General features: G+C 42.3%; 3 protein-coding genes and 1 long non-coding RNA gene across 9 annotated transcripts in view; 3 read left to right on the forward strand and 1 right to left on the reverse strand.

The window, feature by feature from the left end:
• Positions 1-16,813, forward strand: part of SDAD1 (SDA1 domain containing 1) — a 26,942-nt gene extending 10,129 nt beyond the window's left edge. The window contains exons 9-22 of one of the 2 annotated variants that reach the window (XM_035004775.1): positions 890-991; positions 1,542-1,611; positions 2,383-2,486; positions 4,440-4,497; positions 5,594-5,652; positions 6,627-6,703; positions 6,869-6,966; positions 7,069-7,145; positions 8,135-8,255; positions 9,910-10,004; positions 10,152-10,342; positions 10,452-10,536; positions 11,392-11,553; positions 15,967-16,813. In XM_035004775.1, the coding sequence (XP_034860666.1) occupies positions 890-991; positions 1,542-1,611; positions 2,383-2,486; positions 4,440-4,497; positions 5,594-5,652; positions 6,627-6,703; positions 6,869-6,966; positions 7,069-7,145; positions 8,135-8,255; positions 9,910-10,004; positions 10,152-10,342; positions 10,452-10,536; positions 11,392-11,553; positions 15,967-16,014 (1,347 nt within the window). In that variant the 3' untranslated portion in view covers positions 16,015-16,813. Of the gene's footprint in view, positions 1-889; positions 992-1,541; positions 1,612-2,382; positions 2,487-4,439; positions 4,498-5,593; positions 5,653-6,626; positions 6,704-6,868; positions 6,967-7,068; positions 7,146-8,134; positions 8,262-9,909; positions 10,005-10,151; positions 10,343-10,451; positions 10,537-11,391; positions 11,554-15,966 lie in introns of both variants that reach the window. The other variant, XM_035004774.1, reaches the window with a different exon arrangement.
• A 13,983-nt stretch (positions 16,814-30,796) lies between these two features.
• Positions 30,797-68,121, forward strand: NAAA (N-acylethanolamine acid amidase). Of its 4 annotated transcripts, none has more exons than XM_035004782.1 (11): positions 30,797-31,042; positions 31,614-31,778; positions 35,258-35,384; positions 40,235-40,325; positions 44,223-44,299; positions 48,272-48,444; positions 48,584-48,646; positions 49,614-49,680; positions 50,051-50,079; positions 53,732-53,809; positions 68,049-68,121. In XM_035004782.1, the coding sequence occupies exons 1-10, from the start codon at positions 30,840-30,842 to the stop codon at positions 53,805-53,807; spliced, it is 1,071 nt and encodes a 356-aa protein (XP_034860673.1). In that variant the 5' UTR covers positions 30,797-30,839; the 3' UTR covers positions 53,808-53,809; positions 68,049-68,121. The 4 variants fall into 4 exon arrangements, with proteins under 4 accessions (XP_034860673.1, XP_034860670.1, XP_034860672.1 ...); XM_035004779.1 differs by having other exon boundaries at positions 67,984-68,071; XM_035004781.1 differs by lacking the exon at positions 68,049-68,121 and adding an exon at positions 63,178-63,260.
• On the forward strand, positions 63,212-96,025 carry PPEF2 (protein phosphatase with EF-hand domain 2). 2 transcript variants are annotated; one of them, XM_035004776.1, is made up of 17 exons: positions 63,212-63,291; positions 68,049-68,121; positions 72,805-72,932; positions 73,086-73,143; positions 74,000-74,175; positions 75,009-75,123; positions 76,080-76,126; positions 77,136-77,302; positions 77,955-77,991; positions 78,448-78,597; positions 82,907-83,293; positions 85,219-85,404; positions 87,209-87,351; positions 90,494-90,600; positions 92,233-92,396; positions 93,118-93,205; positions 95,466-96,025. In XM_035004776.1, exons 1-17 carry the CDS (start codon positions 63,265-63,267, stop codon positions 95,717-95,719), a joined length of 2,307 nt encoding a protein of 768 aa, XP_034860667.1. In that variant the 5' UTR covers positions 63,212-63,264; the 3' UTR covers positions 95,720-96,025. The 2 variants fall into 2 exon arrangements, with proteins under 2 accessions (XP_034860667.1, XP_034860668.1); XM_035004777.1 differs by lacking the exons at positions 63,212-63,291; positions 68,049-68,121 and having other exon boundaries at positions 70,740-72,932; positions 92,143-92,396.
• Positions 96,026-114,745: 18,720 nt separating this feature from the next.
• LOC118010203 lies at positions 114,746-125,344 on the reverse strand. Its single transcript, XR_004679151.1, has 3 exons — positions 124,847-125,344; positions 117,697-117,872; positions 114,746-115,029 (listed from the first exon to the last, which is right to left on the reverse strand). It is a non-coding gene; the product is annotated as an uncharacterized LOC118010203 (long non-coding RNA).
• Between the last annotated feature and the right edge of the window lie 18,835 nt (positions 125,345-144,179).

A 144,179-nucleotide genomic window follows, 5' to 3' on the forward strand; every position in this document is an offset into this window, starting at 1 on the left:
TAGTTCTAAAGCTATGCCTTGAACTCATTATATAAACTTAGAGTGAAAATTGCCTCCAGTATATTTTTTGAGATGATGTCAATATCATAGAGTGTTTAGGGAAGGAGAGGAATAATATTGTGACCTCTTTTAAAAAGGCTAAATGAAGATTTATGATGTCATGAAATTTTCTTTATTAAAAAATACTTTTTAGTAAAATCAAAAAGAAATTCTAAGAAAAAATACCTTTCTCATATTAGCATTGTGGTAACAAGAATATGAGAATATGTAATAAGATCTTTTAATTCATTTGTTATTAAATAATGTGTGAATAATATATTCTTATAAAAAATTACAGGTACTATAGATAAAAGTTCTTGATCCTGTCTTATTTCTACTTCCCTGTTCCATCTTCACAGATAACCATTTGCTTTCCCATGTGTTTATGTGTGGATGTGTATATGTTATGCGTATATTAGATCTTTGAAATGTATATAAATGATATGTATATTATTTTGCAACCTGCTTTCTTTGTGTTGTATATATGGATATACCAATGCATTTAGTACATACAGATCTACCTCATTCTTTTAACCTCCACATATTTCAGAATGTGAATGTATTATGGCTTAAGCATTTTCCTAGTGATAGTGTTTCCAGTTTCTTTTTTCAAATAAAAACAACGTTGTATTTTATATTTTGATAAAAATTAAAAGCAAAATATAAAAACAAAAATCAGTGCTCCAGGTATGTACCTGTTTGTACACATAGGCAAATATTTTTTATTGAATTTTAAGTCATGCTCCTTTTTGATAGCAGTTGCAGAGTACAAATGCAAAGAAGACTTTGAAAGCCTTACTATTTGCTTCTATGCAGATTTTCCTTGTTTACAAAGTAGTTTCTTCTTCAGGATGAAGGACCAACAGCAAGAGACCTTCTAGTGCAATATGCCACAGGGAAGAAAAGCTCCAAACACAAGAAAAGGTTGGAAAAGGCTATGAAAGTGCTCAAGGTGAGACTTGTACCTGGCAAATGAGGTAGAAATCATTAGACTATAGAATATGGGGTTTTTAGGAAACGCATTTAAGTATTTGAAATAAAGAATTGGCATTTTTTGGGAAACTTAGAAATGTGTGATGAATTTTTAAGTACTGGTTTTTTAGATGACAAAATGTTTTCAGCTCTAGCAAAATCTGTGACTTGATTAAATTTGATTAAACTCACTTTTCACTTGTTCTGATCAAGATGGCTCGTACTAGGGTATTTTTGCTAGATTTATCTTCTCAGAAGAGTGTACCAGTGAAATACATTTTATATTTTGTAATGGTTAGTCTGAAAACTCATTAATTTGGCCCTTCTGTGTCTTTTAATGTTTATATTTCTAAATTCTTTGAAGTCTCACAGGTGCTATTTGCTGGAACATTCCCGAGGTTTAATGTAAAAAGACAAAAACCATCTTTAGTTCTAGTTGAAAGAAAGGCTTTTGAAACAAATTTGTTGTAGGTTTCTCTCCCACAATAGTGTGGTGTAATGTAAATGATTTTCCTCTCGTTTTATTTCAGAAACAAAAAAAGAAGAAAAAACCAGAGGTCTTTAACTTTTCAGCTATTCATTTGATTCATGATCCCCAAGGTATTATAATTATAACTTCCCAGGTTCCTTTTTGGCCTTACCTCTGCCTGTTACCAGGGAATGTAAGATCCCTGGCACTTAATAGACAATCAGTAATTGTTGTTACTAGTTGGTTGTAGCCTGGGGAATTATGTTCTAAAGTTGTAATTCCCAGTCCACAGCAAAATAAGAAAAATGTGGAAGAGTTCTTTACTTTATGTCATTAACAAACAGTAGTGGTAGGACATTGTGCTTGACTAAATGAAAAATTGATAATCTTTTGTCGGTGCAGATTCTGATTTAGTAGGTGTAGGGTGGGGCCCGAGATTCTGTATTTCTAACAAGCTACCAGGTGGACCAGCTGCTGGTGGTCTGTGGACCATACTTTGGAAAGCAAGGTTCCAAGAACTGTTAAGTGGAGCTTCTATCAAACAGTCAGTCATAAAAATATTGGGGATCCGGGGTGCCTGGGTGGCTCAGTTGGTTAAGCGTCTGCCTTCGGCTCAGGTCATGATCCCAGGGTCCTGGAATCGAGTCCCACTTTGGGCTCTCTGCTCAGCTTCTCCATCTCTCCCCCCCCCCCCCCCCACACCATTCTCCCTCTCTCTCATAAATAAATAAATAAAATCTTTAAAAAAATAAATAAAAATCTTGGGGATCCTTAACCAGCAGAGATTTCAGGTACAGCTCTACCACAGTCACTGATCTAACAACTGCCTTTCTCTACACCTGTTAGATAGTGGTGTACAGACCATGGACTCACAGTGTACTTCTCTGATCTTCTCTTTTCAGATTTTGCAGAAAAACTACTAAAGCAGCTAGAGAGCTCTACAGAGAGGTTTGAGGTGAAAATGATGCTCATGAACCTCATCTCCAGATTGGTGGGAATTCACGAGGTTTGAATTACATTATGTTTCTCATTTCGGTGAATATTAGAAATAGAATTATTCTTGGTAAAAGGAAAGCCACTAAGGTAGAACAGTGGCTTAATTTTATCCCTCAAAACCCATTTAAACCCATACAATTTATAGAAGAATAAAATCTTTCACTCCCAAAACAGCAATTTTTATCACTTTGTTTTCTTATCAGTAAGTATGGATGTTAAATTATACATATATTGAGTTTGTGGACAGACTATTTTGTGTTCTGTTTTTCTACTTTGTTTTACATATACGTTTTTCTGAGTCAACATAACCTGTGTATTTTTATTGACTGTAACTACATTTTGCAGTTTGTTTATCCCTTTATAGCTTTCCTGGCTTCCAGACCACCCTGGTAGGAGATTGTCAATGTTTGCAAACCTGAATTCTCTGGTCATTTATTTCATATTGAATTAAATTGTAGGAGCTCCTTGGTGGTATTTTATATACATGTATATCTGTAAAGTGCGTACATATGGAAACTTAACACATACTAAATAGACTAACTGCCGTTGTAGAAAATGAGATTTCCAAAAAGTTAGGCCATGAAGCAATGGCGTTGAGGTTGTTCCCTATCATTTCGCTCTTGAGACTTGCTGTTCTGTACATCATTGAATGTGTTGCTTTCTTCAAAAAGTTTATTTTTTAAAGTTTTATTTATTTACTTATTTTTATGTAATCACACCCAGCACGGGGCTTGAACTCGTGACCCTGAGATCAAGGGTTCCACACTTTTCCAACTGAGCCAGCCAGGTGCCCCCTTCAAAAAGTTTATTTAAAGAAAAAAGTAAAATAGTCTTGTTTACTGATAATCTAGCAGTGTCAACAAATATTCTGTTAAAAATGAAAGTACATGTGAATAATGAAAGCACTTGTTCCCTTTTTCTAAGAAAAACTTAACATCTTAATGAATAAAATGCCTTTTCTCCACGGGCTGTAGTCCTACAGCAGGATTACCAGATGAATTTATGTTACATTTGCACAGAAATTTCATGTCAGGCCCAAATTTGAGCTTGATAGGAAAGCAGAAGTGATGTGTAATTTAAGCATGGTTTGATAGAAATGATACTAGAGTTTCACAACTGACTACAGTTGAGCATCCATCTTTGTACTGAACCTAAATCTTCCGTATTACTTGTCTGGTCCTGGTCCTGGTTTTGCTTTGTGGCTAAATAGAAAAAATTAATTTATTCTGACACGGTGAACTTTGAGAAAGACCAATCCATTTCCAAAGCTTCTCTCCTTGTGTAGTTAAAGATTACAGCTGCTTTGGTGAACATTTTGTAATGTATAGTAATGTCAAGTCACTATGCTGGACACCTGAAACTAATATAATACTGTATGTCAACTACAATTAAAAAAAAAATACAGTTGCTTTAATAACTAGACCCTGTCACTTTTATTTAGGTAGACTCTAGAGTGCTCAGAGTAATATCGAACTAATACAGAGCTTCCTCCAGTGTGATTGGACTGGTATCCAGTAATAAAATGAGAACTGTGGGGGTTTTGGTGATTAAATTATACCAGATGTTATTCAGGTTTGAGTTACTATTTTATCCCTTGCTTTGGAGCCTTAATATCATTGCTATTCCTTCCTATAATCCTGTTTATCTTTGAAGACTTAAAAAAGTTTTGCAGCCACACCGATTTTAAAAGTAGAAGAATGTTACATTTTGGTTGCCTCTTTTTCCCCCTGGTTTATTCTGCATGTACATTCTTCTTCCTTGACATAATGAGGATGGCAGCAGTATAGCCTCCCTTTCCTTGGGTAATATAGCACACTGAATCATGAATGCTTGTTGAGAAAAAACAAAAGTAAAAGATGATCCCTAGTTAGGTGAGCTTGTGATAAAATTGTGTTAGGGAGAAATAAAACTCTATAGCTTCAGTTACATAAATATTAAAGTCTCTGCATTCTTCTTTCCACAGCTTTTTCTCTTTAACTTCTATCCATTTGTGCAAAGGTTTCTGCAGCCCCACCAAAGAGGTAAGCTTCCGACTTGCCATGTTCCTTCGGTGACTTTGGGTTAGAATAACCACCCATGCCTTTTGTTCTGGAATTATTAAAGGCAAGTGTTAGGAGTAAAGTGTGTTCTGTTTCAGAAAAGGGGAGAGAAACCCTTATGTTTTCTTTCCCCCAGTCTGCCATGGGTTAAATGTTCTGCTTATCAACTTTAAGAAATAGTTATTTTTGGAAGAAAAAAGACTGGATTCTCAAAGCAAGTCTTTTTGTAATACTGTAAACAGGTAGAAAGTTCTAAAAATGAAGTCTGACCTACTGTAACTGTAATAGATATCAGAATTTTATCTTACTGTTATCATTGTCTTCGTGTGTATTCTTAGTTAAAAACAACATAAGAGCAGGAAAGAAGAGATTGTTGCTTTTGCCTTTGAACTTGAACCAAGATAGGAAGGAAGCCAGCATTTGTTGAACATCTAACATGAGCCAAGCGCTGTGCTGCTAAATGCTTTACTACATCATCTCATCAGATCTTCACTTCAGTCCTGGGAGGTGTAGAAATAAAAAGACCACTCGGTCACTCGGCAAATAAATGGCAAATTAGGATTCACCTCACTTCTTTCTTCTGCCAGAGGTCTTGTTCCTAATATACACTGCCCCTTTGAAGGGAGAGCATGTGTATATGTTTGTTTGTAGTTACTCACTTACTTAGTGATTTCTGGGCTGGACACTGAGTTAGTCGCTAAGAATTCCACAGAGAACATAAAGAATGTCCTCACCTTCATAGAGCTTACATTCTGGAGGGAGATCCAGAGAGTGCTGTGTATACAGTGTCCAGGTGAAGATAAGTATTTTGAGGAAAAAGGAAGAATAAAGAACAAAGAGGGCTGGGGCAGGTTCCAGTTTAGGTTATATCAGGAAAGACATTTGGAAAAGGCGTCAGCTGAGCAGGGACCTGAGGGAAGTGAGGGAGTGAGCCAGGCAGGGATCTGGGGGTTGGGTGTTCCAGCTGGAATAAGCAGCGGTAGCATGTAAGGTGAGAACGTGCTTGCCATGTTTGCTATAGTCCTAAGAGACAGAACAGTAAGCTGACTATGATCTTTCTGATCTCTTACATTTTTAGAAGTAACAAAGATCCTTCTGTTTGCTGCCCAAGCATCTCATCACTTAGTACCCCCAGAGGTGAGAACTCTTAAACCTTACCTCTGTCTGCATAGCAGTGCCACTATTAAATATATCATGGTAGCTTTCCCCACAGGGATGACTGCCCTCTTCCCCCCTTTTCTTCAAAATGAGAAGAAGAGACACTAACTCTTTTTTTTTAATTTTTATTTTTTTAAAGATTTTATTTATTTGACAGAGAGCACAAGTAGGCAGAGTGGTAGACAGAGGGAGAAGGAGAAGCAGGCTCCCTGCTGAGCAGGGAGCCCGATGTGGGGCTTGATCCCAGGACCCTGAGCCGAAGGCAGACGCTTAACGACTGAGCCACCCAGGCGCCCCGAGACACTAACTCTTAAGGAGAAAGACACACACGTTTATAGAAACTGGAGGAAAAAAAAAAAAAATTTACCGTAGAAAAGTAAAGTTTGTTTTAGATAAGTTGTTGAGAATTCTGACTTTAATTGCTAAATCTTTTGTCAGAGAAGACAAGAATATCAGTAAATTAAAAAAATAATCAGTAAATTTTTATAGTGATTATTTTTCAACGCTAATTCCTTTATTTGATTAAAATAGCATTGGAGGGGCACCTGGATGGCTCAGTTGATTAAACGTCCAACTCTTGATCTCAGCTCAGGTCTTGATCTCAGGGTCGTGAGTTCAAGCCCTGTGTTGGGCTCCATGCTGGGTGTAGAGCCTATTTAAAAATAAATAAAATAGAATAAAATCATTGGATGGTCCTGAGTCAAAGCAATTTTTTAAATCCATATTGAAAAATAATACTAAAAGAGAGCAAAATTTAATCTAAGGATAGCCAGGAAGACTGAAACCCAAAGTATTTTTATCTGTCTTGCTCAGTCTTGATTCCTTCCAACTCCCATGTTGAAGATGCAAGGCTGTTTTACTGTGAATAGTCTATTGTCCCTTCATCCTCGCATGTTCGAGTAGGTAGAGGCATTTTATCGGCACTCATCTCTTTTCTTTTATTCCCAATTCAGATCATTCAATCAGTGCTCATGACTGTGGCCAACAATTTTGTCACCGACAAGAACTCTGGGGAGGTCATGACAGTAGGGTATGTAGAACATACCTGGAGGCAGTGGATATGTTTTTAAAGGACTATTGACCCTGGAAGTCCCCAATTTATATACCTTTTTATTTAGTCTTTTTAGGAAACCTCCCTGGATTGAACCATCTGAGATTGCTGTTTGGGCTTTTTAAATTCATTTTCCTTTTCTAGAATCAATGCTATAAAAGAGATAACAGCTCGATGTCCTCTAGCCATGACTGAAGAACTTCTCCAAGACCTGGCTCAGTATAAAACACACAGAGATAAGAGTAAGATGCATGTTATTCTCTGTAGATCAAAGAATATCAAGTGACTCTTTTCTCAATAGACTCTTTGCTCTGGAGTTCCTAATTAAAGATATTATTTTACAGATGTGATGATGTCTGCTAGAACTTTGATTCAGCTCTTCCGAACACTGAATCCTAAGATGTTGCAGAAGAAATTCCGGGTAGGTGAAACATGCATATGTTGATCCAAAGGTTACAGTCTCAGAAGGTGAGAATAACTTCCTACAGTATGAGTTTTGGTGTTTATGAAGCTTCCACTATGAGTATTGGCAATTTTATTCTCAGAATACAGTTGAATTGAATACCATTGCCTTAACTATTTTGTAGTTGGCACATGCTCTTTGATGCTGACTGAGTCTTACAGACCTGTCAGGCTGTTTTATCCTGAAAACTTTTGACATCGTTAACAGATTGGAATTCCAGAGATCAGTCAGTAACTGATGCCAGTATCGAACGGGCTGTTCCCCAGCCAGATAGCACCTCTTTGGAATTGGGAAGGAAGAGAAATGTTGTGTATGTAACAGAAAGAGGTGATGATCGCAAGACTTGAGAATTGGAACAGTTCTCTATTAACTACCAGTTTCCTGATCCAGATCAGAGGAGAGCAAAAAAATAGGCAGAATTCTGGCTGAGGGATTTACTTTGACCCAAGGCATAAGTGGATTGTTTTTGTCCTTTGATTACTTCTATTGTTCATGATTCTCTCTTCTACATTCATACTCTTAGAGAATCCTTTTTTTTTTGAGGCTTAAACTCACATATGAGGCTTGAACTCACAACCCTAAGATCAATACTGAGCTGAGATCAAGAGTGGGATGCTTAACTGACTGAGCTACCCAGGTGCCTCAAGACCTCCTCCTTTTCATGAATAATGCAGTCTAAGAACCTTACTAAAAACAGTGTTGGGGGTTGGGGGAGGCGCCTGGGTGGCTCAGTTGGTTAAGCGTCCAACTCTTTATTTTGGCTCAGGTCGTGATCTCAGGGTCATGAGCTCGAGCCCTGTGTGGGGCTCCATGCTCAGCAGGGAGTCTGTTTGAGATTCTCTCCCTCTGCCTCTCCCCCCCACTTGCACGAGCGCACACGCGCTCTCACTCTCCCTCTCAAATAAGTAAATCTTTAAAACAAAACGAAACAGTGTTCTTTCCTTTAGGGTAAGCCTACAGAGGCCTCCATAGAAGCAAGAGTGCAAGAATATGGAGAATTAGATGCTAAAGATTACATTCCAGGAGCAGAAGTTCTAGAAGTTGAAAAAGAAGAGGATGCTGAAAACGGTGAAGGTTCATTTTCATTTCACCATTTTTCAAGATAAAATCACTCCTATACTGTATTGACCTTGAAATCTTTATGCTGATTGAACATTCATTGGACAGGTATTTATTGAGCAAGGACTATGTGCCAAGCATTGTTACAGACATTGAGGATCAAAATGGGCATGGTTCCTGCTCTTAGGGAACTTGCAGTGTAGTGTAGATGTCATGTCCTCAGGACAGCTGCCCCTTATCAAGAGCATGCTGGCCACTTGGGAAAAAATAATAGTTTTTTGTTCATTGTCGAGAAAAAATGATGAAGATTAGTCCTGAGCAATCTTCCAGGATACTCCTTGTTGAAGGAGAACACTTGTTGAACATTATTGAAGAATGCTTGAGAAAACTCCATTCTGATTTCCATGGTTAGCCTTTATTACCTTGATTGCTAGAGTCCTATCTCTTCATATTAATTAATTCATCATATCAGCAAAACTTTTTAAAGCATTACCTGTGAGCTAGCCACTGTCAATGTAAAGATGAATGGTATGGTGCCTGTCCTTGAAGATCTTTTATAAATAGCTCAGCAATAAAGTGTTACCAAGATCTATGATTGGAATGGGGCCTAAGGGCAGGAGAGAAGTCAGGTCTACCTCAGAGGTTCAAAAAAGGCCTCAAAGGGAGGCACCTGGGTGTCTTAATGAGTTAAGCATCTGACTCTTGGTTTTAGCTCAGGTCATGATCTCAGGCTCCCCAATCAGTGGGGAGTCTCCTTGTTTCCCTCTCTGTCCCTCCACCTGCTCGAGTGCTCGCACTCTCTCTCTCAAATAAATAAATCAATCTTTAAAAAAAAAAAAAAAAAAGACCTCAGAGAGATGTTGACCCATGAGCTGTATCTTGAATAATAAGTGAGGAATGATAGAAGTGGAGATTTTCCAGGCAAACTATGAGCAAAGCCCTGAAGGATTTAAGAAACTATTACAATGTAGGATACAGGGTGGAACATAGCAAGATACCAGACTAGAGATAGAGTTGAGGCCTCGGTAAGAGTGGTTGTGTTTATGCCATACCAAAAAGCTGAAACACATTCTTATGGGGAACTGAAAAATTGCAAGTATGTCTGATTTTGAAAGCTTATTGTGGTGACTCCGTTAAGAGCTAATGCCTCTTCATTAAGGTATCTGCAAGGTTCTTTCACATCCAGAATCTTCGACTTCAGTTCTCTGAATGACTGTTTCTAACTAGTTTCTAAAAACATGTATAAATATGCTTACACAAGTTGTCAGACCCTCGCTGTGTGGCCAAGATAATGTCCAGGTGCTGTTTTGATGGACATGGTTTGGTGGAAAGAACATGGGCTCTAGAATCAGACATGATTTTTATGATTTCACCGTAGGCCACATTTTCTAGCAATGTGGCTTGGGATAGGTATCTTAACTTACAGGGTCTCTTCCTCTTCTGTTGAGTCGTGAGAGTTAAAGAAAGTGATTATAAGGTTTAGCTCATGGTAGATACATGGTCGTGTGTATTTCCCATTGATGTGGTTTATTTAACAATAAATATTGCTCAAGTATTAGTCCGTAGAGCTCTGTTCACTTTTACCTTACTTTTGCTTGATTTATTTCAACTTAACATGAGTACACAAAGTGACAGCACTAACAGTGTCTTGTTTTTCACACAGATGGGTGGGAAAGTACCAGTCTCAGTGAGGAGGCAGATGCCGATGGTGAGTGGGTTGATGTGCACCACTCTTCTGATGAAGAACAGCAAGAAATAGTAAGTCCTGAAATTTCCTTGTATAGGTGCATCACTCTGATGTTTATTAAGACCTAATTCATGCTGGGCCTTGTGGGGGGGGGGACTAATAGTGTTAACTTTCACTTGAGCTAGTAGCTCTTCAAACCTCTGTTGTGTACTTCCAAGTCCAAGAAGCTCAACAGCATGCCCATGGAGGAGCGGAAAGCCAAAGCTGCAGCCATTAGCACGAGCCGAGTTTTAACTCAGGAAGACTTCCAGAAAATCCGCATGGCCCAAATGAGGAAAGAACTCGACGCTGCCCCAGGGAAAGCCCAAAAGAGGAAATATATTGAAATCGATAGTGATGAGGAGCCCAGGTAAAACAACACACATACCGGAGCTTCTTCAGTCAGCTCACGTGGTGATGAAAGTATTAGGGAAAGGACCTCCACCCTGGTTTCATATTATATTTGTTCTTTACCCCAGGGGTGAGTTACTTTCTCTTCGGGACATTGAACGCCTTCATAAGAAGCCAAAGTCTGACAAGGAGACAAGACTAGCAACAGCAATGGTAAGTGAAGCATATCATTCCCTGGTTCTTCAAACAGAAAGCAAATAAGATGAAAAATGAAATAAAATGAATAGCCATAGAATGGCAGTCTTTTATTTTGATGTTTTAAATAAAGGTATAATTACCATAGAATAAAATGCACAGATATTAGGTGTTCTGTTAGATGAGTTTTAACAACTAGATAGCCATGTAACCAACATCCAAAACAAGATGGGGAACACACAAAGGCACTAGCACCTGTTCTCGTATCTGGGAGGCTCAGTGCATTTATCCGAGCTCTTAGGAAAGCAGGGAAATGTTTACACTCATTAAAGAATAGCCTCTGGCAGGTGCTGTGGGCTGCATGTGATTGCACATTTCCAGCATTCCCAACTGCCTACCTTTCAGCTTTATTTTCTACACCTTTATTTGTTTTAGGCATCATCCCATACTGGTTCCACAATACCCTGTGCATTCCATTTGTACTGAAACCTGTTTAGATAAGTTTAAAAATCCATGTTCTTTCTTCTCTACCTTCTCATATTCTATCTGTACTTCCTGAAATGCTCTACCCTTCCCCTCCTTTCTCCCACCATGAGTGCCTTCATCCTGCAAAAACAGCTCATCCATCTCCCTTTCTAGGAAGCTCCTCTGATCTGACTGGCTGAATTACACTCTTCCTCCACTGAGCTTCCCTTGCTCCATTACAATATATCATGGTCATTTCTCCCCTGGAGTGAGTTCCTGGGGAGCAAGGACTGAGTTCCATCCATCTTTTTGTCCTTGACATCCAGTAGAGGATGGAATAGAGCCTGGCATAGAGGAGACACGTATGTGGATTAGATAACTCTTGAAGTGTTTTTGTGTGTGTGCTAGGCTGGAAAGACAGACCGAAAAGAATTTGTGAGGAAGAAAACCAAAATGAACCCATTTTCCAGTTCCACAAATAAAGAGAAGAAAAAACAGAAGAACTTTATGATGATGCGATATAGCCATAATGTCCGGGCAAAAAACAAGCGTTCCTTCCGAGAAAAGCAGGTGAGTTCAATGAAACTTGATTGGTTCGAATACTGTTGTCATTTTAAGACTTCTTTACTCTTGAGACAGTTGTGCCTTTAGGACCTTGTGTTATGAGTGTCTTAGGATTAATGGGGAGTATTGGAGAGCATGGAGAGGTAGAAAGTGGTCAGGACATGTAAATCCTACACCTGACTTGGTTGAGATTCACCTGTGTGACCAAAGGGGAGTCCATTTTCTTCCTCTATAACGAAAGGAGTGTAAGCTAGATGGTCTGTAAGGTCATCCCTATACGAACATTGCTCGACATTGCCATCTGTGAAAGACAATATTTTGATCCTTCCTTATGTGCCCTTTTGCAAAGCTTTTATGTTTACAGGTTTTGAGGATTTCATTTTATCTGTTTATAGCCTTTGCTGTGTAGTCTGGTGCTGCTCAGTAGGCTTGCTTATTTTAGTAATTTATTATAATAAAACAAATTCATGTTTTCATATCTTTCTCTACGGGGAATGTACCAGAGTATTTCTAAATGTATTCTGAAGGATCACCAGGAAATCAAGTCAAGAGTAAACCAGTGTTCCTAAATTGCTAGCCAAGATAAATCTGCCAGGCCGGAATGTTAATGGCCAGATTTCTAGGGCAGTGTTCCATCTATGGGGGCACCAAGGCAGCATTAACTGAATTAAGTGCCATTTAAAACCTACCTGGGGCGCCTTGGTGGCTCAGTCGGATAAGTATCTGCCTTTGGCCCAGGTCATGATCCTGGGGTCCTAGTATCGAGCCCCGTTTCGGGCTCCCTGCTCAGTAGAGTCTGCTTGTCCCTCTCCCTCTGCTGCTCCCCCTGCTTGTGCTCGCTCGCTTGCTCTCTCTCTCTCAAATACATAAATATTTAAAAAATAAAAAAATAAAACCTACCTATCTGCTTATTTCATTTTTCTGGTTCTAAGCTATGTCCAACAACATTATATAAATAATAAAGTGACAGCATTTTGAATAGAGGTTGTTAAAATTGAGGTGAAAAGAAAGGTGCCATTTCGGATTTTAAATATCTGAATTTTGGGATGCCAGATGGCTTTCAGTTAGGCATCTGACTCTGGATCTCAGGGTCGTGAGATCAAGCTCCATGCGCTCAGCAGGGAGTCTACTTGGGATTCTCTCTCTTCCCTCTGCCCCTTCCTCCTGCTCTCACTCTCCCTAAGTAAATAAATGTTAATAAATAAATATCTGAATTTTGCCAATTCAACTTAAATTCACAGTTGAATTGATTCATCTATTAGCTTATCCTTCAGCAGAGCTTTATAAGATTGTACGGTTAAAGAATAGTAACCACTGAGTTGCACCATGGTTTGTTCCTTCCTTCATTATGAAGTTTTTGTGACGTTGCTACATTTTGTGACCTTGGATGTTCCCCCACTCCCTACTTCCTCTGTTGTTTTAGCGAGATTTTTTTGGCGTGATTTGGAAGCCTTGCTTTGTTCCTGGCCAGCACCTCTTGAGTCATGAGATGAAAGAATTTTTTATTTAAAAGTAAGAGTTGAGTTCATTGGACATTGGACCTGTTGGTTCAAGAATGTCTTTTCCTTGTTTTCCAGTTTCCTTGCCATTTGGAACCTGAAATTAATCAGAATTTCTAGTTATGTGTCCTTGCCTTATATTTTCTTCAAGATCTCTCCATTATAAAACTTGACTCTAGATTCCTAATTTTCTCTTAATTCTCTTCTTCACCCTAGACCAGCACTCCCCAATAGAAATTCAATACAAACCACATAAATAATTTTAAAATAAAAAAGTAAAAGAAAGAGGTGAAATTCATTTTAGTAATATATCTTATTTAACCTAATATATCCAAAATAGTATCATTTCAATATGTAATCAATATAAAAGTTATTAGAGATACCATACCTTCTTTTTTTTTTTTTTTTTTTTTTTTAAGATTTTACTTATTTATTTGACAGAGAGAGCGCAAGTAGGCAGAGTGGCAGGCAGAGGGAGAGGGGGAAGCAGGCTCTCCGCTGAGCAGGGAGCCGGACGTGGGGCTCGATCCCAGGACCCTAGGATCATGACCTGAGCCGAAGGCAGCCGCTTAACCGACTGAGCCACCCAGGCGCCCCGATACCGTACCTTCTTGTTTTAGAACTAACTGAGATCCAGTGTGTGTTTTACACTTGTGGCACATCTCAGTTTGGACTAGCCATTTTTCAAACATCCAAAAGCCACATGTAACTAGTAGCTACTGGATTGGGCAGTGCAACTTCAGAGCATCCCTCAAACTGACCTGTGACCCTAAAATAGAAAAACCCATTTCAGTCTACCTTTTGTGTGTTTCTTTTGCTACTCACACATTATACTTCACTTCTGACATTTACGGTCACCCAGTGTGTGGAGGTTTTGTCCCTACACAAGCAATTTTCTGTAATACTGGCTGGGTGTCTACAATTCAATTCTGACATTGTTTTCTTGGAGATAGTGTCAGATCTCACAGGTTAAGGGCTCAGTCCCATGAGACTGCATCTGCCACCTTCCGCAGCCCTCCTCCCCCAAAACACACACACACTTCAGAAACCAGTCACAAGCCCAGGTGATAACCTATGTTTCTGACCAGTGACCCTCTCCCTGGGTTTGATTAATTCGTTACAGCTGCTTATGGGACTCAGCGCAATGGTTACTTAAGGTTACCTGTTTATTAAAGGATGTAATAAAGGATATAGATGAACAGCCAGATGAAAAGATACATAGGGCAAGGTCTGGGAGGGTCCTGAATGCAGAAGCTTCTGTCCCTGTGGACAGAAGTGGGATTCATCACCCTCCTGGTGCAGATGTGTTTGCTAACCTGCAAGCTCTCAGAACCTCACACTAAGGAGGTTTTTTGAAGGCTTCATCACATAGGCATGATCAATTATTAATTCCATTTCCAGCCTCTTTCCCCTCTCTGGAAAAGTGTGTGGGTTGGGGGTGAGGGCTGCCAAAAATTCCAAGGTCTTTCTTGGATCAGCCCCTCTCCAGGAGCCCACTTACTTGCCTCATTAGTACAAAAGATGCTCCTAGTGCTCTTATCACTTAGGAATTTACAAGGGTTTTGGGACCCCTGTGTCAGGGACCGGGTCAAAGACAAATATTAAAAGGAGATGCCCTTATCACTTAGGAAATTACCAGTTTTAGGAGCTCTGTGCCAGGAACCAGGGCTAGAGACCAGTATATATTTTCTATTATCTCACACACCCGAAGCACCCTCTGGAAAAGGAGCATCACATTTTATACCCCTTCTACCTCTCAGTGGTATTTTATTGTCCTGAATAAAAGGGTCTTACATGGCTTAAAAGTATACATGAGGTCTTACTGTACATTTTTAGAGTATACTCATAGGATATATAAGAAGGTGGGGCACCTGGGTGGCTCAGTCGGTTAAGCATCTGCCTTCGGCTCAGGTCATGATCCCAGGGCCCTGGGATAGAGCCCAGCATTGGGCTCCCTGCTCCTCGGGGAGCCTGCTTCTCCCTCTGCTTCTGCCTGCCATTCCCCCTGCTTGTGCACTCTCTCTCTCTGTTAAATAAACAAGTAAATCTTAACTTTTAAAAAAAGAATATGTAAAAAGGTGAGACTAGAAAAGGAAGGTGAAGCTTATGGCAGAGAGAGGAGGATCTTGAAGTCAGGCCTTTAGAAAGGTATAAAGGAAGAGGAAGGAGAATATACAGGTTCCTTATGTTCAAACGGTAGCAGTTGAAGGGAGAAGGGAACTGAGATATGTGTGAGACTAGTGAGTAGTCTGTGCTTTATTACAAAGTTTAATGAGCAGAATGAAACTTATGTAACCTTGGGTTATAACATCATTATCTAACATACAGTTCTTACCCTGTCCCTTGATTATTCTAGAGCTTTCCGTTTTATTTTAACTAAATCAGTATACAACAATACGAGCAGTACTGTGATTTTATATTTTACAGATGAGAAAATAAGGCACAGATGAGTCTGAGAAATACATCCTCAGCCATACAAATTAGGTTAAAATGAACTTGTTAATTTTTCTACCTTAAGTGTCTATCCTTAGCTATTCTGCCCATCTACAAAGACATACCAAGACCCAGATATGAATAAAGGCAAGGAGTCAATAATTTAAAAATCATAAAATCCAAGAAATTTGAACATTTAGAGTCAGGCAATCCCACCCCCAAAAATTCTTTAACAAAGCAAACAAATAAAAACACATATCTATATTGTTAAAATTCAAAAGCTAGGGCTCTTAAAAAATTACTAGGAATCAAAGAATGGTGCTTGGGAATTCATAGAATAGTATCCATCACACACCGAAGACACACAATTATCTCAGGATGATTTGTTGATTTAGTGATTCCAGTCTGGTACACTGCCATATAACCAAATTAGTATAACGGGGTACCCAAGAGTTGCCATGTTTAAATATTTTTTCTTATGTTCCAGCTAGCACTACGAGATGCACTTTTGAAAAAGAGAAAAAGAATGAAGTAATCTCCAAGCAAATTTTCCATTCCAAGAAGAATGCTAAATTTGTATCATTATTTTGAAAATTAGTTAATCAAAAATGTTTATTTACATTAAAAAGTCCTGAAGCGCTATATTGTGAAAAACATAGTAAACTTGGTAGCAATTTAGTGTTTTTGTTTTGGAGATGGGTAATGGTGGGAATGTTTGAAATGTAACCAGTAGTGGTGTTGTAAAATCATTTTCATTTAGCATTCATGCAAAAAAAAAAAAATGTTGGGTGCCTGCTAATTGTCACTGTAGATAATAAAAATGAATGAGCCATAACCCCTCACAGAAGGCATTCACAGCCTATTTGGGAAATAGGAGGGGGCAGATGTGTGTTGTATGTGTATTTATAGTGCAGTGTAAATAGTTCTCTAATAGAGATAGGTCTGTGCTTCTCTGGGGTCATAGAAACCTCTGCAGGGCATGGGAGTTAAACATTTTCTCTTAAAACAGGACAATGTTACAAGAGTAAGAGATTCTTACTTGTATATAGGCTTACCTGCTGAAAACAGGTCCCTGCTGTACAGATTTTCCGTAGCCAAATACAAAAAAATGTATTTTTTTGAATGCCAGGTACAGGCTTTTTGGTTAAGACCTCGCTTTTTAAATTGCCTTAAGTATAAATAGTAATCTTGGAGTGTCTTTATTAGTTCGTCGTTTGGGCCGCCATAGAGGAAAAAGAAATCAGATTGGTTTCCTCAGCCTGCCTTCATGCTGTGGTATTTTCAGGCCACTGTTTGCTTTGTCTCAATAAAAGGTTCCTAATGTCACATAGGTACTGTTGTGTGTGTTGAGTGCTGTGTTGGTCTCCCTTCCCTAGGCACGTTTGAGTAGATTTCAGGGGACACAGAGCCATGGTCATCCTCTGTTTGCAAGTCATTGCATTTGGAAATAGTTTGGTGCCTTTGCCTCAGATTTCCTAGATCATACTGTGATAGATAAGAAAAGTGTTCTATGTTACTTTAGAGTAAAAGGCAATTTTCTGCCCACCCAGAATTAGGAAGTAGCTTCTAAAACTTCTCTTGTTCACTTTCTGTGTTCACTTTTGGTTTTATTTGAAACTTTGGGGCCTTGGAGATTAGTTGTGAAGATCTTGAAGTTTACTGATTAGGTTGCACTGGCCTGGTGAGAGGAGCTCTGAGTCAACTTCAGCAACTTCAGTGTTTAACAGGAAGAGTGTCTGATGCAAATTTGATATTTCAGACCTGAAACTTCTCTCTTTCTCTCTCTCTTTGGGGGGAGGGGTTTGTATTTTTGAACTGGGTGTCTCGAGAGATCGAGAGAGGTAAATAAAATTCAAAATGGCATAGCAGCTAGGGTTCACAGCTTTGCTGCATGACTTGTGATGGTACCTGGAAGTCTTATCCTTCCTTCCCCTGGACCTTCGTACCCCACTTAGAGGCCAGGAGGCCAAAGTCCATTCTGTGTTCAGACTTCTACTGTGGCTTCACCCTGTTCTTATCTGAGGTTTATATGCAAGATAGAAAAATATCTAGTTTAAAAAGGTGAAAGTCTTAACTCTTATTTCTTTAATTGCATAGTATCTTAATTCTACCCAATTCCTTTTATTACTTTATAAATCTCTTGAGAATATATTCTGTAAACCCGAAGATCAGATTCTCACAAGGTTGGATGCTGTCAGCAAAGGCAGAGTGATCTTTCAGGGTCCCTCTTACCTTGAAGAGGTCATCAGAGTCTGAGCTTCAACTTTTCAGTCTCTGTTTTTTGTCAGTCCTAAGTATGGATCCATTTCAGGGATGAACTCCCATTTCCAAGCTCATAATATATATAAAGTTATATATAAATCTAGAATGCTGATACATTTTGTATGCGATTTCAGCAAGTTCCACAAAAGGCAGAGTCTGTTCTCTACTATATCACTAGTGCTAGTTCAGTGCATTTATTCCCTCAGTTCTCTCTGTGTAAATATAATACCACCTACCTCCTTGATTGTTTTGAAAATTTTGAGAATGTTATAAGCACTTAGTATTTGCCACAAAGTAAGCATTCAGTAAATTTCTCATCAAAGATTAGATATCTGTTTTTATTTTATTTTTTGTTTTGTGAAATGAAACAACAAGAGTTGCTACAAATATTTGTTTTATCCCTCCTCCATTTTGGGGGGAATTAATTTGAAATATAAAAATGTATATTGAATGCTCAGTATGTGGGTTGCAAACACCGTGTTTGTGCCATATGGAAACCTTCAATCCAATGAAAGAAATAGGCTTACAAAATGACTATATAATAGAAGGCTGCTTATGGAGCTATCAGAAAAGGCACAGCATAGGGCTGAGAGCATCCTAAAAAGGGGGAAGTTCAGCTGTCAAGAGGGTGAAATGGCTGTTTGCTAACAAACTAATGCTTATGATGAACAGGAAAGCAGTAGGAAATATTCCTGAATCAAAAAAGTTATGGTTTAAAAGGTAGTATAATTTCATAAAAGTTATTTTGTTTTCATTACCTCATATTCTAATTCTTTGGAAATTTATAATCTAAAGTGTCACATGGCAACTCAGAATTAATCAGAATATTTAATTAGAATATTCTGTTCTTCAAACAATTTTAGATAAACACATTTTAAACTGTGTTACCAAGAATAATACAGTTCTACCAAGTCACATCCTTTCATTGTATAAAAATTAAAATTAAAAATTAACTATTGTTTTTTAAACATATTTTATGAGATTTTAAAAAGATCTTGAAAATGAATAGAAAAGTAAGGCACTGACATGGAGCTTTTTCTCTTTTATAAGGAAGTAAACTTTTCTAGTACAGTCTGGTCAGTACTTATTTAAAAATGCAGATGAGAACAGAGCACAGCTAATTCTGTACTATTTAAACACCATGTTTGTATAGGGCACTTCTTAAATGGTAACTATATCCTTAAAATTCTGCTTTTATTGTTTTGTCAATCCAATCTCAGTGTGGAAATGGTTAAGTTGCAGTTTGTCCACATGATAGAATATTTTGAAGCCATAAAAATGTTTACAATAGGAAATGCTTGTTGTAAGTGAAAAGAACAAAATGCAAAAATATTTATAGCATAAGCAAACTACATGTGTAAGAAAATGAATAATAAAGGCCCAAGAGGAAATACTCTTGTTTATAAAATGATATTGTTTTAACTTGGATTTCAGTGATTGCTAGAGAGATTGAGGTTGTTTCACATAGATTTTTGCCATTTGGTTCTTTTTTTATAGCTTTTTTTAATTATTGATTTAATTATTGATTTTTTAATTATAGTTTTGTTTATATATTCTGGATACTAATTCTTTGTCAGTTACTATGTTACATATATCTCTGCAGATAGGCAGTGCCATCTTTGTGACAAACTAAGTTCCCATATATACCTTAGGTCTGGGAATTTTCAAAACCAGTCCTTGATCCTTTTTTTTAAATAGACTTTTTATTTTTAAGATGTATGTATTTATTTTAGAGAGAAAGTGGGGGTGGGGGTGGGCAGAGGGAGAGAGAATCCTGAAGCAGACTCCCTGCTGACTGCAGTGCCTGACACACGGTTCTATCCCAGGACCCTGAGATCATGACCTAAGCCGGAACAAAGAGTTGACTGCTCAACCAACTGAGCCACCCAGGTGCCCCTAAATAGACTTACTTTTTTTAGAGTAGTTTTAGGTTCACAGCAAAACTGAGTGCACCAGAGGGACATGTTTGTTACAGTTAATGAACCTACATCATTATCACCACAAGTCATAGTTTACATTAGGGTTCACTCTTAGTTTTGTTTTGTTTTTGTAAAGATTTTATTTATTTATTTGACAGAGACACAGTGAGAGAGGGAACACAAGCAAGGGGGAGTGGGAGAGGGAGAAGCAGGCTTCCCGCGTAGCAGAGAGCCCGATGTGGGACTCGATCCCAGGACCCCAGGACCATGACCCAAGCCGAAGGCAGTTGCCTAATGACGGAGCCATCCAGGCGCCCTCACTCTTAGTTTTATATATACTGTGGGTTGAGACAAATATATAATGATATTTATTCACCATTATAGTATCATACAAGATAGTTTCACTGTCCCCTAAAATCTTCTTTGCTCTGCCATTCACCCCCATTTTCCCCCTAACCCCTGGCAACTACTAATCTTTTTACTCAAGTTTTGCCTTTTGCAGAATGTCATAGAGTTGGGAGTCAAGACACTATATACCATTCTCATAGTGGTTTCTTTCACTTAGTAGTATGTATTTATGTTTCCTCCATGTTTTTTCATGGTTTGGATAGTTCATTTCTTTTTAGTGCTAAATAACATTCCATTCTCTGGATATACCACGGTTTGTTTATCCATTCACCTACTGAAGGACATCTTGGTTGCTTCTAGGTTTTGGCAATTATGAATAAAGCTGTTACAAGCATCTATGTGCAGGTATGGACATAAGTTTTCACCCCTTTGGCTTAATGCCAAGGAGAGCAGTTGCATCATAGAAAAGAGTATGTTTAGTTTTGTAAGGAACTGCCAAACTGTGTTCCAAAGTGGCTGCACCATTTTGCTGGATCCTTTGTAGCAGTCCTTCCAAGCTTCTCTCCTCTCACGTTTTACTATAAGCAGCAAGAAGAAGGTAGGTGGCAACTTCAACATTTTGACTGGAATTCTAGCTAGGTTATTCGGTTCTCTTGTTAAATTTTCTACCTTCCACATTACTGTAGGTGGCAGTGTTGTTAAATGTCCTGCCACTGAGTAATAACCCCCTTTCTCCAGTTGCCAATAACATGTTCCTCACTTCCCCTGAAGCTACTACTGGCAGCCTACTTAATGGCTGTCAGATTTCTAATAATCTATTCAAGGAACCTTAGGCTTTCACTAATATTGCTCAAAGTCCTTCCAGCTGGGCACCTGGGTGGCTCAGTCAGTTAAGCGTCCACCTTCAGCTCAGGTCATGATCCCAGGGTCCTGAGATCGAGTCCTGCATCTGGCTCCCTGCTTTTCAGGGAGCCTGCTTCTCCCTCTGCCTCTCTCTTAAATAAAATCTTAAAAAAAAAAAAAAAAAAAAAAAAAAGTCCTTCCGGCTTCCACCTACTGCTCAGTTCTAAAGCCATGCCTACAATTTGAGGTGCTAGGGTGGTAACACTCATGTTACCCAAGTCTTTATTAGTTATCTCTTGCTGCATAACAATTTATCAAAATTTAGTGGCTAAAGCAGTGAACGTTATTCCGTAGTTTCTGAGGATCAGGAATTTGGGGGTGGCTTTGCTGGGGGTAGAGGATCCACTTCCAAGATAGCTCATTCATATGGCTATTAGCAAGAAGACTCCGTTGTTCTCTGGTTCTTGGTAAAAGGTCTCAGTTCCTCAAAACAGGAACCTTTTCACAGGGCTTTTTTAGTGTCCTTAGGGGCTGGCAGCTGGCTACCTGCAAAGCGAGCAATCCTAGAGCACACGAAGGAGGCTGCAACGTGTTTTGTGATCTTGTCTTGCAAGTCAGACACCATCACTAAAGTGGTATTCTATTCACTAGAAGCAAGTCATTAAGTATAGCTCACAGTCTTGGAGGGGAAATAAGCTCCACCATTGCATGGGAGGAGTGTTGAAGGATATGTGGCAATTTGTTGAAACTACCACGCTGCTTTTCTATTTTTTTTAAAGATTTTTTATTTTTTATTTTTTTATTAGAGAGTACAAGCAGGGGAAGCGGCAGGGAGAGGGAGAGGGAGAAGCAGGCTCCCTGCTCAGCAGGGAGCCCGATGTGGGGCTCGATTTCAGGACCCTCAGATCATGACCTGGGCCAAAGGCAGCCACTTAACCGACTGAGCCACCCAGGCGCCCCAGAAACTATCACACTGCTTTTTAAATGGAACAAAATGAGAGAAGAGAGTCCAAGATGGCGGAGGAGTAGGAGGCCTTCGTTTCGTCTGGACCCAGAAATTCAGCTAGACAGCTAGCTAGCAAATCATTCTGAACACCTGCTAACTCAACCAGAGATGGAAGAAAAGAAGAGCAACAACTCTCTGAACAGAAAAGCGACCACTTTCTGGAAGGTAGGACGTGCGGAGAAGTGAATCCGAGGCGATATTCGGGAGGATAGACTGCCGGGGAGGAGGCCTCCGTTGGCCGCTTCTGGCAAGTGATAGAGCCGCGGAGCACAAAATCAGAACTTTTAGAAGTCAGTTCTGCTGAGGGATGTCACTCCAGTGGCTAAGCCGGGGGGTGGAACCCTCATTGGGACAGTGTGGTCTCAGGACCCTCGGGGTCACAGGAAGACCAGGGGTGCCGGAGTGTGGCAGAGCTCCCAGGTATCAGAGCAGGGAAGCCAGCTGCAGAGATGGAGCCGTGGAGCAGGCTCTCAGCTCGGGGTTGCCATAAACTGAGATCCACGGCACAGTCGGGCCACTGCTCCTCCAGCAGGGACCCAACAAGCGGCAGATCCAGGGATACTCACCTCCCTCGCCCCCCCCCCCGCCCCAGGAGGAGTGGCCCGGGAGCGCACTGCAGGGATCTGCTGGGTTTGGAGACTCCACACGGGGTTGGGTGCCAGAGATAGAAATGCTTGGTCACAGGCCGGGTGAGCACCGAGTGCAGCGGGAGATGGGGGAGACAGGAGTGATTGATTGCTTTTCTCTGAGGGGTCACTGAGGAGTGGAGCCCTGAGTTCTCGGCTCCTCCGGGGCAGATATTGGGAGGCCGCCATTTTCACTCTCGTCCTCCAAAGCTGTTCGGAAATCTTGCAGGGAACAAAAGCTCCCAAGAGCAAACCCGAGCAGATTACTTAGCCCAGACCGGGCAAGGGCGGGTCAATTCTGCCTCCGGCAAAGACATTTGGGAACTACGGCAACAGGCCCCTCCCCAGAAGATCAGCAAGAACAGCCAGCCAAGACCAAGTTTACCGATCAATGACAACGGAAGAACTCCAGCGCTAGGGGAATACAGCACATAGAATTCATGGCTTTCTTCCCCATGATTCTTTAGTCTTTCAACTTTAATTTTTTTTAATTTTCTTTTTTTAAAATTTTTTTTCTTTCCTTTTTCAACCAATTTCTTATTTTATCAGCTCCTTTTTAAATTCTTTTTTAATTTTCATTTTTAGTTATACTCTATCCTTTCGTTGTAATCTTATATTTGTGTGTGTATATATATATATACACTTTACATATATATACACTATATATATACTTATATAAGTATATATACTTATATACATATATACTTAAATATATATATATACTTTTTCTTTCTTTAAAATTTTGGGATGGAGTTTCTTCTAACAGACCAAAGTGCACCCAAAATCTAGTAAATGGCTATGTTCTATTTACCTGTCTGATCATATTCTCTTTCTTTTTTTTTCTTCTTTTTTGTTTTGTTTTGTTTTGTTAAAGTCTTTTTTTATTTTCGTCTTTACAGTTACATTCTATCCTTTCAGTGTATTTAATTTTATTTTTGTATATGTAACTTTTTCTTTGTTTACAATTTTGAGATGTAGTTTCCTCTAACAAACTGACCAAAATACACTCAGGAGGTAGTGTATTGCTCTGTTCTGCTCACCTGTCTGTTTATATCCCTTCCTTTGTTGTAGTTGTTGTTTTCTTTCCTTTTGTTTTTTCTTGTCTTTTAATTTCCATTTTTACAGATACATTCTACCCTTTAATTGTGTTTAATTTTATTTTTATACATATGTAAGTTTTTCTTTCTTAACAATTTTGGGTTATAGTTTTCTAAAAAACAGACCAAAATACACACAGATTCCACGGTATTGCTTTACTCTGCTCACCTGTCTGATTATATTCTCTCTTCCCTCATCCCTGCCCCCTCCCCCCCTCCAGTTTCAGGTCTCTTCTGATTTGTTTAGTGTATATATCTCTGGGGTTGTTGTTGCCATTTTAATATTTTGTTCTCTCATTTATTTATTCTTCTCTGGACAAAATGGAAAAACTCACCTCATAAAAAGAGAACAAGAGGCAGTACCGACTGCCAGGGACCTAATCAATATGGACATAAGTAAGATGTCAGAACTAGAGTTCAGAATAATGATTATAAAGATACCAGCTAGGATTGAAAAAAGCATAGAAGACACTAGAGAATCCCTTTCTGGAGAAATAAAAGAACTAAAATCTAACCAAGTCAAAATCGAAAAGGCTGTTAATGAGATGCAATAAAAAATGGAGGCTCTAACTGCTAGGATAAATGAGGCAGAAGAGAGAATTAGTGCTAGAGAGAGAATTAGTGCTAGAGAAGACCAAACGATGGAGACTAAAAAAGCTGAGAAAAAGAGAGATAAACAACTACTGGATAACGAGGGGGGAATTCGAGAGATAAGTGATACCATAAAGCAGAACAATGTTAGAATAATTGGGATCCCAGAAGAAGAGGAAAGAGAGAGAGGGAAGAAGGTACATTGGAGCAAATTATAACAGAGAACTTCCCTAATCTGGGGAAGGAAACAGGCATCAAAATCCAGGAGGCACAGAGAACCCCTCTCAAAATCAATAAAAGTAGGTCAACACCCTGACATATAAAGTGAAACTTACAAATCTCACAGACAAAAAGAAAATCCTGAAAGTACTTGGGACAAGAGGTCTGTAACCTAGAAGGGTAGAAACATTAGATTGGCAGCAGACATAGCCATGGAGATCTGGCAGGCCAGAAAGGACTGGCATGATATATTTAGGGTGCTAAATGAGAAAAATATGCAGCCAAGAATACTTTATCCAGCTAGGATGTCACTCAAAATAGAAGGAGTGATAAAAATCTTCCACGACAAACAGAAAATAAAAGAATTTGTGATCACCAAACCAGCCCTATAAGAAATATTAAAAGGGGTCCTCTAAGCAAAGAAAGAGACCAAAGGTAACATAGATCAGAAAGGAACAGAGACAATATACAGTAACAGTCACTTCACAGGCAATACAATGGCACTAAATTCATATCTCTCAATAGTTACTCTGAATGTAAATAGCTAAATACCCAATCAAAAGACACAGGGTATCAGATTGAACAAAAAAGCAAGATCATCAATATGCTGTCTGCAAGAGACTCATTTTAGACCCAAAGACACCTCCAGGTTGAAAGTGAGGGGGTGGAAAACCATTTATCATGTTAATGGATATCAAAAGAAAGCTGGGGTGGCAAATGTTATATCAGACAAGTTAGATTTTAAACCAAAGACTATAATAAGGGATGAGGAAGGATGCTATATCAATAATTAAAGGGTCTATCCAAAAAGAAGACCTAACAATTGTAAATATTTATGCCCCTAACATGGGAGCAGCCAATTACATAAGCCAATAAATACAAATTCAAAGAAGCACATTATAATAATACAATAATAGAAGGGAACTTTAACACCCTCCCCCCTCACTGCAATGGACAGATCATCTAAGCAGAAGATCAACAAGGAAATAAGGGCATTGAATGACACAGTGGACCAGATGGACTTCACAGATACATTCAGAACATTCCATTCCAAAACAACAGAATACACATTCTTCTCAAGTGCACATGGAACATTCTTCAGAATAGATCACATCCTGGGTCACAAATCAGGTCTCAACTGGTACCAAAAGACTGGGATCATTCCCTGCATACTTTTGGACCACAATGCTTTGAAACTGGAACTCAATCACAAGAGGAAACTTGCAAAGAACTCAAGTACACGGAGGCTAAAGAGCATCGTACTAAAGAATGAATAGGTCAACCAGAAAATTAAAGAAGAATTTAAAAAATTCATGGAAACAAATGAAAATGAAAACACAACTATTCAAAACCTTTGGGATGCAGCAAAGGCGGTCCTAAGAGAGAAGTATATAGCAATACAAGCCTTTCTCAAGAAACAAGAAAGGTCTCAAATAGACAACCTAACCCTACACCTAAGGGAGCTGGAGAAAGAACAACAAATAAAGCCTACACCCAGTGGGAGAATCAAAATAATAACGATTAGAGCAGAAATCAATGAAATAAAAACCAAAAGAACAGTAGAACAGATCAACGAAACTAGGAGCTGGTTCATTGAAAGAATTAATAAGATTGATAAACCCCTGGCCAGACTTACCAAAAAGAAAGGAGAAAGGACCCAAATAAATAAAATCATGAATGAAAGAGGAGAGATCACAACCAACACCAAAGAAATACAAACAATTATAAGAACATATTATGAGGAACTATATATATGCCGACAAATTAGATAATCTGGAAGATATGGATGCATTCCTAAAGATGTATAAACTACCAAAACTGAACCAGGAAGAAATAGAAAACCTGAACAGATCCATAACCAGCAAGGAAATTGAAGTAGTAATAAAAAAAAAAATCTCCCAACAAACAAGACCCAGGGCCAGATGGCTTCCCAGGGGAATTCTACCAAACATTTAAAGAAAAATTAATACCTATTCTTCTTCTTATGTTTTTTTAATTTTTAAAAGATTTTATTTATTTATTTTTGTGTGAGAGAGAGAAAGAGAGAATGAGCATGAGTGCGAGGGAGGGGGCAGAGGGAGAAGCAGACTCCCCACCGAGCAGGGAGCCTGATGCGGGACTCAATCCCAGGGCCCTGGGATCATGACCTGAGCCAAAGGCAGATGCTTAACTGACTGAGCCTCCCAGGTGCCCAGTACCTATTCTTCTGAAGCTGTTTCAAAAAATAGAAATGGAAGGAAAACTTCCAAACTCTTTCTATGAGGCCAGCATTACCTTGTTCCCAAAACCAGACAAAGACCCCACCAAAAAGGAGAATTATAGACCAATATCCCTGATGAACGTGGATGCAAAAATTCTCACCAAAATACTAGCCAATAGGATCCAACAGTAATAAAAAGGATTATCACCATGACCAAATGGGATTTATTCCTGGGCTGCAAGGTTGGTTCAACATCTGCAAATCCATCAATGTGATATACTACATTAATAAAAGAAAGGACAACCACCATATGATCCTCTCAATAGATGCAGAAAAAGCATTTGACAAAGTACAGCATCCTTTCTTGATTAAAACTCTTCACAGTGTAAGGATATATCATAAAAGCCATCTATGAAAAACCCACAGCAAATATCATTCTCAATGGAGAAAAACTGAGAGCTTTCCCCCTAAGGTCAGGAACACGGCAGGGATGTCCACTATCACCACTGCTGTTCAACATAGTACTAGAAGTCCTAGCCACAGCAATCAGACAACAAAAAGAAATAAAAGGCATCTGAATCAGCAAAGAAGAAGTCAAACTCTCACTCTTTGCAGATGATATGATACTTTATGTGGAAAACCCAAAAGACTCCACCCCAAAACTGCTAGAACTCATACATGAATTCAGTAAAGTGGCAGGATATAAAATCAATGCACAGAAATCAGTGGCATTTCTATACACTAACAAGACAGAAGAAAGAGAAATTAAGGAGTTGATCCCATTTACAATTGCAGCCAAAACCATAAGATACCTAGGAATAAACCTAACCAAAGAGACAAAGGATCTGTACTCAGAAAACTACAGAATACTCACGAAAGAAATTGAGGAAGACACAAAGAAATGGAAAAACGTTCCATGCTCATGGATGAAATAACAAATATTGTTGAAATGTCTATGCTACCTAGAGTAATCTACACATTCAATGCAATCCCTATCAAAATACCATCAACTTCTTTCACAGACCTGGAATAAATAATCCTAAAATTTGTATGGAACCAGAAAAGACCCCAAATAGCCAGGAATGTTGAAAAAGAAAACTAAAACTGGTGGCATCATAATTCCAGACTTAAAGCTCTATTACAAAGGTGTAATCATCAAGACAGTATGGTACTGGCATAAAAACAGACACATAGTTCAATGTAACAGAATAGAGAACCTAGAAATGGACACTCAACTCTATGGCCAACTAATCTTCAACAAAGCAGGGAAGAATATCCAATGGAAAAAAGGCAGTCTCTTCAACAAATGATGTTGGGAAAATTGGACAGCCACATGCAGAAGAATGAAAATGGACCATTTCCTTACACCTTACACAAAAATAGACTCAAAATGGATGAAAGACCTAAATGTGAGACAGGAATCCACCAAAATCCTAGAGGGGAACATAGCAACCTCTCTGACCTCGGCTGCAACAACTTCTTGCTAGACACATCACCAAAGGCAAGGGAAACAAAGGCAAAAATGAACCATTGGGACTTTATCAAGATAAAAAACTTTTGCACAGCAAAGGAAACAGTCGACAAAACCAAAAGACAACTGGCAGAATGGGAGAAAATATTTGCAAATGACATATCAGATAAAGGGCTAGTATCCAAAATCTATAAAGAACTTATCAAATGCAACACCCAAAGAACAAAGAATCCAATCAAGAAATGGGCAGAAGACATAAACAGACATTTCTCCAAAGAAGACATCCAAATGGTCAACAGACACATGAAAAAGTGCTCAACATCACTTGGCATCAGGGAAATCCAGATCAAAAGCACAATGAGATACCACCTCACACCAGTCAGAATGGCTAAAATTAACAAGTCAGGAAATGACAGATGTTGGCAAAGATGTGGAGAAGGGGGAACCCTCCTACACTGTTGGTGGGAATGCAAGATGGTGCAGCCACTCTGGGAAACAGTATGGAGGTTCCTCAAACAAATTGAAAATAGAGCTACCCTATGACCCAGCAATTGCACTACTGGGTATTTACCCCAAAGATAGTGTAGTGATCCCAAGGGGCACCTGTACCCCAAAGTTTATAGCAGCAATGTCCACAATAGCCAAACTATGGAAAGAGCCCAGATGTACATCAACATATGAATGGATAAAGAAGATATGATAGATATATACAATGGAATATTATGCAGCCATCAAAAAAATGAAATCTTGCCATTTGCAATGACCTGGATGGAACTAGAGGATATTATGTTAAGTGAAATAAGTCAATCAGAGGAAGACAATTATCATATGATCTCACTGGTATGTGGAATTTAGGAAACAAGGCAGAAGATCCTAGGGGAAGAGAGGAAAAATGAAACAAGATGAAACCTGAGAGGGAGACAAATCATAAGAGACTCTTAATCATAGGAAAAAAACATGGTTGCTGGAGGAGCTGGGGGTGGAGGGATGGGGTAACTGGGTGATGGACTTTGGGGAGGGTATGTGTTGTAATGAGTACTGGGTATATAAGACTGATGAATCACAGACCTGTACCCCTGAGACAAGTAACACATTATATGTTAATTAATTGAATTTAACTTAAAAAAAATAAAGTGTTATCAGAACAGGAAAAAAAATGAAAAAATAAACTGAACAAAATGAGATACAAGCTATAAAACATTATATCACATGTTTCTCACACGGTTATTTACCTTCATGCATTCTCCACAGAAGTATTTTTTAAATTCTAGGTTCTGATCCATAGATGAACCATGAAATCAATGTACACCATCTCTGGAATCTGCACAGCATAGAAGCAGCAGAAAGGAAAGGGTTAAAAGTTTTTGTAATTTCAAATCTCCTTTTTAACGTTTGTTTTAAACTGTCCTATAACATGTGTAACCTCTTAATACTAGAAGAATGTAATATAGAAAATTATATGAAGCTCAGCTTAATTGTGAATAATGCCTGTTTAACCGCAATGTAGATTTGTTCATTCAATACATTTTATCATGGTTGTCTTACAGATCTTTTATTTTTAACTTTTTAATATCAACCTTAAGTGACAGAAAGTCGCGCTTTTTTTTTTTTTTTTTTTTTTAAATGCAAGTGCACCTCTTTAAACTCAACTAATCTGTTTACTCTTTTGGTGATTCTCAGGATGCGCCTGTGGCTTAAGCACACAACTGCTGTTGCAAATGAGCAAATTAAGACCAGGGTCTTTGTTTAGATTTTACACCAAGTCCAGTTAAAAGTGGAAGCAGAGGCTTGAAACTGTTAACCCAGTGACATACAGGCCATAAAAAATGGGGGGAGGGGGGAAATCAGAGGTACCAGTGGTGTGTTCTATTTGATGGGGGGTAGGGGGGAGTTAAAAACAAACCTGGGATAAATGAACTTTCTAAATTTCCTCTACACATTTAGCCCCCGCTAACCATTAAGAACGTCCCAGCCTCGCTGAGTCCGGTGATTTTCCTAAGACAAGTTTTCTGTCTCCCAGATAATGGGAACGGAGAGGTGCAGTTAAAGATTTTGAAGGTGGAGTTTGGATTCTGACAGCCTGGCTTGGAGGCTAGCACGCAGGCCCACCAGTGGGGTGTCATCCTGCAAATTATTTAACCTCTCCAAGCCTCACATTGCTCATCAGGAAAACGGGGATGAGTTAGTAGAACCTATCTTTGGCCTCTTTTGATGGTTAAACGAGAGTCAGCAAAAACGTTTGGCACATAAGTATTAACTGACTCAAGCTTTTTTTTTTTTTTTAACTGAAAAGACGTGGGAGTGTTGAACAGAAAATAATTCTCCTTGTAAAACCCAGATAAACGTTTGAAGAATTTAAATATAAGCAAATGAGGCGGAGAGGAAGGGACAGATTCCTTCCTACAATAGGATTTCCTGCTACCTCTTCGCTACTGAAAATCATGTTTTCATGTTTTCAAACCTGCAGGCCCCAGTTTACACTCTCTGGACCCCATGGGGAGGAATGGGGCGGGGAGTAGTGTGAGAGGTCCGCAGCATTTAGCGCTCTCCGGAGTCGGGGCTGCGGCCCCCGCGGGAGGGATGGGGGCCGGAAGCGCGGAGGCGAGCCGGCGCCCGCTGCTCTCCCGCGGTTTGCAGCCGCGAGAGACCCGGCGGGCCCAGCCGCGCCGCGGGCTCCGCCTCCAGAGCTCTGGGCACCGCCCCGACTCCTCCTCCGCCAGCCCTTACCCGGGCCCGCTGGCCGCCGCGGTCCCAGTTGCGGCCTCCGGAGCCCGAGCCATGCGAGCTGCGGGGCTGGGGGCGCGCCCGGGGCTGGCGCTGCTGCTACTTTTGGCCGGGGCCGGGGTGTTGGCCGCCGCCTCGCCCCCAGCCCTGCCGCTCTTCAACGTGAGCCTGGACGCGGCGCCCGAGCTGCGCTGGTTGCCCGTGCTGCGGCACTTCGACCTGGACTTCTTGCGCACCACGATGGCGCACATCCTCGGGTGAGCGCGGGCGCGCGGGCGCGGGGCCCGAGCCCCGGGGCACCGCCTGCGGCCTGAGTCCGCGTGCCGGAAGCCCAGATGCGTGCTGCCCGCTGGGCCGTAAACCGAGCCGCTTTACCCCTCCTCGCCCTCGGGGACCGTCTTGCCCTCGACCTCAGCCTCCTCACCCGCGGCCTCAGGAGCGTGCGGGCTCGGCGGAGACCAGAGCTGGCATTTGTTGCTGCTCTGGGAAGCGTCGGGCTTGAGGAGGATCGGAGCGGCTGCTTTGACTTTCAAGTTCGGTGTCACCAGAGGCACGCCCTTCCCCCAGACATTCTGGGTCAGGGTGGCGTGCAGGTTGTCACCTGCCTGCTCAACGCAGAGTAGGGAACGCAGCCGACGCCCCTGTTGCAGGTCTGGCGAGTCTCCCCAAGTCCGCCCCTTTGGGGACCACACTCGCTCGCCCTACCTCCCTTTCCGAGTTTTCTTTTTTCCCTTCGGAATGCTGCGGGTTGGGTGATGCCGGGCGTGGGCTGTCGCACCCCTTCGACCCCTGAGCAGATCAAACACCCTCGTGGTTCTTCGTTTTTAGGAATAAGGTCCCCAAGTGGGTCCACGCGTTGATTGGAAAGGTGGTCGAGGAGCTGGCGCGCTTCCTGCCCCAGCCCTTCACCGACGAGATCCGTGGCATGTGCGAAGTCCTGAACTACAGCCTGGCCGACTGCCTGCTACTCAACCTGGTTTATGAGTCCACCGCGTGAGTGTCCCACGCTAGCGTGGATTACCTGGGATTTACCAGGGACTCCTGCCACATCTGGCTGGGAGGAGACTTATTTCCACTGTGATAAAAATAGGGTGGTGCCGGGGCTGCCCTGAAACTTCCAGTGCTTCCTCTTTGCCTCTCTGAGTAAATCTGAGCAGCACATCATGAGCTTCGAGAAGGAAAGCAGCTTCTCTGACCTCAACATTGACCTTTTCCTCTCCCCAAGCCCCTCTTTATCCCTCTACCAATTCAGGTAGTATCCCACTTTCCAAACTCAACATGTTCGTTAACAGGAAGTTTTTAGAACTAACCCCAATCTCATATGGACCCTCTAGGTAGCCCAGTGACCCTGCACCCTTATAATGCAGGGGGTCATCCCAACACTCATTTGTGCCCCTGCATTTATCCCTCCATGTTTGTCATGGCTGGAGATCCTGGCTTCTCTTTCAGAGTCTGTACCCTCCAGGGCTGGGGTCACAGGGAACATTGTTCTGGCTAATAGGGAGAGCCAGTATTTGGTAGGCAGTGTGGGCAGGATAAAATGGCACACAGAAGTGAAAGCACTTAAGAGTGTGTAGCTGATCCCATGCAAAGTGCAGGGAGAGCCTAAGTCTTATTGGCTCAGTAGTAGGTCCTGGAAGTAAGAGAGGTTTGACCTGGTTTCTGCCTTCGGGACTTACTGTTTTGCCACCAGACCAGCCTTATCTAATGACATGTTTAATAGCTTTTGGCTGCCAAAAGATATGGGGGGAAAAAGGGTTCTTGGGATAAGGCAGCTTTACTGTCCCCTGGTATCTTCCCTGAACCCCTAGGCAGGATAGGTTAAGAAGCATGGAGTGCCTTCCTCTTTAGGGAAGTGTTTAAAGACACAGATAAGACAAACTTGTTAAATGAACATGCTTTTCAATTGAACCAAGTTAATTTTACCATTCCTCATCTCCTACCCCCATCTTTTTCCTATTCTGACATGTGACTTTCTCAGTTACAAAAAAGAAAAATTTTACTTCCACTTTTTTTTGTTGTTGTTGTTGTTGGAGTCTATGTATGCAAGCAGATTTAAGCAAAAGTTCTAATAAAAACAGTCTAACTTTTGGATTTGATTTAAGGTATGTATTGAATTGCCTGACAACAAAAAGCACCATCAGATGCCATTAGAATTAACAAAGGAGGGGGGGGTGCCTGGGTGGCTCAGTTAGTTAAGCAGAGAAGCTTCTTCCTTCAGCTCAGGTCATGATTCTGGGGTCCTGGGATCAATCCCTGCATGGGCAGGCTCCCTGCTCAATGGGAGCCTGCTTGTCCCTCCTACCCGGCTTGTGCTCTCTCTCGCTATCTCTGTCGCTATCTCTGCCTGTCTCTCTCTCTCAAATAAATAAATAAAATCTTCAAAAAAAAAAAAGGGGGGGCAGCTGGGTGGCTCAGTTGTTGGGCATCTGCCTTCGGCTCAGGTCATGATCCCAGGGTCCTGGGATCGAGCCCCACGTTGGGCTCCCTGCTCCACGGGAAATCTGCTTCTCCCTCTCCCACTCCCCCTGCTTGTGTTCCTTTTCTCGCTGTGTCTCTCTCTGGTCAGATAAAAAAAAAAAAAAAAGAACAAAGGAAATGTTCTGTTCACATTTCTGATGTAGGGCTTTTTGAATCAGAATAATACTAGCTACCCTTTACTGAGCCTCCTGAGTGCCAGGCACTGGGAATGGTTATTACCCGTTGTGTAGAAACCAAGCTTCAGAAGGGAAAACTTGCTGAAAGTCAGGTGCCTGGTGAATGGTCAGAGCTGCTGCTAAAAGCTCCTGTGTCCCCAGCACACTGCAGTACTTCCCCTGAAGCCCACAGCTCCCCTCTTGTTCCCTGAGCTTGTGGGTTACCTCACGCTAAAATATTTGGCTTACGGGGTGCCTGAGTGGCTCAGTCGGTTGGGTGTCTGACTCTTGATCACAGCTCGGGGCTTAATCTCAGGGTCGTGAGTTCAGGCCCCACGTTGGGCTCCATTCTGGGTGTGCAGCCTACTTAAAAAAAAGTACTCAGCTTGACATAGAAATATTGTTGTCTTGCCAGTTTTGAAAAATTCTCTGGGAGAGATTCCACAAACTTTGCTTTAGCCACTTCCAGTGTTTTATCAGCCCCCTCTTTGACATCAACTCTTTGAGGACCAGAAATCCTGGGAAAAATTTAGAACTAACCAAACTTCCTTTTTTAAACAAACAAAAAAATTAAGTAACATTTATTTTCTCCTATTATAAAAGTAATATGTAGTCCCTATAGAAAATTAGCAAATACAGAAAAGAAGAAAAAAAATTAACCACAATTCTGCTACTCAGAAATGACCAACCATCTTTCAGGATACTTCTCCGTTTTGTTTGTATGGATGTATATCTCTTTCCCCAGAATTGGGTATGCTGTCTTTAAGTATTTTTCTATAGAACATTACATATTCTCAGAAGAAACAGACACTTAGATATCTTAACAAACCTCTTCCTCCTTCCCACAAAATACTTCTTTCCAGCTGGGAGTTCTTTTTTTTTTTCTATTTATTTGAGAGAGAGAGAGCATGAGCAGGGCGGAGGAGCAGAAGGAGAGGGAGACACAGACTCCCCGCTGAGCGGGGAGCCCGATGGACCCGGATGAACCCGGACAGACCTGGGTCTCGATCCCAGGACCCTGAGATCATGACCTGAGCTGAAGGCACACACTTAACCGACTGAGCCACCCAGGTGCCCCAGCTGGGAGTTCTTTTAAAAGTTCCTTTTCTCTTACTAGCTCTGTGCAGGGAGCCCTGATGGGGACAGGAAAGTGCCAAGCCCCTAAAGAGTTGACTGTTTTCCCTCAGAGGACAAACTGAAACATTTTGTGGAACAAAATGATTTAGTGCCCTTGTACATGCTCTGAGAAATTCATAAAAGAGAAGTGAGTTTGAACTAACTTTGAATGGTATGTTAAATAGACTACATACTGCCAAGCAGAGGAATAAGCAAAGTTCTGAGGTCTAGCTAAGCCCAGAATGGGTCAGTTTCAGATTTATTTATTTAAAGATTTTATTTGTTTATTTGAGAGAGAGAGCATGAGTGGGGGCAGAATGAGAGGGAGAAGCAGACTCCCCCCTGATCAGGGAGCCTGACGTGGGTTTTGATCCCAGGACCCTGGGACTATGACCTGAGCCAAAGGCAGATGTTTAATGGACTAAGCCACCCAGGAGCCCCTCAGATTTAGATTTAGGATGAAATTCTCTTTCCGTATCTTTTCACTGCCATGTGTGCTAAGGGCAACGGTCTAATAACACCAAATGAACACTGATGAGGTGTGTCTAGCTGTGCTTTTCATCTTGAATTGTGAATCCATATGCTTGTACAAGGATCACCTATCATATGTATCCATTATAAGAATTGTTTTACTTTAAGGATTTGTTTTTTAAATGAAACCTCATTTTCCTTTTTCTTATTTTTCTCATTCATTCATATTGTACTTTTCTATTTTCTCAGATTCTGCACCAGTATTGTGGCTCAAGACTCCAGAGGCCATATTTACCATGGCCGGAATCTGGATTATCCTTTTGGAAATTTCTTACGCAAGTTGACCGTGAATGTGCAGTTCTTAAAGAATGGGCAGGTATAGTTTGTACACTGTAATATTCAGAAATCAGAGAGACTTGCTAACCAAAGTTTGCAATCACTAGGATGGCCTGCTGCTTAAGTGTGTTATCAGTTTAAGGTATAGAAAACATCAAACTCCTAGAAAAACAAAACCACAGAGAGGTTTACGTCCATTAGGCTCGTGGAAAGAAGGGTCATTTATTATTATTGAGCATCTATTTAAAGATGTCAGCCAGTTTTCCTTAGGGAAATAACTATCAATATGATCAGTCGTCCATATCAGCTCTTTCTCAGCTTTCCCGTGTTGAGGCTGCTCCTGGAATAGGGAGGGGTTGCGTGGTGTCATGGCTAGAAACAGCCAACTTTGAGGTCCGACAGTCCTGGGTTTGAATTCTGTTTCTGTCACTTACTTCCTTTGAGAACATGGGAAATTATTTAGACACATTTTGCAGACTACAGCTCAGAGAGGTTAATAATTACTTTATGGAGGTAGTTATAAAGGTTACATGAAGTGATCTCTGCAAAGCATGTAATAAATGCTTGATAAATGGTGGCCAAGTAATAAATGGTCCTTCATTCTATAAGTATGATTGACCCACAGCACTCTCCTAAGTATGATCTTTAAGAAATTATACTTAGGGCGCCTGGGTGGTTCAGTTGGTTAAGCGACTGCCGTCGGCTCAGGTCATGATCCTGGAGTCCCAGGATCGAGTCCCGCATCAGGCTCCCTGCTCGGCAGGGAGTCTACTTCTCCCTCTGACCCTCCCCCTCTCGTGCTCTCTCTCTCTCTCAAATAAATAAATAAAAAATCTTTAAAAAAAGAAATTATACTTAGATCACTTTATTTTCATCATAAAAATACAACCTAATATGTACTGTTTTCACATTTCTGTGTAAACATCTGGAGAGACAGCTTTAATCAATGTTCATTGAGTACACAAAGCATGTTATTGCCATGAAACAACCTGCTAAAGCCAGATTTTGGCTTTGGGGGACACTGTTTAAGGACAAGGACTATATTTCGTATGTTGTTTGCATTTAGGGGTTGAGTCACAAATACTACAAACTCATTTATTAAATACTTGGTCATCTGCTTTTACAAACAAAAACTTTTTCTCATAAAAATGAAAACAATACAGAAATACATAAAGTGAAAGTTTCTCATTTTTCCATTTCATTCCTTTACTTCGCCACTGTTAACAATTTGGTTTATAGCTGAAGAACTACTTCAAAAATGGTTTTAAGTGGTAACAATGACAGAATATACATGCATACTAAATTCCTAAAGGAAATCTGCTAAAATGTTAGCAGTTATTACTGGATGATGGGACAATAATTACTTTAATTGACTACTTTATGCTTTTCTCCATTACCTACAATAAGCAGAAATTCTTCTAAGTAGACAAAGGAATAAATGCGGTAAAAATAAATTATTTCAACGGTTCTCTCTAGAACTCATCCTTTAAAAAAAAAAAAAAGATTGTATTTATTTGAGAGAGAGAACAAACAGTGGGGAGGGACAGAGGGGGAGAGAGAGAGAGAGAAGTAGACTCCATGCTGAGCAGGAAGCCCGATGCAGGACTCGATTCCAGGACCTGGAGATCATGACGTGAGCTGAAGGCAGATGCTTAACTAGCTGAGACACCCAGGCACCCCTAGACCTCACCCCAAATGTTGATGCTTCTTTTGTTCCTGTGTGTCCTGGAGCGCCCATGAGAAATAGTCTGCTGGTATGGCTTGACTCTTAGTGCTCAAGTTATTATTACCAAATCTAACGGTGTACACTTGAGTATTGTCTTTATGCTAAGGGCTCATGGCCAAGAAATTGTTTTGCTAAATTAAGAACAGGTTATGTACAAAATAATTAATCTCTTGAATATTGTTCATAATTTTAAAAATATTTTCACATACCATTCTTCATTAGATCCTCACCACAGCCCTTTGAGCAGCATAAATCAACATTTTCATCCTCATTTTCCATGTGAGCAGGGGAGGCCTTACACAGAGGACGTGTCCCCAGCTCACACTGGGAAGAAGTGGCAGAGGCAGGACCAAAGCCCAATGGCTTTCTTCCCCCCAAACTCAGACCATGTTTTAGAGTTTCTTGCTACAGCTAAGGGACTGTTTATGTTAACTGACTTGGCAGAAACAATGGAAAGCACGGGCATTTAGAAATAAAGACAGTTTTTCAGAGCCACAAGATAAAGGAGTTTGCAAATTATACCCCAGAATCATTTATAATTATGTGTTATCATATCTTGGAAACTACAACGTGATTTTTATTTTCAAACTTTAATTTGCTCTGCCTTTCAAGAGTGACCCTAATATGAGCGTCAGTGTGTCATATGAATGAAGTGACAGTATGATTATTTTTTTTCTTCATATAGTTACATTTTGTAAAGGCTTTAGCAGCGAGGGAGAATTATGCCCATTTTACTGCTGTGAATGGAAGTGGGTAGAATTCACAGACAGCCCTCAATGAGGGGCGCCTGGGTGACTCAGTCGCTAAGCGTCTGCCTTCGGCTCAGGTCACGATCCCTGGGATCGAGCCCACATCGGGCTCCCTGCTCAGTGGGAAGCCTGCTTCTCCCTCTCCCACTTCTCCTGCTTGTGTTCCCTCTCTTGCTGTATCTCTCTCTGTCAAATAAATAAATAAAATCTTTATTAAAAAAAAAAAGAAAAGAAAGCCCTCAATGAGCTGGGAAAAGGTCATTAAAAAACTAAGGCCACTGCATTTTTTCTTTGTAATTTATTTATTTATTTATTTATTTATTTTTTTTTTTTTTTAAAGATTTTATTTATTTATTTGAGAGAGAGAGAATGAGAGAGAGCACATGAGAGGGGGGAGGGGCAGAGGGAGAAGCAGACTCCCCGCCGAGCAGGGAGCCCGATGCGGGACTCGATCCAGGGACTCCAGGATCATGACCTGAGCCGAAGGCAGTCGCTCAACCAACTGAGCCACCCAGGCGCCCTTCTTTGTAATTTAGCTACCTTAAATTATTTTTACAACCAGATGAGGTAGAAATAAATGATGAAAAAGATTACAGACTTTAGATTCAGCTTTTTTTTTTAGGTCTTCTATAAATGACTTTTATTTATTTTTTATTAACATATAATGTATTATTTGTTTCAGGGGTACAAGTCTGTGATTCATCAATCTTACATAATTCACAGCGCTCACTATAGCACATACCCTCCCCATTGTCTATCACCCAGCCACCCCATCCCTCCCACCCCCCACCATTCCAGTAACCCTCAGTTTGTTTTCTGAGATTGTCTCTTATTGTTTGTCTCCCTCTCTAGTTTCGTCTTGTTTCATTCCCCCCCCCCATGATCCTCTGTCTTGTTTCTCAAATTCCTCATATCAGTGAGATCATATAATTGTCTTTCTCTGATTGACTTATTTCTCAGCCTTTTTTTTTTTAAGATTATTTATTTATTTATTTGGGACAGCATGGGGGGAAGAGAGAGTGTGCGCGCAGTGCACAAGCAGGGGAAGACGCAGAGGGAGAGGGAGAAGCAGGCTCTCCACAAAGCAGGGAGCCCAACGTGGGGCTCAATCCCAGGACCCGGAGATCACGACCTGAGCCAAAGGCAGATGCTTAACTGACTGAGCCACCCAGGTGCCCTTAAAATTCAGCTTTCTAAGGAAAAATATTAACCCAGGCCTATTTGTTTCTCAAAATAAAAAATACTGGTTAACCTTTATTGAACAGGCATTCTAAGTATCTCTTTAAAGAAATGAAATCTGGTATCTGCAGTAACTGCTAGAGTGTTATTTTTCTCCTCATAGTCCTATAGTGGTATCTTGCAACCATTGGAGCTTGTTACCTTAATTTAAAGTGGAAGTGATCCCTATAACTCATGGGATAGCCATGAGGATTACATGAGAGATACATGTAAAATAGTTTTTTAATATTTAAAATTTAAATATGATTATGACTGGCAAACAATCTCACTTATTTCCTCTTATCTCACAGAGCTTATAAGATGCATGACTTATGATCAAGTCAACACAAGTTTTTAATCGGAGCCCATTTGCTATTTCTAGGATGGAGTTTCTCAATCTTTTTTTTTTTTAAAGATTTTATTTATTTATTTGACAGAGAGAGACACAGCGAGAGAGGGAACACAAGTAGGGGGAGTGGGAGAGGGAGAAGCAGGCTTCCCGCGGAGCAGGGAGCCCGATGCGGGGCTCGATCCCAGGACCCTGGGATCATGACCTGAGCCGAAGGCAGACGCTTAACCGACTGAGCCACCCAGGCGCCCCTGGAGTTTCTCAATCTTTTTAGGGCATGATCCCCTTTGGTGAAGCCTATGATCCCTTCTCAGAATGTTTTATAATACACAAAATAAAATGTATGGATTACAAAGAAAACCAGTTATGTTGGAATATAGCCATTTCAATGTTATACTTTTTCTCAACACATTAAATAGTAAATTTTAGCTGTGCATCTAATAACTCACATAATGATAATTATGAGTGGTGTTTCAGGATATGTAATTATACCACGTCAAGGTAGGTATGATAGCGTTATATATGTGGAAATACCTGCTGTGTCTGTGGTGGCAGAATCATAGGCCCTGCTGTGAGCACAGGATTTGTTTCGTGCATCCATTACTAAAGAAGTGAAATTTCAGTTAGAAATGAGTGAAAATAAAGATGTACCTTTTTTCCCATGCAAGATCACAGACCCACTGATTTCTATCCATGGAACCCCCAGGTTAAACCTTCCAGAAGGCTATTTAAGAGTTTTTATTATGTTGGAACTTAAAAGAAAAAAAAATCCATGAGGGGGACAAAACAGAGGATTTCAATATATGTTTGGTGGGAATGGCAAAATGATACCTATCTCTTGATTTCAGGTTGCATTCACAGGAACCACGTTTATTGGCTATGTAGGATTATGGACTGGTCAGAGTCCATACAAGTTTACAGTTTCTGGCAATGAACGAGGTAATCAAAACACATTCCCGAGCATTTTTAGCCATATTCCTGGTCAGTTCTATTCAGGTACTTCATTTGCTCCCCCAACTGAACATATAGATGAATCCCGACTACACTACGTAGCAAGGACTTCCAGCCTAGTCGGGGGCGATGGGCAGTGTGCATATAAGCAATGAAGATGATTTCAGGTAGTGATGAGTGCTACAGAGAACGTGAAACGGGGTGCCTGGGTGCTGCAGTCGGTGAAGCATCTGACTCTCAGTTTCAGCTCAGGTCATCATCTCTGGGAACTGAGATCAAGCCCCGCAATGGGCTCTGCACTCAGTGTGGAGTCTGCTTCAGATTCTCTCTCCCCTCCCTCTGCCCCTCCTGCTTGTGTTCTCTCTCTCTCAAATAAATAAATAAATAAATAAATAAATATTTTAAAAGAGAGAGAGAAAGCAAAACAGGAAGATGTGATAGAGAACAGAGGAGGGGGTGGGGCGGTTACTGCGGGTTCCGTAATCCCGGAGCCAGGTCTGCAGAAGCTGGGGGAACTCTAGAAACGAAACAATCCTGGCAGATTCTAGAAACAAAAGATGGTAGTGTGGTTATACCATGGGGGACTGGCATTAGAGGTGGAGAGGAAGACTGAGGAGTTTGGATTTTAAGTGTGATGGAAGCCCTAGGAGGGTTTTAGGCCAGGAAGTGAATCACTTTGGCGGCTACCTAGAAATTGGATCGTGTGGGGGTAACCATGGAAGCAGAAGACTGTTAGCAAGCTCTTGCAGTCATGTACAGGCTGTGTGATGGCTTCCTACAAGCAACAGCTATAAAGCACTCCACAGCTTCCTGGGCACTTTCTGGTCAGTTTTCTCAGTAGACCTTCTCGACGGTCCTGTTAGACAGGCAGGGCTGATAGTATCGACCCCACTCATGATGCAGAGGAGGAAGCTGAGGCTGGGAGGTGAAGTGGAAAGGTAGTTCTCAGACTGGCCTCCCAGGTCCTGGCCCAGTTGCTCTGTTGGTTATACGACCCCGCTGCCGTTCCCCAGGTCTCAGGGACATCAGTCAGTTCCACAGAGCGTGGGAAACCCAGAGGTCCTCCAACGCTTGTCTCTGTCCTCAGGAACTTGCAGCTGAGCTAAGAAGAAAGACTTAAAGTTTAGGGTTGGTCATTGGACGAACCCGATTGACTTCACGTTGCTATTTCCTTTGGTTAGGTCTGTTCTTACCTTTTTACATAAGGCTTTAACAGGAGGCTGCTGGCTGAGTATGTTATCAGCGTCCAGTAGTCAGTTCTTTATCCTAATGGGTTTCTTCAGCATTTTCTCAAAAGTCAGCTATGAGCAAGACTGATTTCTCTCTCTCTCTCTCTTTTTTTTTAAGATTTCTTTATTTTAGAGAGAGAAAGAGAGAGCAGGGGACAGGGGCAGAGGAAGAGAGAGAATCCTCAAGCAGACTCCACATTGAGTGAGGAGCTGGACGCGGGGCTTGATCTCAAGACCCTGAGATCATGAGCTGAGCCGAAATCAAGAGTCGGCTGCGTAACCGACTGAGCCCCCCAGGTACCCCATTGTGAGACTGATTCTCAACCAATGGTACTCAGACCACAGATGACAGTTACTAAGGTTTTACACAGAATGTCTGTAAACAAGTGTATATTTAAAGGGTGGGTTTTGTTTCCATCATCTTGTGACTCAAACTGTTTAACAACTGATTAGTAGAACCTAAGGTATTTGCAGTTTAAAAATAACTGAGTTCTTCCGTGACATGCACATTTAACTGAATACTGTCAAACTGCCTTTTTAATACTTACTTTATCCTTATTTTAATGAAAACTAGCTCTATTTTAGTCTGCTAAGATGGAGTTAAAATGCCTGAACAATAAGGTAAGATATCTCTGCTAATAGAGATAAGATATTCAGTTAACTTTCTGGACAATATGGAGAATGCCAACAGGGCCTCTGACACCCCCCTCCCCGGAAAAGGTAGGGATATGAGGGGGACCAATAAGTGGCGTAGAGTTTGGGGAGGCTTAACAAACCACCCGGCAGGTAAGATCTCAGACTCGAGAGCCAGCCTGCCCGGTGTCTGTGTGGGGCTGTCACCTGCTTGCTCGGCAGCCGCCACCGCGGTGTTAACCCTGTGCTTGTCTCCTCACCTGGAAAGCAGGGGATGAGGATGAACTGCTTCATGGATGTGACGCTCCCAGAGCGGTGCCTGGCACAGAGTAGGGGCATGGAGCACTTACTTGTCATGGTCCCATCTCTGGGCCTGACCTCTGAGCCCCAGATTGGAATACCCAGCCACCTTCTCGGCCTCTCCACGTTGATGGCCGCTAGCAGCCTCACCCTTGGCATGCTTATGCAGAGCTCTTGCTTTTTTCTTTTCCCCTCTTCTTGCCCTCACTCTCCCCCGCCCCAAACCTGTTCCTCTCCTGGTTTTTCCGTGTCTCAGGATACGGCACTTCTTTCCGCTGCACTGATTGTACCAGGAGAATTTTTTGACCGGTCATTCCTTGGGTCAGTTTTCACCATGCAAACCGGGCTGTCCCTGACCATCCTGTCCACCTGCACCGCTCGGCTAGCTGCCGTCATACCTGTGCTGCTGGAGTAGCATCTCATCTGGCATCACGGCTTCTCACCCTCCTCTAATTCTTTCTCTTCCCGGCAGCCGGCCTGCCCAGGTTGGTCCCCTGTTTAAAACCTGCACTGAATTTCCGTTCCATTCCTAACGACTCCAGAGTCCTGACTGACCTCAGAACTCTTTGTGGCCACCTCCTGCACCTCATTTTATGCCTGTCTCCTTCTCCCTCGCTCCACGGGCACCAGCATCTTTCTTTTTCTGACACCTACCAAGCTTGTCCCTGCCTTAGGGCCCTGACACCCACGCCTTCTGTCTGGAATGTTCTGCCCATCTTAGCTCAAATGTCTACAACTCATTGAGGCTACCCTGAACATTCCTCTCAAAAAGAACCCTCCCTCATTACTCACGATTACATTATTCTGTCTTATTTTCTTTATTACAGTTACCAAAATTCTGTGTGCTTCATGGCACCCTAATTACTTCTGTTTGCTGTTAAATTCCAAGGGACTGGACCAGATCACAGTATGGCACATAGTAGATGCTCAGTGCTTATGTCTTGAATGAAACTATTTCTTTGGAAATAAATCCCCAACAAAGACTTTTTTAAGATGTTAAAAAAAAATAATTTTGGAGAATGACTGTAAAGTTGTATTTAAAAAAAAAAAAAATGTGAGCCCAAATCAAACTTAAAGTTCTGAAAGGTATATTCTCTGTAGTCTTCCTAATCCTTATTGAGCCAATTCTGTTGATAGCTACATAATTCTGCTTTGCCTGGGATGATTAATCAAATTATTTCCTTTCACATAATTATCATTGCTTCTAGGCACAAAAGATTATGTATATGTAAAATATGTATACAGAAAATTCATGTATACACACACACAGAATATTTCCAAATCCCTAGAAATTTGTATATATATATAAATTACATTTTTCTATGGGTGCCATGAAATTTGAGCTTTATCTTTGAAAACTGGATGCCAGTAAAATCACTCTTTTTTTTTATTTATTTTATTTTATTTTTTTAAAGATTTTATTTATTTGAGAGAGAGAGAGCACATGAGAGGGGGGAGGGTCAGAGGGAGAAGCAGACCCCCTGCTGAGCAAGGAGCCCGATATGGGACTCAATCCCGGGACTCCAGGATCATGACCTGAGCCGAAGGCAGTCGCTTAACCAACTGAGCCACCCAGGCGCCCGTAAAATCACTCTTCATCCACCAACTTTTCTCTCCCATCAGCTTGTACTATGGGAAAGAAATAAGATATAAGGAATTTTAAAATGTGGAACTGGGGCAACAATTCGTATTTATGCTTATTGTTTCTTCCTCAACTCGGCAGACAAAGGCTGGTGGTGGGAGAATGTGATCGCTGCCCTTTTCCAGAGACACTATCCAATCAGCTGGCTTATCCGCACTGTGAGTACTCTTACTATTGAGCCCCGCACACCCTAACTTCATCTTCTGTGGGTTCATGTTGTAATGCTCTGTGTCATTTAACAATGTTATCTTTCATGTAAGAAGCTCCTAAAAAGGATAGGCATCTAAGGGTTTGCAAAATGCATATCAGCCTTTGTGATAATAAGTATCAAAGATAAACAGAGCTGGACACTAGTTAAAGGAGTAGTTATAAATTATAAATTTCTAGTTATAAAATAAGTCATGGGCATGTCATGTACAGCATGGTGATTATAGTTAATAATACTATATGGCATAAGTGAAAGTTGTTAAGAGTAGATCTTAAAAGTTTTCATACAAGAAAAGAATTTTTTTGTAACTGTGGATGGTGACAAATGTTAACTAGACTTATTGTGGTGATCATTTTGCAATATATGCAAATATTGAACCCTTGCATTGTACACCTGAAACTAATATAATGTTACATGTCAGTCATACCTCAATAAAAAGAAATCAGTGGTAGGGACAGATTAATCAGTAGTGTACTCTTGTAGTAGGGAAGAATGTCCAAGGTGAACTGAACCCAACTTTGATTTGTACAGAGGTGACCAGGTGTTTTAAAGGGAGTATTGAGGGAGTAGAGAGGGATGTCTCTCTAGAGAGGGAGACGTGAAAATTTACAGAAAGTGTAAAAGAGGGGTTGTCCATGTCAAACGTATCTGGGGTTGCTAACTGGTGCTCATCCAAGTTAGCCTTCTACCCTCCTGCAGAGACTGGAAAACAGGGGCCCTATCTTTAAGCGCTGGCTGGAACAAACAGTAAATTCTTTGGGCAGCCTTATTTTCTCAGGCAGGCACTAGAAGAAGGGCTAGGGCCACCTTAGGGATGTAGCCTTGAGCTGTGAGAAACTCTGTTATGTTTGTTCATGTCCTTATAGGCCAAGATTAAGGCCTTATCAAGGAGAGGGCTCAGAGGAGCCTAGCCAAAGATTGGTTAAGGAGAGAATCTTTGTTACAGGCTACAGTTTTAGCCTATAGCCTAATCTTGATAACTGATTGAGATTAGAGATAACAGTATGCTTTTTCTGCAGATAAAAATGTACCCTCCTTTTAGAATCTCCATTTGCAAATATCAGAATTAGCAAAACAAAGGCATTAGAAAGTAGTTCTGCACGCAACAAAAAAAAAGTTTACTTTACATGACCTGTTAGATAGACAGCAGAGTTCCAGGCCTCATATAAATTCTAATTTGTAATTTGACCACATTTGGTGCAGGATTTGGCCCTGCCCAGCTTTAACCTTTTTGGCCCTTCTTCGACTAGCTCTAAATGATCTTAGTCCCTGTGGACTTGGAGTTCTCCTCAACCTCTAACCTGGGTATTTCCTGAAGATGTTGACAAACTGTGTATCCTTCATATCTTTTATTTTTTTAAACATTTTTTTTTTAAGATTTTATTTATTTATTTTACAGAGAGAGAGCGAGCAAGCATAAGCAGGGGGAGCTGCAGAGGGAGAGGGAGAAGCAGGCTCTCCGCTGAGCAGGGAGCCCGATGTGGGGCTTGATCCCAGGACTCTGGGATCATAACCTGAGCCGAAGGCAGCCGCTTAACTGACTGAGCCACCCAGGTGCCCCATATACTTCATATCTTTTTAAGATGACCTCTAAAACTTTTTTTTTTTTAAGATTTTATTTTTAAGTAATCCCTGCCCCAACATGGGGCTCGAACTTACAACCATGAGATCAAGTGTCCCATGCTCTACCAACTGGGCCAGCCAGGTGCCCCTAAAACTTTTCATCATAAGATGAAAGTGTATTTCGAATATTGCCATTTAAAAATGAAACTAGAATTTAGATCTGTCTGGTGGACTCTTAACAGCAAAATGATTTTTAAATGTTTTAGATAAAATTTACATACAGTGACATGCACAGATCTTAAGGGTTTAGTTCAGTGTGTCTTGGCAGTTGTACACACTCATTTATCCACCCATGTAAGCACCAACAAAACAAGATACAGAACATTTCCAAGTCCCTGGAAATTTCCCTCCTGTTCCCTTCCTGACAATTCCTCACCTCTGACACCCTCCTCCACTGAAACCACTCTTTGACCTCTGTCACCACAGACAAGTTTGCCTTTCTAGAATATGTATAAATGAAATCCTAGAGTACAGACTCTCTCTTTCACTCTGCCCGGTGCTTTTCTAATTCATCCATGTTGTTTGTATCACTTGCTCATTCATTTTTATTACTGAAGAATATTCAGTTGTATGAATATGCCACAATTTTCCTATTGATAGACATTGGGTTGTTTCCAGTCTTGGGCCATTAGGAATAAGCCTGCTATAGAAATCTTTGTACAAGGCTTTTAGTCAACATGTATGTCCATTTCAGTTGAGTAAGTGCTTAAGAGTGGAATTGCTGGGTCATAAGGTAGGTGTATATTTAATTGAGGTATAATGCCATACAATTCACATGCCATACCATTCATCTATTTAAATTATACAACTCCCTGGTTTTAGTATAGTCAGAGTTGTGCAACCATATCTACAATCAATTTTAGAACCCCTTCATAGGTTCTAAAAAGAACCTATGAAAGAACCTAAAAAGAAATCCCGTACCCATGAGCAGTCACCATCTATTTCCCTCACTTCCTGAGCCAGAGAGATAAGGTGCATGTCCCACCCTGACTCTGCCACCTGAATGAAGCAAGTCATCACCACCTTCAGTATTCCTTACTGATGTTCTTTGGCTTTTTTCTCATAGGATTCTGTTAGAGGCAACGAATTATTTGATAGTTGTTGCAGGATGGTGTAGGCGACATAAAACAGTGTTCCATGACTCCTATTGCCTCCCTTTATAATTTTGCTGAGTTCAGAACCAACCAATTCAACCCTAAATACCTCACCCCCTAACAGTAAGATGTATACAGGAGAGGAAGGCCCACAAAGCCCCGCCCCGGTTTGACGGTGTATGGCGCTGAATGATGGCACCTTTGCAGACGCTAATATTTTGAATTGTTCTTTTGTTTGACTTTACCCCCACCCCTGACACTGTGCCTCAGCAGTATTCAGGATGGGTGAGCAGAAAACGTACTTTCCAAGAGTGATTTTGAAGATGCAGGTGGGAAGGGCATGCTCTTCCCCAGGATGTTCTTGAGCAGATCAGCTTGAGCAAGGAGCACCTATGGAAGCTGAAGATACGGAAAGCGATCCCCTTAACTGTCCATGCCACAGACCTTTGGAAGTCTTCATGAGCCCCCGGGGGTATCCGAACACCCTGCTCACTGCTCGGATGTAGTATGCTGTCTTCCACCTCCAAGCCTTTGCTGAACAATTCCATTGAGCCAGAACTGTCTTCCCCAGCCCCACGCCCAACCCCACAACCACCACTTTCACCAGCCTGACTTCCCTTTGTCCCTTTGGCCTCAGCTTGTGTGATACCTCCCCGGGATGCTTCCTTGATGCCCTGGGTGAGGGTGGGTCCCCTGCTATGGCTTTTATAGCAACTGCTTCTCCATGGTGACACTCCATACATTGTGTCACCACTGCCCGTTGACTTCTGTGTCATTCTTGGAAATTTGGAGTGAACAGGTTAGGTCAGTCATATTCACTGTTCTGTCTCCACACCAGCACAGTGCCTAACATGGAGTAGGTCTTCAGGAAGGACCTGTTGAAAGAACAGATGAATGAGGAAACATGGGGAGTCCTTTGTGAAGTGACCTGCCTAGAAAGCACGTGGCCCATGGTTGGTGAGCCAGGCCTAGAACTTGTCAACAGTTCTTTCCTTTTGTGAGAAAAGTCCGGCTGCTGTCGGCTCCCCACTGAGGTTTCTTCCACCTCGGGAGCTCTGATGACAGGAGGATGAGGTCAGAGCAGTTTGAGATGGCAACCATGGCTTACTCTGTCAGGAGAATGTGCTTTGGCCCATTTGTCCATCAGTTGGTATGGATAACTGCCGTGGGTGATGATGCTAATGCAGGTTTGTCTTTTTGTTCAGACCCTGAGTGAGTCGGACAACTTTGAAGCATCTGTGTATAAACTGGCCAAGACTCCCCTCATTGCTGATGTTTATTATATTGTTGGCGGTACGTCCCCCTGGGAGGGAGTGGTCATCACGAGGAACAGAAATGGCCCAGCAGACATTTGGCCTCTAGATCCTTTAAATGGAGCGTGAGTAGAATTAAGATTCTGGTCATTTTGTATCAATAGTGTTTTTCAACTGGTGAAACTAGAGGTTTTTGTATATTTTTCTTCTTTAGCTATGTGCCACATGACCTTGGGTAAGACCAGACGATGTGCTCTGTTATAGGTGGTTCCGGGTGGAGACAAATTACGACCACTGGAAGCCAGCACCTAAGAAAGATGACCGAAGGTCGGCCTCTATACCCCGTCCAGTTTGCAGCATGCTCTTGGGGTCAGGAGGATGTGCCCTTTTAATGAGAGAGACCCAGAGAGGACTAGAGGCGCTACCCTCTTCCAGAAAACGTACCTGGGGCCCCTCACCAATGTCTTGGCCGGGATGGGAGAGTGGAGTGTGTAGTGGAGTGTGTGGGAGGAGGGCTCTTGGCAGTTGGTTGGGTGTTAGAGGGTAAGGCTGGCCCTGGTCTCAGGGTCAGGAGCCCTATATTCCACCACTAGCTCTGCTAATGACTCACTGCGTGGCCCCTTGAGCCTCTGTTTACTCAACTAAGGGTAGAACAAGAATCATGGTTTTCTATGTAAGACTTTTTGGGAAGGAAAACATTTCTCTTAAATAAATAAATAAACAAACCAGTTAGGGGCTTTCTTCGGCCCTTCTAATTTTTTTTTTTTTTTAAGATTTTATCTATTTATTTGACAGAGACAGAGAGAGCACAAGCAGGGGGAGCAGCAGAGGGAGAACAGGCTCCCCGCTGAGCAGGGAGCCCAATGCAGGGCTCGATCCCAGGACCCTGGGATCATGACCTGAGCCGAAGGTAGACGCTTAACCGACTGAGCCACCCAGGCGCCCCTGGCCCTTCTAATTTTGCACATTTTATAAGTCCATGCATCCCCAAACAGCAGGTTGTTAGGTATTTCCTCCTGGCTTTACTGCCCCACGTGTTTGGTGGCAAATATTTAATTTCATAGCAATACATTTTCACCTGCCCAACTTCCTGGAGCAGATGGTGCCTGTGGGCTTGACTGTTGAATTAATTTTACCATGGTGGTCTGAGACTGGGCAAGAAGCATGTTTGGGGGCCGGAATCTGCTTTGGTGAAAGGGAGATAAGGCAGCTGGGCCTTGTACGGAGGCTCCCAGTAGGAGAGCTGATGGCATTTCCTGAAGTGCCAAGTAATCTTTGACGCTTCTCCTTCCAGAACACCTGCCATCAAAGCCCTTAATGCCACGGGCCAGGCAAACCTCAGCCTGGAGACGCTCTTCCAGGTAACTTACCGTGCCGTGATGTCCAGCTCTTACCCAGGACGTTTGCTGTCTTTGTTAATCGTGATAAAAAAAAAAAAAAAAGAATCTCCTCCGAAATCTCTGAACTCAGGCAAATGTGGTAGAAGACAGTGTTGGAGTCAGAGTTTCACCCAGTTGAAAACCTTTCTAAAAAGTCCGATGATATTTTGTCAACTTGTTTCAGTATATGTTCATTGTTTAAAAGGAGAAAGGATTCAAAATACAGACAAAAATCCTGTATTCTATTAAGTCTTCAGGCTAGAGTGTTAGGTAGTTTTATTCTTCCTATAGATATTCTACATATTTCTTCTACCTTTTAATAGTCTTTGTAATATGATTTTTTCCTTTGCAGGTTTTGTCTGTGTTTCCGGTGTGTAACAAGTAAGTGACATGTTAAACGCATCTGTTCATACATCACCCCAGAATGGAGGACTCACTCCCATACTCTCTGGCTCAGCAGGGTTCTGGGGGCCCCTACAGGTCAGGCTTTCTGGGTGCTGTGGGTACAGCAGTGAACCAAACCGAGTCTCTGCTCTCAGGGGGCCAGCATTCTGCTGGTGGGGCATAGGGAGGAGGCGGGGAGGAGCACATAAACAAATATATCATAAGTCAGGTGAGAAGTCCATGAAGAAAAACAAAGGTAAGGAGGATAGAGTGATCCAGAAGAAGGAGGGCAGTGATGTGTTCATCCTAAATCAGTCTGGTATTGGGTCCACTTGCCCTGGTTATGAGCGCCTTAATCTCACTCTGTTAGAACTAAACTTTAGACACCACTGGCTTCCTTTTAACTTCCTGGGACGTTCTGCTACCACCATGCTCCGTCTACAGATAATTCAGCATCGAAGCTGTTGTTTCTTTTTTAGCCTGTACCCTTGATAGGAGCATTGTGTGAGCAGCGGCTTCTCAGCTCTGCAGCCCACATCATCCTCTGATGTGAACCCCTGGGCGGAAGCTATTCCTGTCACAGGAAGCTCTTAATTAAACCTGAGAGGCAGCCACAGGACTTGCCCCAGAAACTCTGAAGGTCCCCCTGTCAAGACCAGCAGCCTGCCCTTCATTGTCCCCTCAAGGTGGTGCTTCATTGCCTGGCACCTAGGATTAGCTCCTTAGGGGCACAGACACCTTCTTTTGCTTAGTGCAGTGGGGCTTAATTTAATGAAATGAAAGAGGAGGCATCTGCAAGTCAAAGCAGTTTTATCTCCTTTTACTTCAGTAAATTCCCAAACGCAGCATTTCCTACCTTCTCATGTTCTTGTATCTGCTTTCTCCAAGGCAAGAATATCAAAATGGTCCTCTTCAGGAAATAGCCTAATACAGACAAAACCTATAAAGTGATTTTGAGTTTCAAATACCCAACTGATTTTTCTTTTTCTTTGAAATGATCCTCTTTTACACAAACACAAAATAGTTTTCCTATGGCCTCTGGAATAGCTTTTGTATACAGGTACTTTAAGATTCCTTAGCTATTAAGATATTTTCAAAACTGGTGGTATCCTTTTCATTTTGTACCATGATAGGAACATATCTTCAAATTGTCCCTTTGAAAGTTTTTTTCTGTAAGTATGGCCTGATAAAAAGAGTAACACTAAAAAATTTATTCTGTAAGCAATATTCTAACAGCCAATACAGAAAAACAAATTAGTCAGTACTTTGCCACTCTAACAAATGAGCTGTTTGGGTAACAAATGATACCCAATGTTATGCTGGTAAACTAGCTCCTTGGGTGGGGGGTGGGTGTGCAGGATGAGGGGAACCCAAAAAACAAAGACACCTCCCCCTTCAATTGTAGCATTTATTGACTTCCATGCTTAAAGACTCCCAGCTGGCCTATTTCAAGCTTACGATTGATTCCTGCATGGCTAACAGTTGGCTCTCACCAGCCTATAGGAGCCGTTTCCACCACACAACACAAATGACTGTATCCTTTCCAGTTGGGCACAATTTTGCCCTTCCAATATTCATTTTAAAAATAGGGATGTTCTTTTTTTGTGTGTTCTTTTAGTTTTTAAAATAATTATATAAATGATTATATCTTTTTAAAAATTAGTATTAAAATAAAATAGTTGTTATATATTTTTAAAGATTTTATTTATTTAAGAGAGAGAAAGCATGAGCAGAGGGGAGGGGCAGAGGGAGAGGGAGAAGCAGACTCCCTGCTGAGCAGGAGCCCCTCAGGGCTGGAGTCCAGGACCCTGAGATAAGGACCTGAGCCAAAGACTGATGCTTAACTGACTAAGCCACCCAGGCACCCCAAGAGTTGATATATTTTTTAAAAGCATTGCCCATGCTGTCAACAGCCCTTATAATTTTAAATAGGTACACCATAGCCAATTGAATATATTGTATAGTTGAGTTAAGCATTCTCCAGTTGTTAGTTTTTCCTCTATTAAAACTCTGAAATAAACATATTTGTAATGCCCCCCCAACCCCCCCTACTTTTGGATTAATTTCCCTGGCTGAATTCCCAGAAGTAGGGTTACTGAGTTAAAGGCTATGAATGTTTAAATGGCATATGAAATGTTTTGTTGAAATAGAATTGTTAGAAATTGTAGTTAACCAAGTAATACTTTTCTCTGTTGTGTAATTGAAAACCCAAAAGGAACTGCATTTATTTTTTTTAAGATTTATTTATTTATTTTAGAGAGAGGGAGAGTGCACGAGTGGTGGTGGGGGGGGGGTGTTGCAGAGGGAGAGAGACAGAGGGGAAGCAGCCTCCCCTGATGAGCTGGGCTGGATCCTAGGACCCTGGGATCTTGACCTGAGCTGAAGTCAAGAATCTGAAGCAAGAAACTGATGCTCAACCGCTCAACAGACTGAGCCACCTAGGTGCCCCGAGGAACTGCATTTAAAGGGTATTCACCGCTGAGCCAGAATTAACATAGATCCCTGACTCTCAGGCCCTTTCCTTGTAATGATCCCTGGCAACCAAGGCTGTTCACTGTGAGAAAGTTCAGAAAGAAATCTCCATAGAAACAGTTAGCTCAATGCTGCCCCCTTGTGCTGTGCTGCAAAATTACACTATCCTGCGATAGAACTCCATCCTCTGATGTGGCTGTAAGCACAGAAAATATTAAAATAGCGATGGAGAATAGAATTATGACCAAAGTAAATAAATAGCTGAAGTCCTTATTCAGGGAATCTCCATTACCCTTGGACGAGCTCTGCATGCACTTATAGCTGTCTTCAGCCAGGTGTACAATTTGGGCCACTAATTCTTCCTAATCCTGAACAACCCAGCTCCAGATGCCTTGAGCATGCATCCCAGCTGGTGTCCTGGACAAGAATTAGATGAAGGGAGTGAGGGGAAGGGGTCCTAGTGTGTGTGTGCATGCATGTGCATGTACTCATGTTGTTCTGGTCTCTTGCTATGCAGTATGTTGAATAAATTACACTGTGCTTTTCATCCTTAGATCTGGGTAAAGGGGCCCCCTGACTTCATCTCTCAGCTTTAGAGGCTCCTCTCTGGCCTTCTTCTAACCCTCCCTTGATATAAGGAATCCACTGGGCCAGGAGCATTTGTTTAGTGAGTCTGGCCCAAGTACCTAGCCTGAAGAGCTCCAAGCTATTTCCGGGGCCTGTGTGATCCACTATCCTGGGCGGTGTTCTCCTGATGGCAGCGTGTAGCCACTATGGACAGCCCATGCCTGGTGGGTGGCCAAGGCATGGCTTTTTCCTGGAGTCGTGCTTAAAGCCCAAATGCAAAGGCTCAGGTGCCCACACACGTGCTACTTGTGGTATAGGGCAGAGCAAGGGGTGAGGCTGACGGATGCCTCTCCCTCATTGCCACAGTGTGAAACTCTGAGGGGTCCGAGAAGTTTTGCATTTGAACAGGCCTTCCGTAGTGTTGTCAAAATAGAAAGGAAGGGCGCCATGTGATCACTTGAATTATAAAGTTTGAACATTTTGACATATATGGGCTTCTATTTGTATTATTTTCCTAGGTCCCAAGGGTGAGGTTGGTATTTTTTTTTTTTCCTCTGTGGAATATTAGAGGCAATGACGTGCATATAAAAATTCCTCTCACTGTTTTCAGCTACACCATTTATACTACAGTAATGAGTGCTGCCAACCCAGAGAAGTACATGACTAGGATCAGAAACCTGGGTTAAAAGTAAGTAAGCAGAAGAGTGGGTTCAACCATGCTATGAAAGTTCTGCTCGTTTGTTGTTATTTGTTCATTTGGGGACATTGGTGGGTGTGTGCTGGTGTTTCCCACAGAGGGTGGTAACATCTTTAACATCTATACATATAGAATATCTTCTGACAGACATCTGGCAAACGGTTGTCATGTGGGTCAGGTTAATGTCACTGTTAGGTATTTATCTTGAATTTGCTGGTATGAGAGCTCATCTTCTCTGCCCAGTGCCCTTCGTCCCTTACTCAGACCCGTTCTCAGGGCAGGGTGTTAACTTCACTGACACAGAGGGGGAAATAACTGGGAAGACTTGCTTGTCCTCAGAATAATAGTGAGGCAGGCCCAGCACCTTGGCAACCTGAGAAAACAGATAATGAAGGCAGAGGACAGCGGCAGAATTTATTTCAGGCATTGGTGAGCCCATCGGTGTGGGGTAGAACATGAGGAAAAAGCAGGCGTCCTTTTTGCTGTGCCTGAAACCAAATCTAGGCAGTTTTCCCTGTTGCCGGGGTCTTATGGAACCTGTCAGCCTGGCCTGATGTTTTGGTCCTTTGCTTATCATGGCAGTGTTAAAAATTGGTGTTTGAATTAAGTACATTTATTTTTCTTCCCTTACAGATGAGGTCTTAAAAATGAAATTCTTGAAGAGCTGTACTTTAAAAAACAAAACAAAAAGAAAGGATTGTATTATTCCAGGAACAACACAGGTTCCTTCCTCATTAAGCTTTTCAGTCTTGTGAAGTGGGGGCAGGAGGATCACTTTGCACTTTGTATTGCCGAAGTGGGTGATAGGCGTCTTGCATTTGCTTCTCTTCCTCGCTTGCCTTGACCCTCTCTCCACTGTCTGTACTGACTTGAACAACTCAAAGATAATTGGTCTCAGAGGTCAAGCCCCTTCTCCCCACAACATGTAGCAATGTTGTCAGACCTCAGCTTATGAAGAAACAAGCTGGCCAGACCTCTTTGTTTATTATGAAGTGCTTCTGGAAGAGTCTGAGAAAAAAAGATTCTTCTAAAAGAAATGGAGAAAAGTAGTTTGAATAGAGCCTGTTTGAGTGTTTGTTAGTCTGAGCTTCGATCATGTGTTTCCGTGGGATGGGATTCTCACTTTGCATAATGTGTCTAATGTTTCTTTATAAAAACTGATGGGCCTCCTTTTTCTAAATAGCTACTTTCTTACAGCTCTTTGAAAGCAATATGAAACCAAATTATTTCTGATTGTCATTTTTCATTAGTTAATAAAATGTTGAAAGAGATGTTGGCAAGGAGAATAAACATTTTTCCCAATACATTTCCTGTTGTCCCTCCATTCTTATCCCCGAAGTTGTGTGGTTCTGAGCAGCTATCCCAAGCAAGCAGCTCTCGTGATGTTGTTTAAATGTCAGGACGCAAAGGAGGGCACAGCTGCGTTGTAGAATTTGATTTTGTTTTTCACATGTACAGGAAAGAAACTTCTCTGAGGATGAAGTAAGAAAAGGCTAAAATGCACAAACAGTGAATCGATGGGATATTCTTGTTTGGTGGACCAGCAAGAACAAAGGAAAATGGGATGCGGGGAGGAGAGTGTGAGCCAGGCACCAGTCACCCCTGCCTCACCATACCCCACCCCTCACTGGTGGCCCAGAATATTCCTGTTTCTTCTTGGACAGTGTTGGATCTACACTGGTTACATTTCCATCATTCAATGTCCTTTTTAAAATCAAACATCAAGGGGCGCCTGGGTGGCTCAGTCGGTTAAGCGTCTGCCTTCAGCTCAGGTCATGATCTCAGGGTCCTGGGATCAAGTCCCAGCATCGGGATCCCTGCTCAGCAGGGAGTCTGCTTCTCCCTCCCACTGCCCCTCCCCCTGCTTATTCTCGCTCCCTCTCTCTCTCTCCTTCTCTCTCTCTGACAAATCAATAAATAAAATCTTTAAAATAAAAAAAATAAAATCAAACACCAAGAGTAGTTTACTCTTGCCAGACATGTTAAACTGTGATGGAGACTAGAAATTTCTACTCATTAGTCACTTCCATTCTTGTTTTCTAGACTACAGATGATCTTTGGATGGAAATTTGGGGAATAACCTAATTTTAACCAGGCAACACGAAGGCATTGAGAACTTTTCAGCAGGAAAGTGATTTAAGTAATCTAAATCTCTGGTTGCTTTTAAGACCTGTGTTCCTTGTGCCGTGTGGTTTCACTGCGATGTGTCTAGATGTAGATTTCTTGTTATTTAGCCTGCTGGGCTTTGTTATGCTCTCCAAACTTCAAATTTATTTCTTTTATTCAAGTTTGGAAAAAGTGCTCAGTTACTTTTCTCTTGCTGTCCTCCATTCTCTTGCGTCTTCTCAGCTGAACTCCCAAGTGTGTATGTTATCACACCTTCTAACCTCTGTCTCAGCCCTTGGGATTTGGGGTGCGTGGGGAGGAGAGGTGGATATCTCTCTCAATGACATATTCCAAGCCATGTCTTTATTTTTTTCTGTAAAATCAGAAATATTTCTTTAGTGAATCTCTTGAGTTTTTAATATCGAGGATAATATTTTATTTATTTATTTATTATTTTTTAAAAGATTTATTTATTTATTTTAGAGAGCATGAGCCAGAGGGGTAGAGAGAGAGGGAGGGAGAATCTCAAGCAGACTCCCTGCTGAGCACAGAGCCTGATGTGGGGCTTGAGGTCACGACCTGAGCTGAAACCAAGAGTAGGACGTTTAACCAACTGAGCTACCCAGGTGTCCCTCTTTATTTATTTTTTAAAAGATTTTATTTTTAAGTAATCTCTGCACCCAGCATGGGGCTCAGACTTACAACCCCAGATCAAGAGTTGCATGCTCTACTGACTGAGCCAGCCAGGTGCCCGTCAAGGATAATATTTTTATTTTAGATGGGCTCTTTGCTATTTATTCAAACTGCTAGGATCTTTATTGGATAGCATCTGTTCCTAGCTTTGGTTTTTGTTGTTGTTGTTGTTGTTAAACTTCTTAGCCCCTACTTATTTTATACTCTGCTTCTAAATTCAGTCATCAAGCCTTCAGGTGTCTAATTTTGCTGTTTGTTTTGCTAACTCTCCCTCATGGAGGTTTCTGTGGTGTTCCATAGTTTTGGATTGTGTTCCTTTGGAAATCCTGAAGGCCGGGGTTGGCGGTACGCCGCCCAGAAAGGATGTGTGTCTGTTAATTTCTCAGCTTGTGGTTTCTTAGAACATTCAGTATGAATTGAAGCCTCAGTTTATATTGTATGAGGGCAAGCCTGTGGTTCCACCTTCACAGAGGAGAGCCAGCCCTTGTGCAGGCTCATGTTCTAACTCTATCTTGTGTGCATCCAAGGCCGTGTCCCTTTATCCCCACCTCCCAATGAAATTGTTGAAGAACCCAAGGGTCTAAGTTCCTGGGACGAGCAAATGTCCTTCAGGCCACCATGCCCCCCGTGCCTGCTTCCCTCCCAAGCTTTTCTTTATTCCCCATCCTCCCTATTTTCCCTTCATCCTCTCTGATGATGTGCTAGCTCAGCTAAGTATTCGGCATTTAAGAAAGATGCTTGTTTTTCCTCTTTAGTTTTGTAGTGGGAATGTTTTTTCAGGGTATTTATCCCTCCAAAGTATCCAGAAATCAAAGAGCTGATGAGCAATTTTTTTTTTTTAAGTTCATTCTGTGTCATTATGAAGAGTGCATTGATGGGCTGATAATGGAAAAGTGAAGATCAGTTAGCTTGATGTTTTAGTAGACCAGCTAAGAAATTAAGATGGATTGCAAGATGTGGAAACAACCTTAATGTTCATGGACCGACGAATGGATAAAGAAAATGTGGTATGGACATACGATGGAATATCACTCAGCCTTTATAAAGGGGGGATCCTGCCATAGGTGTCAGCATGGATGAACCTTGAGGACATGACACCAAGTGAAACAGGCTAGTCACAGAAGGACGAATACCACACATTCCACTTATTTGAGGTTGATGGGGCTCAGGACACACTACCCCAGAATATGGCACATTGGCATATTGAATATTTTAAGCTGAAGGAATTTGGGAGAACAGCAGAAGCAGGAAGCCTGCTCTGACTTCCTCCTCCTAGCCTTTCTTCCTGAAAACAGGTGTCCTAGAGCCCTCCTGCAGAGGTGTCCTCCCTGTACCCAGAGGAATGGAGCATCCTTGTCTCTGAAGACAGTGGGACCCAAAAGAATCCTAACAAACAGTCCTCACTGAGTTTCCCCTGGTTTACTATAATTACCTCATACTCCTTAACCTACCACATGCCTCCATGTCTGCCTTCTCTCATCCAGCATCCCATAAAAATGCACAGATCCATCTCTTTGGGTCTTCATTTCCTTAGGAAGGCCCCCGTGTCATGGAAACTTCAATTGAATAAATTTGTATGTTTTTCTCCTGTTAATCTGTCTTTGTCAGTTCAATTCTCAGACCCAGCTAGGGATCCTAAGAGGGTAGGAAAAAACTTTTTCCTCCTCTACAAAATATCTAAAATAGACTCATAGAAGCCAGAGCTAGGGAGAGGTTCTGCAAGTTAGGCAAGATGAGTAAGTTCTAGATACCTGATGTACAATATTGTGCATATATACTATATTATGGTGTATTTAACAATACTGTATTTTACACCTAAAAATTCATTAAGAAGGTTGAGCTCATGTTAAGCATTCTTATCACAATAAAAATTTTTAAAAGCCAAAAAATAAGTTTAGTAAAAAGTGTTTTTAGAAAATTAACATGGCTTGTCCTACAGTGGTTGTATAGGAGATGGATAGAGTTGATTTTTAAGTTTGTTTTTTTTTTTAAGTGTACAAGTATAAAAATAAATCGCGGTGCCTCAGTGGCTCAGTTGGTTGAGCCTCCCACTCTTGGTTTCGGCTCAGGTCATGATCTCAGGGGTGGGATCGAACCCTGCCTCGTCAGGCTCCACGCTCAGCAGCAGTCTAACTTCCCCTCTCCCTCTCCTTCTGTCCCTCCCACCCGCTCGCAAATAAAGAAAATCCTTAAAAGTTAAATAAATCAGGGGCACCTGGGTGGCTCAGTCAGTTATGCATCTGACTCTTTGTTTGGGCACAGGTCATGATCTCAGGGTCATGAGATCGAGCCCTGCGTCAGGCTCATGCTCAGCGCAGAGTCTGCTTGAGATTCTCTCTCCCTCTGCCCCTCCCTGCACTCATTCTCTCTCTAAAAATAAAAACAAGGGGCTCCTGGGTGGCTCAGTCGTTAAGCGTCTGCCTTCGGCTCAGGTCATGATCCGGGGTCCTGGGATTGAGCCCCGCATTGGGCTCTGGGAACCCTGCTTCTCCCTCTCCCACTACCCCCTGCTTGTGTTCCTGTTCTTGCTATCTCTCTCTCTCTCTCTGTCAAATAAATAAATAAATAAATAAAAGTAAATAAAAATAAAAATCTTTAAATAAATCAATAAATCAAACAGTACATAGTAGTAACCTTTTGCCTGTCTTCCCCACTCATAGATTGCTCTCTCCCCAGTAGCATTCCCTAGAGATAACTGCTATCTGTATTCATGAAGAGTTTTTTTTTTAATGCATATGGGTTTTAAAATGTAGATTTGATTCAACTCTGGTGAGGCTAACAGATCAGGGGCCAGTTGCCATTAGATAGTTTGTTACAGTTCCCAAGAGGAAGGGGGCACAGCAGGTGCCTGCCGGGCCACAGGGAAGAATACCGAGATTGGTCACAGGCAGACAGAGCAGGGAACTGTGTGTAAGTTAAAGAACTTTTGTGGTTTTTGAGGGAAGGAATGTGCTGACATGGGGTGAGCAGGCTAGACAGGTCTAGGATTGGCTAGTTTGAATAATTTCATCAGCTCCAGGGTATAGGAGCTGCCCTAAGTTGTCAGATAGTGGCCCTGGGTAATGAGGGCAGGGGAATAGTGTCCCTGAGTATAAAAGCTCTTACAGGCCATGGTTGGGGGATGAGGGCTCTGTATTGGGTGGCTTGCCTAGGAAAGCCTAGTTCACGGTCCTTTGCCATAGGTAGGAATCAGCTAACCCTGGGAAGGGCACTGCCTTGCTGGGGGATAGCAAGGCCCCAAGATGCCAAAGCATCAATACATAAACTAGAAAACATGATCAATAAAATAGGATTTTTCTTCAAAATGAGGTTAGATTATATATTTCAGAAGGTTGCCTTGTTCACTTAACAAAAAATAGGAACCATCTTTTCTTGACAGAGGATATTGATCTATATATTTTTAAATGACTACATAGGACCATCCTGTATGTATAATAACTTGGCTATCCATTCTGCAATTTATGAATTTTTAAGTTGTTTCCAATTTTTCATGATCATAAACAACATGGTAATGAAAATCCTTAAATACTTTTTGTATGGGTGTATAGTTCTAGAAGATACTTAAAAGTGAAATTTCTAGATCAAAGGGTTTACATATTACAGATTTGTAATTGAATTGAAAGCAGCATTTTTCACAAAACTAGAACAAATACTAAAATTTGTGTGGAACCACAGAAGACCCCAAACAGCTAAAGCAATCTTGAGAAAGAAGAACAAAGCTGGAGGCACCACAATTCCAGACTTCAAGCTCTATTACAAAGCTGTCATCATCAAGAGAGTATGGGACTGGCACAAAAACAGACACATAGATCAATGGAACAGAATAGAGAGCCCAGAAATAAACCCATGCTTATATGGTTAATTTATGATAAAGGAGGCAAGAATATACAATGGGGAAAAGATCATTTCTTTAATAAATGGTGCTGTGAAAACCGGACAGCTATATGTAAATGAATGAAACTGGGCCACTTTCTAACACCATACACAAAAATAAACTCAAAATGGATTAAAGACCTAAATGTGAGACCTGAAACCATAAAACTACCTAAAAGGGAACACAGGCAGTAATTTCTCTGACATCAGCCATAGCAACATTTTTCTAGATACATCTCCTAAGGTAAGGGAAACAAAAGCAGAAATAAACTGTTAGGACTACACCAAAATAAAAACCTGTACAGCAAAGGAAACTATCAACAAAACAAAAAAAACACTGAATGGGAGATATTTACACATAACATATCCAATAAGGGATTCATATCCAAAATATATAAAGAACTTACACAACTCAATACCATAAATACAATCCAATTTAAAAATGGGCAGAAGGGGCGCCTGGGTGGCTCAGTCAGTTAAGCATCTGTCTTTAGCTCTGGTCATGATCCTGGGGTCCTGGGATCGAGCCCCGCGTCGGGCTCCCTGCTCAGCGGAGAGCCAGCTTCCCTTGAGATTCTCCCTCTGCTTGCTGCTCCCCCTGCTTGTGCTCTCTTTCCATCTCTCTGTCAAATAAATAAATAAAATATTAAAAAAAAAAAGGCAGAAGACCTGAAGAGACATTTTTCCAAAAAAGACATAGAGATGGGCAATAGACATATGAAAAGATGCTCAATATCACTAATCATCAGGGAAATACAAATCAAAACCACAATGAGCTATCACCTCACATCTATCAGAATGTCTAAAATCAAAAAGATAAGAAATAGCAAGTATTGGTGAGAATGTGGAGAAAAAGGAACTCTTATACCCTGTTGGTGGGAATGTAAATTGGTATGGCCACCATGGAAAACAGTATGGAGCTTCCTCAAAAGATTAAAAATAGAATCACCATATGATCCAATAATTCCACTATTGGGTATTTACCCAAAAGAATATGAAAACACTAATTTGAAAAGATATATTTGCTCCTGTATTTATTGCAGCATTATTAACAATAGTCAAGATAAGGGAGCAACCTAAGTGTCCATGGACAGATGAATGGGTAAGGAAGGTACAGTGTATATATATCTGGTGGAATATTACACAGCCATAAAAAAGGATAAGATTGTGCCATTTGCGATAACATAGATGAACCTAGAGGGTATTATACTAAGTGAAATAAGTCATATTGAGAAAAACAAATACCATATGATTTCACTCATATATAAAAAGCAAAACGAATAAACAGCAGAATCAGACCTGTAAATATAGAGAATAAACTGATGGTTGCCAGAGAGGAAAAGGGTGGGAAGATGGACAAAATAGGTAAAGGGGAGTAGAGATACAGGTTTCCAGTTATGGAATAAATAAGTCATGAGAAGAAAAGGCACAATATAGGGAATACAGTCAATGGTACTGTAATAGCGTTGTATGGTGACAGATGGTAGCTACCCTTGTGAGCCCAGCATAACATAAAGAGTTGTTGAATCACTATGTTGTATACCTGAAACTAATGTAACATTGTGTGTCAACTATATTCAAATAAAAAATATTTTAAAAAGAATAATGTTTTTCAGCTAAAAAATAAGTACACAACTTAATAAATCACAATTAAAATTTAATCTAGTTTAATTCCAACAAAGTGAAACAATTTACATTCCCATCAGTAGTATATGGAGAGGCTCCTTTTCTCATACTCTCAATAATACAGGATTTTATCAGTCTTTTAACTTTTAGTGAATTTGGAGGGAAAATGTTAGCAGTCAACCACCAACAAAAGTGAGTCAATGTGAAAATATCAATATCAGACAAAAGAGAATTCAAGCCAAAATGGATTTTGGCAGAGTGATATTTTATTTTGCATAAATCACCCTCTACAAAGAAAAGCATCCATAAGCCTTCATATATTATAAATACATAATTATGTAATGGCAATTTTATATGATTCAATATGTATTTAATATAGAGCTACAAAACATAATGCAAAGATTCAGAAATCCAAGGATAAATGGCTAAATCTGTACTTATCATGGAAATCTTTGAAACATTTTTTTCCAAGATGAACAGATAGGGAGGAATACATAAGGATACAGAAGATTTGAATAACAATAACAAGCTTGACCTCCTAAACAGATGCAAATAAAGCATAAATTTCTTTGCAGATTCCCATGGCACATTTAGTACCTACCAGCATACACATGAGCATCTTAGATTAATTGACAAATAAGTTGTCTGGGAATAGTGATTAGTATTTTAACATATTAATCGTTTATGTTATGTCCTAAGAAAAGTAAACAAGAAACGTAAGAGATGTAGACAAGAAAAGGCAAGATGTTTCCATCACGTTTTGCCAACAGAGAAAAGCCAGCCGGAGGAAAGAGTGCCTGGTGTCCCCGGGGGCCTGCAGGGAGGACCCCGGGTCCAGACCGCTCTGAGCCCCACGCCCTGTGTGGTCAGCACTCGTCTATTTCTGGGTTAAGGAGCTCAGGCTGCACCTACGTGGCTTGAGAAACACAGCCTCCTAATCTGGGGGCGTAAGAAGGCTTAGACCCAGGGCTAGGGCGGGAGAGAGCCAGGGAGAAACTGTCTGCAGGAGTCAAGCCTAGGTGTGAGGGAGACACCCTGACTATGCAGTCTCCCCTTTCAAGTCCTCCTCGCAGGCCTGATCCAATTGAGGTGAAGGGGTGCCTACTGCCGTGAGGTGGGGAGCCCTGCACGCTTGGCCGCAGCTGTGGATGTCCTCACTGCCTTTCTGGAACAAGGTAAGCCGGCCTGGGCCTGGGTCTTCTTTACCAGACTTGTAGGTCTGGAAGAAACTACATCAGCCGGGGAGCCATCAGCCAACTGGAAAGACAGGATAGAGGTCACACCTGTGTGTTAAAGAGGCTTCTGCCTCCTTCGTGTCATAGTAAAGAATATCAAAGAAGGTAAGAGCTTTCTTTCCAGCCTAAAGTACAGAAATGAGGGCAACAGACATATGTTCTTTTTTTTTTTTTTTTTAAAGATTTTATTTATTTATTTGAGAGAGAGAGAATGAGAGACAGAGAGCATGAGAGGGAGGAGGGTCAGAGGGAGAAGCAGACTCCCTGCTGAGCTGGGAGCCCGATGCAGGACTCGATCCCGGGACTCCAGGATCATGACCTGAGCCGAAGGCAGTCGCTTAACCAACTGAGCCACCCAGGCGCCCCCAACAGACATATGTTCTTACACAGGAAAGAAATACAGGCTTGGTTGGAGGACAGAGGTCAAAGAAAGCCCCTGTTACCAACTCACCCGGGGAGGGTCTTGGCCGTGTGTGTTTTGAGGTTCACTTAGTGAGAAGATAAACAATTACCAACATTTTTTAAAAAAGATTTTATTTATTTTAGAGAGAGAACACGGGCATGTGAGCAAGCGTGGGGGTGGGGGGAGAGAATCCAAATCAGGCTCCATGCTCAGTGCAGAGCTAACGCGGGGCTCCATCCCAAGACCAGGACATCATAACCTGAGCTGGAACCAAGAGTCTGGGACTCAACTGTCTGGATCACCCAGGCGCCTTCCAACTTTTTTTTTTTTAATGATAATGTCATATATGGATGATGCTAAGTCAAATCCTAGAAGGACAGGGATCTCACCTAGGTGGTGTAGATGTGCTATTTACCTGAGAAATCACTAGCAGGAAAAGCAGTTAGTCATTACCAAAAGGTGTCGATTCAACAATCTCAGATCACATCAGCTCATTTTCCATTTTCGGTTTTATGAAGCTTTCACTTCTTCCCTTGAGAATGATTTTAGTTTTCCTTTCCATTCATTTCTCTTAGTGACTTCTAGAATGTTCTTTACAGATCTGTCAATGATACACCACTTTCTTCTATTAAGGCAGCCATATGTATTACCTATTTAGTCAGAGTCACTTTCCAGTTTCTGTCTTATATGGAAAAATTTTTGGAAAATACGATTTATTGATTTTTAATTATCAAAGTTATAATAAAACTATATAAGTTAAAAATGAGAGTTTGTCACAAAAGCCCATTCCCCAGAGATAATCACCATTAACAGTCTGGTGTATGCTATTTGATTTTACATTTACTGATATATTTTTATATAGATGAGATCAGAGTAAGCATACTGCTCTGCAATTTGCTTTTCTTCATGTAATGATATATCTTGGGGATATTTTCATATCATTACATATAGATTTGCCTTGTTCTTTGTCATGGCTGAATACTATTTCATTTCCACTTCTAATGTACCATGATGTATTTTCTTAATTCTGTACTGATAAAATATTTAAGGTGGTTATTATTTTGGGAAGAGAGAGAGCACAAACAGGAGGTAGGAGAGGGGCAGAGGGAGAGAGAGAATCCTGAGCAGACTCCCTGCTGGGCACAGAGCCCCACTCAGGGCCTTACGTGGGGCTCGATCTCACGACCCTGAGATCACGACCTGAGCAGAAATCAAGAGTCGGTCGCTTAACCGACTGAGCCACCCAGGTGCCCCGGGAGAGAGATATTTTAAGACATTTCTGAGAGTGTCATTTAAAGAGTTTCCACATCTATGATTTTCATTACAGTGACAAACATTTGCAAAGTTCTCTTCATATATAACCTCATTTCACCCTTGTCACAACCCTGTAATGGAATTACCACCATCCATGCACCATCCTGATGTCTGGATGCACCCTGCCCCCTTTCACAATATATGAAGGCACATCCTTTTTGCCCTTGATGACCAGGGTTAATTACAAGTAGATGTGCTGCCTGAGAAGAGTCTTCATTTCTTTCACCCCTACAGGTTGTTTCAAATAATTTATTGACCCATGATAGTTACTCCTTTCTCACTCTATGGAAGTGTCATATTTCTATCTCAGCATCTTTTTTATAGGATAGGTGACAGACAAGGTTGTCTTATTCTGCCACCATTTTTGGATTTATAAACTCATAAGAAACAAGGTCCCTGAAGGGCAATAGAGGAAATGTTTCCATCACGTTTTGCCAACAGAGAAAAGCCAGCCAGAGGCTGGCTTCGACCCAGAAATAATCAATTTATGCTTGTCTTGGCCAGCTAGGGCTGCGATAACAAAATACCACAGGTGGGTGGTTTAACCAACATTATTTATTTCTCACGGTTCTGGAGGCTGAGTAGTCCAGGATCAAGATGCCAGCAGATTTGATTTGTACTGATTGCCCTCTTCTTGGCTTGCAAATGGCCACCTCCTTGCTCACATGGCAGAGAGAGAGAGAAAGAAAAAGAGAAAGAGAGAGATCTACTCTCTTCCTCTTCTTATAAGGACACCCTCATGACCTCACCTAAACCTAATGACCTCCCAAAAGCCCCACCTCCAAATACCATCACATTGGGAGTTGGGACTTCAATTTGTGAATTTCCGGGGGACACATTCAGTTCATAACAATGCTGTATTGAGATAGTATGTCTTTTACTGCCTCCTAAATTTAAGCCAGGGACATGTTTTTGGTTACTGATATTTTAAAATAAATATATCAGATCCAATCTAGCAACATATATTGAGATTCTACCATATTCTAAGAACACTTTAAATACATTATTTATTATTCTCAAATATATACGTAGATGAGAAAACTGAGTTTATGGGAGGTTAAGCGATCAAGGTCTAGTGAAAAGCTGAGCTGGAATGCTCACCTGCACCTGTGCACTTCCAAAACCCAAACACTTTAGCACACAATGTGTCTCCATAGGCAAGTTACCGATTATCAAAACAAGTTGTAAGTGAGTTGGTGGACTCAATCATTGCTGATGCCCCTTTCAGCTCTAAAACTGTTCAGGTATCTAGAGAAAGTTGGATTGATTTAGTCATGATGGATACTCATTTTGACCCATTACTCAGATTCTGGTTTCATGATATCCATTATATCTGGGAATCATTTTGCACACACATACAAAAGAGGTAATAGTCTTTTTCTTTGATTATTTAGTCAAAATAAGCTAACTAACACAAGCAAGGTGAGGCTTTTCTTTGATTTGCAAGGGAAAATATAATAACTCTTTGACAATCCCCAATACAATAACCTTTAAAAATAGAGGAAGTAGAGTGGAGAGATGTGAGGGAGGGGAAAAATATAGTGGAATCCACTCTCAACATTAACTCAGTACATCTCACATTGCTTCCTGAAAAGGAGCTAGAAAAAGATTGGTCTTTGTTATGTAAAAATAAATGTGGCAATAAATAAATAAATAAATAAATACGGTAAAAATAAAAATTTATTCAATTAATATTTATTGAATCCCTGCCACATGTCAGACCCATGTCTAATTTCTAGAGATATAATGATGAATTTGCTCAGACACAGTCTTTGCTCTCAAGGAACTGGTAGTCTAATAGTGACATAAAATAGGAAACTATAATATATTATTGTGGTGATGGAGATGTGAATAGGATATTCGGGAGCTCACAGGAGGGGCCTGTCAAACTAGCTTCCCTAAGGTGATGTCCAAAGTGAGCCTTAAGGAATGAGTAAAGTTAGCCAAGTTAGGGAAGAGGAGTGGGATAGGAAGAATATTCCAAGTCAAAACAAAAATGCATAGGTCATGGTAGTCAAAGAGCAGAGTTTGAAGAAAGAAGAGGAGAGAGATGAGGCTGGAGGAATAAGCTTTTAGGGAGATGAGTTCTGTGTGTGGCACATGGAATATGAGCCACCCCAATGAAAGTTTCGCAGGAAGCTGGGTATGTGGGACTAACGTGTATGGATAATCTGGGATGGAGATATAGATTTGAGAGGTGGGAAGCGATAGTTGAATATGTGAGCATTGATTCAGTCATCCAGGGACCATGTTCAGAGTAAGGAGACCTGACATTTGAGACTAGAGGACTAATAAAAATGGACATTTAAAGGATAGAGAAAAGTGAGCTCAAGAAGGAGAGAGATAGTCAGAGAGGTAGAGCAAATGCAAGGAAGCCCGCCATCACAGAAACCCAAGGAGTAGAATTTTGATCAAGGTGGGGCTTGTGGAGACAGATGGTTTTGCTGTTTGGGCAAGGTAAGGACTGAAAAGACGAAGGCATTGGAGACATCAGCATGAAAGGTTTTGATCAATAGGTAAGTAAAAAGTGGTTTTAAGAGGAATTAAGGAGAAAATATGTAGTCTACTCTTGAGAGAAGTCTAAATGAGAAGAATAGCGGGACTGGCTGGTAGCTAGAGGGATATAGGAGTCAAAGGATGATGATGATGATCATTAGCTTTGAGATTGTAAGAGAAGAGACTTCAGGATGTTTCTAGACTGAAAAGGAAAAGCTAGTAGAAAGGCTGGAAATATGGGAGAGAGGTGAGATGACAAATGGAATTTTCAGGGGGAGGAATACCTCATTCACTGACACTGCAGAGGTGGGGAACGTGCTCTCATATGATAGTCTCATGTTTTTTATAATGTGGGAGACAAGGTCCATAGATAACTTGGTCTACCTAACTAATACTCTGCCTGAATTCCCTTCTTTCAGATTCCTTCTTCCTTTTGTCAGCAAACAACTTGCTCTCCCTCTGACCTGCTATCTGTGTCCTGCAGAAACCTTGTACCTACACTATGGGAAGCGGTACCTCAACGCAACATCACTTTGCTTTCCAGAATGCAGAGAAAGGTATGTGTTTCCCATCTCCCAAACTTGCTCTAGGTATCCCCAAGCCTACATTGCATAGAGAGAGGTTTCTTAGAATGGAAGAAGGAAACCATTATATTTCTCCTCAGGCAACTCCTGAAAACCAGCTTCTCCTCCTTATGAGGAAACCACCAGAATGTCAGCTGAACATCTTAGGAGCTGGCGAACTATATTTGACTGAGTTAAAGTGTGCTGAGGAGTCAGTATTGTCCACTAGGGGTTATCCCAAATTATACATGCACAAGTGAATGAAATAAAATTGGGCAACAAGCAGATGAAAGAGCATTTCAGGTAGAGGGTTCAGTATGTACAAGGGTCATGAGGTAGAAAGGAGCGAGTCATAGTAATGGTCTGAATGGTCTGACATGAACGAGAGGGAGGATGGCATGACATGAGGCTGCCAAGGTAGGCAGAGCCCAGATCACTCAGCGTCTATAGGATTTTAAACTTTATCCTAAAGGCATGAAGGACCACTGAAGAATTCAAAATAGGGCGTTGATAGTAAGATATACACATTTAAAAGACCTCCGGCTTCTGTGAAGAAGGGATCAGAGGGAGTAAGAGTAGAAGAAGAAACAGTCCAAAAGCTACTGAAGTCATCTAAGCAAGAGATGATGATACCTTGGTCCAGAGTTGTTGGCAGCAGGGATAGGAGAGGGTAAGTTCCAACAATATTCAGGAGATCGAACTGACAGGATCCAACTGAGTAGATGTATGGGGTGAGGGAGAAGGATGGATCAAGAATGACTTCCAGTTTTCTGGCTAGCAAGACTGGGCAGGAATTATTGCCAATTACTGACATAAAGATAGTGGAGGAGAACCAATTCTGACTAGAGGGAAGATGATGAGTTCATACTTGCTGGGGTTGAGGTGTCTGTGAGACATGCAGGTAGAAGGACTGAGAAGGTGGGTGCATATTGACATCTGCATTTTGGAGGTGAGGTTGGGCTGGAGAGATATGCATTGGAAGGCATCAGAATGTTATGTGGTGATTGAGGCCATGGGTCCCTGAAGTACCCTAGAGGGAGAGTAAAGACAAATCAGAGACCAGGGCCAAGGACAGAGCCATGAAGGACTCTGGGGCTTAAGCATCAGGTGGAAGAGGATGAGTCAGCAAAGGAGGCTGAGGAGAGGTAGCCAAAGGTCTGTAGGAGAAAAGCAAGGGGAATAGTGACTACACCTTGTTTACATGGGCTTCAGCATCTCTGTAAGCTTCCTTGCTGTCTAGCTTGACAATATGTCCCAGGGTCATCTTGTACCTTTTTGTCCCCAGAGTAGCTACTTCTTTAGGGTGTGGGGTATTCGTTGCTTCCTGGTTGGCCTCCACCTTTCTATCCCTTTTCAGTGAACAGATCCAGAAAACATGTATTATTTAGAGAAAAAAACTCACCATGACCAATTTATATTTAGGAACACAATATTTTTACTTAACAGACTTGATATATTTATATCTATCTCTTCATTAAAAATCTTTTTCCCGGGGCGCCTGGGTGGCTCAGATGTTAAGCATCTGCCTTCAGCTCGGGTCATGATCCCAGGGTCCTGGGATCGAGCCCCGCATCGGGCTCCCTGCTCAGCGGGAAGCCTGCTTCTCCCTCTCCCTCTGCCTCTCCCCCTGCTCATACTCTCTCTCTCTCTCTGTATCTCTGTGTCTCAAATGAGTAAATAAAATCTTTAAAAAAAAAATCTTTTTCCCTAATGACACTACTATTTACACTATTATTATTTACTCTATCCTACCATATATAAATAATAGTTTCAGAACAGTAACAATACTATTATAAACAATGTGATTACTGAAAATTCTTTAAGATTTCTTTGTAGTTCTTTTTGTCCTTTGGATATGTCCACTAGGGATGTACAAATTACTGAATTCTCAAGTCATTTAAAGTAACTCTATTCTGTGTTTCCAACTTATATAAGGTTAGTTTCACTTGTTTAACCTTTGGGTTTTTTTGATAGAGAGAGAGAGCATGTGTGAGTTGTGGGGGAGGGGAAAAGGGAGAGGGAGAGAAAGAGTCTTAAGCAGGCTCAATGCTCAGCGTGGAGACAGACACCAGGCTCATTCTCACCACTTTGAGATTATTACCTGAGCCAAAATCAAGAGTTGGAAGCTTAAACTGACTGAGCCACCCAGGCACCCCTAAACTTTTGCTTTTAATCTTTGGGGATAGATTTATTTTTCATTTTGCTTTAAATCTGTTTTATAACTTTGTAAAGCATTTATATAATTCCTGTTCCAAGTATCTATTGCTGCATAACAAACTATCCCAAAACTTAGTGGCTTAAGACAGCCGTTTTATCTGCTCGTGATTTTGTGGGTCTGGAATTTGCAAAGGGTCCAGCTGGGTGGTTTGTCCATGATTCTCTGGGTAGCTGGGGCTGGAGGCTCTTGTTTTTATTTTTGTTTTTTTTTTTTTAAGATTTTATTTATTTATTAGAGAGAGAGATAGTGAGAGCTGGAACACAAGCAGGGGGAGCAGGAGAGGGAGAAGCAGGCTTCCCGCCGAGCAAGGAGCCTGACCTGGGATTCGATCCCAGGACCCCGGGACCCGAAGGCAGACACTTAACTGACTGAGCCACCCAGGCGCCCCTAAAGATTTTATTTTTAAAGTAATCTCAACACCCAACATGGAGCTCAAACTCACACCCTGAGATCAAGAGTTGCAAGCTCTAGGGGTATCTGGCTATCTCAGTTGGGGGAGCATGAGGCTTTTGATCTCAGGTTGTGCATTCAAGCCCCACACTGGGCGTGGAGCCTACTTAAAAAAAAAAGAGACAGAGAGAGAGAGAGAAAAGAGTCGCATACTCTCCTGACCACACCAGCCAGGCCCTCCAGGAGGCTATACTGCCAAGACAGCCCTTTATTTGCTATCTGGTGCCTTGGTGCCCCTTGGTCTTTCCCTGTCCATGCAGTCGCCTTGTTCTTAACGTGACGTTTTAACCTCCAGGCACATTTGTAACTTGTAGTCCTGCATGTAGTGCACACAAAGCTGGGACAAGAGGAACCCAGGCGTGTTAGATTGTGCTGTTGGGAAGGAGGGGGTAGAGGGTCTTAGACCACCCTGCCCCTCACAGCCCCTATCTCGGTTAAAGGTAACCACTGGCAGGACTGGGTGGGGGGAAAGGTAGGAAAGAGGCATTGCCTGCTCTCTCGGCCCTGAGGAAGGAATATGTCTAGTTGGCAGCACTCGCCTCGAAATGTTGAAGCAAGGTGTTAGCAAACAACATTTTCACAGAACCTCCGTGGCCCCGATACTCCTCAGGATTGCTTACACTTCATGGCACATAAGAACCGTGTGGGGAGCTTGTGAGACCTGAAGGCCCCTGGGTTCCCTGTAGAGAGTCTAACGCTGCAGGCCTAGGGCGAGGTCCAGCTATCTGTGCTTCCCGTCAGTTTCTAGAAGGTCTGTAGCACTTACTCCGGACATTGCATTCACTGTTCTGAACATGGGTCTACAGACGTCAGCCGTAGAGCTTCAGCCTCGTCACTTAGCATTTGGTAAGTGCCTTTGAGAAACAGCTACAGTTTGACATTTTTTTGTCATAGGAAATCACATTCAGCTTTGCTTAAGTTCCTCCCTGGTTCTCTTTTTTCCACTCCACCAGTGACTTTCCTCTCAGGGAAATCAGCCAGAGTTCTATTAGCTCTCTAATGCAGGCTAAATATATTAAATCAGTCTGCCTGTTGTTCACGAGGTTGACCTGAATTAACCTGCAGGGTTTCCTTTTTAATCCCGCTTTATCCACAAATACCCCATTCATCACCAGTGGCACAGTCAGGCCCAGGAGCTTAAGAAGAACCTCGTTATTTATGTGAAGCGGCTCTCTTCTCTGGCCGTGGTCCTTGACCACGGGTGATAAAGGTCATGGGAAGAAGTAAGCCTCCTCCTGTCACCCTGTGGACGCAGCCACCCAGCACAGGTCCCGGCAGAAGGAGAGGCCCAAAGGCCACCCACAGATCAGATGGCCAGTGCGGTCACCCAAGTATGGTGATGGGGACACTGACAGCCCGCAGGGCCGTCACGAGTCTGGGGATAGCAAGCGCACAGCCCAGCAAGCACTTACTGCCCCCTGACATTCTAGGCGGTCATCTGTGTGTCTGTTGTTTGTTTTCCCCAGTCCTCTAGTTCATCCCCCTTTCCAGATGGGGACATTGAGGCCCAGGAAGGTAAAACTCCTGGGAAGCCACACAGCCGATGAGGGCATTTCCAGGCCTAGAACCCAGGAAGCCTGATAGCCAGTCTGTTGCTACAATGTCACAATGTCCTCCCACCTTCTACCCCCGCATCGTCCCACTCTCCAAGGATGCCTCCCGCTTGCCACCTTTCCAGGTTGCATTTCTTGAGAATCCTGGCAATCCAACCTTTCCAGCTCTACCCATAGTGTTTTCAGCAAAAAGTAGGAATTCCAGTAAACCTCCAGTGATAGTAGCATAACGATGAGGTAAGAATGAAGGGGGGTGGGGGTGGGAAGGGGGAAAAGAGCACCCCAGCCGGTGGTAAGGCAAATCCTTCCTACCGGTGGCAATGGCTGGCGCTTTGCCCATCTTGCCCCCACTTTAAGGTAGGAGAGGTGCCCTTCGCCTACCCCCCCCCCGGCCCCCTCCCCCCCTCGGCCCGGGGAGTCCCGGCTCACAGGCTCGCTTCTCCGTCCCTGTCACAGCCTTCAGGGCAGCAACCCTCATCCAGAGATGGTACCGGCGCTATGCGGCCCGGCTGGAGATGAGGCGGCATTGCACCTGGCGCATCTTCCAGTCGATAGAGTATGCGGGACAGCAAGACCAGGTCAAGGTGCGGCGGGATGGGGGGTGGAGTCACCCAGAGCTCTGCCTTCCAGCCCAGGGGCAGCACGGCCCCAGTGCCCGGAACGGGCGCGGCGGATCTGGACCCCTCCTGGTTCTCTTGGCACTCATCTCTAAAGCCGAGTCTCTGGTTCTTCTTCAGCTCCATGACTTCTTCAGCTACCTTGTGGATCACTTTACCCCCAGCAGCAACCATGAGCGTGAGTACGAGCTGCCATACAGCACATCCTCCTGTCTCAGGGTCGTAGATGTCAGACGGAGCGGGGCGGCAGAGGAAGCGTAGATCCGGTGACAGTCAGGGAACGAGCAAGGAGGCTGACAAATCAATGGCAGCTTCTGAGTTCTCCCAGGAGCACACCTGGAGACAAGAATTTGGGTGCAAGGAATAAATGCAGGGAACAGTGGGGGGTGGGGAGCGAGTGGGGAAGGAATTCAGGGAACGGAAAGCCGCCATTAAAGGGGGGTGTGTGCTACTAAGCTAGCAACTCAGTGTGCCTGGGAAACAGTGCAAAACCCACGCTTTGGAATGATCCCACCGAAGGCAGGGCACTGGAGCCTTCATATGTCAACTCCTGAGGCTCACTGGTTAAAGGCCGCTGGCCGGGTGGATCGGAAAGGTTGTTAATTCCACAGTATCGGCCTGCCGAGCTCCTGGGCCAGAGATGAGGAGGCTGCCTGAAGGGCCCTGGAAGGTCTCATGGCTTCTGCCACACTCACAGTGCACCAAAATGCCTGTGAGCTTTTTCTTTTTTCCACCAAGGCTTTTCCCTTTCCTCCTGCTTACAAGCCTCGGCTCCTAAATTTCTGTTCATTCTAAGTCTGACACGTCGCAATCTTTTAAAATAAAAGTAAAATGGCATTGACATAAAAGCATAACCTCTTCTCCTGTCCACCTTAATCTGTTGTCACTCTCCCATTCCTTTCTCCTCCCTGGTGTTGGAGCCGACACCAGACTGGCCCACTCCACGTCAAGCATGGTCCAGGGGAAGACTGTTCGTGCTGCCCGTGGACTGCCCATCTGATCACAAGCTGGCCTTCCCTCTCTGTCCTGACCAGGAGACTTCCTGAACCGCATGTTCACTGAGAAGACATTCCCCCAGGACGCTGAGATGGAGAAACTCAGTGACTATGAATCTATAGCGGTCCCGGACAGCTACACAGGGCCACGTCTCTCCTTCCCACTTCTTCCTGACCACGCGACTGCCCTGGTGGAAGCTTTCAGACTGAAACAAGTAAGCTCACTCTGGGGCCCCTGCGTCTCCAACAACTCCATGTAAGATGTAGAGGGAGGCCAGACCCAACCCAAAAGGAGCAGCCCTGGACTTAGGGGGTTAGTGTCATGGGACCTCAGGAAGGCCACTGTCGCTGGTGAGGAGGGGGTCGGGGAAGAGTGTAGGGGATGGAGGCAGAGGGGAGGGTGGTTGGACTCCTATTCTTCTCAAAGAGATAGGGAGACATTGGCATGGAAATGATATAATCTGGCTTGCTTTTTAAAATAATCATTCTGTTTTCTGAATAGAGGGTAGGGAGCAAGGGCTGAAGCAGGGAGACCAGTCAAGGTCCTGCCATGGTCCAGGCAAAAGGCGACAGTGGTTTGAAACCCTGGTGGTAGAGGCAGAGGTGTGAGAAGTGGTCAGATTTTGGTTCTATGCCGGATTCCAGCCCTTTCTTTCTTCCATATGAAGAGAATTCATTGCAGGAGGAGTTGGGATGGTTTCCCCTGTAATGTCAAGGATCACTCAGTACCATCAACATGTGTGCACTTAACTCACACCTCGCTGAGACAAGCATGCATCTCTCCCAAGCAAAAGGCAAGGAAAGCTTTCATCGAGTTGATAGGAAAGAGGAAATTAGTTCAATATTTGGTGACGATGAAAAGCAGAAATGAGAGCAGAAGATGGGTGAAAAAGAGAGGATTCATGCATTGGGTCCCAGGGGCAGTTTACTAGGGTCAGTCTTGGGGTCTCGGGTGATTGGGGTCAGTCATTAAGCAATAAAGGCGAGGCCCATTTTGCTGCAGGACTATCAGTGTTGCTTTGTTTCTCCCCCCTCTTCCTCCTAGTAGCAGCTCCATGCTCGCTACGTCTTGAATCTTTTGCATGAAGCCAGGAAACACCTGGTGCAACTGCCAAACATCAACCGTGTCTCCACCTGTTACAGCGAGGAGGTCACTGTGTGCGGTAAGAGCCGGTCAGAGATGGCGCCACGTGCTAGATGCAAACAAGAGAGCTCCTGGGATGGGGAGATTAGAGGCCGGCTGGCCGGAGGTGGGATGCACGCTGACAGCGCTCATGCATTCACTCCACGTTCACTGAAATAGAAGCAGTGCCAAGAAGGGCTACTGGGCAAGAGGGCCCAGGCTCTGCTCTATTTCCCAGGCGATTCAGATTTGCCCCCTCCCTCACGACCTCCATTCAGAGCAAAATCCCTGCAAAGAGCCAGATCCTCCTTTGTCAGAAGACAGTTTATTTGTTGTTACTTGAGCAGGCCCTAATGGCCCAGCACATGATTCCTTCCACCCACAGATGGTCTTCTGCCAGAGAGAAATCCTGTCAATCATGATTCTTGCCACATCCTGATGTTTTCAGTGATGTTGACACATCTGCTACGGACTGATGTCCTGTGTCGTAGGGGAATGCAGACTGTAAGACGCCAAGGATTGTAACTGGCACCTCAAGGGCCACACGCAAACTGCAGATGGGTCTTGCTTGGCCTGGAATGTTCTGAAATTTTTAAAATTAATTTCCAACATTTGAAAATTGGAGGATTTCATATTAAAATCCAGATTTCCAGCATATCTTGAAAAATCTCCTAACAGGAGCCCATAAGTGAATAGCAGCTTCCTACTTTGGATGGGGCAGAATCTCTCCAGTTCTCATTGGAGTTGGCAACCCTGCCTATCTTTGCTTCCTTTACTATTTATGATAATCATGTAGAAAACGAATACTGTGTTTTCTGCTTTCAATATTAACTATCCCTGCAAAAGGGAAATTCATATTTATCTCTATCTTACATATGGAAAAATGAGTTACCATCACTTTGTCAGATTTTTCTGGGTATTTCCCTTTTTACAGTAAAAATGAGACACAGTGGTAAGGACCAACAGAAACTGATATTCTTTTTCTATCTTTATTAGGAGACTTACATGGCCAGCTGGATGACTTAATATTTATATTTTATAAGGTATGAATGTTTAAGATCCTGTCTTGCTCTGAGGCTTATTCTAGAAGTTCAGATGCAGTATCTATTAAACAAATGCTTAACCATTGCTTGGATTTTTTAAAATATTATTTTAAATTATTAAAAATTACATAGTAGCAAATAATATAAAAGATAGCACTGTATTATATTTTAGTATATTTTTGTAAACTGTTTTAAAAATCTGAGGTTAATAAAGAAAAGGAATCATTATTTAGTAATTGATTTCCTTTTTTCCAAATAAAGAAAATTGTTGATTATCAAAGCACCTGAAAGCTATTTTCCTGTTTTTAGTTATAAAATATAGAACATGTAACAACATATATGAATGTCCTATTAATGTAAAGTTACTTTATATATACTGTGCTTCCCAAAGCATTTTCCCACTTATTGTCTTGTTTAATCCTGAGAAATCTGACAGCTATTGCTGTTATTACTAAAGATATTGGGCCAGGGGCACCTGGGTGACTCGGTAGGCTGAGTGTCCGACTCTTGATTTTGGCTCAGGTCATGATCTCTGGGTCATGGGATTGAGCCCCACGTTGGGCTCTGCACTCAGTGGGGAGTCTGCTTAAGATTCTCTTTCTCCCTCTCCCTTGCCCCCCGCCCCAGTTTATGGGTGTGCTCTCTCTCGCTCTCTTTCAAATAAATGAATAAATCTTAAAAAAAAAAAAAAAAAGATATTTTGGCCAGAACTTAAAATTGGCCTTTGGATCACAAGTTTGGTTTCCTTTGCACATACCACATGGCAAGACTCCAGCTTTGTATAAAGCACTATTTTGATGAGCATGTCATAACCTCAGCCTGGCTAGAAAGGAAATATAAGACCAATAAAAAAGATACTTGCATCTTTTCTTGACAATTCATGTTTGGAGGAGAGCCAGAAAGCACAGAATTTTTCGATCTGACGTTAACTGTCAAATACACAGTGGCTCAACCTGATTTCCTGTTCCCTTCCTTTGTTGCTGCTTCTCGGACTTGTCTTGTTGGGAAGAATGGCCTCCCGTCACCAGAGAAGGCCTACGTCTTCAATGGTGACTTCGTGGATCGAGGCAAGGATTCAGTAGAGATCCTGATGGTTCTTTTTGCCTTCATGTTGGTTTACCCAAAAGAGTTCCATCTTAACCGAGGAAACCATGAGGACTATATGGTGAACTTACGGTAACAAACTAAACACGCTGGGTATTTGATGTTTACCTGTGATTGTAAGAAGTTATTTTGTCAGAGCTTCTGATTTGTTAGGTGCATTTTAAAAGTAGTTATCCGGATGCTTGGGTGGCTCAGTCAGTTAAGTGTCTGCCTTTGGCTCAAGTCATGATCCCAGGGTCCTGGGATCGAGTCCCGCATTGGGCTTCTTGCTCAGCGGGGAGCCTGCTTCTCTTTCTGCCTGCTTTGCCTGCCGCTCCCCCTGCTTGTGCTCTCTCTCTGACAAGTAAATAAATAAAATCTTAAAAAAAAAATAAAAGTAGTTTTCCAATTGTATAAAGGAATACACAATGTCTGACATTTAAAATATTTCCTTAAAACTTACACATTATCCTACTCCTAATAAAACCATTAATTTTTTTTCACATACCCATACTCTTTAGAAAAGGTAAGAAATACAGATAAGCAAAAGGAAGAAAATAAAAATATCCCATAATTTCTTGAACCGAGATAATGCTATAATTGTAAACATTTTGGCAATTATTCCTCAGTCTCTTTTCTATATAAGTATATGTATATGTATACAGAATATGAATTTTTATAAAAATTCAGTTATATCATAACTCTTGTCACTAAATTTAATATCTATTTTTGCTTCTAAATCTAGATATGGCTTTACCAAGGAAGTGATGCATAAATATAAGGTATGCTACCTTTAAAAATTTTGGGCTCCTGGGTGGCTCAGTCCTTAAGCATCTGCCTTCAGCTCAGGTCATGATTCTGGGTAGAATTATAGAATATGTCCCTTTTTGTGTCTGCCCATAGTGTTATGTTAGAGTGATGTCTGTTCTTTCCTTAAGAATATGTACTCCAGGGGAGCCTGGGTGGCTCAGGTGGTTAAGCATCTGCCTTTGGCTCAGGTCATGATCCCAGGGTCCTAGGATCGAGCCCCGCACCAGGCTCCTTGCTTCTCCCTCTCCCACTCCCCCTGCTTGTGTTCCCTTTCCTGCTCCCCCTCTCGCTGTATCTCTCTCTCTCTCTCTGCCAATTAAATAAATAAATAAAATCTTTTAAAAAAATAAATAAAAGTCAAAGTTTCTCTTAATTCAGGTAAGTTGAGTGTATCATTGGAAACTTAATAGCTTAATATCATTTTCCAGATACATGGCAAGAAAATACTAAAAATACTGCAAGATGTTTTCTGTTGGCTTCCTCTGGCCACTCTGGTTGATGAGAAAGTCCTGATTCTTCATGGCGGAGTGTCAGACATGACCGACCTGGAGCTTTTGGCTAAACTAGACAGGCACAAGGTACTGACTGAGTAATGAAATATTGCATATTTCACCATAATTTAATCCAGTTAATAATAATAACCCAGTTGATAATAATTTAACCCAGTTTCACTGGCAGCATAAAATAAATGTCATCTTGCATGCTGACTCCAGGGGACGCCATTAAATCATTAAAGAAGCCATTAAATCATTAAAAGGAGAAGGATTAAGATCCCACGTCTGGGGGCAAGGCGCAAGTACACTATGATCCATTAGTGATGTTTGCTATAGACATTATAGTGGGGAGTGGCAGCGAGAGCCATCTGTTTGCCATCCCTGATCTAGACGATTCTAATAAATACCCCTCAGTCACTGTATGTGAAGAGCCTTTATTTCTCAAATAACTCAGTTAAACTCAACAAATGCATATTGAGAGCCTACTTCATGCAGGGAGGAGGCAATCGGCAGATAGGAAGATGAAGATCAATTTCGAATTAAACTCAACAACTATGTTTAAAGGGCTTACTTTGTGCAGGGAAAGTGGTAGGGGAGATGCAGAGATAACCAGAGATGGTGCCTTCCTCAGGGCGTTTACAAGAACCGGCAGGAGGAGGGGGTGAGAGACAGAATGCATTAAGCTCCAATATCCACACATCTCTGTTTTCTGTTTCACTTTGGAAGTAAAACTTTAGAAAACAAAGATTCTATTTTAATCACAGACTCTTATGCTTGAATGGTGTCCTATGGCTTCTGTACTCCAACTACCCCTTCCAAAACACAGGAGTCCCTACTGCAATATCCTTGACAACATTCGGCTGAGCAGTTCCAAAGACAGAGAACTCATTACTTCACAAGCCAGTGTGCTTTGGGCAACTCTAACTAATCTAAGTCTGTGTTATATGAGACATAAATGAAAGAGCATGGCTTTAGAATCAGACTGACCCTGGTTTGAGTCTTGGAACATGCTGGTACAGCAGCTTCGTTTTACTAGGTTTTCCAAGAACCAAGCCTTCTTATGTCTTGTTACTCTGCCATCCTTAGGATATCTTTCCCATGCCCTCATCTGTATAGGCCAAGGTGGCTTGCCACCACATCTGTATTCCAAGCAATAGGAGAGAGGAAGGAAGCGGGGGAAGAATATTCCTGCCCTTTAAAGATACAGGGAAGAAGTTGTATACCTCTCTTCTACTCTCCTCCCATTGTTGAGAAAATAGTTCCATGATCACACCTTGCTGGAAGGGAGGCTGGAAATGCAGTCTTCTCTCTGGTTGGCCACATGCATGGTACAAAAGTTGGGGTTTCCATTCCTATGGCAAAGAAGGGGAAACTAGATTTGGGGGAGTGGTAGTCTGCCACACAGATACTGAAGTAGGGAAATATGTTCTTTTTCCCTTGAGTAGGTGTGGTGAGTGGTTATGCCATGACCCATGAAGTTGGAGACAAATGGATAGAAATTCTGTTTCTGCTACTTATAGAATATTACCTTGAAAAAGTTATTTATTATAACTTCAGTTTCTGAATCTATACAATAGGAATAGGAGTGACTGTATCCTAGATGTTGTGAGGATTAAATGAAAATGTGTGTACACATGCCTTACAAAATTTGTACTCAGCAAGTGGAAATGGTATGAACTACATTTGGCTGAAGTGACAGAAAACTTCAAATAACAATGGCTTAATGATTATCTCTTCCTTTCTGTAAATAAGCACTGGAAGCCAATAGTCCAGGGCTGGGGGAGTAACACCACGAAGTCACTAGGGACCGAGTTTCCTGCTTTCTTGTTGCTCCCCCATGCTGCATCATGACCCAGCATGGCTACCTGAGCCCAAACCGTCACGACCATGTTCTAGCAGTGTAGAAGAAAGGCATGTTTCTTCCCTTTAAGGACACTCAGATGTACACAAAATTTTTGTTCCTATTTCTGTTCAGAATGTTGTCACATGTTAACATTTAGCCAAAAGGCAGATTGGAAAGTGTATTCTTCATTCCAGGTGGTATCTGTAACAATCTGGGTTTCTATTTCTAAGGAGGAAGAGTAGACAGATGTTGGGTAGCCACACTCTGCCTTGATCTGTCCCTGTTGCTCCCCAAATTTCTATGCACATCCTGCTTGCCACACGTAGAACCATGCTTATCCCCTCCCCAATGGAGTCTACACTCAGGTCTCATCCCATAATTGCATCCAGTCCAAGGTTTCTGGATTCAAGTCCTATATATCAAGGTCTGGCTCTGGCCCCTTGTGGTCTGGTGACTGAAAGACGAGATATGTGTCCCTGCACCCACAAACTCAGTGTTGGAAAGGGAAAAGGATAACTCCTTAGCAGAGGTGGAAGGGGGGCACCTGCAACATTTTCAATAGCTTCCTCCAAAAATCCTCATTATAAATCCCCTCTCTGCTTCTCCATAATCTCAACCCCTTCATGTTCTTAATAAAGGAGGAGGGGCCCAAAGGGACCTAAAACTAGCTCTTAGTATTTCTTTTGTCAATTCTGCATGATGTCTGGCACCTCACTTTTTTTTTAATTCAAATATTCTGTTTTGCTGTATCTATGTCTGGAGGTAGAGACAGCAAGTCACGATAAAGCAGATTCACATTTAATGGGAAGAATCACATTTAATATATACAGGAGAAGTAGGGACTTTGGGAAAGAATGCTAAAGAACAGTTTATCTTCCGTAGCTTAGCAAAAAGCTAACTTCCCAATAGTTGGTTTGCAAAGCTCTGGGGAGGGATGATGTAGCCATCTGTACCAAGTCCTGGGATCACTTGGGCGGGAAACACAAGAGTAGGAGCCCCGGAGTCAGATATCTGGATTCAATCCTGGTAATGTTCTAGTAACTCTGTGCCTCACGTTTCTCATCTGTACTATAAATGAGGATGCTATCTCACAGGGTGTGAGGGCTAATCAATCAATTCGTGTAAAACCATAAATGAGGATGCAGTCTCATAGCGGTGGCCTGAGGGTATCAATGAATTCATGTTAAGTGCCCAGCATAACATCTATTTACAAAGGGTGCAATACATATTAACGCTGTTATTCTCCTTAAAAATCAAAGTTAGGGATGTCTCTTGAGGGCAGATAATAACATCCTTAAAGTTACCTGAGGATGGAAAGGTTACCAGTTACCTGGTCCGGCCCTCACTCTGAGTTGCAACAAGGAGAGAAGGAGGGGGTTACCACTCCATTCACGTTTGGTGGCCTTTCACCCTCTATGCCCCGGGCTAAGCTGCCTAGGAAGTCATTAGAGCTTGTCCAAAGTTAGAGAACACCTCTGTTCTGTTCTATTCAATCTGGATTCCTCTTGAAACATCATTCAGGTTCTGCTGACCCTCTCTGAGTGTCCTTTGTCCTTGCCCTAAGCCAGTCCACACCAAGACATGGCTTCCTTGGATCACAGTCCTTACATCGATTTGCAGAAATCGATTCTTCTTCTCATTCTTTGATTATGCGCTTGCAGAGAGTTCCCGCTGTGCGTCAGACCTCTGTCGTTGATACCCTTCCAATGTTGTGTGCCTCGGTTTCCACTGTGGCACTCAGGCATGCCAGGAATGGGGGCTAGGTGCCACAGCTGTGCTCTGTGGCCTGACCCTTCTCTTTCCCATGATCAGAATTCTTCCAGCTTGTGACTCTATCGTCAGCCTGGTCCCAGTACCATGATGCCTCTGAGTCAGTGACAGGGACCATACTCAGTCTCTTTGGCCAAAAGATTCCCTTTCCAATTAGGTCCAGGCTGAAAAGAGGTGCTCTTCCCCTTCCTCAACAGGTAAAATAGCACTTCCTGTGAGATGCCACGAAGTCCTGCCTCTCCCACGGCAAAGCAACAAGTGTTTCCTATTCCAACATAGTTTAACCACAAGCTGCATTTCTTCTCCTTTGTTTTAGCACCCGGTTGAACAACAGGAAAGTCCATACAGGCTCACCTTCCTGAGACGTGCCCTTTCCCATCCTTGTCTACAATTCACTAGGCTCCTAGAGAAAACAGTAGTTTTGCTTAGGATTTCTCCAATTACCTGTGGCAGAGGACCGGGTTTTATAAATGTCCAGTTTGTCACACATGAGAACTTTTGTAAAATACAACATATATGAAGTACAAGAAAAATGAAATACGAACAAAAAAATTTAAGCCCACGGATCACGTGCTTGAATATCACAGCAGTATCCAACTGCCCTGACCGTTTCTAGAGGCTTCCTCGCCAGCCCTGTGCTCATCCTGCGCAAGGGGGGTGGGGGGGGGGGGGGGGGGGGGAGCAGGACCAGCGCTAGTGAGCGCGCTGACCTAGAGGGGCTACTCAAGAAACCACCTCGGGTTTCCTGCCGCCATCTGTGTCTTCTCTGGCCGTTTTTAGATCGTCTCCACCCTGAGGCGCAAAACGAGGAAGGAGAACGGGAAACCGGCGACGACGCAGGAGAAGGCCACCCCGCCGAGCTGCGCGGGGCGACCCACCCCGTGGTTTCTGCCCCAGAGCCGCTCTCTCCCCGCTTCGCCCCTGCGCCTGGGCGCCTGCGGGGCGCCCCGCGCCGGCCGCTCCTCCAGCATCCCCTGCAGCGGCCCGGCCGACGCGGAGGAGCTGGCCCGGCGGGCGCGGCGCTCCGGGGACCTGGAGCTGGACAGGGGCCGGCAGCAGGCAGGCTTCCCGGGGAGCCGGGCGCAGGGGGAGCCGCTGCTCGTCACGCCAGAAGCCGACTCGGACGCCGACGAGCCGCCCGAGCCCACTCCGGAGGAGTGGAAGCAGGTGGGGGTGGCCAGGGGCTGCTCCCTGGCGTTTGGCTGTCCTCGGGGGGGGCTTTTAAACAGAGCGAATCTCTTCTCTCCCTGTGAATTCGGGGGATTTTTTCCCACCCCCTTTCCCTCTCCCCCTGGGGTTAGAACAGCCCAGAAGGATATTAGTATTTGCCTAATAACTCACATATTTTAGAGTTTCGTAGAGGTCGGTCGGCTGTGGCCGGTGGGCTCTGTTGCCCGAGTAAACGTGGTTTAGTGACCTAGCCTCCTTGGGGTGGGAAGGTAAGCCAGGACTTACTGGATGCTATTCCGTGATGTTTTGTTTTTAATGTGTCAGAAAGATGACTATGTAGCTCAAGGCCAAATGGGTTAGGTCAGCAGCTTCTGTGGGCCTCTGTTATTAGGCAACTAAAGGCTTTTCCAGAATCTCCCGAAGTGTGTCATAGAGCCGCCCCTCGCTGCGAGGGAGACTGGGAAAGCAAGCGTTCAGCGATGCCCATTGCCACCCCAAACTCCCCATCAGAGTTCTGGTAGCAGGAAGGAAGAAGGAGAACGAATACAGAGTAGGCCCTCACAGTGTTCGCCTGGATAGGACCCTGGCAGCCGCCCGGTGCGCACATTCCGCCGGGACAAGGCTGTGGCAGGGGCGCTTGTAATCCGTGCGGGAGATCCACGCGGTGAGCTTGCGCCGCGGAGTTAGTAGCCCTATGGGACCTTGCTGGTGTTCAGCCATTTCTGACTATAACCCTGGCAGTTTTTTTATGGTTTATCCAATAAAGAAAAGGAGAGAATGCAGAATTAGCTAAGAGCTAAAATTAGCAGAGCTTGCGGATTGATTGGATGGAGGGTGCTGAGAAAAAGGAGTCGCAGCTGACTCTGAGGCTAGACACCTCAGAGAGATAGATATTGGGTTTCCGTTACATTCTCCCTGAGCTATCGATCCTGGGCTTCAGCAGCAATGTAGAGTGGAAATTTTAAAATAAATGCAAATCTCTCCTTTTGCAAAACATGACTCAATAATAGTGTTCCAATATTTACAAATCAAATGCACTTTTCCCCCTCAAAAGTACGTTTAGAAAGTATTGGGTGTCAACAACCAAAATACATCTGATTATTTCATGTAAATTATAGAAGATTGGCCATCAGTGTTTTCCTGAGCAGTAACATAAGGATAGAACCTGAATTGCTGGAAAAGTTGTTCAGCTCTTCTGCAAATTCTTTTAAAAATGCTGAAATTACTTGAAGAACTGAAACATTTGATTGCACTTTCCCAGGACCACAGCCGGGGCGTTGTGAACACTGCATGAGAGATCATGTTGCCAGTCCCATAACTTCTGCCTTCTCTTTGGGGCAAATGTCCAGGAGCCTGGAGCACTGGGGCTAACTGAAGATTTCTCCCAGAGCAGCTCCCTTTTATCTGGTTTACATGTTGAGCTGTCATATAAGATTTATTTCCAACAAAGTGGGTAACATGCTTGTCAAACAATATGCACATATACACACGCTCCTTCTGTGAGTAATAAAAAATTCTGGAACCTCAGGTGTTCAAAATATAAGTATATGTCAGGGCACCTGAGTGGCTCAGTCAGTTAAGTGCCTTCAGCTCAGGTCATGATCCCAGGGTCCTGGGATCAAGCCCTGAGTCAGGCTCCCTGCTCAGTGGGGAGCCTGCTTCTCCCTCTCCCTCTGCCTCTCCGCCAGCTTGCGCTCTCCCTGTCTCTCTGTCAAATAAATAAATAAAATCTTTAAAAAATATAAAAGCATATGTCAAATATTGATCACATGGAAAATTATTCACTTATGCAAATACTTGTATGCTCTTCTTCCTCTCCTCCTCTGCTATTTACTCCTCCTCCTTCTCTTCCTCTTTTCATAGGAATGACTCTGCATATCTGTCTAGATTTTAGGAAATAATCCATCTCTTGGTCTCTCCAGGTGGTCGATATCCTGTGGAGTGATCCCATGGCCCAGGAGGGTTGCAAGGCTAACACCGTTCGAGGAGGAGGCTGTTATTTTGGACCTAATGTGACAGAACAGTTGCTACAGAAATACAACCTGCAGTTCCTGATCCGCTCCCATGAGTGCAAACCTGAGGGCTACGAGTTCTGCCACAGCCGCAAGGTGGGCGCCAGGCGGCAGTGGCGCGGGGGTGGTCCAGACCACTCCTCCCAGCCTGGACGAGCGCAGGCGCTTGGTTGCTCACAGTCAACTGCGCCTTGTGTTTGTTCTCCCACTTGCTCAAGGCAGCTAGGTCCTTTATAGTCACTGATCCTTGACTTTCACAGCCTATTTATTTATTTATTTATTTATTTATTTATGGCAAATGTTTTCAAAGTATGTTATTTTATTTTTTTTAAAGAATAAAAATATTAAATTTTATTTTTCTATTCTTTTTTTCACATTTTTTAAATTAACATATAAGGTATTATTTGTTTCAGGGGTACAAGTCTGTGATTCATCAGCCTTACACAATTCATAGCGCTCACCAGAGCACATACCCTCCCCCATGTCCATCACCCAGCCACCCCATCCCTCCCACCTCCCTCCACTCCAGGAACCCTCAGTTGTTGAGGGTTTCCTGAGATTAAGTATGTTAATGTATTTTATTTTTAAAGATTTTATTTTTATTTATTTGAAAGAGAGCGCGCGCGTGCGCACGCACGTGAGTGGGGGAAGGGCAGAGGGAGAAGCAGGCTCCCCGCTGAGCAGGGAACCTGTCCAGGGGCTTGATCCCAGGACCCTGGGATCATGACCTGAGCCGAATGCAGATGCTTAACCAAGTGAGCCACCCAGGCGCCCTTCACAGCCTCTTTAAAGCTCAAAATTTGATTGCTGCAACCACTCAGCAGTGCCCTGAGAGGAGAACAGAGGGGCGGATATTGTCCCATCTTGAGGACAGAAATATGGCCTGGGGTTTTCCCAGCCACATCTCCATTCCTTAAGTCACATCACTACGGGGTGACAGGATTTCTGCACTGCGCCCCAGCAGGGATTCAGGATTGTTTGTCTTCTCAGGAGCATATTCAATGTCCTGACTCATCTTTGCACATCTTAATCCTACAACGTTTGCCTAGCCCAGTGCCGCTAGGATGAGAGTATTGCCAGGAAAACTCTTTCCAGGAGAATAACAGGTTTCCATGCGGGGGGAACAAAAAGTGAGATCAACTAATCTAAGAAACGTTTGGTTAATACAAGTTTGTCTACTGCAGGACTTCCGAGACCTTTAGTTTCCTGTATTCCTTGTAAATCTCCAAGAAGAGATGCAGTGTCTACCATTTCCCGATGTACCGACAGTGTGGAAACTTTTTTCACAGAACATCTTAGAAGACAGTTCTCTGTAGGAAGCTCCACAGTGAGGCCTCACACCAGCTTTCACAACTGGTGTACCGATTATAATGGCCTTCCCAACTTATCCGATCCAGCTTGCCTCTAAGTTGAACCAAATGAAGTGTTTTGTCTGACCCCTGCTGTTGTCCTTGAGATAAAAATGTGAAGAAACCGTGTTGTGGGATGCCCAGGTGGCTCAGTTGGTTGAGCGTCTGCCTTCAGCTCAAGTCGTGATCCTGGGAGTCCTGGGCTCCAGGCTCCTGTCGGGCTCCCGGCTCAGCAGGGAGTCTGCTTCGCCCTCTGCCTCTGCCCCTCCCCACTGGTGTTCTCCCTCTCGCGCTCACTCTCTCTCAGATAAATAAATAAATAAATAAATAAATAAATAAATAAATAAATAAATAAAATCTTAAAAAAAAAGATATCATGTTATGGATATCCCATCAGAATTCAAGTTGTTACTGCTTGAATCACAACTCCTGCCTTACTAGCACTGATGACTTTAAAAATTGAAAAGATCCATGGGTGGGGTCGAGGAGGGTGAAGAGTTCTTGAGTTCTTCAGTGAACCTGAATGCCTTTCTCTCTCTGTTCTGATGTAGGTGTTAACCATCTTTTCTGCCTCCAACTACTATGAAGTTGGCAGTAACAGAGGTGCCTACGTCAAGCTGGGGCCGGCCTTGACTCCATACATCGTGCAATATCAAGCTAACAAGGCAACCCACATGCTGACTATGAGGCAAAGGCAAGACTTTTTAATGAACGATTTTCAGAAAAACAGAATTATGGTGTTTGTAGGAACTTCAAAATGTCCAGCATCATTACATTTATCCAAATTCTAAGTGAGAATTCATAATGTGTGGGGCACCTGGGTGGCTCAGTCGGTTAAGTGTCCGACTCGACCTCAGCTCAGGTCTTGCTCTCAGAGTTGTGAGTTCAAGCCCCACATTGGGCTCCACGCTGGGCATGGAGCCTACTTAAAACAACAAAAACAACAACAACAAAATTTAGCTATGTCAGCAATAAGGTCTACAATAGGAGAATGTAGGGTCCTGTTTCTTCTCCTCCATACACTTTAAGATCTGTACCTACCCACCATTAATGGAAGCAACAAATTTGCTTCCTCCAGAAGTTATTCTCAATGGGTGCATCTTGGGTAAAGTCCATATACCAGGCCACTGAGTCTTTCCAGGGTCACTCTTACATTTTTTCTCATCCTTAAAGAGTTTGTTTTGCCCCATAAGCCACAGACAAAGTTTCTTTGTTTTCTAGGGATTTGACAGATGGGTTTCAGTCCACACATTTGTTGACGGTGCCCTTTTCGTCCTGGGAAGGAAGTGTGTAATATTACTTACATGGCTTCTGTTGAGATGATTCTGAGTTCTAACCTTAGCTGAGAGCTTACCACCCACTAAGTGCTATTATAAAGAATTTATATGTATTGTCTCACAATGAACTTATGAAATACATACGAATTTCAGTTTTATAGAGGAGATCATCAAGGAACACAGGTTAAATCAGCTGGCTCATGGTCCCACAGCTAACACACGGTGAAGGCAAGCCTTGAGCCAGGCAGTCTTATCTCAGAAATCACACCCTTCACAGACTTGCAGTCCTGCCTCCCACCAAGAAGATGGTCTCAGAGTACATAAGCTGCTAACAGATGCAGTTTTAGTGCTCCTGAACAAGCTTCTTTAATTATCAGATGGACTAATTAGAAATCAAAACAAAGTTAACATAAACCCAGTGGAAAGAGAACACATTAATATTTAACATCTGCCTTGTGTGAGTGCTATAAAAGTGCCTTATTTTAAATCACTCTTGAGTTATTAACTATCAAGAGTTATTAAACCCTCAAGTTATTAAAAAAATCAAGGCCAGCATCACTCAAGAAGTTTCATATGAGAATTTAAACTCATTAAGTGATAGTCAAACCTACTGTGCAGAGGCATCAACCAGGAGGACTGACCAAAACTCAGCCACCCTAGGCTCACCGCAGCCTCACCACCACAGTCTCAGAGGTGGGCCCCGGGCAACTGGAATGCCCGATTCCATGGGATTTAGGTGTTGTAAGAGCTCTTTGAAATATTCGTTGATTGTATGAAAGCAAGTAAATATCACCTAATTTACCCAGAAATCACTTGTCCAACAACTTCAACTCCCTGGAGCAGAAGTAAGGGGGAAATGTCCCTGACCATCCATAATTGATGGCTCAGTGTCCATAAACTCAAGATCATGTTTTTCTTAGAAGAGGCCTCATTCGGCATCCATTTACTTTTGGTTCACATCCACACCTCACAATAATAGGTTAGCTTGCCTGGAATTCACCTGTCAAGATTGATTGCTGGTCCCACCCCTTATTAGCTATCTGACCTTGGATTAGTTACTTTGTAATGGGCATAATAATCGGACCTACCTCAGTGGGTGTTGGAGGACTGAGATAATCCATGGAGAGACCTGCATTTAGTTAGTGTTCACCATTTGCTGCTTGATGTAGAAACAGAGAGCCTTGTACATCTAGACAGCTCCTGAGAGCATCACCATACTACATCCCTGCATGATAATGATGGATGACGACAACATAACAGAAGATAGTTTAAATGCTTTGCTAAACCAATGGTTTGTAAACTTTGGCGGGGAGAGGGAGTCCCATATTTTTTTTTTTTAAGATTTGCTTATTTTTTTATTGGAGGGGGAGCATGCGCAAGCAGGGGAGGGGCAGAGGGAGAGGAAGAGAATCTCTAGCAGACTCCCCGTTGAGTGCAGAGACTGATGTGGGGCTCGATCACACAACCCTGAGATCATGACCTGAGCCAAAACCAAGGGTTGGACGCTTAACTGACTGAGCCACCCAGGTGCCTCAGGGAGTCCCATACTTCTTCTAACCTTTGATGAAACAATGAACTCCCTCCAGAAAAAGCAAATACACTCACATACCCACACATTTAAGGATGAGTTTTAGGCGGTTCACACTCTCCTGGGAGGTCTATGGAGCCCACTTAAGGACTATTATGCTAAATACCTTAAACTGCAAGGAAGATTTTCATCAAACATGATTGAAACTCTGTGTATGTGTGTGCACATGTGTGTGTGGAACTGTTAGTGTGGGAAAAGATAGGTTATCTGGTCATCATTTATAGAATGGCTGGTTCCTCAATGAGGCAGGACAAAGTATAGATTTACCTTTATCTCTTTTTTTCTTTACCTTTATCCCTTTTTATCTTTTTATTCATTCAACTCCTCATATTTGAACACTTACTTTGGGCCTAGTGCTGTGCCCAGCATTACTCTTTTGATCCAATAAGAATGAAAAACTAAATTAGTGTTATTTCATTATTCATAAATCTTGCCTTGTGCATATTTAACATAATAATAAATTATAAGGAAAGCATATGAGTAGGATAACAGATACTATTTACTGAGTGCTTTCAATGTGCTGGGCTTTCTTCTAAGTGCTTTATATGAATTTACTTTTAAAATTTTCACAATAATCCTATGAGGTAGGTACCATGTTTCTTTCTTTCTTTCCTTTTTTTTTTTTTTCTTGGTAGGTACCATTTTTATCCCTCTTTTGCAAATGGGGAAATTGAGGTGCAGTATAGTAGGATAACTTTACCATAAAGGTGGTCTTTTTCCAGAACTTTTCTGTAACCACTATCTGGCACTGGGAAGGACAGGGGCAGGTCCTATTTGTACCCAGCAGGGAGAAGTGGGAGAAATAGGAGATGGAGGTTTTCCTTCAAAAACTGAGCTCTCCTCCCCCAAACTGAGCTCTAGGGAGATTGAGATGTTAAGAGAGAGAGAGGAGTGTGGTAAGAAAAACAAACCCATGGCTATTTCCTCTATGTTAACTTCTTAAAAATGTTTATTTTCATCTCCTGTCCCAGGATTAGCAGAGTAGAGGAGTCAGCTCTGAGATCTCTGCGGGAAAAGTTATTTGCTCATTCCTCCCATCTTCTTGGTGAATTTAAGAAGCATGATGCAGATAAGACCGGTGAGACCATGGGGTGCCTGGGTGGCTCAGTCGTTAAGCGTCTGCCTTCGGCTCAGGTCATGATCTCAGGTCATGATCTCAGGGTCCTGGGATCGAGCCCCACATCGGGCTCCCTGCTCGGCGGGAAGCCTGCTTCTCCCTCTCCCACTCCCCCTGCTTGTGTTCCCTCTCTCGCTGTGCCTCTCTCTGTCAAATAAATAAATAAAATCTTTTTTAAAAAAGAAAAACAAAAACAAAAAGAACCGGTGAGACCAAGCAAGAAAATATTCCTAAAAGGAAGCTGGCCAAGAAAAACTGTGTCGCAGAAGTTATCAAACCAATATTTGTTGAACTAATGACCAAAGGACATCTTTGACTACTTTCTTCATTTTATTCAACTTAATGCTCCAGTTATCTTTTCTAAATTTTAAAATTCCAAACTTTTATTTATTTTTTAAAGATTTTATTTATTTATTTGAGAGAAAGTGAGAGAGAGCACAAGCAGGGTGAAGGGCAGAGGGAGAAGCAGGCTTTCCACGGAGCAGGGAGCCCGATGCGGGGCTCGGTCCCAGCACACCAGGATCATGACCTGAGCTGAAGGCATACACTTAACCGACTGAGCCACTCAGGCGCCCCTAAAATTCCAAGCTTTTAACAGAATGTGAATTTAGCTAAATATAGACGGAGATGGTGAAAAGAAATGGAGTGAAAGGGATGGTGACAAGTCCAGAACTAAGCAAAAAGCAACTAGTGGGGGAGGTTACAAGCATATATCCAAAATTAGCAAAAGATCAATGATTTGGCTTCTTGTTCTTGCTTAGTGTGTACATATCTATTCTGTGTTCTATAATCAAAGCTAGAAATTTTGTCTTTGTTCAACTCAATAGAATGTCTAATAGACATTGACCACATATATATAGCCCTATTAGAAAATAACAGTAACAATCATAAATTCACAGCAATATCTGTTCATATATGTATCAACAACTAATGCTATATATATAGAGATATATACATATATCTCTCTCTATATATAGATATATACATATAGTTTTAGGATATCCTTTATAGGAGAGTTATGTGACTTTTCAATAGTGTTGGCAGATTTAGCAAAAACAGGATGTTTAACAAAAACAGGATGCCTAGGGGCGCCTGGGTGGCTCAGTCGTTAAGCGTCTGCCTTCGGTTCAGGTCATGATCCCGGGGTCCTGGGATCGAGCCCCGCATCGTGCTCCCTGCTCAGCGGAGAGCCTGCTTCTCCCTCTCCCACTCCCCCTGCTTGTGTTCCCTCTCTCACTGTGTCTCTGTCAAATAAATAAATAAAATCTTAAAAAACAAACAAACAAACCGGATGCCTAATTAAATTTGAATTATAGATAGACAACAAATAATTTTAAAATATAATTATGTCCCATGCAATATTTGGGCCATATACTTTGTGGTCTTTCTGAAATTCTTATTTAATTGGGCATCCTGTATTTTATCTTGCAACCCCAGTTTCCAGCAAACTCTACCTGGACCCACAAAAATAGTGACAGTGCCCATTATTTCTATTACCTGCAGACAGCAAGAAGTATGTTGGGACAAAAAAGTCTGCACTGCAGGACACTGGACTTATAAGTGACAAGCCAACAAATCATCTCGTTGCTGTAGGTTTCATCTCCCTTAGTGACTGGGCAGAAGCCGTGGAGTCTGTGCTGCGTCTAGGACTCCCCTGGCGGATGCTGAGGCCACAGCTGGTGAGCAGTTCTATGGATAACACGTTGGAATACAAGTCCTGGCTGGAGGGCTTGGCCAAAGAACAATTGAGCCATGAGGTAATGGTGTGAAGATGCTGGATGAAGCCATACTGGGGCCCATGAAGCTCCCGATGGAGAACTTTGAATCAGAAACAGTCAGATATTGAGAACCCAGAAAAGACGATAGATGCGAAAAGGGAACTACTTGTTGAGTTTTTATATGTCAGGTTTTGTGTTAAGTGACTTACATATGTTGCCTCAATTTATCCTCAAAATACCTACCCCAAGAGTATGGTATTATCAGCACCATTATACCTACGAGGCACTGCTCACCAAGCTTCTAGATTGTAGAACTGGGACTCAAACCCAGGTCTGTCTGACTTCCCTGGCACCATCCTGCTTCCCTCACTAAAAAAAAAAAAAAAAGGATTTATTCAGTAAATACTTAATGAATGCATAATGTATGTGAGGCCTTGGGCTAGGTACTTTTTAAAATGCCTTTATTTCAATATAATGCATGTGCCATACAATTCATCCATTCAAACTGTACAATTCAGCGGTTTTTCATATGTTCACAGATACGTACAGCCATTACCAGGGTCCGTTTTAGAACATTTTCATCATGGTCTATAAGTACTTCTTAAACCCTTAGATTATTTGGTAGGCTGAAGGGGTTGGGAATAAAATCTCTTCAGTCTGTTTCAACAGTATCTTATTGTCAGGGTCGATTGTGGGTTAATTATATATTAGGGCAAGCCTAAACATAAGATATAGAAAGAACATGTATTTTCTTTTGCAGAACATACAGTCAAGTTTGCTGGAAACACTGTATCGGAACCGATCCAACCTGGAGACCATCTTTAGGATCATAGACAGTGATCATTCAGGTGAAGACACTCACTAGCCTATCACTTCTGACGCAAAATACGTACTTTACCTCCCACCCTTCAGTCTCCTTCCTGATCATTTAGCTCTCTACTCGAGCACTTCGGGAGCAAAGTAAATGATTATGCTTATAAATAAATGGCAGAAACTAGAAAAATATTTGGGCACTACGAGCAATCCATATGGGGGGGGTAGGGCAGAGAATGCAGACAAACTGGATGAGAACTTCTCATAGAAAAAACTGTGATTAGAAGATGTGGTGTCCCTTATAGTTGTATCAAAAATAGCCATAAAGTAATGAGGAGTGCCTAGAGCAGAAAGAATTTTACAATCTCACTCCCGAAGTATTCTTTTTTAAACTCCTTATTTTGGAATAATTACAGATTTACAGGACATACCAAAAAATGTACAGGGATGTCTTGGATGCTCTCATCCTGTTCCCCCAATGGTCCAAAGACCTTTTTCAATGTTACTACTCTCTTCCCACCTATTTTTAGGTATAATTCACATACCGTATAATTTATTCACTTAAAACGTTCAGTTCACTGGTTCTTAGTATATTCACAAGGTTGTGTAAGCATCACTACTATCCAATTATAGAACATTTCATCACCCTAAAAAGAAACCCAGAGCCATTAGCAGTCACTCTCTATCCCTGTCCCTTCTCCATCAGCCCCTGACACCCATTAGTCTGCTTTCTGTCTCTAAGGATTTGCCTAGTCTGGACATTTTGTATAAATGGAATCCTACAATATTATGGCCTTTGGTGTCTGGCTTCTTTTACTTTGCGTAATGTATTCACAGTTCATCCATGTTGTAGCATGTATTAGTTCTTTATTCCTCTTTATAGCTGGCTAATATTCCATTGTATGGATATATATACCACATTTTGTTTATCCATTCATCAGTTGATAGACATTTAGATGGTTTCCACTTTTTGGCTTTTATGCATAATGACGCTGTGAACATTTGTGTCCAACTTTTTATGTGAACATATGTTTTTTTATTCTCTTGGATGTATTCCTAGGAGTGCAATTGCTGAATCATATCATAAAACTATGTTTTGCTATTTGAGGAACAGCCAAACTGTTTTCTACAGTGGCTATACCATTTCAGAATCCTATTGACAAGGTTTGAGGGCTCCAGTTTCTCCTTATTCTCCTATCATCACCAACACTTGCAACCCCCACCCTGTTTTATAGCCATTCCTGCTGGGTGTGCAGTATCTCATGGTTTTGATTTGCTTTTCCTTAATAACCAATGATACTGAGCATCTTTTCATGTGCTTATTGGAAATTTTTATATATTCTCTGGAGAAATGTCGATTCAGATCCTTTGCCCATCTTTTAATTGAGTTATTCATCTTTTTGTTGTTGAGTTATGAGAGTTCTTTATATGTTCTAGATACTATACCATGATCAGATATATGATTTGCAAATATGTTCTCCAACTTTATAGATTGTCTTTTCACTTTCTTGGTAGTTTCCTTTGATGCACAAAGTTTTTTAATTAAAAAAAAAAGTCCAATTTATCTTTTTTGTTGTTTGTGTTTTTGGTGTCATATCTAAGAAACCATGACATAATCCAAGGTCACAGAGATTCACATCTATGTTTTTTTTTCTAAGAGTTTTATACTTTTAGCTCTTCCAATTAGGCCTTTGATTCATTTTGAGTCAATTTTTGTTGGTAGTGCAAGGTAGGGGGTTTAGCTTCATTCTTTTACATGAGGATATGCAGTTGTCTACTACCATATGTTGAAAACACAATTCTTTCCCCATTGAATGGTCTTGGAACCCTTGTAAAAAAAAAAAATCAATTGACCATAGGTGTATGGGTCCAAAGGCTTTTAATAAGCAAAATAAATTATATGTTTGGGATGACTTAACATGTGGCTTCTCAGGAGTGTCACTATTGACATGTTGGCCTGAATATTTCTTTGTTTTGGGGTCCATCCTGTGTATTGTAGGATATTTAGCAGCATCCCTGGCATTTATGTACTAGATACGAGTAACACTCACCACCACCCCGGTCATGACAATCAAAAATGTCTCCAGAAGAAGGGAAGCAAAACTGCTCCGAGTTGAGAACCACTGGTGATCCACTGATTTTGTGCCACCCCCTTGGGAGTTTAAACTAGATACAAGGCCTTGGGTATCTTTGTCTGTTCAACGGTAAGGAACAGGTGTCCCTGCAAGAATGTCAGAGGAAGTGAACATTGAAACTTAGACTGACTCACTGACATGAGTTCCTCTCTCTGCTAAGGGTTCATCTCACTGGACGAGTTCAGGCAGACCTGGAAGCTGTTCAGCTCTCATATGAACATTGACATTACAGATGACTGCATCTGTGACCTTGCCCGGAGCATTGACTTCAACAAGGATGGCCACATCGACATCAATGAGTTCCTGGAGGCCTTCCGCCTTGTGGAGCAATCCTGCACAGAGGGCGATGCCTCAGATTGCCCCCAAGCCACAAACACTAACGACAGTGGCTGCAGCAAGCCCAGCACACCCTAAGAGCAGCCTGGTGTCGGGCTCCCATGGTGCCTCATAGCCAAGACTGAGCTTGTCCCTGGAATAGCTCCCTTATTCTCCAGAGGTTTGTGGAATTTTAGGCTGAGAAATTGCCTACCAGTGTGCGTCAGAATCAGCTCTTTGGGTGTGTTTGTGTGTTTGTGTGTGTGTGTGTGTGTGTTTAAATATGTAGGTACCCCATCCCCATCTCAGAAGTTTCACAGGGTAAGACCCAGGTATAAATATTTTAAATTCTCAAATCTACCCCAGTTAAGAACCACTGATAATTCAGTCCCCTCATTGTTTTCATTTCATACATTTTAATTATTGTGGGTTTTTTTTAAGATTTTATTTATTTGACAGAGACAGCAAGAGAGGGAACACAAGCAGGGGGAGTGGGAGAGGGAGAAGCAGGCTTCCAGCTGAGCAGGGAGCCCGATGCGGGGCTCGATCCCAGGACCCTGGGATCATGACCTGAGCTGAAGGAAGATGCTTAATGACTGAGCCACCCAGGTGCCCCTTAATTATTGTTTTTAAAAAATCTTATTGATAAAGGAAAGTTATGAAAAATTGTGCAATCCCATGACCCAAACATGGATTCTTTTCATTATTTACTTTTTCTTGTTATAACTATAGTTTTTATATAATTTAATGTTCTGCTTTTTTAAAAAATAAAATCACATCTACTTGTAAATACTTTCCTGTGTTGCTACATAGTCCTCATGATTATTAGTTTAATGGCTGCATAATTTTCTTTCAATTGGATGCACTGTAATTTGTTCAGTTACTCTCCAGGAGTGAAACATGTGCATTGTTTTTAGTTTGTCATTATTATCAGTAACACCATGGTTAATAACTTTGTACATATAGCTTGTTTTATAAAAGTCTTTGGAATTATACATTGTCTTAAGATAAAATCCCAGGAACGGATTACTTTGTCACAGAGTACCGTATCAGTCTATAAGAAGATTTCCTATAAGGAATTGGCTCACATGATTATGGAGGCTGAGAAATCCCAAGACTTGCAGTCAGCAAGATGGAGACCCAGGACAGCTGATCGTGGTGTGGTCCCAATCCAAGTCTGTAGGCCTAAGTACCAGGAGGGCCGATGGTTTAAGTACAGTCTGAGCTTGAATCCAAAGGCAGGAGAAGACAGAGGTCTCAGCTCAAAGAAGAAAGTCAAGCAGAGAGAGAGAATTCCTTTTTACTCAGCCTTCTATTCTATCCAGGCCTACAGGGAATAGGATGAGGCCCACCCACATTAGGGAGGGCAATCTGCTTTACTCAGTCTACCCATTCAAATGTTAACCTCATTGGGTGTACTCAGAAATAACATCTAACCAAAAATCTGGGCATCCATGGTCAAGTTGACACAGGTGTGAACATTTTAATGGCAGCTTGCTTTTTAGGACTGAGCACATCCATGAACTCACAAGCTCTGAGTGTAATCATCTGTAATTTTTGCTAAGGGTGAATGTTGGTATTTCTGTGCTATTTTAATCTACCTTTCTGACTTAGAGTCTTCCCACCTCATTTTATTTTTAAATCTTTTTTTTTTTTAAAGATTTTATTTATTTATTTGAGACAGACAGAATGAGAGAGAGAGAGCACACACATGAGAGGGGGGAGGGTCAGAGGGAGAAGCAGACTCCCTGCCGATCAGGGAGCCTGATACAGGACTCGATCCAGGGACTCCAGGATCATGACCTGAGCCGAAGGCAGTCGCTTAACCAACTGAGCCACCCAGGCGCCCTCACTTTATTTTTAAAGTAAGGAAGTTGAGGTCCAGAAAGCTAGCTGCGTAAAAGATCTAGTTAATGACACGGCCAGGACCAGGACCCGTGATCCCTGCTCCAGCCAGTGTTCTTTCCAGTTTTGCCAGGACTACATCATCTGTTTGGTTTGACATTGAGCGAGCCCTTTTTCTTCTGTGGCAAACAATCTCTAAAGTGCCTCCTGCCCTCAATGATTTCCTGCCTCCTGGTGTTCTTGCCTTTGTGTGATGCCTCCCCGTGAATGCAGGCAGGACCTGTGACTTGCTTCTAACCAACAGAATATGGCAAAAGTGGTGGGTGTTAATCTTGTGATTACATTACATTATATAAAAATGTTTGTTAGTAGACTGGAGCAAAAGATGATCCTAGCTGGCTTGACGAAGCAACAGGTGATGTTGAAGGAACCCGTGTGGCAAGGAACTTTGGGTGGCTTGTAGGATTTACAGATGGCTTCCAATGGGTGGCTACACAAAGCCAGGGTCTTCAATCATACAGCTGTAAGGAAACACATTTTGCAAACAACCTGATTTAGCTTGGAAGCAGATTATTCCAGATGTAATTGAGCCTCCAGATGGAAATGCAGCCTGGCCGACACCTTGACTGCAGGTGTGTGAGACCTTGAGCTGAGGATGTAAAGCCATGCCCAGACTCCTGGCCCACAAAAACTATTAGATAATAAAGGTATGTTGTTCTAAGCCACTAAGTTTGTGGTCATTTGCTCCACAGCATAGAAAACGAACACAACTTGCTTCTTGGAAAATGTTTTATTTTCTTATTCTACTACTCTAGAAAAGTCTGGATTTCCTTCGGTGAGTACAATCCAGAGAAGAGTTAAGATATTTTAGTGAATACATATGACCCATGTGTTTATCTTGCCTGAATTAGTAACTAAGAGATCAAATATACTAGTGAATTTATGTTTTTTTTTAAGATTCTATTTATTTATTTGAGAGAGAGAGAGCGCACCAGGCGTGGGGAGGGGCAGAGGGAGAGAAGCAGACTCCCTGCAGAGCTCGACATGGGGCTCGATCCCAGGACCTTGAGATCATGACCCAAGCTGAAGGCAGATGCTTAAACCACTGAGCCACCCAAACGCCCCTGAATTCATGTTTATATCTGTCTGACCTATCTTGTGCAAACGGCTCAAATTCAACAAATAAAGTGCTTGTTATTTTCATGCCATTTCATGACATTCCCCACTTCATTGTGATTAAAGGTAAGCAAATATTCTGAGGCTTCAAAGGAATAACTCATAAAACAAACAAAAGGATAACTCGGTGTCAGTGAGATAGAGCTTTGGGGATTTACTCACATCTGGGCAATGGCCCACAAAGACCATCTCTCTCCAAACAAAGGCAAGGGTGAGGCTTATCAAGGCAAAAGTCACAAAGCTTCACAAGTGATGGGTAGTTGAAACAAGTCCTTGGCTTGTCGATCCAGAACCAGTTGGTTGTAGTGGAGCTCTGTGGGTTGATTGCTAAACCCGGAGGTCCTTTCTTTTTTTTTTTTTTTTTTAAAGATTTTATTTATTTATTTGAGAGAGAGAATGAGAGAGAGCAAGCACATGAGAGGGGGGAGGGTCAGAGGGAGAAGCAGACTCCCTGCCGAGCAGGGAGCCCGATGCGGGACTCGATCCAGGGACTCGATCCAGGGACTCGATCCAGGGACTCCAGGATCATGACCTGAGCCGAAGGCAGTCGCTTAACCAACTGAGCCACCCAGGCGCCCCCGGAGGTCCTTTCTTGAGTGTAGATAGCACAATCACAGATTCATATCAGGCTGTTCTGCTCATTCTAACCAGTTTTCTGGGAAGCATCTTGCCTTCTTCAGGGGCACTCACTGTTTGCTGTCTTACAGCCTTCTGGCTCTGTGTCCCGCAGTGGGCAAGTCCTATGCGCACACTCAAGGCTCAGAAAAGATTTCCTTTCTCCATTAGCATAGTGAATTAGTAGGGAGTTGTTTCAAGGGAGTTTTAATTTAAAAGGAATTTTAAAATTGTGCAAGGAAGAAATAGCAAAATCATACCTCTAATCCAGTGATGTGGCCTTAAACTGCTAATTAAAATCATCTGGGGAGGGCGCCTGGGTGGCTCAGTTGGTTAAGCGACTGCCTTCGGCTCAGGTCATGATCCTGGAGTCCCTGGATCGAGTCCCGCATCGGGCTCCCTGCTCGGCAAGGAGTCTGCTTCTCCCTCTGACCCTCCCCCCTTCTCATGTGCTCTCTGTCTCTCTCATTCTCTCTGTCTCAGATAAATAAATAAAATCTTAAAAAAAAAAATCATCTGGGGAGATTTTTATTTTTTTAAAGATTTTATTTATTTATTTGAGAGAGAAAGAATGAGACAGAGCATGAGGCGGGGGGGGGGGCGCGGGGGGAAGGGTCAGAGGGAGAAGCAGACTCCCTGCTGAGCGGGGAGTCTGATTCGGGACTCAGTCCCAGGACTCCAGGATCATGACCTGAGCTGAAGGCAGTCGCTAAACCAACTGAGCCACCCAGGCACCCTCTGGGGAGCTTTTAAAACACAGGCTGCCTGTGGCCTCACTCCAGATGCACTAAATCAAAATCTCTTGAGGCCATGCTATCGGAATGTTTAAAATGCTCCCCCTGTGATTCTTTTTTTTCTTTTAATTTTTTGTTTGTTTGTTTGTTTGTTTTATTTATTCATGAGAGTCAGAGAGAGAGATAGAGGCAGCGGCAGAGGGAGAAGCAGGCTTCCCGCCTAGCAGGGAGCCCAATGCGGGACTCGATCCCAGGGTCCTGGGATGGTGACCTGAGCCGAAGGCAGACGCTTAACCATCTGAGCCACCCAGGCGTCCCTCCCCAGGTGATTCTAATGTGCAGCCAGGCTTGAATCCTGCTGAGCTAACTAGTTTACCCAGCGATAGTGAAGGGTGATTATTTGGTAAGACTCTAAGCACTTTTTGCACTGGTTTAACTGTAAGTATGAGAGGCCAATTCAGAAACCTAACAATTTAGATTTAAGATGAGGAAACTGCCAAATACCCACAAGTAGTATTAACAGACTGATGGAGAGAAATGAAACATACCTACTTCACTTGGAGCTTTAATGGACATTCAAAACTTCACATTTACAAAATAAGCTCCTATATTCCCCCCAAAATCTTTTCCTCTTATGATCTGATTATATGTCAATTTCATCCTACCAGTTTCCTTATGCAAAACAAGCAAAAAAAAAAAAAAAAAAAACCCACACAAAACCCCAAAAACTTCTTTTTCTCATTTCCCACAACCAATCCATCCACAAATCTTGTTGACTCTGCCTTCAAAACACATCCAGAATGGAACTTCTTCTTACTCTTCCCTAGTCTAAGCCATATTATTTCTCATTCTCTCCACTTCCTCCATTACCTACATCACAGCTATTCTCAAAGTTTTTGATCACAGGATCCTTTTACACTGTTAAAAATTATTGAAGGTCTCAAAGAGCTTTTCCTTATATGGGTTATATCTGTTGATGTTTACTGTATTAGAAACTGAAACTGAGAAATAGTTAAGATACTTATTAATTGTTTAAAAAGAACAATATATTTATTAAATGTCAACATAAGTAACATATTTTTAAATTTTTTATTTTGAAGTAATTATAGACTATAAGAAGTTAAATAATGCAGAGAGATCCCATGTTCCCATCACCCTCCTCCATCTTACTTCATTACAGTGATTTATCAAAATCAAGAAATTGATAATAAATAACACATTTTAAAGAAGATTAACTATATATCACAAAACAAAAAAAATACCGAGAAGAGTGGCATTGTTTTACATATTTGAAAATCTCTTCAATGTCTGGCTTATTAGAAGACAGCTGGAGGGGCACCTGGGTGGCTCAGTCGTTAAGCGTCTGCCTTCGGCTCAGGTCATGATCCCAGGGTCCTGGGACCGAGCCCCACATCGGGCTCCCTGCTCGGCGTGAAGCCTGCTTCTCCCTCTCCCACACCCCCTGCTTGTGCGCTTTCTCTCTCTCTCTCTCTCTCTCTCTCTTACTGCGTCTCTCTCTGTCAAATAAATAAAATCTTTAAAAAAATAAAAATTAAAAAAAGAAGACAGCTGGATTATTATATCTGCTTCTGCTGGCAATCTGCTGTGATGTTTTGTTGGCTGAAGTATATGAAAAAAAATCCAGCCTCGTATGGATATGTAATTGAAAAAGAATGGAGTATTTTAATAACCTTTTCAGATAATTGTGTGTAATCAGTTTTCTTTGATACTACACCAAAATTTGACAAATGGTAGTTCTTAAATGCTAGTAGAAACGAATAATTTATAACATCCATAAATGTTTTGTGCAGTGAACACCATACAGCCAAAGACCACCAGGAATACACCTATAACTGAACAAAGCTAGGTTTGCTGGTGTTCCAACCCAGCCAATAGCAGCCCTGGCTGATAACACATGGAGCAGAAGAATCACCCAGCTGAGCCCCATTAATGCACAGAATCATGAAATATAATAAATGGTTATTGTTGTCTTAAGCCACTAGCTTTTGGGATAATTGCATAAATAACCCCAAACACTGACAATGCAAGGAATTAAAGTTTAGCCATGTTAATCAAAATGGAAGGATAATTTTAGGAAGTGCTCATACTCCCCAAAAACATTGTTTTCTAAGAATATATTGATTATCATGAAAGTCTTTTTCTGTTTTGAGATTTTTGACATGTCTTCAATTCGTAAGTATTTTGGGGCTTTGTTGTTATTATTAAACAATTACTCCTGCTGCTGGACATAGAATACACATGCAGGTATAATTAATGTTTCATAAATCTTTGTAACAATCATTGCTTTAAATGTGAGCGTTTGTTTCTATAGAACTCAAACCTTTGATCCGTATTTTAATTAATTAATTAATTAATTAATTAATTAATTTTAAAAAGATATTTATTTATTTATTTAAGAGAGAAAGAGAGCACAAGCAGGGGCAGAGGCAGAGGGAGAAGCCGACTCCCCACTAAGTGGGAAGAGCGCCCCAGGGAAGTTGTGAGGGAAATCTCGAAAAAACAAATCTTATCACCAAGGCTATTATTACTCAATATCCTTTGAGGTTTTCTAATCCTCATGGGGTAGTTTTGCAATTGAAAAAATACAATAAAAATACATATTTAAAAACTAAAAAAGGGCCTCTACGCCTTAAAATTATGCTTTTAAAGCCACTAGGTGTCACCCTGAGCAAATGCTCTGAGTCTCAGCAGTCGCGGCCAGAAATGTTGATCCCTCATCAATCAGCTAGAAATAGCCTGTAGTCTGGTCTCAGGGAATCGCTGACTTCTGGTCCCATAGAAGTCCTGGCGCCCAGTGGTTGAATCAGGAAAGGAGAGGCAGGAACAGCCAGGTGAAGCCAGGACTACGGGGAGGCAGGGCTCAGCCCGCCGCCGGAGTTGGGAAGGGGATCCTCACACACCGCCCTCGGCGGCACAGTCGCGCAGCTCCCTCCTTATTTCCCCGGCCTTGGATTTACGCGCGTTGGCTGTGTAGCCTTGACAGTTGGTTTTGTTTCCAAAATGGCTACCCTCAGGCAAAACCCTTCCAGCACCTAGGATGGAGTTTTGGAAAAAAAAACAAAAAAATCCAGCCAGAATCTCATCAAACTTCTGGTACCTACTAAATTACAGGAGCTACAAGGCCCAGAGAAGCGTGCTAAATGACAGCAGGAGTTTGTAGTCAAGCAAAATCCAGGATGGGGACCATATGGGACAAATGACCTGGTTTCTTCAAAAATAAATTACAGGGAGACAAAACAAAAAGAGATGAAAGGAAAGCCCTCGGATTAAAAGAGGATTAAGATCCATATCAAGCAATTGCAATGTATAGAATTTACTTGGATCCCTGATCAAATAAATTTAAAAAAAAAAGATAATCAGAGATGTGTGAATACTGACCAGGTATGTGATGATATTAAGGGATTATTATTCATTTCTTAGGTATGATAACGATTTTGAGATTATTTTGCTTTCAAGTCCTTAGAGAAACATACTGAAATATTTACTGGGATTTGTTTCAAAATAGGAAGCAGTGGATGAGAATATAGATGAAATCACACTGGCCCTGAGTTGATCATTATTGAGGCTGGTTGATGATTACATGAAAGTTAATTATACTATTTTTTTACATCCTTTGTTTGAATTTTTCTGTAATAAGCATTGTTTAAAATTAGACATCAGTGTTGCAGTAGAAGGAGCAGATTCCATACTTGCCAAAGCACACAACCAAACAAGCGGTCTAACCCTCATAGTCATCAAACTTCTGAGTGGACAAAAGTTAAATAAACACAGTTTATTTGTTTTGTGGAAATGGGGGGAGGGGAATCACCTCATCTCATTCAGCCTCAGTTTCCTCATCTGTAAGATGGGCATCATACAATGGTATTTTCCAGGGGAGCCATGAGATGTAAATGAGAGAAGCATATGAAAGAGTATTCTGGAATCCATAAAGTACTACCCAAGTACTAATATGGTTTCTGTGTTAACACTAGCTCATTTATCCACACATGTGTTCTATAAACATTTATGGGATGCCAGATGCTGTGTTCGCACCACAGATACCAATCTGGGCACTATATGATTTAGCTCTGCTTTGTCTAATTCAGTGCTTCTCAAGCCCTAGATACACATTAAGGATCCCAATGCCTGGGCATCACCCCAGACCAATTGAATCAGAATCTCTAGGTATGGGTCCTGGCATAGGGATTTTTTAATTTTTAAAGCTTCACAAGTGATTGATTCTACTGTGCATCCAGGGTTAAGAACCATTTGTGCATTTGATCTTTGATCAGTGAATAGCACTGAGCAATCATTACAAAGATCTTAGTTTATGTGGTTCTCAAACAACTTTTAATAACCGGAGGCATCCTCTAGGTGCTCACTTTCTGGAAGAACAGGCTTCATCCAGCTAGACAGCCATGCTGTCCGCTGGCCACATCTGACATCCTTGTTGCTGACACAAGAGTAAGACAATTTCAGACATTTTCCGTGGAATTTAACGTTGTGTTTTTCTTCCTTGTAGGGAATTTATCTTCTCTGATTATAAAAGCTTTTGGGTTTTGTAAACTTCCCAGTTTCAGGTATGAGCCAGGGAGACCGTTCAGAACTCCTGAGTCACATGCCAGGTCAGACCTTCCAGAATTTGCACCCCTGAGTCATGCTGAGCCCTGAAACCGTGGGGCTTGAGGTCGGAGAGCCGTGAGCCTGGCTGCACCATTCTACCCAGCACAGAATTCCCTGGGAGGAACTTCCTGTTCCATCTTCCTGTTTGTTCCAGAAGGTTCTGAAAAGAGAAAAATAGGATCAGTGGAAATGCCTAAGAAAGGAAAGAAAAACTTGGTTAAGAAAGTAAAATTTCTGGAGAGACAAGATAAAATAATGCTGTGAGAGCAGAGTCCCAGATTCTCCAAGTCTCTGCCTTGGAGGTAGGAGTTGTATAAAACCATGGCAATAAAGATTTACTTGCAGTGGCATCTTACTTGACTTTTCTCTACATATCCAGGCACCTTTCTCCCTCAACACATAGGCTCAAACGCAAGCACCTAGCTAGGACCTTTCTGGGCACAGAGGAAGCCGAGAGGGAAGAAAGCATACGCTCAGGAATCACAAATGCTAAGTGAAACCCCAGCTCCGACCCTTACCTGCTGTGCAATCTTGAGTAAAATGTTTAGAGGTTTTCCTGTCGGTAAAGTGGGGTTCATGGCGGTACCTACTTCATAAGGTTGCTGGAGGATTAAAGGCGATAAAACTGGAATGAGATTAAATGAGATAAAGAATGCTTAGCACAGTGTCCACTGAATAATAAACTATAATCAAGTTTATCAGAGGATCTACTACCAGAAGTTCCCTAGATCAATGTTCCTTATACTTCTCTATGCATATGAATCGCCTGGAGACCTTGTTTAAAAGCACATTCAAAGTACAGAGTTCTAGTTTGGGAAGATGGAGAAGTTCTGGAATGGAGTGTAAGGTTGCACAACAATGTGAATGTACTTCACGCCGCTGAACTGTACATTTAAAAATGGGTAAGATGGCAGATTTGGGTATGTACATTTACAATATATTAAAAAAGTTAAACCAACCAACCAACCAACCACACATTCAGTAGCATTTCTAGCAAGCTCCCGGGCTGATGATCTGGTTTGAAGACCACACTTTGAGCAGCAAAGTCCTCTAAGTAATGAACCACTACCATCCCAATTCACGCCGCACTTTACAGGGTATCTAAGGCATTTCTCTGTCCCTGCTCTCCGTGACCCCCACAGTACCAGCACGCGTGACTGGCTAGAGCAGATGCAATTCTTCCTCACTGCGGACAACACCTTGATCTTGCTCAGATCAGGGCTGTCTCTTTATATAGGCAGATAGGATCTTACTTGAGGGACTCTCCACTTTTTGCTGTTTTGCTGCCTTTTTTAGGCCAAGTCTCCCAAGCAAATGCTTCCCACATCAATTGAGGCCTTGTCTTCCGCATTTATGTTTGTACTTCAGACTACAGATGGGCCCTGTGGCCTAAATAGGGAACATTTGGGGCGCCAGGGTGGCTCAGTCGGTTAAGCGTCTGCCTTTGGCTCAGGTCATGATCTCAGGGTCCTGGGATCGAGTCCTGGGAGTCAGGCCCCCTGCTCAGTGGGGAGTCTGCTTCTCCCTCTGCCGCTCCCCCTGCTTGTGCTCTCTTTCTCTCTGACAAATAAATAAATAAAAATCTTAAAAATAAATAAATAGGGAACATTGGCTTCACCCCTTGGGTGCTTGCCTCCCTCCCAGTCTGGTAGGAAACATTTCCTCTGTATTTACCATTTTACTGATAGGACACATGGAAAAGCGCTGTGTCATATCTCTTGAGCATGGGACATGACAGCATTGGCTGGAATTCTAGTCTCCGTTTAGTTGCCGCTGTTACCGATCTGCAAGTGAAAACAGAGCTGGGATCTCCCCACTATCCTGTGCGAGCTGCACAATGTCTCCCCCAAAACATCAGTTCTCCAAGCGTGTCCTGCTTAAGCCAGCTGGAGATTATTCTTCTTGGGAGAGCTACAAATAGGGCCGTAATTAGTGCCTTAGCTAACAGCTGTTTCCTGTACCAGACGTTCATGCACATTTAGATTTGGGGCTCTCATCATCGTACCTTTCCTTGGGGTAACCTGCCGTAATGTAACCAGTTCCCGAGCCCCTGGGAACAAGGGCATGATCACTAGGCAATCTTTAACTCCACTCAAAAGAGTACGTTGTCCCATCTGCTCTCCCAATCCTAGAAGGAACCATGTTGTAGAGGCCAAAGTGCCTGCTGCTGGCCCCCCAATAGTAAGTACCTCGCCACCACCAGCAGCAGGAATTCTCAGGGGTTTCAAATCTCAAAAGAAGGGAGGCACCCCAGGATTCAAGTCCCTTAGAACAGAGGCTCTTCACATTAAAGTCATCTGGGAAGTCAAGGGTTTTAAGAAAATATTGATGCCTGGGCCTCATCCCAGATCAATGGAACCAGAATGTCTGGAAACTCAGCATCAACAATTGTTTTAAAAAGTCAGTCTAATGTGTGGCCATGTTGAAAACTTCTCCCTTAGAGGGTTTCTGTTTTGTTTTGTCTTATTTTTACCTTCATCAGAGCAAAAATGGTAGTCAAAGATGAAGAGGCTGGAGCTATGATCATCAAAACATAAGACGCCAAGGTTTTTTTAATGACAAAACATGAGCACTCGTCTGAGCTAAGCAGCAGTTTTAACCACTGCAATGATGCTGTCGGTGTGTTTACCCCCATAGTGAGGATGATTTGCTTGGAGGTAAGAACACAGAACCAAGGGCTGCCTGCCACCTGGCAAACCCCTGGATTGCTGACCTGTCCCTGAGGGGAAGGAGGGCTTTGTGGGCCTCACAGGGAATGCTTACCAAATACTGGCCAGACACATTGAATTTTGAAATAAAAAGGGTTTTAACTATAAAAGAGATTTCAAAACTTAATCTCTTTCCCTGAGAGATCAGTTTGGAATTAACTGTACCATGAAGTAGTTGGCAAATGTAACAGAATTCTGTGAAGTGATAACGTATTTACCAAATCCACTTAAAATGAATACACGTTAAGACTTGATTTCTGGATTTTCTGGACCCTTTGCCATGCTCACACTCTCCTCTATCGGGAAGACTGTTTGGACATGCTTTAGAAAAATGAGATCTCCAAAGACAAGAGGGAAAACCACATGGCTTACATTCCCTAAATCCATTCTCCTAAATGGATTTAAAGCCATATTTACAGCTTAGAAGCAGGATTCTCCAAACCTGGACAAATATCAGCTTTGTAAAAAATGCTGAATCAGAATGACCAAGGATGGAGCCTCGGAACTTGTAGATGGCATGCTCACTTCCTATTGCAGCTGTAACAAGTTATCACACTCAGTGGCTTACAACAACATAAATTTATTATCTGACAGGGCCATAGGCCAGAAATCCCACCTGAGTATCACTGAGCAAAAATCAAAGTCTTGGCTGGGCTGTCTTCCTTTCTGGAGCCTCTAGGGGAGAATTCACTTCCTTGCCTTTTCCAGTTCTGGAGGCCACGCATATTCCTTGGCTCATGGCCCCTTCCTCATGGAGGCCCTCCTCCAATGGCGGGATGATCTCTCCTGATACCACTTCACTCTGATCCCTTCTGCCTCCCTCCTCCACTCCTTCACTTTTAAGGGCCTTTGTGATTACATTGAGCCTATCTGGATAATGCCGGATAAGCTCAACATCTCAAGGCCCTTAATCACACCAGCAAACTCCCTTTTGCGACATAAGGTAACATTCACAGGTTCAAGGGATTCATGTCTGGACATCTTTGGGGAGGGCCATGATTCTGCCCCCCACTCCCACAGGTGGTTAAATCTCCCCAGATTAATCTGAGGCAGCCTGTCCATGGACTGTCACTTGGGAACCACTGCTGGACGTCAAAGACTCTCTCCATCCCACATCTCTCAGTCCCAGCCTCGATTTCCTTCTACTGAAATTCTCATGGTTCTGGCCCCATATGCATTGTTATTCCTGCCTCCACCCTCCATCTCAGCCGAGAGCAAGATCTCCAGGTGATTTTAATTTATTCTCTCACAAATATGTCTTGTCTCTATGCTTCACTTTCCCCATTTTACTTGAAGAACAATTTAGTTCTGAGCCCTTACTAATCAGTGCCTCTTTAGATAGAATTCAGCTGGGGATTAGTTAATCTAATAGAATATTCCCTATAGTCTCTGTCAGAAAATATCAGTAGCCCATATGTTTAAGAACTTAAGTTGAATTATCAAATTTTAAAAATATCCTTTTTGCCTAGGGTCTTTTGGTTGAAAAAAGCTAACTCTTGTTAACTCAAGTAAGCTGGTGAGGGGGGAGATTTCTTATAAAGATACAGATAAAGCAATAAGAAAGCTGGAATCAAAGGGCAGAAAATGTAGTAGTTTGGCATCGTTCACCTTGGAATTGGAGAAATAAGAGCTATTTCATGATCCAGTGTCATCCTTAGAATATCGGCAACAGAATGATCTCTACCCTAAAGTGGTCACCTGAATATTACTCAGCAAATTCTTCTCACTTTGGGATAAATGTTTCTTGTAAGGCTAGTTTCATAGCAATGAACTCCTTTAGCTTTTGCTTGTCAGAAATCTCTTGACCTCTCCTTCAATTCTGAACTTTGCTGGGTAGAGTATTCTTGGTTGAAACTTTTTTTCTTTCAGCCTTTGAACATATTGTGCCATTCCTTTTTGTTGCCAAATAATATCCCATATTGTGGCTATACCACAAATTTTGTTTACCTTTTCATCAGTCGATAGGCGTTTGGGTTATTTCCACTTTTTGGTTATCATGAATAACGCTGCTGTGAACATTTATTTACCAGTTTTTATGAAGATTTATAATTTTTAATTCTCTTGCATATACATAGGAGTGACATTGCTGAAGTGGAGTTCTTTTCTATATGGTCCAAATTTTCTGAGGGGCATATGTTGGTTTTATGAGATGAAATAAATTTTGTTCAAAAATTAAGTGCACCCTTATCTTTTTATTTTGAAAACCTAGATTAGCAATGCGAAACATCTTCCCCTCCTCCTTCTTTTTCTTTTATTAAGTTTTTTATGGAACGGCTTCCTGAGTTAGTCATATCTACTGAGCTCAGGACACCTACCTTTGTGCCAGCTTTGGCAGGTAAGCCTCCAGGGGCTTATACCAGCCTCGATCCACTCAGCAAACACATCAGTGACCCAAGTGTTCTGTGCCTCTCAATGGATTTTCCAAGTGTTGGCAGAACAAAAGTTCATTCATCCAAAATCTTTCTAAGTTACACCGATTATATCATGCCTGACTTTCTGAGGGAATAGAAAGTCTTCTCATGATTGAGTTGTCCCAGAAAATTAGTCAGGACCCCCATTCCCAGCCCCTGCTTTAGTATGTTTGTGAACGGCTAAGGGCTGGCGCCAGGCACTTTCCCTTGTGCTCAAACCTGTCTTCCCACTTAACTATTTAAGTCTTGGCATCCTCTAATCAGCTAATGGACAGTTTGCTCAAATGTCCCCTTACTATGTACGGTGTTCTACTGAAACATGCTTCTTGGCACACTGGCTTAGAAGCAACGAGGTTCCATAAAGAAAGTCAAAAGACAGATGCAAAGATCATTGCAACATATGACAGATAAAATCTTCCAAAAGCAGATAAGGAAAAGACATGTTATTCAGTTTTTTAAATGAACATCAAATACATTGACAGAAATACAGATAGATGTATAGAAATGTGATAAAGCAAATATAGTTCATCATTAATAATAGACTCTAGTAGGTTTGTAGGCAGATATTCATTGTATTTTTTTTCAACTTGACTCTATGTTTCAAATTTTCCATAATAAAATATTGGGAGGTGGAGAAATTGGATGAAGGTGGTCAAAAGGTACAAACTTCCAGTCACAAGATAAATTATTACTGGGATGTAATGACAACATGATGAATATAGTTAACACTCATGTGTGGTATATTTGAAAGTTGTTAAGAGAATGGATCCTAGGAGTTCTCACCACAAGGAATTTTTGTATTTATATGAGATGATGGATACTAACTAAACTTATTGTGTAATTATTTCACAATATACAAAAGTCAAGTTAGTAGGATGTACACCTTAAACTTACTCAATGCTCTAATGTCAATTACATCTCAATAAAACTGGAAGAAAGCACTGTATATACTTTTCCCCATCTTGTTTTTTTTCACTTAAGATTATATTTGATGATCACTTCATGGTAGTCTATAGAAGTAATCTCTATTCTTTTTTATAGCTGTGTGAGTTGTAATAGGAAGTTTAACTTATAACTGGGGAGGAGGGAGATTGGCTCAGAGGATCCTGAGACCAGAACCACACTAGACAGTACATAAGGCTTGGCAGAGGGGTGCCTTGGCTGAGCTCTTGGTGTCCCACAGGGGCTTTTCAGACCGAATGACCTGGACTTTGGTAAAAATGCTGCAACACCGCATTGATCTGCCTGGAACATAGAAGGAAAACCTACAGATGTGGAAAGTATAGGACTTCTCTGAAAAGAAATAGATTATTTATCCTGTCAAACATACTAGAGCAGGAGATGAATAGATTTTTGTTGGAGGAAAGAATTGCCTTCTTCTTCTAGAACTGAGTTAGCTGATTTTCTTTGTGGGAACTGAACTGAACTGATGTTCAGCAGGTGGAGACAGCAAAGTGGCTGAACTTGGACTGGACACCAGGGGCCTGAGTCTCAGGCCAGTGATCCCTCCATTTATCCAGGTCAGAAGCCTCTGCCTCCCCACTGCATGAGATGGCAGAACAAGACTTCCTCTGTAAATGCATGATTCATGCAAATTTCAATGGAGTTATTTTAAATCTATTAAGTAGAAATCCTCAAGGTCTATCTCCTAACCAGACTACTAATACATTTTGGTGCTTTTCTAGTTGTTGCAATTATTCTTCCTCATTGTTCATTAACAAAACCCTAGAGTCTCCTGAAAGAATTATTCATGCTCCAAGAATAACCACAAAAATGTATTGTGATCAGAGACAAGGGTCTTAGCCCACAAAGAAGGCGATATGGGTCTGCAAGGGAAATCCCAGCCCTATGTAAATGAGGATCATCAGAACTCATGTTTTTAATGTGCTGATATTATACGTCATTAGTATCTACATATATAAATATCTTTTGATCACCCAGATCATGTGAAAACGAGGTTTCAGGGTAAGCGTAGTGATATTGGACATTTCATTTTTCCTGGTGTACAAGGTAATACCTTTTTAATTATAAATTATATTATCTTATAAAAGATACAGATGACTGGAGAGGCTGAGAATTAAAGAACTCAGTTTACTTTATTGACCATAACATTTTAATTCACTTTTATAGTCATGGCATCTGTTTTTATTTGATTCTGTAAATATTGTCTTCTATAGTCACATGTATATTTACTTTAAATATGTTACTCTGATGTTTGTTCTGGGTTATAGTAGGGCTTTAAAATAGTGACTGAAAACAAATTATAGAAAAATAACAGTGACAAAAATTCTACATAAATGAACTTTTTAAAGTTATTTTGCAAATGCATACTTTTCTTGCCCTTCTCCATATTTTTAGCAATGTATATAAGGAAAAATGAGGGGAACAGCAACAGTTTTAAGAGGTGAACATGAAGGATGTAAGCCTTCCTAATAGGCAACAGTATTTACATAAACTTAATCTTCATATGATCCTCCTGAAGGCTCTCCCCATTTCAAGTGTTGTTTAATGTTTGAAGATGGATTTTTTTAATCAGCCATTGGCAGTTTCATTCAGGGTGTATGCTCTTACGGTATTTTGCAGATCTAAGATTGTTGGTATGTGTTGTTATTTTCTGTCTTGATTTGTTTTAAAATCACATTTATAGCCTTCTTTGTAAAGAAGTATTTCAAATGGCAAAATTTTTATAATAAATATTTACTAAGAATGACATTTCTTACAAAAATGAATCAGTTAATATATTCTTGATGAAAATTATAGTATTCTGCTTATGGGGAAATATAGCAATTATATTCATCTTCAGAATGCCTGAAGTTACCCTCAAATATTCTCCTCCCTCAAAACAATACAAAAAAGCATTTTGTATCATTTTAAAGGTGTATTATTAACACTTTGGAATTTTTCTTGCTTTCATAAAAAATGAAAATGATTGAAATAAAAGTTGCCATGATACAGTAGAAAACAGAAAAACCTTTTATTGATGGAAATTTACTAATGCATCAAGTAAAAAATCTACATTATAATATAGGGGTGTAGACAGGACAAATACCCACTTCTAAATGAGTATTATACTAATGATCTACCTATCAGTCATTGTAAGAATCAAATGAAATGATAAACATTTTAAAAACTGTGTTTTTTTTTTTAAGATTTTATTTATTTATTTGTGAGAGAGAGAGAGCGAGAGAGAGAGAGCACAAGCAGGGAGAGAAGCAGAGGGAAGGAGAAGCAGGCTCCCTGCTCAGCAGGGAGCCTGAGGATGTGGGGCTCCATCCCTGACCTGAGCCAAAGGCAGATGCTTAACCAACTGAGCTACCCAGGTGCCCCTAAAAACTGTGTTTTTATAAGCAGTTAATAGAATGGACCAATATTATTTTTAAATTACTAGGAAAATATTCCTAATAAGCATTAAATGTTTTATACTGTAATTTTTGCATGCATGTGTGTGTGTGTGTGTGTGTGTGTATGATGTAGATCTTGAATTAGGGCACACGCCATTCTTAGGATGTTTAAATCATAATCTATATTGCAACTGCTTAATATTCTCCAGGATCTCTAATCTACACATTCTTTGGTTTCCAACGGCATGATCCTTAGCCAAGCTCCTTAGTAACAGGCCTGATCTGGTGTCATGCAACCTGAGCAGGAAAGGGCTTCCTATTTTCTAAGTTGAGAAATAATACTCTTGTTTCACTTGTAGATAGAGCTGAAAGATGAAGGCGGTGTTTATGATCACTTTCCTTTTAGTCACAGCTCACTGCACACCAGTAAGTAACGTTTTAATGTCTCTTGTGCGAATCAGCCTTGGTTTAGGCATTCCGAAGTTTTTGGTTACGCTCAATCTGAAAAAAAAAAAAAAATCTGTCATTGGAGTCAAAGCTATAATCTCCATTTCAAGTTTCTCTGAAGCTGAAAGCAGGTCTGTCAACTTATTTTCAAAGGTCCTGTTAGAAAAGCCGGAGACTGGAGTCAAGCACCATGGGCAAGCTCTCCCGGCCCCAAAGGAGAGCAGTGATTGTCAATCTTGGCTGCACTTTGGAATTGCTCGGGAAACTAAAAAGTCCTTGTATGTGGGTCCCCCCCTCCATCTGACTTCATTGGCCTGGGGCGTGACGCAGGCATGAGGATTATTATAAACTCCTCGGGTGATTATGCCACTGGGCTGGCAAGGTTGGGAAGCAGCGCCCGAGGGAGTGGCCGTGGGGGCAGCATTACCTGGGGCTGCTCCGGAGAAGCCCGGATAGACCGACGCCATCGGGAGCTGGCTAAGCAAGGCTACAGCTCCTGTTACTGCAAACAAGAAGTGAGCAGGCTGAGAGAGTTCTCTAAGATAATATTCCTGGTATAAAAAAGGGTTTGTGACTGATGTGAACATGTGCAAGATCCATTCCCTCATTCTATAAACAAAATTTTCCTGAACCTCCAGGAGAGCCGGGCAACCATGCCAGGTGCCCGGGGTTACGCCATCGCAAGACTGAGGCCTTCAAGGAACTCAGAGTCTAAACTCCCTAATTTGTTACTGTTCCAATCATAACCCTTTCCTCACTCTCCACACTCTGCCTCTCACTTTTCACAGATATGAGAATTTCATTCTGGAAGTCCCTATCACGCTTTCTTATACTTGAAGGTAATTGCTCTTTTTTTTTTTTTAAACATAAATTAGGAATGTTTGCTGTCTCCAGAAAGATATGATGTAGGGAGAAGATATTTGACATTTTCTTTTTTTTTTTTTTTTAAGATTTTATTTATTTATTTGACAGGGAGAGACACAGCGAGAGAGGGAACACAAGCAGGGGGAGAGGGAGAAGCAGGCTTCCTGCCGAGCAGGGAGCCTGATGCAGGGCTCGATCCCAGGACCCCGGGATCACGACCCGAGCCGAAGGCAGACGCTTAACGACTGAGCCACCCAGGCGCCCCGATATTTGACATTTTCAAGAAGTAACATTTTCGGGAGCTTAAAGTATGATTATAAGATTTTTCTCCAAGGTATTTGTAATGCTCAGGGGAGTCTCCAGTAATGAAGTGCATAAATAAAACCATCTGTATATACGCTTACCTTAAAAAAACAAATATAATGCTCTAACTATACTATAAAGCAGAACTAAAGAGAGAGTGATTTATTATGAAACAATAGATATTTCAATATGTAGATGCTCAGGCATCACTCTGTTAGAAGACACAGTATTTGTCGGCTCCTTGTGCTTCCAGGCAGATCACCGTGAATACAACAGGAACAAATGCAAATGGCAGGAAATGTGGCCATTGGTGATGTGATGGTCCAAAATGGTGGACTCCTCCTGGGAAAGTTCCAAAGAAAACAAAGTTCAATTTTGCCTGGATACACCTGAGAACCACTGCCCTAGGCTGTTTTGAGAAAGCTCGGTGTAAATGGTAAAATACTCACACATGCCCACTACCCTGTCTGACTCCAAAGAGTTAAGTAAGAAACAGAGGCCTGGAGACCTGGGTCACTCAAAACGAATCAAGTGGAGTCAGATAGACATTCAAACCCTGGCTCTACCACCTACTTTGGTGTGACCTTGAGGAAGTTATTAACTTTTCTTTTTTTTTTAAGATTTTATTTATTTATTTGAGACAGAGAGAATGAGAGACAGAGAGCATGAGAGGGAGGAGGGTCAGAGGGAGAAGCAGACTCCCTGCCGAGCAGGGAGCCCGATGCGGGACTCGATCCCGGGACTCCAGGATCATGACCTGAGCCGAAGGCAGTCGCTCAACTGACTGAGCCACCCAGGCGCCCGTTATTAACTTTTCTAACCCTTGATTTCCTCATTTATAAAATAGGCATAAAATACCCACCAGATATAGAACTGTGAGGATCAAATGTAATAATAATGTGTGGAAAGCACTCTACACAGGACCTGGAATATAGAGATCTCTCAATAAAGGATTTGAGGGAGATGGGTAGGCAAGAAATAGTGTATGGGAGGAGAAAAATGTTTTTTCCTCTACCCGTCTGGTTCTGTGGCTGAGGTCCTATAAATTAGACTGGCAAAAATATTAAGAAAAGAAAACCAAACAGAAGTTTATTAACATGTGCATCATGTATGCACACATGGGGGTCCCCGGCGATGAGTAACCCAAAGAGGTGGTCAGAACTTGGGCTTATATACCATCTCAGCTAAAACGGAAGAAAAGAGTTTTGGGGAAGCAAATTATGGGAAGGGGACCAGGGAGAGAATGGTAACAAGGTTTGTTTAGTAAGGCTTATTATGCAGATTCAAGTCAGTGCCTTCACGTCAGTAAGAATTGTTATGAATTCTCCACTTCCTGGGGTGTCTGGGTGGCTGAGGCTTGATTTCGGTTTGGGTCAAGGGAAGCAGCCCCAAGTCGGAGTGCAGAGCCTGCTTGTCTCTCTCCCTCTGCTCCTCCCGCAGCTTGCAGGCACGCTCACACGCTCTCTCTTAAATAAATAAATAAATAAATAAATAAATAAATAAATAAATAAATAAAATCTTAAAAAAAAGAGAGAATTCTCCTCTTCTTGGTACTGGAGAGGGAGACACCTTTCACAAATGGGAATTTCCTTTACGAAAGGAAAACCTATGTCCTGTTTTTAGAACTTTCCCTGCATCTGCTGGTTCTCGATGGCCTTGGCTCAAAATAATTCAGATGCCATAGAGGCCTATTTTGGGGTGGCATATTTTGGTACTTTTCGATAGTCAGCAAATATTCACATCAAAACTCTTCAGAGAGTTCCTGCTTCCAAAGGAGTGATGATGTGCGGTGTCTTCCCCACACCAGGAAATAAGGCCAGGAGAAGGACAAGTCCAGCGAGGGGGTGGGGGTGTCCACCGTTCTCTTTGTTTTCTGGGAACCAGGCTCGCTGACTCACAGGGCTCGGTGGGTCTCCAGCGGTCCCTGGGGGAGGCTGCAATGTTGCCCACCACCCTACTGAATCAGAATCCTTGGGAAATACCTCCAGGGCCTCTGGCCAGGGTGGGGGCGCTGCAAATTAAATGTGCTTCCTGCCTGTGATGGGGCGGGAAGATCAAGGTCAAGGAACCCCAGGATCCACCAAGGATCTTGGCGTCAAGTTAAAAAGAGTCTGATTTTCTGGGAGCCACACACCCATTAGTTATTTCTACTTTAGGGGGTTTTTTTGTTTTTGTTTTTGTTTTTTGCTTTCGAAAGTTCCATCTTCTGACCTAGACAGTTGTGCAAAGCAGGTCAATGTCATTCTGAGTGACATGCAGTTTAGGGATTCTCTCCACAAACATTTGATGAGTAACCACTGTAAGTAAGGAATAAAGCAGGAAGCAGTGGAAGCAGAAATCTGTTCCTTGTATTTAATCTCTTAAATAGACTATGAATTCCTTGACAGTCAGACCTTCATTTTACCTAGCCCTGTATCTATTTGGTGCCCGGCTCAGAGCATGGTAGTAACAATAAAAGCTAAAAACTGGAGGGCCACCTGTGTTCTATGCACTATCTTAAGTGCTTTGTATACACTACCTCATTCAAATTTCATAACCACTCTTGGAATACCTTTTAATATTACCCCCATTTTATAGGTAAGGAAAATGAGGTACAAAGAGATTAAATAGGGGCGCCTGGGTGGCTCAGTTGGTTAAGCGACTGCCTTCGGCTCAGGTCATGATCCTGGGGTCCTGGGATCGAGCCCCGCATCGGGCTCCCTGCTCAGCCGGAAGCTGCTTCTCCCTCTCCCACTCCCCCTGCTTGTGTTCCCCCTCATGCTGTCTCTCTCTCTCTGTGTGTCAATTAAATAAATAAATAAAATCTTAAAAAAAAAAAAAAGAGGTTAAATAATTTGCCCGAGTCACACAGCTAGCAAGCATCAAAGTTAGGGTTTCAAAGTCAGCCTGGGCTCTACTGCTTCCATGGTACACAGTCGGTGCTCAATAAAGACTGAAGAGTCAGCATCAATGTATGTACATGCCCATGTTTATCTGTAGGAATAAAAGTTTCTCTTGCGCTTTCAGCACCTCAACATGCTCCAGTGTGTGCGTCTTCTGGTCTTTTTCCATGGAGTTCTCGCATTTTTGACGGTGAGTAACAACCATGGTTTTCCCAATTCTTCCCTTCCAGGGCTTCGAAATTTACTAACAGGGACCCAGAGTCACACAGCGCTCGGTCTACATAGCATCCAGATTCTGATACTCTAGAGATAAGATTAACATTGTCAGTTGTTTTCCCCCCATTCTTACACCTTTTTATATTGATGAGAGAAAAACTCTCTAAAGGTCTGATATACAAGGGAAGCCATTTTATTTTACTTTATTTTATTTTATTTTTTAAAAGATTTTATTTATTTATTTGAGAGAGAGAATGAGACAGAGAGAGAGAACATGAGAGGGGGGAGGATCAGAGGGAGAAGGAGACTCCCTGCTGAGCAGGGAGCCCGATGCGGGACTCGATCCCGAGACTCCAGGATCATGACCTGAGCCGAAGGCAATCGCTTAACCAACTGAGCCACCCAGGTGCCCCTATTTTACTTTATTTTAAAGATTTTATTTATTTATTTGAGAGAGAGAGCAAGCGAGAGAGAGACAGAGAGACAGAGAGACAAGAGAGACAGCGCACATGAGTGGTGGGGAGGGGCAGAGAGAGAGGGAGACACAGACTCCTCGCTGAGCAGGGAGCCAAGGGAAACCACTTTACATTTCTTTCTAAGTCAACATGACTGTCTATAAACTTTGTTCACACCACAGGCCTGAGTGATGGCCGGCCACGCATGCACTGTGAATGAGTTGCCCAAAGGAAAGCATCTCATCCTGGAGAGCTCAGCCAGTGCTCCTATTCTCTACGTTCCTTTTACAATAAAACTCATGATTCCTGCCTATAGGCTAATCTATAATCTCCTGAGCTTTTACAACATCTAAAAAAGTATAGAACCCTGTAAAAACTGTTCATTCTCCAGAACACTTTCTTCCCCGTGAAGGCCGTGTTTCCCAGGCTTGAATAAAGTTCTCTTTCTTGCTTTTATTTATTTATTTATTTTTAAAGATTTTATTTATTTATTTGACAGAGAGAAGCGAGAGAGGGAACACAAGCAAGGGGAGTGGGAGAGGGAGAAGCGGGCTTTCCACCGAGCAGGGAGCCCAATGCGGGGCTCAATCCCACGACCCTGGGATCACGATCTGAGCCGAAGGCAGACGCTTAACAACTGAGCCACCCAGACACCCCTCTTTTTCTTACTTTTAGAGATTCTAAAAGGTTTGTTCATTTTGCATCGACAATATCCACTCCCTCTTTCAAGAAAGGATACATTTATTTTTGATAAAATGAGGGTGACTAAAAGCAACTTAGGACTCAGTGAATTTTCAGAAATGACGAAGTTACTAGATTCCTCTTAAGGTGGGGAGAGAGAGAGAGTCTAGATAAGGAGAAAAGGTCCTTCTGCTCAAGAATGTCTCCACAGTACATTCTACCTAGGAAAATATTTAGTTTTTGTTTTAAGATGCAGAGAGAAGAGCCCATAGGTACAGAGGGAGATAGAAAAGGAGAATGATAGAAATACGAGCATCTGATTTAGAGCCTTCAACATGCTGTGCCCTTTGCCTGAAATATTTTTTTCTTCCACCCCTCCCCCATACAGAACCTCCCCCCACCAACACACACACACCGTTAATTGCTAGTCATTCCTGACAGCAGAACTTAAATAACCCTTCCCTGTCCCTCCTTCCCCAACCCTCACCTAAAGTCAGACCATCTGGATATGGCCATGCCACCTCTGCAGTTCTTTCTCGCTTTCGTGACTGAATAATTCATAGAGCATTGGGCTGTTTGATGTTTGTCTTCCCTAGAGCACTTAATTCCCCAAGCCCAGGGACTCTATCTGCCTTTTCAATACTAGGTTCCCAGGGCCTGGCACAAGGTAGGTACCCAATAACTACGTGACGCATGGATGTTGAATGAACTTTCCATGTTCAATGATTGTGTCTGAGGACTTCGAGAGCACGTGTGAATCCTCTTCCTGTGCCTCAGTCTGCCTTCAGTAGAACAGCTCCCCCAAGCACTGGCCTTTTAAGGCCCCATAGCACAGCAGGCAATGGACACCTTCTGAAACCAGGAGAACCGAGTGCAAGTCCCCAGGTGTCACTTTGGACAAGCCTCCAGGTCTCATCACTTATAAAACGGGTTGTTACGAGAATCAGACGTGTTAATACCCATGAGAATGCTCTGTGCATTCCAAGGCATCTGATAAACCTTGCTCTTTGGGGGGGGGGGGTTCTGAGTGACATAAATCAAGGCCCACATGAAGATCAAAGCTCCCAGGGTGGAATTTCAGGTATCTTGCAAGCAGGTAGGTAAGAATTGGGTGATAAAGAAGGGTCTTCTTGGGGGTCCCCAAATCACACTGAATTGGTAGCCATTAACACATGAGACTTGTCTCAAAGAAAGCTTCCTAAGAACAAAGGCACCATAAAGAAAAATTGTGAAATACTTTGCAATTTGGAAATGCTCTGGCTAGTTAGCGCACTTGGTTATCTCTATTTTTGTCTTTGCCTATTTGAGACTCTGGAGAAATAGAAGTTAACTTGTACAAAACTGATAGGAAAGCAATTAAATTCTATGTTTAGAAATGCAACTGGTGGGGCGCCTGGGTGGCTCAGTCGTTAAGCGTCTGCCTTCGGCTCAGGTCATGATCCCAGGGTCCTGGGATCGAGCCCCACATCGGGCTCCCTACTCTGCGGGAAGCCTGCTTCTCCCTCTCCCACTCCCCCTGCTTGTGTTCCCTCTCTTGCTGTGTCTCTCTCTGTCAAATAAATAAAAGCTTTAAAAAAAAAAAATGCAACTGGTCTGTTGGGATGCAATTGATCATCACCTTATGGACACTGATGAGTTTTGCAAGTTTTGCACTATTCGTAAATTCATTTTGGCATTCCGTTTCTGAGTGTAGACATGTGGTCCTCTGAGTTGTCTTCTTAAACTGTTGTAATGTCTTTCCAGTTCCCTTATTAATTAATGACTTAAATATAATCCTTGATACTTGTTCCTTTCATGTTTGTATAAGAAGTGTGATTATATTCTTTTAAAAAATATCCTTTAATGGCACAGAGTAAAATAAAAACACAGATCCCTCTCCTCTTTCTGATAGATGAAGACCCGAGGGTTAGATGGTGGGAAAGTTGCAACTGGATAGTTCAGTAGGTCCTGTTTCATGGATTCACTCCCTAAACCCTTGCCAGAGTCAGCTGAACTTGGCACGTCATTCTAGTCGTATCAGGAGATTCAACAGGAAGTGCCCTGGGGACACCACACAGGGTCTAAGGATATGGGGAGGCACCAGGGTTATCTGACATCCTCCATGCCAGGCTTCACCTCTTTTGGTCATTGTGCCCTTTGGGGAATCTGTGAAAACCCTGGATCTTCCACCTGCGCATACACCTCTTGCATAAAATTTCAAGCAGACCCTCTAGAAATCCATGGACTTTGGGGGTTCAGGACTGTTGCCCTATGCAAAGGCCAGCTGCTGTCCACTTCCCTGCATGTGAGACAAACAGAAATGTTGCTCATCGAAACACCTCTCTCACTGCCGCGGCTGACCTAGCAGGTGGTGTCTTCCTGGCCTGCAGCCAGCATTCTGGATGGCCTCGCAAAGTCGGCTTTCTCGCTCACTTTAAATGTCAAAAGTGAGGTGTCTTAGAGCAGCCTGGCAGATGGGATTTCTGCATGAGAATTTCTCTCATTCAGACTTGTGAGGAAGAGGAGGGAGATGGGAAGCAAGGGAGAAAGAAAGGAATCGAGGGAGAGAGACGCGAGAGGCAGCCGGGGGGCGTGGGGCTGCCATTGCTGTTGGCTTTCCTGTGGTCCCAGACATCGGGGCAAGGCCACGACATTGAATACCGTCAGCCCGCCTAGAACGCCAGCTACTCAGAAAATAGCAGATTTCCATGTCACTCTCAAAGGAAATGTCTTCCCAATTCCTTGTTCTTCACACAGACTGCCTGCAATATCTATATCTTTTTGCCATTTATATATAATGGGCATTTAATATTTATGAAGTAAAAGATAAATTATTGATCTTTATTGTACACATGTCCTTGTACCGTTTTCTTTCCTTTTTAAAAATCATAACTATTTGGAATGACAGCCTCTTCTGTTTTAATCTATGGCACTGAGTATGAAGCATTTGTAGTATCTAGTTGCATGATTTGGTCTGAGAAAAAGAGCTATAGTCTTTGGGCGTTTTCTCCTTGTTTGGGCTTCTGCTTCATTTTCTTCTCCCCCTGATTCACACTGTCCTTTCTGCTTTTAAGTTACTCCCAGCCACCACTACATTCTTAGAAAAACAGCTTTTGGGGTCTTGGTTGTCTGTGCTTGCAACTGGGATCCCTCGGTGAAAATGCAATCATAGCCTCATAGAGTTGGAAAGGAACTTGGAAATGATATTTTCCATCTTTTTGCTACCAGTGACTCTCTTTTTGGCGTTTTAGCTACAAGCAACTCTCCGTCCCCCAGAGCTTTGATGCTTTAAGAATCCTGTCTACCAACTGCATGTCGAATCCAGTATCTCATTGTCTTCCCTCTTCCTAATCAAATAACCCCTTAGTGGACATGTTCAGTTTGGTCACTGGGACTGGCCTTACGGAGTTCATCAATTATGTCCCACAAATTTCTGGGTCAATCCTTAGCCAGAGCTGCTGACTCTCAGGAGACCAAACACACACAAAACATGTAATGCGATGCAGAGTTGCAACACTTCTCCCCTCCTTCCTCCACTATCACAAGCCAACAAGTTGCTTGACTTCGAACTTCAGCTTAGCAACACCGAGCGCGGGGCAGGTCACAGTACTGCAGTGGATAGACAGTATTTATGGAGGCCCTAAGTTGTCAATAAAATGCAAACTGTGTTTAGCATGCTCCAGTTAAGATAGCCTGGAAGTGTGCAGTCCTTATAGACGTTTCCTGACACATTTACAAATGTCTAAATTTTGGTGCGTATAAGAGCCTATAATTTAGGGGAGCCAGGCTGGCTCAGTCAGAAGAGCATGCAACTCTTAATCTCGGGATTGTGAGTTTGAGCCCCACATTGGGTCTAGAGATTACTTAAATAAATAAACTTCTTTTTAAAAGTCTGGGGGCACCTGGGTGGCTCAGTTGGTTAAGCAACTGCCTTCGGCTCAGGTCATGATTCTGGAGTCCCGGGATCAAGCCCCACATCAGGCTCCCTGCTCAGCGGGGAGTCTGCTTCTCCCTCTGACCCTCCCCTTCTCATGCTCTCTGTCTCCCATTCTCTCTTTCAGATAAATAAATAAAACCTTAAAAAAAAAAGGTATTAAAAAAAAAAGTCTGTAATCTAGATAAGTCATTTATGATTGCCTCATTTCCTGAGTGCAGAGACAGGCGTTTTTATACCTTACTCTGAAAGTGTGAATGGAATATTCCCCCTCTTGCTAGGGCAAGATGCCCTAAGCTTTTCAGATGTTACTGACTAGGGCAGGATGGGAGCATATTTCTTCCCTTGGGTTAAACAGTATATGCACTATAAAAACATTTCATTGCCATTTGCATCCTCTTTGAAGTTGTTTTTGATTCTTAAAATTCACCATAAAGTCATTTTAAAAATTCCTAATTTCTATATGGACATTTCCATCAAGATAAAACCACAACCCTGGCCTTCCTTAGCAATTAGCGAGACTAGGTCACTACTCTTCCTACCTGAAAAAGGGAAAACAAATTGTATTCTGTGTTTTTCTACTTTTAAAATAATGTTCATGATACTCACTACAGAATTATTTATAATGGCAAAAAGCGATCTAAATATTCAGCCGTGGGGAAATCTCAGTACAGTTTGATTCAAGCATACAGCGGAATATCCTGCTGTAGATACCTCCCGGGGAAGCTGTCTGTGATATATTTGCCGGATGAGAAAAGTAAGTGGAAAAACAATATCTACAGTATGATCTTATTTGTATCAAAAACACACACACTATGTTCTATAGTACAGATATAGAAACAGATTGAAGTGATAGGTAGCAAAACGTTAATAAGGATTATATCTGGACTGCAGGAGTAGGGAGACTGGTTTGAAATTATATATATATGTTTATAAAGCAGAAACAGATATGGATTTGCTGAAAAATCAGAGGCCTGGGAGAAGGGGCAAGAGGGGACTTACTTTCCCTAATATCCTTCTCCTTCCCCACATTATCAGTATTTTAATTCATTTTTTTCCTTAAAATTGCTTTATAGAGGGACTAACTTGAATTTTCTTTTCTCAAACAATTTAACTATATATATAAGTATGCATGATCTATATCTGTGTATGTGTGCCTGTTTCCTGACCTACTAAATGAGAGGAAGGAGGAGAGTGTTTAAAGTTAAAATCTTTTAAAAATAATTTTTCCTAAAAAAATTAAAAATAATTTTTCCTGCTTATAAAGGGTCTACATGCTCATAGTAGAAAAATCAGAAATAAAAAAGGATAAAGGACACAAAAACTATCCATAATATCACCATATGCGGGGCACTTCCATCCAGACCTTTTTCTTTTTTCTTTTTTTTTTTTTAAAGATTTTATTTATTTATTTGAGAGAGAGAATGAAAGACAGAGAGCACGAGAGGGAAGAGGGTCAGAGGGAGAAGCAGACCCCCCGCTGAGCAGGGAGACCGATGCGGGACTCGATCCCAGGACTCCAGGATCATGACCTGAGCTGAAGGCAGTCGCTTAACCAACTGAGCCACCCAGGCGCCCCAATCCAGACCTTTTTCTGTACATTTTTGTTACCTTCCAGTTTGGTGTGTTTCTTTAGAAAACAAGAAACAAAATTGGGATTTAAATTAAATTCTGACTTGTATCCTTAAAAATCTCTCTCCCAGAGATCCTGCCACAGTATCCTGTGTCTGCAAGCATGCCAGAAGTGTAGTTGGATGATTTTACTTCATAACCACTTTGTAATAGTTAAAAGTTAAATAACCTATTTTTTAACACTACAGTAGTCCTCACGTTGTCTGGGGGGGATAACTTCCAAGACCCCCAGTGGATGCCTGAAACCACAAACAGTACTGAACCCTCTTTATAGGATCCTAATAAAATAGGACAATCCTAACAACTTGTTGTACTAAAAGTAATGTGAATGGGGCCTCTCTCTGTCTCTCTCTCAAAACATCTTATTGTACATCACTCACCTTTCTTCTGATGAAATGATAAAATGTCTACGCGATGAGATGAAGTGAGGTGAATCACGTAGGGTTAGGCCATTGACCTCCGACCACTCGTCAGAAGGATGATCACCTGCTGCCCGACCACAGCTGACCACAGGTAATTGAAACCGTGGAAAGCAAACTGTGGCTACAGGGTGGGGGTGGAGGGGACTACTGTAATTGTATTCCATTATTAGAAGCTGAAGTCACCACTGAAGTTATTTTAGTAGACCCTTGTCACTCAAGAACAGCCTAGTGAAAACAAAGGGGGTGATGGTATCAATTTCCTTGATGAATGTCTTTTCTTGCAGTCAAGAACACATTCTTCGCTACTTCTAGCTTTCTAATGTAGATAACAAATGGAGTCTGCTGCTCGCTCTGCAAGGCTTGTAGGGGAGCCTGACCTCAACACTGCAACTCTAACCCGAAGCTGTAGCTCCTGAGCGCTGCTCTACGAACTAGCACTTTAGAAGTTACATGGTGAGTCACAAGAACAAATCCCTGAAATTCTATTTTATTCACACAGTACCTTTAAACCATCAGGCTAAAGAAACTATTCAAAGGCTGTCACCAGGGGCGCCTGGGTGGCTCAGTCGGTTGAGCGACTGCCTTCGGCTCAGGTCATGATCCTGGAGTCCCGGAATTGAGTCCCGCATCGGGCTCCCTGCTCAGCAGGGAGTCTGCTTCTCCCTCTGACCCTCCCCCCTCTCATGTGCTCTCTCTCTCAGTCTCTCTCTCTCAAATAAATAAATAAAATCTTTAAAAAAAAAAAAAAAAGAGGACTTGAGCTTTGGGTGCCTGGGTGGCTCAGTTGGTTAAGCGACTGCCTTCGGCTCAGGTCATGATCCTGGAGTCCCTGGATCGAGTCCTGCATCGGGCTCCCTGCTTGGCAGGGAGTCTGCTTCTCCTCTGCCCCTCCCCCCTCTCATGTGCTCTTTCTCTCTCATTCTCTCTCTCTCAAAAAAAAAAAAAATCCAAAGGCTGTCACCACCAATTCACAGTTTTTGCTTGAAGAACAGTGTAACCAGAGTACAGAAGTGACCAGAAGAAAAGCTCTTCTCCGCTTTGAAACAAGTATTCTGAAGTGGGAGCCACTTTTAATTCTGTTTCCTGCTCTCCATTCAGGGGGTAGCAACTTTATACCCGTTTAGGAATCTTAGGAGAGGATACCTGAACGACAGTGAAGCTAAAAAAGAAAGGATTTAATTGGGGCAATTTCAGAAACAGGGATAATTTCAGGCGCACGGCATTCTTCTCCCATTCGAGGGGAGCTTTGCTTGTTCTCACACACACTGACTGACCAAACTTGAAAGATCACCTCCTGAAATTCACGAGGAAAGCAGCCTCGGAATCCATTCAATGCCATTATCATTATGTTTTCAATGTTTATAAAGTCGGAACATTAATATCACCTTCAGCGCCATGGTCTCTGCTTATTTTGGTTTTGTTTTCCAATCAGTTCTCTCTCATCAGCCATATTTGAAAGGTTTTTCCTGTTTCTAGCATTTTGTGGAACACTTTTCAAAGTTTTTAACATCATACACTGCTAGAGGGTGTCCCATTTTCCTGCTCTTCTAATTACACTTATGGATGTGACCTAATTGTCTACTAGCATGGTCTAAAAATATACTGAACTGATTTTGCCGATACCAGATGACTTACGCCTTTAAGTTATTTTAAAATACTTTAAAATATATGAAAATATATCATCCGGCAACTTCACAACTATTCAACAAACTACTAGATACTTGTACAAAATGGCAACAGACAGTAGGTGAACAGCAAGGTTGAGTGTTCAGCTGAGGCCAATTATGAAGTCAGACCAAAATACTCTGAAGCACAAATTATCCAATTTTTATAGGCAAGAATATTTTTCTTGATATACATTCAAATTTGTACATTCTTGTATGGCCTGCACCTGGTCGGAAACATCTCTGATGTTCTCAAGATAAAGATCTACTTGCAAAGCATCTGTGAGGGTAGTTAGCCAAGCTATTCGTCTCTGGATTTAAGAGTCATTGTAGTTTGCCACTTTGCGTGACAACAGTAGTTAAAATTAACTTCTGACTCTATGGCCGGAGCAGGGTTCAAATATTGGTGGTATTATCTTCAGAATTGTAATTTTTGTAGTTCCCGGGTGTATCATTTTCCTAGGAGCAAATTACCACAAAGTCGGTGACTTAAAGCAGTAGAAATTTATTCTCTTGGAAGCCAGAAGTGAGAAATCAAGGCCTCAGTGGGGTTATGCTCTCTCCTAAGGCTTTAGGGGAAAATGTTTCTTGCTTCTTTCCAGCTGCTGGTGGCTTTTGGGGTCCTTGGCTTGTGGCAGCAGAATTCCAATCTCTGGTTCCATCTTCACATGACTTTTCCCCCGTTTCTCTGTGTCTGAAAAACTCTCTCACTGGATTAAATACAAGATGAACTCATCTCAAGATTCTTGACTTAATTGTATCTGCATAGGTCCTATTTCCAAATAAGATCACATTCACAGATACTGAGGGTTAGAACTTGTACTATCTTTTTAGGGAACACAGTTCAACCAGCTACACTGACCACGTACATTAGGGCATTACACTCACCCTTCTTGTGTATCATAATGTGCTCCCTCAGAGGACCTGGTGGTGGGTCAGAGGTGGGCCACACGCAAGATGAACATGGTACATCTTCTAAGACTATCAGTTTTCTAGATGTTTTTTTTTTGAGAAAAATTTAATTGGTAATTTAAAACATGTTAATATTACAATAAATCTACTGTGGTATAAATACAAAATTCACATGAATTTTTAAGATGAAATGTGTGACTCTAGCATATTTTTGAGCTAGGCAATGTCTTTCTTGCTAGGCCTCCAGAGGAATGGCATTTACTCTTTTGCTGATGGGGCACTTCAGAGCAAAAGTTTGGGATTTATCATCTCAGTTTTCATTATTCGCCTATTAATTACAGGCAACCTAGTAGTCTATAACATATAATTTATTATTTTGTTAAGGTAGAAATTTCAGTCGTGTGTTGCTGTAGGCTGCTTTATGGAAACAAATTACAGACCTAGTGAGTCAGTTTGGATGATCACCCAGCTTAACCATCTGGGCTCAGCAACATTGTTTTCTGGTTCTCACCCATTCTGGGGCAGATGTGATCAAATACAAGGTCATGTGTGACATTTAGAATTTGTACAAGTGATTTATTCAACATATATTTATTGATCAATGGTATGGGGATATAAGAATGATCAAGAAAAAAAACCCCACAAACAGTTCTTGCTCTTTCCAAACAGATGACAGGTAGAGATATAGGTACATGTCTCCTAGGTGTATCTAGAATTAATGGCAAATATGAGCATATATGCCATTGCTGCCCATTTGCCTGATCAGGATAGTCATTGCTAGATGATCCTGGTGCTTTTTCGTGCTGAGCCCATGTCTTAGCCTGCTCTGGATGCTATAACAAAATACCATAGACTGTCTGGCTTAATGAACAAGAATTTATTTCTCATAGTTCTGGAGGCTGGGAAGTCCAAGATCAAGGTGCCACCAATGCGTTCCTGGTGAGGGCCCTCTTTACGATTTGCAGACGAACATCTCATTGGATCCTCACATGGCAGAGAGAGAGAGAGAGAGAGAGAAAGGAAGCAAGCTGCTGTGTGTCTCTTCTTATAAGGGCATCAACCGCATTCATGAGGGCACTGCCCTCATGACCTAATTACATTCCAAAGGCCCCACTTCCAAATACTATCACACTAGCCATTAGGAATTCAATATATGAACCTTAAGGCAACACAAATAACTCAGTTATAGCTTCAGTAACAAAGGACATCTGTGCTTCCTGTGTACCTTCTTTGTAGGATTGGTATCAGAAATGAAAGCATGTTGTTTTAATCACTGACTTCAATAACAGTACACTCAGAACAATGCTTTTTATTTATAAATAAGTTGTTTTTTTTCACGAGATATTTTTGGCGTCATTATCCACTTAAATTCATCCAAGGGGCTGAAAACATTTGGAATATTATAAGATGTCACAGAAGACCCCAATTTGAAGATTTAAGTGGAAATCCTATTGACTTCAAAAAAGGAAATTTTAGGCAATATGCACACACGGGTGAAAAGGTGCTTGTGTTGAGGGGGGAGAAGATAAAAATCCAGGTCAAAACTTGGCTGCTCCTTGGGGCCTGGCTCTGTGTGTGTGTGTGTGTGTGTGTGTTGGGAGGGGGTGGTCTAGGGTTATGCACATGGGCTAGTAGACCATCTTGGACTGTCTCTGACATCCCAGAAGGGGAGGGAGCTGGGGCGAGAAGGCCGAGGTTGGCACTGGGGCAGAGTGGGGATACACAGACGCAGCAAGAAGGATGTGGGCCCAAGGCTGTGGTGAGAAGGAGGGATGGTGACAGAGACAGCCTCTGGCCCTGACTTCCCCCAAATCCGTTTGGGGGGTTCCCATTTTATCCGAGATATTGCATACCTTGGCAGAGCCACTAACTTAGGGTAGTTACTTTGAGTAGCTCTTCTCCGAGTGTTGAGCAATATGTACCCATCTGGAAAGGAAGCAACAGACTGAAAGGAAAAAGAAGTTCTAAGACAACTGCATTCTCCTGTTTCTAGAAGGGGGTGCTTGGTTTGTCAGATGAGAGCAGTGACAGCAGTCCTGGATACAGGAAAAGCTACTATATACTTCAGATGCTGGTAAGTCAATGGCATACTGCCTTTCCTAAAAAAATGAATTGAGTTCCTTTGGATCAGGATTTGTCAACAGTGGCCCTACTGACTTTGGGGGCCAGATAATTCACTGCGCTGTGTTGTCCTGGGCCCTGTAGGATGTTTAGCAGCATCGCTGGCCTCGACCCGATAGCACCCCTACTCCCCACACGTGACAACCAACAGTGTCTCCAGACATTGCCAAGTTCCTCTGTGTGGCAAAATTGCTCCTGGTCTAAAATACTAGCTTTAGATAATTTATAAGAGAAGTCCGTATTTGAATTGTAGAAACTTTATGCAGTGGTAATATTTGAGGGGCTGGTAAAACTTGAGTGTGTCTGGATTCTTCAAACCTCTTGTGTACAGAACCCAAATAGAAATGTTTTGGATTCAGTGAGAACAGATTTTTTTTTTTGGATAAAATATGTCTGTCATACTAGAAAAATTCAGTATTAGGCCAAGTGTAGAAGATATAAAGTTGAAACTTTATCCAATATCATCCTGAAGGAAATCCTAAGACTAAAATAGCACCCACCACCAACAAAAAGATTAGTCATGTAGGGCCTAAGGACTAGGATGGTTTTGTTTTGTTTTGTTTAAAGATTTTATTTATTTATTTGACAGAGAGAGAGATAGCGAGAGCAGGAACACAAGCAGGGGGAGTGGGAGAGGGAGAAGCAGGCTTCCTGCCGAGCAGGGAGCCCGATGTGGGACTCGATCCCAGGACCCTGGGATCATGACCTGAGCCGAAGGCAGACACTTAACGACTGGGCCAGCCAGGCGCCCCAGGACTAGGATGTTTATAGGATCTAATTCCTGCCTAAAAAGTTCACGGGCTTCCTTAGCCAACAGAACTTGGGCTCAAGAAAAATTTTTACGTATATTTGCATGTGGCACTTACATATTCTTTTATTTAAAATTTTAAATTTATTTGAGAGAGGGAGAGAGAGAGAGAGAGAAACAGACTCCCTGCTGAGCAGGGAGCCCGATGCAGGGCTCAATCCCAGGACCCCAAGATCATGACCTGAGCCGAAGGCAGATGCTTAACCAACTGAGCCACCCAGGCGCCCCAGCAGTTACATATTCTAACAGGCATAGGACCTATGATAATAAACAGGTCAACAGAGACAAGAAGGACATATAAAAACACCAGGCCAAGTGAAAGGACACTGATGGACCCTGCGGTATGTGTAATAAAGCACAGGTGTGCCAAAAACATTTCTTGGCTGCAACTGTCCTAGCACTGAGGCCTATGGGTAGCTCAGTCAGTTAAGCCTCCGACTCTTGGTTTCAGCTCAGGTCCTGGTCTCAGGGTGGTAAGATTGAGCCCTGCATCTGCGCCCTCCTGGGCATGGAGCCTGCTTGGGATTCTCTCTCTCTCTGCCCCTCCCCCCCATTCCCATTTGTGTGCATGCTCTCTCTCTCTAAAAAAGAAAAGAAAATGTCCTAGCATTGTGTCACACTGATAATCAGGGAAAACAATAAAACGAAAGGATAGGAAGTATCTAGCCCATCTTACCTGTTCAGTCAAAGCACCAGCATGGAAACTACTCAGGTGGCGGGTGGTGGTGACCAGGATATAGGCGGGTTCTAAGCGAACTTTAGGACCAGGGTGCATTGTTACGGACTTATCCCTATGACCTGTGTCCCCGTGCTCTAAGTTTGTATCTGAGACAGGATAGATGCATTCAAAACGCAGGCAAATCAGGCAAAAGCCAAACCAGTTCCTGGTGTAGCCCAGCCTCAACCGCAGCTACCTGCTGTATGTGGCCCCAGCCTCAGCCCCCCCCCCATTTCATCTTCTGCAGGAGTCACATGTACGCTGCCCCCCATCCCCACCCTCAGATCTTTCAGGCCGAGGCTCTGTCCGTTGGCATGGAGCCACCTGTGTCTTCCAGTCAGGAAGGGCTTTCTCTAACTTGGCTCTCTGTCCTTCCATTTACAGCCAATTCAAAACGGGAAACCGGAGACTGCTTTTGACGGGAAGGCAGCCGACTGGCGAGCTCTGTGGCCTCCCAGTGTTTGGGCAGCGCCGGGTCCGGCCGGACCCCCAGTGCGCGCGGCGGCCTGCGCGCAGCTTCAGCCGGCGCCCCCCGCGGGACGCAAGCCGCCGCTCCCGCTCCTCCCTCGGTGGGCAGCGCGGCTCCGAGGGGCGCTGTCCCCGCCCTCCCCAGCCAGTCCCGGCTGCCAGGGAGAAGTGGAGGCGCCCCGGGGGACCACGTCACCGTGTCAGCCAGCTTTCCTCCGACACCCCGAGTTCTGCCCACCCCAGGACTCCCCACGAACGGAGCCCTTCACGGCACCAGCTTCCCCACCTCCCCCGCCACCAAGGAGCCCAGAGGCGATGTGTAAGCGGACGCGGCAGTGCCCCCCTCTCCTGCGCCGCCGTCTGGGGGTGGCGAGCAGCTCTGGAGGGAAGTGTTCAGCCCCAGGGGGCCCCCGGCTGGGGTCGGTCGCCCCTGAGAACCTCACTCTGCATGACGGGATTCCCCTCAATCGCCAGCTCCTCTGCAAGTGAAATTCCTCGCGCAGAAGCTGCACAGCCCCGGACAGTCCTGTTGGCCCGCGCTCTGTGACTCTGACGCGGTTTCTCACTGGTCCCTAGAAATAAACCAGGGCAACTCCTAGGTCATCCCTGAACTGTTTAGGATGTGTATGAAAAATCAATTTCAGGGGCGCCTGGGTGGCTGCGTCGGTTGAGGGTGGGACCTTGATTTCGGCTCTGGTGCTGATCCCCGAGTTGCGGGATGGAGCCTGTGGTCGAGCCTGCGAGCCTGCGGTGGCTCCGCTCAGCGGGGAGTCTGCCTGAGATTCTCTCTCCCTCTCCCCCTCCCCCCCCTTTCTCAAATAAATAAATAGAATCTTAAAAAAAGAAGAAGCCAATTTCAGGCAAAATTGGGAAGCCACAGGAATTTGCCATCTGTTGCCCAGTCCTTTTATTTATTTTTTATTTTTTGCCTTTTTCTTCCTGCTCTGGGAATCAAAATTGCCCATGCTCAAATTGTTTCTACCAAATCTGGAAAGATTCTAAAGTTGGTCATTTACATTTTTAATTCCTACAGTACTCTTCAGACTATTAAAATAATCCTGACGTCATTGGTGTCCAGTACTTGAGCTGTGGCCTCCAGAGTGAAAGGGATAGCCCAGATTGTAACAAGCAGGAAAATTCTAAAATGGAAAAATCTTAAAGGAAAGGGACTGTTTCAGCAGGAAATTTAAAAAAATACGCCAGATTTCTTCACAGTTCAGTCAGATTCTCCGTCAAGTGCAAACAGCGGCACTGACTAGATGTCTTGGGAGAGTGAATGGGTGGGGCTGATAATGAAGAGTGAGTGCACAGGAGAGCCTCAAGCCTCGGCTGACCTGGCCACCCACCGGCCACCACCCTTAGGGACAAGCCGCAGCAACCACGGGATTTCATTGCGGCACAGCTGACAAGAGATTCACTCAGACTTTTAGCGGCATCTTGCGTGCAGCAAATGAAACCAGCAACTTAGAGCCAGCTCGAAAGGAGGAAGCTAACGGATTTGACAAACAAGTTCATCTAACTTTCAAGTTAAAACCATCTTGTTTAGATGAGGTTGAAGGGACAAAGCGTGTGACTTGATAGGAACTTTCTATGAACTTGGTTGCACCAATCTTGACATTGGAAGAAAGAGGAACGATGCAAATGTGAGGATTTGGCTATGAAAGCTTCATATGAGGAACATTTTGTGGGCTTAGACAGTGGTGTTGCTGGCAAATGGTTAGCAAGTGGCTTTCTGGACAGGTAAAGAGCTGATGTATAGTTTTTGCCATGGCGTCACTAATGGAATTGTGAGGAGGTGTGCAGGAGTGACGCCATATGCAATGTGTCCTCAATGCAGAGAGATATGATGGGCACAGATAGCCTCAAGAGCATAGATAAGAATAGATAAAGTAAACAATTAGGAACCGGTGAGCTTCGAGTACTTATTACCTTTGTTTTTAATATAGTTTATTTAATTGTATATTTATATAATTCAATTTTCATGAGGGCCATGTTTGAAAGGCAGCTCACAAAATCCCTAAAAAATTATCCAGCTCCAGCACACCACTAGGCAAGAAGATGAAATCAGAAGGTAAAAAGAAGCAGCCACAAGGGAATCTTGCAGTACCAGAATGAGTATCTTCTAGTTCTCTTATATTTATATAGTATCTTATATTCCTGGACATGACACAGAAACATTAAGAAAAATTGTAAAATGAAAAGAGAAATAGAAATCCTGGTGATTCCAATTGTACGGTACCACTGGGACTTTTCTACATTGTACTGCATGTGGGAAAGCGTGTTCATTAATAAAGAGCCCAGAAGAAAGGAAAAGGAAATACTCGGACAGCGCTATTGTCACCAAGGCATGTGCTAGCATGGGATGAAGAAAATAGGAGAAAAGGAAGAAAAACATGCAGCTGGGCAACACCAGAGCAACCTGAGCGATTTAATGTGGCCCTTCTCTGGTTTGGAATAATCTTGGTCCTTGAGTCCTAGACATCACAAAAGCTCCTGTAGCAAGAACTGAAGTTTAGAAATAGAAGTTTACTCTCTTGCTTTACAGACTTGCTGACTTTCAAGGGAGATGTGACAAGAGAAAACATTTTCAAAATCATAGGGAAAGGAGCTGGGGAAACACATGATTTTCACTTCTTTCTTACACTGCAATCTTCTACTCTGAAAAATGGGTTAGCATTTGAAGGGGATTAGTATATGTCACCCCGAAATATGCCACTTTAACATAAGGATAATTTTCAGCTGAAGGCAATTGAGAGTTAACAGCTCCAGAAGGAGTAGATTCCTACCTTCTCCTTATCTGCCTGAAAGAAGGGCATAAATCTCCCTATGTAAAGGTGCCCCTCCCAACTCTGCTGGGAAGAGAAGAGCACTCTTATCATCAGAGACAGAGCATGGAGAGTCAACACTGACCTGAGTTTGCATAAACAAACTTCACTAAAACTTTCTATTAGTTCTCACATATATTTCCTACTTCCCCACACTTTATTGTCCTGTGAACCCCAAATCTACCCTAAAGTTGAGCCCTTCCTTTTAGTTTCACTTTTCTTTGAACTTCTGTGCACATAAAAAAATTAATAAATTTGTATTCTTTTTCTGTTAATCTGTCTTTTGTTAGTTAAATTCACAGGCCCCCATTCATTCAACCTAAGAGCTGGTAGAGGGAATACGTTCCTACTGGACATATTAAAGGTAACTTAGTGGTTTTCAAAGCTTGCCTGAAGATTTTACTGGGCTTACATGTGGCGGATGCATCGCCCATCAAAAATATCTATTCTTGGGGCGCCTTGGTGGCTCAGTTGGTTAAGCGACTGCCTTCGGCTCAGGTCGATCCTGGAGTCCCAGGATCGGTCCTGCGTCAGGCTCCCTGCTCAGTGGAGAGCCTGCTTCTCCCTCTGACCCTCCTCCCTCTCGTGCTCTCTCTCTCAAATAAATAAATAAAATCTTTAAAAAATATATCTATTTTTGCAAATCAAAACCGCAATAAAGTATCACCTCACATCTGGCAGAATGGCTAAAATAAAAAACACAAGAACAACAAGTATTGGCAAGGATGTAGAGAAAAAGGAACCCTCATGCCCTGTTGGTGGGAATGCAAACTGGTGCAGCCACTGTGGAAAACAGTATGGAGGTTTCTCAAAAAATTAAAAATGGAGCTACTATGATCCAGTAATTCTACTACTAGTATTTACCCAAAGAATACAAAAACACTAATTCGAAAGGATATATGCACCCCTATGTTTACTGTAGCATTATTTACAACAGCCAAGATATGGAAGCAACCCAAGTGTCCATCGATAGATGAATGGATAAAGAATATGTGGTATATATATATACAATGGAATAGTAATCAACCAAAAAAAGAATTAAATCTTGCCATTTGCAACAACATGGATGGATCCAGAGAGTATAATGCTAAGCAAAGACAAATACCATATGATTTCACTCACATATGGAATTTAAGAAACAAAACAAACGAACAAAAGGAAAAAAAGAGACAAACCAAGAAACAGACGCTTAACTACAGGAACAAACTGATGGTCACCAGAGGGGAGGTGGGTGCAGGGATGGGTGAAATAGGTGATAAGAATTAAGAGTACACATATTATGATAACCACTGGGTAATGTAGAGAATTGTTGAATCACCATAATGAACGCTTGAAACTAACAGAACACGGTATGTTAACTCTACAGGAACTAAAATTTTTTAAAAATTAAAAAATAAATAAAATATTCATTCTTTTTCTATGGCACACATGACTAATCAAGGAGAATATCTTGTCTCACTGACCAAATGTGGTGTCATGATCTCAACTCAGTACACCAGCTGTCATATACAGTGAAACCTACTAGCCAATTCTGGCTAAGGCAAGTCATCAGAAAGGCCTTGAATAAATGAGGATTGCCAAAAAAAAAAAATAATACAAACAGCAATAATTTCATGTGGTCATAGGAAACACACAAGAGTCTTCTGCTCTACCACTGAAGAAAATACTCAGCTGCTTCGAGGCAAACTCGTGGCTGCAAGGAGTTCAGAACCAATAGCTGCTGCTCTGCGGATTGCAAAGAATTGCATCTGATACCCAAGGACCTGGAAAAGATCTTAATGGCTATTTTATCTCCATCACAGGCAACTGGATGAGCAGGCCATTAACAGTAGGCTCAGCGTCTGCACTTGTGCCCAATAGGAATCATTTACATTTCAAGCCTTTAGAAAAATCACCATCACTTAGATTGTAGTCGATAGAGAATTGGGGAGGCTGATGCAGAAACAAGTGCTGGAGAGATCAACCGACCGGTGTGTAATTCCTTATCAACAGGGACAGAGTTCAGTGTGCAGGCATCTGTGAGAACCATCAAGGTCATCTCTATTCTAATATCCTTTTGACGACGAGTGCAAATTTTTATTCATGTAGACTTACTCTTCTCTTGCAATTTCTTTGTATTTAATTTAATCAGTTTGGGTAATTTCAATTATACAGAGTAGGAAGGATAGAAAATAGAGACCAAAGCCCAAAACTTTCCAGATTTTTTAAAATGTAAAGAATGATACAGAATCAGATTAGTTGCACAAGAACTCAATTGCTGTGTAATAGATAGTAGTAAAACTTTCAATAACAGTGACTGACTATGGGTCCATTTTCAGCCAAGATCCCGCAAATCTAAGAATGCTTTCAAATCAATTTGAACAGAGAGCTCCTGGCTGGCTCAGTTTGTGGAGCATGCAACTCTTGATCTCAGGGTCGTGAGTTAAGCTCCACGTTGGGCATGGAGCCTACTTAAAAAAATAATAATAATTTGAACAAAAGTTGCCTTCTTTCTTGAAGGCAAGAAAAAGAAAACATAAAATTATCACAGAATTGTAGGCATTATCAGATAATATAAAGCAGATGAAGGGGCGCCTGGGTGGCTCAGTTGGTTAAGCGACTGCCTTCGGCTCAGGTCATGATCCTGGAGTCCGGGGATCGAGTCCCACATCGGGCTCCCTGCTCAGCGGGGGGTCTGCTTCTCCCTCTGACCCTCTTCCCTCTCGTGCTCTCTGTCTCTTATTCTCTCTCTCAAATAAATAAATAAAAATAAAATCTTTAAAAAAAAAAAAGCAGATGAAAATCAGAAAGAATGAAGAAAAAGTATGGAGAGCACAACTCAGCAGCCTATTCATATAGGAGGACTTAAAGTAAGTGTTTCTTTGCCCAAATAAACATAAATACAATGGAGCACATAAACCAAAGATACTTGGTTTTGCAGTGAAGACAGGAACAAGCTGCAGTTGCAATATGCTCTGTGCCTTAAGGGTTCATCATTATAAATAAATCCTCTATAAAGCTAAATATAGCAAGACAGGCTTATAAAACTTTGTCAAAGATCCTGCCACATCATTTGAAAATGACTTCTCTAAAGAAAAACAATAGTTCCTTCCCTGTGTCTAACACACTCACATTGGAGAGAAAATTTAAAAACTCAAAAAGAAGGAAACTCTGAGAACAGATGGACATCATCAGTATTTAAATTTTTAAAAAATTCAGGAGTACTTGGGTGCCTGGGTGGCTCAGTCGTTAGGCGTCTGTCTTTGGCTCAGGTCATGATCCCAGGGTCCTGGGATCAAGTCCCACATCGGGCTCCCTGTTTGGCGGGGAGCCTGCTTCTCCCTCTCCCACTCCCCCTGCTTGTGTTCCTGCTCTCGCTATCTCTCTCTCTGTCAAATAAATAAATAAAATCTTAAAAAAAAAAAAATTCAGGAGTACTTAAGCTTATGGAATGGCATTTCAGCCCATAGAAAAATTTTTGATTCAGGAAGGTCAACAAAGTCAATGGGCAGCAAACAAAAATGATAACCATACAGATCCATGTTACTCCTTAACTAAGATAGGAAGTTAGCTCCTTATTAACAAAGATTAAATACCCAATCAGAGAAAAACACTCATTATGGCCAAACTGATTTATCATGAACAAGTATTTGGTGGCTAGTAAGAAAAATTTTAGTTCATCATTATAAATTGCAGAAAACGCCCATGTTTTTTTGTTTTTTTTTTTAAGATTTTATTTATTTATTTGACAGAGAGAGACACAGCGAGAGAGGGAACACAAGCAGAGGGAGTGGGAGAGGGAGAAGAAGCAGGCTCCCCGCAGAGCAGGGAGCCCGATGCGGGACTCAATCCTAGGACCCCGGGATCATGACCTGAGCTGAAGGCAGTCGCTTAACCAACTGAGCCACCCAGGTGCCCCAGAAAATGCCCATGTTAATAAGCTACTTATAGAACACATTCCTTTGAACATTTTAGAAGAAAAAGGCAATTTTAAGGAAACTTCCTTAATTAATAATTAATGTTCCATGTAAGTCATACATAGAACCAAGCAATTATAGGTCCTAGGATCTCGCAGGGAACAGGACCACGAGATGACTGCCCCCTCTCCTTTTCTTAAGGGCTATCATTATAACGCCAGGATGGCTGGGAGAGATCATCCCAGATCCCTCTATGTGATGATCCAGGAAGGTCTGCCTTCCCGAAGTGATGCTATAATGCAACTCATTCCCTGCAGTGCGGGCTCTTATGATTTTAAAGTCTCAGGCTTTAAAATTAATCACCTAAAATTATTATTTGGCCAATTGAATGTGTAATAACCCAAAAGAGAAAACAAGATCTTTGAAATGATGGCACGAAGTTCTCAGATTTCCAATTTGATTATGAACAAGTGAACAGAACTCATTTATAAAGTCAGGATTTATGGAGTACCCACTATGTGCCAAGCATTAATCGAGGCACTGGGACTCAATGATGAGCAAGACAAATTTCTTGTCCTCATAGCACTTACATTCATTCTTGTAGTTATAGGGACAGAAAATATTTGTAGACAGTGATTAGTGTTGTGAGGCTAATAAAACAGCGTGATGGGATGGAAGCTGTAGGATGTTGGGCGGTAGGGCTGTCCTCCAATCCCCGTCCCCCTCCCACCCCACCTGGCCTCCGCCTCATTCTGCTCAGCAGATGAATTTCTCCACCTCCCTGTCTCCTATCCGGTGGAGGCCACTGCTCCACAGCCCTTCAGTTCACTTCTTCCTGCTTTGAAGAAGCTGAAAAAGAATATACATACAGCCCCCTGGAGTGGAGAATTTGGTCCATCTTGGGTCAGGGGTACAACCTCGAGTCCAATCAACGAAAGCCCAGACAGAAACATTTAGAAAAGGAAAGATAAAGTTTACTTACAAAGAGTGCAAGACAACAGGCTTCCAAATTAAAACAAAAACCAACCAACCCACCCCACACAAGTATTTAAAGGAAAAGAAACTCGAATTGCCAAGGTTATGACAATTACATTAGTCTGCTGGTGGTGAGAAAACAGCAACTTTCCCACATGATTAGCATTTTCCCAAAGGTCACTGTGTCTTTAGCTATCAGCACAGTTTAAACAGGGATAAAGTCATTTTGGTTAGGGAGTCCAGGTTTACAGGAAATACTCAAGGCTGTATTATTTCGGAGGTCAGAATGAGTTAGGGTGACTCCAGTCTTTTTGATTTATCTCAGGGTGCAAAGCTTTGTTTGTCCTGAATTTGATATGTGAAGTGCTCAGTCATATTGGAAGCAGGGCCAAGTGTCAGCTTTTCCCACTGCTGATTGCTTCTTCCTCTTTTTCCTCTCTTCTTCCTTTTCCTCCCCCTCCTCTTCCCTTTCTCTTCTTCCTCTTTTTCTCCTCCTCCTCCTCCTCCTCCCCCTCCCCCTTCTTCTCCTTCTTTTAAAGAGGGCTCCATGACCAGTGTGGAGCCCAATGCAGGGCCTGAACTCATGACTCCAAGATCAGACCTGAGCTGAGATCAAAAGTTGGACGCCCAACTGAGTGAGTCACCCAGGCACCACTCAGCTTTTGCTTCTACAATTCACAAGCTATAAACATAGCCAGGGCACGTCCCCACCTAAAGGAGGCAGCTAAGGGGGTTGCTCTGAAGTGGACAAAATTCTAAAAGAAAATGTTCACTGGACATGCTAAGCCTGGACATGCTAAGCTTGGTTAAGCCTATTTCCATAGCCATGGAAATCTACGCTGCAGACGCCTTGAGTTTTCATACTGACCAGTACTTTATATAAAGCACTTTCATGCCTACTCATATAGCTGATCCTCAGAACCCTGGGAGAAAAGAATGTTAGTTACAACTTATTAACACTTCCTCCATGTGCCATCCAGTTATTAAGCACGTGTGTACTAAGTGCCAGGCACTGTTCTAACACCTTCACACATATTAACTAGTATTGATTTAATTCCTGTAACATTCCTATGAACATAAGGTAGGATTATTACCCCTGTTCTATAGGTAATAAAGCTGAGGCACACAGGGGTTAATTGGCACCAAGTCACACAGCTTGAATGTGGTATAGTTGGAATCTGATCCCAAGTAGTCCAGCTCCAGAGTCTATGCTTTTTTTTTTTTTTTTAAAGTAATCTCTTCGCCCAACATGGGACTTGAATTCATGACGCCAAGATCAAGAGCTGCGTGCTTCACCGACGGAGCCAGCCAGCCAGCCCTGCAGTCTATGCTTTTAACCACTCTCTTTCACAGATGCTCTAGAAATGAGTGTTATTCCAATTTTACAGATGAAGAAATAATCCGTGCTGAACAATTAAGTGACTTGCTCCAGGTTACTAATAGAATGAGGAGTGGAGATTTTAAATCAACGCTTCCAATATGACTGAGCACTTTACATGTCTTATGACTTCAAGCCAGGTTTCTTTCAATAACAGTAACAGCAGCGGCAACAACTTACCAGTTAGGTAGCGCTTCCTATGTGCCATGCACTGTTCTAAACATGTTACATATATTAATGAGTTTAATTCACAGCTCTAAGGCAGGGATACTGTTATTATTCCCATTTTACAGAGGAGGAAATGGAGGCACAGAGGGGATAAGTAACTTGCCCAAGGCCACACAGGTGGAAAATGGCCGAGTCCAGATTCAAACTCAGGCAGCCTGTCTCCAGAATCTAGACTCTTGGGGGTAATTAGGATTGGATGTGGTCATGAGAGCGGACCTGATAATGGGATGAGTGCCCTTAAAAGAAGAGACACCGGGCGCCTGGGTGGCTCAGTTGGTTAAGTGACTGCCTTCGGCTCAGGTCATGATCCTGGAGTCCCGCATCGGGCTCCCTGCTCGGCAGGGAGTCTGCTTCTCCCTCTGACCCTCCTCCCTCTCATGCTCTCTGTCTCAAATAAATAAATAAAATCTTAAAAAAAAAAAAAAAGAAGAGACACCAGAGCTTCTCTTTCTCTCCATGTGCAGAAGAGGTCATTATGAGCACACTGCATGATGGCAGCTTCCTACAAGCCAAGAGGAGGCCTCAGAAGGAAACCTCCCTCTCCCACACGTTGATCTTACATTTCTCCCTTTCCAGAAATGAGAAATTCAGTTCTGTTGCTTAAGCCATGCAGTCTGTGGTATTTTGTTATGGTAGCCTGGGCTGATTAAAACACACTGAAATTAAAAAGAGTAGGAGCAAGGGTTTGGACTTAAGTCTGCCTATCCTCTCTACTACAAGTATTGGACCATTTGCTCATCTATATGAAATGCATAGGGTAGATGGGAGAACAACTTAACATTAGTGCTCACCAGCGGGGGAACACGACATTTCTAATGAGTTCTGTCTGCAGGTGAACAAATGCTTGTTAAGAAAGAACCAATGAATAAAAAGAAGTTGTTTAAGAAGACACTGATGTAATGAGTTTTTCACTAATCTTCAGACACCAGTAATTTTACAGCGCTTTACGCATGGTTAGCTATCATAAAAAATGTTAAATGAAAATTATTTGATAAGATAGGACTTAGCATTCCAAGTATTTTTAAATATTTTAAAGTATTTTTAAAACCATAAAATCTGAATTTCATATAAGTATGAAGATTATATTGGAAAATTGAGAGGTGGGGTTTAGTGCTTGGTTACATATCTGGTCTGTGATATAATTCATGTCTAAAATGAAATAGTTAAGGGGCGCCTGGGTGGCTCAGTCGTTAAGTGTCTGCCTTTGGCTCAGGTCATGATCTCAGGGTCCTGGGATTGAGCCCTGCAGCATCGGGCTCCCCGCTCTGCGGGAGGCCTGCTTCTCCCTCTCCCACTCGCCCTGCTTGTGTTCCCTCTCTCGCTGTGTCTCTGTCAAATAAATAAAATCTTTAAAAAATAAAATAAAATGAAATAGTTAAGTTTTAAGTAGGACTTTTTGATACCAACCTCTCAGCAAACAGCTATAGAGACCTGAGAGAAGGTTCTATTTTGTCCTGTGCTTACACCTTATATACAGCAGATGCAACTGATTGCCTACCCAATATCCTCTTCACTGCCAGCCCCCGGCCTCTAGCTCTCTTTCTTCTTCTTCTTCTTTTCAGATTTTATTTATTATTTGAGAGAGAGAGAGAGAGCACGAGCAAGGTGTAGGGAGAGGGAGAAGTAGGCTCCCCGCTGAGCAGGGAGGCTGATGCAGGACTCGATCCCAGGACCCCAGGATCATGACCTGAGCCAAAGGCAGATGCTTAGCTGACTGAGCCACCAGGCGCCCCTAGCTTTCCTTCTTCTAACAGTACTTTAATTTTGTCCAAGTCTTGCCCACGCCCACAAAGCCGTGTGCTCTGAGAGGTGCTGCCCAGTCACTCATCACACCCCAGGGTGAACTGCGATTTGTTGTGGCAGTCTCTGTGGCCGTATTTCCTTTGATGCTAATTGGTTTGCCAGTAAATGGGTCTGCCAGCCAATTCTGGCCAAGAGACCCCAAGATACAAATCGAGTTAAGGATCTGAGAACCAATCCTGCTTCAAATGCCATTCCGCCCCCCATCAGCCATTGTCACAGGTGTCGATTCTCAATCAAACTCCTAAGATACAACAGACTTTATCCTAATACTTCATTTTTTTAACTCTCCAGAGGGACACAAACAAGAATACTAACTGCACAGTATCTTTGTGCCATCAGGAGGCTCAGGGACTATCCACGTATTCAGCTTCTCACCCCCATCACCCCCAGGGTCATATACAGCTGCCAAGTTCAAGGTGCATAGGTTCGCTTGACTGCTTTCTCACTGGTGTCTACCTGGTGCCAACTTACAGCTCTCCCTATGCAGGTACAGTTCCGCACATTTCAAAGCCAACCAGGCAGAGAGCTGCCAGCACAAAGCCTTCCTCTCAAGCTTAACTTGGTAGTTGCCAAGGAAATAGTGCGGCGGGAAGGCAGATCCAAGGTCACCTTCCCAGGTGGGCTTAAATCTATCCTGAGACCCAGGCCAGATACTAACCTTTCCAGGACATTGGTTGGTGGCTTCAGAGGAAAGGTTTCCAGCCTCTTAAAAGACACAAAAGAAGATAAAGTCTTATTCCTCTGGGCATTTTTGTGTCTGAAGTTGATGCTCAGAACTATATTTTCCTGGTCCATTCAGTTTCCCAAGGTCCACCCTAAGACATCTCTTTTCTCATTTTCTCCACTCTCCTCAAACCTCTTCCACAGCTCTTACTTCCAACTGATTTCTTGCCTTCTACCTGAGCAAACAGAAGCAATCAGAAGAGAACTTCTGCACATTCCCGCCACCACCTACCAAACAATTTCTTTTTTTACCCATCCCATCCCCCCACCTCTTGTTACTATGGATATATTGTCCACACTCCACTGCAAGGTCATGCCCTCCACATATGCTTTAGACTCTGTCCCCACTCGCATTCAAGGGTATCATTTCAGCAACTGTAAGCCTCCTGTTCTCTGGTTGATTATTCCCAACCAAAATCTTTAGATTTTCTATTTTAAAATCTCTCTCACTCGACCCCACACCCTGGTCCAGCTATGGCCCATTTCTCTACTGCCCATTGTATTAACACATCTCAAGAGTTTTCTGTGTCTGTTGTCTCCAATTCTTCCAGTCTTACTTTTCTGAATTTTCTATTACTTGTAACCCATTACCTTAAATATTATAACTTCACAAACTCAACAAATTTTTTCCCCCTTGGATACTGGCAGTTACTATGACTCAAGATTATTAAATTGGGAGAAAGTGTACTCCAATACGAGAAATCCATCCCTGAAATAGCAGTACATTGGAATAACCTTCAAATGTGACTAAACTAAGATTAAAGAAATGCTC

The sequence above is a fragment of the Mirounga leonina genome, unplaced genomic scaffold (assembly GCF_011800145.1).
Source record: "Mirounga leonina isolate KUSES-001 unplaced genomic scaffold, KU_Mleo_1.0 Mir_129, whole genome shotgun sequence".
Lineage (NCBI taxonomy): Eukaryota > Metazoa > Chordata > Mammalia > Carnivora > Phocidae > Mirounga > Mirounga leonina.

Excerpts from the sequence above, each read along its gene's own strand:
- NAAA (XM_035004782.1), top strand. The coding sequence starts at position 30,840 with ATGCGAGCTGCGGGGCTGGGGGCGCGCCCGGGGCTGGCGCTGCTGCTA. Across the intron at positions 31,043-31,613 it reads ACGATGGCGCACATCCTCGG|GAATAAGGTCCCCAAGTGGG; the intron begins GTGAGCGCGGGC and ends CTTCGTTTTTAG. Across the intron at positions 35,385-40,234 it reads AGTTCTTAAAGAATGGGCAG|GTTGCATTCACAGGAACCAC; the intron begins GTATAGTTTGTA and ends TCTTGATTTCAG.
- PPEF2 (XM_035004776.1), top strand. The coding sequence starts at position 63,265 with ATGTCCTCACTGCCTTTCTGGAACAAG. Across the intron at positions 74,176-75,008 it reads AAGCTTTCAGACTGAAACAA|CAGCTCCATGCTCGCTACGT; the intron begins GTAAGCTCACTC and ends TCCTCCTAGTAG. Across the intron at positions 90,601-92,232 it reads GCATGATGCAGATAAGACCG|GTTTCATCTCCCTTAGTGAC; the intron begins GTGAGACCATGG and ends TCGTTGCTGTAG.